The sequence below is a fragment of the Podarcis tiliguerta genome, assembly GCF_965153285.1.
Source record: "Podarcis tiliguerta genome assembly, chromosome: 8".
Classification (NCBI taxonomy): domain Eukaryota; kingdom Metazoa; phylum Chordata; class Lepidosauria; order Squamata; family Lacertidae; genus Podarcis; species Podarcis tiliguerta.
Genome location: NC_139541.1, coordinates 47191862 through 47336040, shown reverse-complemented (window position 1 = coordinate 47336040; position 144179 = coordinate 47191862). Strand labels below are relative to the sequence as shown.

The 144179-nt window shown below is 43.8% G+C and overlaps 1 long non-coding RNA gene across 1 annotated transcript; it reads left to right on the top strand.

The window, feature by feature from the left end:
* Positions 1 to 43810: 43810 nt before the first annotated feature.
* LOC310683113 lies at positions 43811 to 107010 on the top strand. The gene is made up of 4 exons (XR_014514292.1): positions 43811 to 44116; positions 45109 to 45201; positions 47402 to 47522; positions 106853 to 107010. It is a non-coding gene; the product is annotated as an uncharacterized lncRNA (long non-coding RNA).
* Positions 107011 to 144179: the final 37169 nt, after the last annotated feature.

Below are 144179 nucleotides of genomic sequence, written 5' to 3'. Positions count from 1 at the left end.
GTTCTGGAGGAGCAGCAGCAGGAGGAGGCCCCATTAGCTAAAGTGGTGCTTCAGGTTAAGAACAGTTTCAGGTTAAGAACGGACCTCCGGAACGAATTAAGTATTTAACCCGAGGTACCACTGTACATGGAGGAATTACACCAGTTTTTTCCTGGTGGTGCTCACTGTATGCCTTGCTCTTCCCAGACCTGCTCTCTTTTGTCCTGTATTTTAGAGCTTTATAATTTAGGAAGACTTTGGAAGAACTGGTTGACAAGTCTTGCTGACATATGAGCGGATTTTATTTGCTGCTGTTCTCTGCTTCTGGTGCACCAGGGTTTACACCAGCGTAATAAAGTTGGCCAGGATGCCAGAAGGGATACAATGTATGAGCTTTCTTCATTATCTGCACAGCAGGGGGTGTTCAGTAAACAGTGCAAAGGCTGAGCTGAAGCATTCCCTGCTGGTTATTTGCTTTCAGCAATAGGGGTCGCTGTTTGGTAGTAGTACCCAGTGGTTAGCTGCCAGATTCTAGAGGAGAAAGATCAAAGCCGCTAGCGGCAACTCACTTCCCGTTTCCAGCTCTGCTTACAGTTCTGCGTCTGGGCTGATTTCAGAAGACGGCCGACCTCCGTAGTTTTAGCTTTTTAATCCGAATCCTTCCTTTAGCCAAATCAATCCTTTTTTATAAATTAGGTCCGAATTTCTTACAATTTTTGAGAATTGAGCACTTTCCCTGCAAGCTCGGGGCTTCGCTTTCCGAAGGCAGCAATGGCTTCCCTTCAGCCCGCTTCCCTGCCCGCCGTTCTCTTCGCTCCCAAACAGGAGTTACCTGACGGTCAGACGGTCAGCGTTCCGGCATCCGCGGGAACCAGAACTCCTGGACATCCACCAGAGAGTAATTTTGGGGGCTACTGCGCCCTGTAGCACCCCCTTTTCCTTTGGAAAGCCCGGGATTCTCCAAGCGGAAAAATCCCCGCTTACGCTGGGATCGGGCTCAACCGGAAGTCCTGACAAAACTGATTTCCAATAAGTGCCCCCCCCGTTTATTTCCATAACAAGTCCTTGAGTCTGTACTCTGAATAGTGACACCAGGGACCTAGAAGGTACAGGGCTTGTCAGTCCAACCCCTGCACAGTCTCATCAGGGCTGACGTTAAGGCAATTGGAGCAATTGGGCCATCTTGGGCCCCGCGGGCTGCCCCTAAGGGGAGCCCTGCACTAGGGCAATCTAGATAGATTTTATTTATATCTATAAGATTTTGCAGATTTTGGCTGTGAACTGGGGCCCTACAAAAAATAATAATTCAAGTTGTGCCCCACTGCTTCAAATTGGGCCCCACTGGCTAGCCCTGAGTCGAATAGTTGCTGGGCCTGAGTTGCCCTGCCCTTGCATGAAGTCTTGGGTTTACAATTTTGGGAGAGGGGAGACTGCCTGCTGGAGAGTGGGCAGGCTGGCGAGGCCCCCTAGATTTAGAGGCCCTAGGCGTCAGCCTACTTAGCCTATACATAAATCCAGCATTGGGTCAAGGTGGCGGCTGCCCCTCTGCCACCTCCATTGCTGCAGCATCAATGTCCCGAATGTGCACTGTAGTATTTATTTATTTATTTATTTAGCCACGCCCCCCAGCTGACCAGATTGGTCGACCTAAGGAGTGAGGCAGCCGGGGACTCCCTAATGGCACGGGGGCTAGCTACACCACCTGCGCAGAGGGGAGAACTCGTGACAAGCCCGCAAAAAGGCTTTGGTGGGCAGGTGCTTGGGCCAATGCAGCTATTTACTTGAGAGAGAGGGGAAAAAAAGCTTAAGACACATCTGAGCAAAATGCTTTGTCTATCTTCAGCTAGCAGCTTGCTGACCAAATGTTAACATGATATTGGTGAAGGTGTAAGTCTGGCAAATCCTTTTATCACATTTCAGAAGCCAGAAAGCTCTCAGGTCATTGTGAGCCAGTCATAGCTTTCTCTCTGTTGCTCAGTCTTGCCTCATGGTGCTGCTGTGAGTACGACATTGGCTCTCTTGTGCACATAACAGTGCAGAAGGCTGCCTGGAATTCCTTGGAAGAAAGGCAGGATAACAATATAAGAATTTCAAAACAGTGGACCGTATACTCCACTTGCACAGCAGAACTTTCCTCTTCTCTCCCCTGCAGCTGCCCCTGCCCCAAATACAATTAAAAGATGGATGGAGGGCCTTCTGGAGTTGATTTGATGGGTGTGCGAGGAGAGGAAAATGTAGTTTTGTTGCACAAGTGGAACTCCATGTGTGCAGCATTGCATACAGAGCCAGTGTAAAACTTCTCCAGAACTATGAGCCTATGCACTGCATTGAGTTGTTCTGTAAGAAACGTAGTGTGCAGCCTCACCAGTTGAATTCCTCCTTCATATGTCATTTTAACTTAGTGAAGCTCTAAACGCTTTGGCTACCTTCTCTGACTCCTTGACAGCTCACTAACCAAATGCGTTATTCAGTTCAATCCCTCAGCAGCCTGTGGGCTGCGAGGAACCGACGGACGGCACTAAATCTACATGGAAATCTCTGGACATGATGTCAGAATAACATCCCTTTGATGGATCTGGCACTCCATGAGCACTATGCAGGGAAGCGAGTTAATAAATAACTGAAAGCGATGACATCTGAGAGGAACCAGGAACCCGGCCGATAATGCTGTCTTTTTGAGCAGAAATGCCCGGCTTGCTTTCAAGCTGGCCAAGTGCTTTCCTACTGGCTCGGGTACAAAGAGAGGCAAACGAAATCACCGCTGGCACACAGGTTCCTAAGTAACGGAAATGTAAATAAGGATGCGTTTCTTTCCAGGCATGATTCATGAGGCTCCTTGCGGAATTTCAAATGGATTCCTGGATGCATTGTCAATAGCCCAGTGATCCATGATGCAGAGAGCCGTTGCTGTCTCCAAGTCTTGAATGCTAAAGGAGGAGAAAGATTGGGACTTCTGAAAGCCTTCGTTCGGCAATGAGTGGATGCCAACTTTTCCATGTCTTTTTGACTGCTTGACCAGTTTGCCTCTGATCAGGACAGTATCCTTACTAAACCCTTCTTTTTCCTTACTGTTGTGGGGTCTGTTCTTCTTGACATTCTTTTCCCCCTGGTGTTTACAGTGCCGTCCTAAGCACGTTTACATGTGAGAAGGGGTGGGGGAGAAATCCGGTTAATTTTGCATTTGAAGGTGAGCCTGCCTAATTCATACTTACAGAAAGGCAGCCATCCTTCAAAATTCGCCCTTCTCTGAATTTTGCAATGCAGTTCTCCATCCAGATAATGTGAACAAAAACATATACAGTGGCACCTCAGGTTACATATGCTTCACGTTACATACGCTTCAGGTTACAGACTCCGCTAACCCAGAAATAGTGCTTCAGGTTAAGAACTTTGCTTCAGGATGAGAACAGAAATCGGGCTCCGGCGGTGCGGCAGCAGCAGGAGACCCCATTAGCTAAAGTGGTGCTTCAGGTTAAAAACAGTTTCAGGTTAAGAACGGACCTCCGGAACGAATTAAGTACTTAACCTGAGGTACCACCGTATGCTAATAAAAATAAAATACAAAAGTGAATCACATATGGGAATATTGCTAGCAATAAGGTGTTGTGTGTCAGGGACTGGCTGGACACTGAGGAGTGGTGGCTGGATACTGATGAGTGGGCACTGGGAGCAGCGGGGTTGTAGACTGACTTGGAAGAAGGGACCAGTGGAATGGGGGAGGCTGTAACAGCCGGGAGAGGCAGGAGAGCAGCAGGATTGACGAGTGAAGAAGGTGCAGGAGGAGGGAAACATTGGTCAGGCTGGTGTAGTCAAGGGCTTCCACACCTCCTTCTCCTGCCCCCACCTCTCCTGCTCCACTGTCTCCCAGGACCAGAAGAGGACTGAAGAGGGAGGAGCAGAAACAGGTTACACGAAGGCATAGCCTTCACCTGCTTGCACATAGCTTGGATAGGGGAGATACATGAGCTGAGGTCAGCGGCGGGGCCTCTCTGTTGCGGCCACTGCCTCCTTGGATGCTGGGGTAGCTGAGAGATGTAGACCTTGCTTTGCTTTCCAGTAGCTGTGTAGAAGAAAGCATTTTCGTGGACGCTGCTTTTTATGTAATTGTTAAAACTGCTTCCCGTTTTGAGAGTCCCCTTGTAAAGTGGTGTGCACTCTGCAGCCTTGCTGGATGCCCTTGCTTCAGTTAAAGCCCAGGAGAACGCTGGAAATGGAAGTAGGGGGGTATGATCCTTTCTGAGTTAGCCACAGAGTTCTGTTAAGGGCATCCATCCCTGAAGATGGCTCAAGTTGGATAGAGGTCTGGTAGTAGCACTACAAGGCCTCATGTTTGATAAATGCCTTTAAGACTGCCCCAGGAACGTTTTTTATTTTTTGTTGTTGTCCTTAAGTGGGCGAATCTACGTTTTATACGATCTCACACAAAACATGATGTTCGCAATAAAGCTGTTGCTTGAAATCTTCCCTGATTTCTATTTATTGTGCAAGGTAATGCCAGGGAAGTGGTGGCTTGAATTTTAGTTATTTATATTTATTTTTTAAAAATGCTGTTGCCTCTGTGGGTGGGTGTTTTCATTATCTGTTGCCAGCCAGCTGCGCTGCCATCTTTATTATGCCAAGATGAATTATTTTGATGATTGGCAATAGGCTCCTTTCTTATAATTTTAAGTTCTTCATTTAGGAATTGTCTGTTCTCTCACCTCATCTACATGAATGCAAATGTAAAGCTTTTTTTTTTTTTTTTTGCCAGTATCCTTCCTGCGAACAGCTGTCGTGAGGGGGTGGGGTGGAGGAAAGCAACAGAAAGCTCAACAACAATTTGATGTTAAAAACTGTTTCCCCCCATTCGGTTAAGTAACTGCATAAAATGTTTCTATTTGTGAAAACTCTATGAAAATATCTCCACTATAGGTGTCATTTGGCAGCATTCATTCCGTTGTCTCAGGTGCAGGCACCAATCCTGATCCCAAGGAGCTCTTGGGAACAGCTAGGATTTGGAGTGGGAGCTTTCATCAAGGGTGTCAACTTGAATACAATATTGGGGCGGACAGGACGTAAGCACTGCCTCACACAATCAACCACAAGACATGGTGAATGGCTGTGCCCATCAATGGGGGAGGCTATCCCCCTCAAATATTTTATTGTGGGGGTGAAGGGACCTTGGTCCTTAGAAGGTGGCTCCTATGCCTGTGGTGCAATGGGTCAGTGCATCAGAAGGCTGGTGGTGCAATGGCTGTGGGAATCCTGCATTGTAGGGGGTTGGACTAGACTCTCAGGGTTCCTTTCAACTCTACAATTCTATTACTCTACTTGAAGTCACAGGTAGAAATAGTTGATGCAGAATTGTGGTGTGTGTACGTTTCCGAGCACAATTCAGAGTGTTGGTGCTGACCTTTAAAGCCCTAAACGGCCTTGGCCCAGAATATCTGAAGGAGTGTCTCCACCCCCATCGTTCTGCCTGGACATTGAGATCCAGCACCAAGGGCCTTCTGGCGGTTCCCTCACTGCGAGAAGCGAAGTTACAGGGAACCAGGCAGAGGGCCTTCTCAGTAGTGGCGTCCGCCCTGTGGAACACCCTCTCATCAGATGTCAAGGAAATAAACAGACTTTTAGAAGATATCTGAAGGCAGCCCTGTTTAGGGATGTTTTTAATGACTGATTAATGTATTTTAAATCTTCTGTCGGAAGCCGCCCAGAGTGGATGGGGAAACCCAGCCAGATGGGCAGGGTATTATTATTATTATTATTATTATTTGTGAGAGAGATCATTTTCAGCCCAAGGGTCATTGTTTGTTCTGAACCTCTTCCCGAGGGTCACATGCCAGCGGAACCAGAGGCAAAAGTCGAAGTGCTGTTTTTCTAGAAAAAGAGGTGCCGGAACTCACCATGAGCGTCTTTTTTGTTCTCTTATAATAGCAGTGGTGCCCACCTGAGAGGTGCCGGAACTGAATTTCAGTGAGTTCTGGCTGGGGGGGGGGGGGGAGCCCTGGAAAAGTGGATGCAACAATTCAACTAAATTTAACGTTTGTACAGCAGGCTAATTTCTGCACCTACACATTCCCCTGTGCTCTCCAGCCAAGCAAGCCAGGGCTATCCTAGCCTAAATATATATATAAAAATAGTCTATAAAGGTGGGAAATCTAAGACCTCAGGGTCATGTGGGTGGAGGGAACCTGGGTGATCAGTTTAGTCCCCTGGGAAAAGCAATCTGCCCTTTCCCAGGCAGCCTGCTGAGTGGGAAAGAAGGGGGGGGGGAGAAAGAAGGGACCCCTGGACCACCTCTGCCCCCCCCCCCCGCAGCTAGTGTGCTGCCCCTGGCATATTACCCTCCAAGTGGGGACAGGTGAAACTGACAATTTCAGTTTTTGTTTTCCCAATCTTCTCCACATTTCCACATCAGCTTGCAATTAAAAACAGAACAAAAAACAACAACTCCTCTCAGACATTTCTCAGACCTCCAGTGTGACTTGCTTCTCATGTAAGCTTGTTTGTATGCAGTTCTGCCTCTCATGCACAATCTGGACAAGCGATGCTTCCTGATACAACGTATGTTTGTATGTGATTTCTGTTTTCATTTTCATGCATGCTCTATAAGGTGAAGTAAGGTAAATGAGCTTTATGGGTACAGGGAGGTATACAAATTTAATCAATAAATTAAATGAATATGCATTGCTGTGCACATTACTTGACTGGAGAACTGCCTTGCAAAATTTGAGTAATTGAGGCTTTCTAAGGGGGGCTCTGCGCTGGTCCATTATTGTTTTGGAATGGCAGATTAACCTTAGAAACACAGACTGAATCAAACTTCAGCCCCAGCCCTGCTCCCGAGGGAATGCAGCCCTTGACTGGGAAAAAATATATATATTTCCTGCCTTTGGTTTAATGCAATGCTTCTACATTTTCCTTTATAGATACAGCTGTTGGGTGGAAGGGGAAAACTCCTCCCTCCTGAATTTGATGTTTAAATTCTCTCCCTGCCGCCTGTTCACTATATAATGTCTTTGAATACCAATTATTGGAGAGCAGCAGCAGGAAGAGTGGGCCATCGGTCTCATGTCCAGCTTGGGGTCCTCTCACAGATATCGGATTGACCTCAGTCAGGAGGCCAGAATTTTGGACTGGATCAGCCTTTGTTCAGATCCACCAAGGCTCTTTTTTATGTTCACATGTAAGGTAATTCATCTGCAGAGAGCAAAACGTCAGGACTTAATATTAATGGACAAGCTGATAGCCCATGTCTGAGAGTCAAACAGACAAGAAAACCACTACTCTTCAATCAACCTGACAAAGTTTTCTTACATATGCAACATCAGTGGAACATGGTTACAGGCCTCCGACAACATATGGCGATTTGTGGAATAAGCTTTTTGTTTAAGAACTGAATATGACTTATGTGTTTAATGTCATTAAATTGACACTTGGTGATTCTGCTGAGGGTGGGTGGGTGGGTTTGCTGGGTGTTTAATGTTGCTCTTTGTATAAATAAGTGCAGTTTTTAAATAAAATAAAATAACCCCCCCAAATGTTTTAACCCCCATCTTTATAAAGGGAGATTTGAATGAGAGTTAGCAGAGTGTTACTGTGATTTCCTCTCTCTCCTCCCCCCACGCCTGCCACCCTTCATTGGTAAACTTAAACTAAATTACATGGATAGTTTTAATTAAATTTGAATTGGCTGGGGCTTTACACCACTTTAAAGGCCGCTTGAGACACTCGAGTTGCACTTAAAATGTAGTGTTGTAATTAGTGAGTTCTACATTTATTATAGTGGTAACTGCACTTTAATGAATTTATTTAGTACTAAACAAAGCTACTCTAAACAGTTCTGATTACAGAAGGCTGTTAACTTCAGCTGTGTATTTATTCCTTCTCTTAATTCTGTATATCTTTTGATTTGGGCTTCTTACATGGGGACTGGGTAATTAGAAGAGATGCTGGGATGGTGCTTCATTTATCCATTTTTAGATCCACATCAGTGTAGAATCTTTTCTTTGTGTGGGTTGGCCCCTAAATCCAGGCATGAAAATAGTTGTAATGAGGTATAAAAAAGGAAGCCACGAGTGTGCTTAAATTGCACAATGTCTCTTGTATCATTGTCTTGAATGCATGTCAGACTAGACATTTAAACCTTGGGAAGGACCACTGCTCAGTGGTAGAACATCGGTTTTGCATGCAGATGGTCCTGCATTCAATCCTTGGCATCTCCAGGTAAGGCTAGAAGAGACAGAAACCATGGAGAGCTGCTGCCAATCAGTGAGCACAGTACTGAGCTAAATAGACCAATGGTCTGACTTGTTATAAGGCAACTTCCAGTTTTCCTATGAGAAGCTTCAGTCTTTCTGTTTCTAAAATCCAGAATAGTACCCTTGTTTGTGGTGTCTGTAAGAAGAGCCGCGGAACAAATAGCAGTCGTTGCTTTAATTGCCGATGTTCAGGCTGTGAGTGCCGCTGCTCATAATGTCAAAATGGCAACATCTGTGGAAAGGAGTGAGGTGGCAGTAGGCCTGGGAGAACCCCAAAGTTTTCAGATGTATAAAAACCCCCACCTGACCTTCCCCCAAGTTGTTTTTTAAACAATGCTATAAAGCTATGGTTTTCCTAGTAGTGATGTATGGAAGTGAGAGCTGGACCATAAAGAAGATGCTTTTGAATTATGGTGCTGGAGGAGACTCTTGAGAGTCCCATGGACTGCAAGAAGATCAAACGTATCCATTCTTCAGGAAATCAGCCCTGAGCGCTCACTGGATGGACAGATTGTGAAGCTGAGGCTCCAATACTTCGGCCACCTCATGAGAAGAGAAGACTCCCTTGATGTTGGGAAAGATTGAGGGCACAAGGAGAAGGGGATGACAGAGGACGAGATGGTTGGACAGTGTTCTCGAAACTACGAGCATGAATTTGACCAAACTGCGGGAGGCAGTGGAAGACAGGAGTGCCTGGCATGCTCTGGTCCATGGGGTCACGAAGAGTCAGACATAACTAAACCACTAAACAACAACAACAATCAGGACTGAACATACTCTGGGGCTACAAAAAGCTGACTGCTGAGGGGCAGTCAAACTGGCAGGAAACTGGGTAGGAGGAAGCAGAAGTAACAGTTGACTGACTGGGACACTGACCAGAAGCACCCTACATATCAACATTTTGCTCCAGATCCCTTGTGACGATTACCCTTTACATTTATACAGTCTGCTACAATGCTCAAAATGCTGAGCATTCGCTACAGTATATATTATTTCCATACAGAAACCCAGATCGCTGTTAAAATCCTCTCCTTGTTGCAGGTGAGGCCTGGGGTCAATTATTATGTTGCCACTGATAGCTAGATGGCTGCCTCTCTGCTTCAGAGTATCATTAGGAAGATTTTGGCAGAATAAGACTGGCAGGAGGGAGAGGGTGCTTGACTCTCCCCTTGCTCGCCACATTTTCCTTTGAAACTCCCCCTTTGTGAAATAAGGATGGGGTCTAGACACTCAGCGTGGAAAGAAAACAGCAGGGGGACGAGAGAACAATGGCTGGAAACACCTTTCGGTTTCCCCTTTACTGCTGGAAATCGCCCTCTTCTTATAATGACTTGGAACAGAGATATACTCTTATAGGACTTATATTACATGTGGGTGTAAGGCAACGTGAACTTTGACAGAGTTCCTAAGATAACCCAGCAAGTTTTATTGCTGCAGTGAGATTTTAACTATGGACTTCTCACTAATGGGTTTGGGTTGGTTATTGGTTTCCTGGCCAATAAACAACATTAGCTCTTGGTGTACAACTAACATACAAACTATAGATTAACAGCTTCCAGGTAACCAGCTGCAGCAAAACCAGTGAAGAGGATTGTGGCATCTTAAGGACTTAGCCTATTTATTGTGGTATAAACTTTCATGGAGCAGAGCCCAATTTATCAGATGATATAGTAACAAGCTGCCTGCACCCTTCAGAAGTAAAATGAGGCTGAAATCAGAGCTACTGTGAACATATGGTACTATTTGTTATACCTTCAACAAATTGACTATTTCCTTTACATGACTCTAGCTCAGGGTTGGCATTGTGGTCTGGAAAATGCCACAGAGTTGCTTCCAACTCTCGAGGAATCTGTGAGAGCAATCAGGATGAACGAATTTGCACATGCTGTGTTACCATAGAGAAAACATGCAGACTCTGTGGTGCTCCTTCAATATCGCCACTAAATCAAAATAGTCTCTGAGTACCTATAGTGAGCTTCAGCAGTCTACTGACTTCCCCTTGCATCACAAAAGAAATAAGAATCAACCCACACCTACAGGTGATTTATGCCGCCAATACATCTACCATCATATCTCAACATCTTTCATTTGGATCTCTTCTCCTGTTGGCTTCATTTCTTGCATCCTCTTGCAGGTCGAACTGTGCTCTCTTTGTAATTTCATTGCGTTGTCGCTCTTGATTTACGTTGGCCTAGGTGAGAGGAGCAACAGTTCTGGTATGTCCGTTTGCTTTTCCTGAACTGATTTATGCCACTTACACATCTATTGCTGAATATGGCTTTCTTTGCCATATATTTCTGCTACTCTTTTGTGAAATGTAACGTGGATTGTTTGTGTGCCCTCGGTCTCGCGGGGCTCCCTTGATGGCCCCTTGGTTTTGAGACAAGCAACTCGGAAGCAGCTTATTTGCATCAATCTCTATCACTTGTCTTTCCACAGCTCCAGGAGAAATCAAATCTTCATACCTTCCCAACCCCATTCTCTCTCCCCCAAGCGTTTCCTCCCTTCCTTCAGCTATCGAAGCTACACCATGCTAATCTTTATTCATAATTCATACCTATTTTTTAAAAAAGCTGAGTATTATTTTGGTTGCCTTTTTTGTTAGTTTCACAAGAAACCCTTTCAGTACTAACTGGGAATGGCATTGTGTCATAACGTTGTCAATATGAGCTGACTTTTCCCTGATAATGATTCCTGGAAAAATCTGATTTATTCACAAGACCTCTGCCTGTACGTCTCAAGTTTTTCTTTATTCTTTGCCCTGTGGGGGGTATCTCATAACACCAACTCTACAAGGAGAGATCTTTTGTCAGAAATTCTGTTTCCTCCCACCATAATTTCACATTTGTTCAAGCACCTGGCTCTGATGTCTGTGGAGTTACTTAAAATTCACAGTTCCCATGGATATAAACAAAATCCAACTAGTCATTTCTCTACCTTACAGTTAAAGTGGGGGGGGGGGGGAAGGAGTTGAGTTTTGCAGTGACCATTAATTTTGGGGATTAAAAATAAAGCCCTGAGCCAGTATGAATGAGAGAATGAAATTCTTGTCTAGCCTCCTGGCCGGTGTGTACTCTTAATCCTTCTATGACAGTTTCCGTAACATATCCAAATAAGACTGTGCTGCAAGGTGTACATGTGCGTTCATACATGCACACCTACAAGGATTTCATATCAACTGCTCTCTGGAGCAGCTAATCATGGCGGCTCGAAGAAGCAAAGCCCTCTGGGACACACACTGCGGTAGTTAAGTGTACACCTGTGTACTACCATCATCTTGGTACAAGGTGGTGCATAAGCAGAGCAAGGCCGTAAAAGGGATAGATATTGCTGAGCCTCTTTATGGGAATATTGATAAAGCAATAATGGAGAAGAAAAATAATACATCAGATCTAAGCTGTAGATGGGAGAGGAAAGGAAACCAGGATGTTTATCAGCACTACATTGTGAATGGTCATTGTAATTATTCAACATGCATCTCAGCTTTAATGTAATTACCACCCTGTGTTTCCTGCGTTTCATTTCCCTCCGACCTCACTGCTTTCACTTCGTTCTCTCTCACTCTCTACCAATATGCCTGTGTGCCTTCCAGTTCAGGATAAGGTTCTGTGTGTGTGACAGAATGGTCCAGAAAGCTCATGCTATTATACACTTGTTATTCTTTTGAGGTGCCACAAGGCTGTTTAGTTGTTTCCACACTGAGAAAACGTTTCTCTCCTTTCTGTAATCAAAGCCAGTGTTGCTAAGCATGTGAACTTGTCTTGGAGAAGCCTCTTTAACCGTCTTCACCAATGAACTCAAGAGGTGGCCTTCGTCAACTTGGCATTCTCCACATGTTTTTGCTGGGGTTTTCCACATAACAGAACACATATTTATATGATAATTTCACTAACATATGGATTTTGTGTGCGCTTTTACCGATATACACATTTTTGCATGTATTGCTCACAAGACATCTGCAGCAACCAATGCCTGTGCCATTGTGTGTGACAGAAGGACAGGCATTGTACACTACGGGAGCAGCAGCAGCAGCAGCAGAAAATGCCTATTTTTGCTTCACCACTCTATGATACTCTGTCGGTTGTGGTGCCGTGAGGCTGAAATGAGGGTCTTGTCATCTGGGCAGCCCCGGACCTCCATGAGTAGAATTTCCCCAAATGCTCAAAGTGATGTTAGAGGCTTACTGAGAGGGAGAGATGTGAGGCAGTTGGAAGGTTGGCTCCGGGCAAATGCACCAGCAGAGCAAATTAATCCAGTGCTCCTGACATTACAGTTGCACTGTACCAACCTTCCCAATTAAGACATATATTTTTTAACACAGGCATTTTAATTTGCATAATTGTCTCCGCCTGCTGTATGTTTCTAGCTGCTGTCCCTGATATTATTGATAATGTTGGGTTTGTATTGTATGGTTTCATTATTAGCACTTGTTCTCCACTGACTTGGATTCTATTGGTTGAAGGGTGATATCTAAGTGTTTAAAATAAATGAAATTATGATCCTGCTGATGCTTCAGCCCAGACATGGAGACTTCTAGGCCATTGCCGTCTGTTGGAGGATGTCCATCTGCACTGTTGCTTTCCCTATTTTATGTCTATCTCCTTCTGGAGATACAGTGGACGCTCGGGTTGTGAACATGATCTGTGCGGGATTCACGTTTGCAACCTGCAGCATCTGCAACCTGCAGCGCCACGCCTGTGCATGCGTGGGTTGTGATTCGATGCTTCTGCACATGCACAAAGCGCAATTTAGCGTTTCTGTGCATGTGCGAGCGCTGAAACCCAGAAGTAACCCATTCCAGTACTTCCGGGTTTTGGCCCATCTGTAACCCGAAAACGCGCAACCTGAAGTGTCTGTAACCCAAGGTATAACTGTACACTCCTTTCCTTTGAACTGTTTCCAGATTATTGATTACTGACCTTCTATGTGTCATTGCTGTTGCACACAACTCATTGGCTATTGATTGGTGATATTTAACAAACTGGAAAGAGTTTATGACCTTGTGTGTGCTCTTTTTCCAAACCAATCCCGGGGGGGGGGGGAGGGATCTGGACAGTGCAGGTGATGGCAATCATGACTTTTCATGACCCACTGGGTTGAACAAATGAAAACTCTATAGTAAAGTCAAATGCTGGAAGCTTTTACTCTACCTTATTGAGCCCTCCCTAGTCATATTATAGGAGGTCCTTTAAGAAGATGTGCCAGAGATTGAAACATGGACCTTCTACATGCAAGCTATGTATGTATATATGTATGTATGTATGTATGAATGTATGAATACATGTGTTTTTAGAAACCTGCTCATCGCTTTATGGGTGTTGGTGTTAAATTCCAATTTCTGTAAGGCTGAGTACTGAGCAGGGAACTGGTGCACAATTTAAGCACAAGCTAAATCCTGCTTTCTAACAGAGATTGGCCTATATAGGAACCTGGTGCATGCAGCAAAACCAGGCAGAATTGTACCGCATTGGGGTGGCATCAGCTGATTGAAAGGTGTTGTGGCTTTTCTAAAAAACGGCCTTGCAATCCAGATTAGAATCCAATACAGGTTCTGGCCCACAGACCAGAGGTTCCTCACTTAGGGTCTTACATTCTAGTCCTCTGACGTTTTCTTGGTATGATGATGTCTAGAAAGGAAAGGCAAAACTTCATTAGATTTCTTCTTATTTTAAAATAAGAAGAGAAGGCTTATCAATTGTGATAGCCTGTGAGGGCTCTGACAGGATCCTAGAGTCCTCCCACCTCCTTCCTAAAGCCTAATTAGCCTTGCCCAGCTTTGTGAAAGAGGTAGAACAACTCTAGGACCCTCGCAGAGCACTATGTCTCCTTATCTGGCTTTGGGAAGGCAGTGTGAGGGCTGGGAGGGTGAGCATGAATGTTGCTAAGGGCCACTAAAAGACCTGCTTTGAGAGCCACATCCTTGGGCTGTGTGGTGGACCAACCTGTTCTAGTCCATTCTTAACAATTACACCTCACTGGCTCTCTCACTGGGGATGTGGGGTGTCCAATTTTGACCTCAACCCCCCCCCCCCGCAAGACAAAGCAGTGAGCGGCTCAAGCGTTCTGTGTCAAAGTATTCTTGCAGCCCACTTGGTATGGTAAGTTGGACCGCCCTGAACTAGAACCTGGGAGACCAGAGTTCAGACCACCTCTTGGCCAGTGACCTTTGGGTGGTGACTGTGTCTCAGCCTTATTGGTCTCACATGATCATTCTGAAGATGCAGTGGGGATCAGGGAGGGAGTTATGAATGCCACCATGACCTCATTGGAAGGAAGGTGAGAGATAAGTATTATCAATCAAAATAAAATAACATCACAAATTCCAGCTTGGCTGTGTGCTTAAAAATAATCACAAGGCAACTTATAAATGAAACTGGTGTGGCTGATGATGGAGGATGATTTCCTACTAAAGTCCAGATGTGACCACCAGAGGACCACTTGGAGCATCCTTTTGGCTAGCAAACCTTCTCCCGTATTCCTAAAAAAAGGGATAACTAGCACTAGGGTGCTGAAAGGGTTACACATTCTAGTTTCATAAACACCAGCATAAATCAGAAGGGATTTTCAAAAGTACACTTTGAACGGATTGTATATGAATTGATTGATTGATTATACTTGTTTTAATTATACCCATAAATGTCAAGCAATTTCATTAAGTAGTAGAGTGAGCATTTATTATGACCAAATACCTACTTGGAATGTTTTATAATTTCAGAACAAGCATTTTATATTTAATGGACATTGTTAGGGCTTGTTACGCAGGCACATGGGTAGCAGATTTCAAAGAAAAATTGGTGCTAGTCTAGAGTGACAGTAAATATATATCACTTGGAAATGGGTATATTCCCTGGGGGACCAGGTTTCCAAACATGCACATTATTATAGAGAGCTGCAAAATGTGTATGCAGTCCAGCAACTTATGTTGAGAGGAGCCCCATTGGTTTCATTGGGACTACGTCAGGAAAAGAAAATGGGAAGTCAAATTTTTGAGAGTCAGCACCTACCCAGTAGGTGGAAGGTAGCAGTGTCCTCAAAAATCCATCCCAGGAATTTATTGAATGTGTACAGTGCAAATTATCTGGCCCACCTCTGTTGCTTCTATTTGAGTTGTCTGTTTGTGAAACAGTCCCCAAAGCCATGCTCTCACAAGTGTCATATATTTGTTCCCCTTAGTGATGGGCAAGCTCTCTGTAGTTCTCCAAGGCCCAGTGATTTTGAATTTCTAGGGTGGGGATGAAATTGGGAATTATTGAGTGGAAGAAGCCTTGCACCCATCCAAGGAAAATTCATTCTCAGAGTACTAAAATGAGCACTTTTCAGGGGGTGGTTTGGATAAGATGATGGTGATAATCAATTATTTTTACCCCACCTTTCCTGACAAGAAGCCCAGAGAATTCAACAGTCTACATAAATAAAATATGTAAGTATTATAAAAAGCATAATACTATAGCAATGTGGATGCGGGTGGCGCTGTGGGTTAAACCACAGAGCCTACGATTTGCCGATCAGAAGGTTGGTGGTTCGAATCCCCGTGACGGGGTGAGCTCCCATCGCTCGGTCCCTGCTCCTGCCAACCTAGCTGTTCAAAAGCACGTCAAAGTCCAAGCAGATAAATAGGTACCGCTCTGGCGGGAAGGTAAACGGCATTTCCGTGCGCTGCTCTAGTTTGCCAGAAGTGGCTTAGTCATGCTGACCACATGACCCGGAAGCTGTACGCTGGCTCCCTCGGCCAATAAAGCGAGATGAGCGCAGCAACCCCAGAGTCGGTCACGACCGGACCCAATGGTCAGGGGTCCCTTTACCTTTACCTTTATTGTAATGTAGGGCTGTATCCAGTATTGGTTGCAGAGCAGGTTGATTGAAACGAATGGTTATGACTAATGCAGGTCCATTAATTTAGTGAATCTACTCTGAGTAAAATTTCGTTGGATACAGCACATATGCACTGTGATAGTCAGCAAAAGGCATAAAAAAAAAGCCAGGAGAGGGCAGAAGTTAGATTGGGATCTGTTGGGATCTGTTGGGTGACTGCAGTGGGTCAACAAGGGGGTGTTTAACTCTTAAGTGTTGAGCAATGACAACAAGAAAACGAGCATCACACACAATTTTAAGATTGGTGAAATGGAGAAAAATGGGAGTAACCAGAACGTTAAATTCAGTTCAGTTCTAGTGCTTAAACCAAATTCCTATGCTCAGCCACTCTGTTGTAGCTACAAGTAGATTGATGATTGATCCCAAAAAAATAAAAAATAAAAAAATAAAAAATAACATGTGAAATGCATGACCATTTAGAACAAGTCACACCTAGGTAGAAAAGCATTGCTTTGGGGGAACTGAGGCGGTTTCTTGTGGGATGGAAGGGGAAGAGATGCAAATCATTTTTGTTGCTTAAAACTCTGCTTTTCTGAGTTTGCCAGAAGTCCTATAGGCAAATGAACTTTTGAAGGCATTCTCTGGAGGTGGGGGGTATACCACCTACCTCTTTAAAATTGGTTCGCTCCAGTCAATCGCTGCACTGCTGTGAGGTGTTTGCTCACTTGGCGAGACAGAATTATGTCTTGTTTCATCTGTCAAATGCTGGAAGCAATATCTTCATACATTGTCTCAAACATATTTATCTAGGAAATACTGCCTCCCTCCCTCAACTGTAGAAAGTACAGTTCTCCATGTTACAGGAGTCTGGCAGCAGGTGATGGATTCTAAGAGTTGGGGATGGCATAGTAGACCCTATTATCTACATTGTTCAGGTCAAACAGGTTAGCAGGTTTCCTTTCATAGCAAATCAAAGACCTGCAAATCTCTTTGGAGAGGATTTTGGAGTCCAAAATGAGTGCGCATATGCCACAGGAAACAATGATAGTCCATCATATCACTTTCAGTTAGTTTGAAAACTACAAGTGAAAGAGTGCTAGAGCTCTTTATTTGGATGCAAAAGGTCCCAGTTCCAACCCCTCTTGTCTGAAACCTCGTACAGCTCAGTGACTGACAGCTATAGACAGTACTAAGATGGTGGGCACCAATAGTGCAACTCGGAATAGGGGAGGCCTCTTGATAACTGTTGTCTGCTTCTAACCTGAGAAACAGTACTGCACCATGAGGACTTCTGCCTGTGCAACAGCTCCTCTCTCCCCTCCCTGTGCACCCCCCCTAAATCTGTTCTGGGTTTCCCCCCAATCCTCCAGAGCAGATTTTGGGACGAGTACGGATGTCACCACTGGGGGGGTGGGTTTACAAAATGCCGGGCAGCACTCACCACGGGACCTGAGCCACACATCTCTTCTGGGAGCGACACAGTGGCTTGGGTGCCTGCAGGCTCCGCGCTGCCCCAAACAGTCCACTCGCTGCCCCCCCCTCAGCTGTAGGGTGGCTGAGTGGAAGGAGGCAGGCAGACTGCTCAGAGACCCCACAGAGCATCCTGCCTCAGCTGGCCCCGCTCAGCAGGTGGGTTGCCCCACCCATGGGTGCAGGGCATGCACGCCCCCCCAGACACCCAATCGGCTTGCTCCGCTGCTGAGGAGAGGGAGGGGAAGTTCCATTGTGCAAATGGAACTCCTTTCACTAACAGAACTACTTCATTGCATGCCATCCCACGTTCCTTCAATACTGTCTGCCTTCTGTCACTTCCGATATAGTAGTGCATTTTAAAAATATGGATCTGCTGAACTTTGAAGAGTCCTGATTTTGGGAAGAAAGCTAGCCTTTTTGTTTTTTTTGTTTTAGGGAGGGAAGAATAAATGGAAAAACAACTCAGAAATGTTCTCAGAAAAATGTATTTCTGAAAATTTTGACTCAACCCTAACACTGAGTAAAGAAAGAGATAGAAAACTTAGTTACAATTCATCACCTGAGCTTATTTTCTACTGATAATATTTTGCTTTATGCACATGGTGCATAAGAGGGAAACTTGCAGAAAGGAACTCTGTTTATTTTTTATTTTTTATTGTGCTGCTTGCCACTGTTTTCTTTTCTTTTTTGGAAAAGAAGTTTAAGATTTTATTGTTACTTTCGTGTTCTTTGGTTTTTATTTCTTTTAAACTGCCGTTGGGTCAAAAAGCATCCTTGGAAATATGAAAATATTAATATTTTATTTGGTTTTATTTAAGAAATTTGTATACCAACCATCATCAAAAGGCTATGGGCAGCTTACAAAATAGTAACATAATAACATAATGCACATTCATAACATAATATCCATAAAATACAATATCCATAAAATACAAATGTATTTGTATAAAAATACAAATCATCATGGTAAACAATGCATAGTGATACATAATCGGTAGCAGTGGCAAATTAATCACATTGTCAACCCAGCAACTAACTCCACAATTCAACCCTTGTGAAATATTGTTCATATTTATTAAATTTATATTCTATGCTTCCAAGGGCAGAAGACACCTCAGTAATAGAACAATATATAAATTACTCTCACAGCTAATAACTTCTGAAATTGGCCCTGCCCAATAACTTAAATGGGTCTACTTTGAGTAGGACTAGTACTGGCTGCCAGGTGATATTTTTCAGCCTTTAAAATGCTTGGAATGTCTTTAAATCCCTCCTGAACTGTTAAAGGTTTAGAGAGAGAGACACTTCTCAGCAGGGAAGACATTCCACAAATACAAGAATCTAATAATGTAAGTTGTTACCTATGCATCATACGTACATATGTAACAACAGCAGCAGCAGCAGCATAAAAATAAGTATAAGAGTAGTTTTAAACATACGTGTGGAAGCCATAACGAAAGATAAAATAAATGGCTAGAAAGGAGTAAACGGCGAGAGTCGCGGCTGGAGGTATTTGATACAATGTGCAGCTTGCTTCATTTGATCCTCGCTATTCAGTGCCTTGATAGATCTAGAGTCAACTAGGTGCTGTAAAACATCTGAAAGACAACAAAGGTTAAAAGATTTTTCAGGGTCTTCTCATATTGAGCTGTCATCAATTCTATTACTAGAATGGCTCCCGGTTTCTATTTGAAGGGGCCAGAGTGAACATGGCTTCTTCTCTAATTAAATTCTCATCTTTTGCCCAAGTGGTTGAAAGGGCAACTGTCTTAAACCTTTGAACTTTATTTGTAATACAAAGCTTCAATTAGATAAAAGACAATAATTAGCAAATCTTTTATCTTTGAGCATAATTAAATCTTTAAGGGAAGACATCTTAATCAATGGCTTGTAATGACAAGTTCATAAATTAATTAATCCCACCAATGAGAGTCTGGCGAGGATCGATGGATGTTAAAAGAGATTCAGGATGAGGGGACACCGCTATAGTAACACTGTAGCTCAGTTCAATGTGGTTTAAAGATTCCCTTCTCTAAAGTATTAGCTGGTTGAAAAGCGTATGTATTCTATAAAGGAAGTTCACTAAATATTCACCTTTTAAGTGAAGAGTAAGTATTGATGGTTTCCCTCAATCAAACTTTAAAAATATTTCAACACACACTATTTGGTTTTTGTATGAAATGCCACGTAAGAACTAGTTAGTGTGAGCATAGTGTCGCAGTTAGGTCAGGAAGATCAGAGTTCAAATCTCCCCTCAACCACGTCACTTGCAAGGTAGCCATTAGCAAGCAACCATATTGCAGCCTCCTTGGGGTTAGCTGCCTCCTTGGGGTTGTAGCAAAGACAGAATGGGACCATCTATGTCAGGGGTCAGCAAAGTTTTGTGGCTTGGGCCAGTTCATGGTTCTGCAGACTCCGCAGTGGGCCAGAGTGCGTGCAAACGCTATTTCCGGCGCTCCTTCTGGCGCGGAGGAGGCGTGCGCAGCTTCCCATTGGCTGCAGGAGCTTCCTGCAGCCAATGGGAAGCCGACCAGTGCTGCAGAAGGCGGTTCCCACTCTGCTCCATGCATGTTTAGAACGGCGCATGGGAGCCGACCGAGCAGGCGGCAGGGGCTATGGGGCGGTTAAATGACCCCCATGGGCTGCTTGCGGCCCATGGGCCTTAGGTTGCCGACCTCTGATCTATGTACACCACTCTGGAGACATTGGAGAAAATGTGTTAGGCTTATCTTCATGCAGTAAAATGAGAATTCATGTTTATTTTTATGTTATCAAGTTTTTAAAATTGAAGTAAGGAGATAATCCTTGTCTACTGGAAGAGAGCTTTCAAACTTTCAGAGCTAAACTGCAAGAGGACACTACATGCTGAAGTAGTTTGTCACTTAGCTAAGCCTGGAGAAAATTTCAGTTAAATTCTTATGGGTGGGGTGCAGGCTTTGTTGTTGCGCTAAATTTACTTTCATGGTGGCCAAGTAGTCCACCTGAGTGTCATTTCTACACAGCATCTGAAGTCTGCAGCCTTTCTGAATGCTCCCTGAAAATCATATTACACCAGGGATGGAGAAAATCAGGCACATAGCCCTGATTAGGCCCAGGATAGGACATGTTTTGGCCCTGGTCCCATTTTTGTCCTCAAGGCTGTTTGTCACAAAGCAGGCCCACTTATGACATCAAGGTGTGGGACATACAAAGGTGTGGGACATACACAACCCCCCAGAACAGCTTGGAGGCTTAAAGGGCTCTCCCAAGCATCACTTTGCAGGCAGGGCTTCCTGTCAGTGCCTATCGACCGACTTCACTGGCCCCACTCTGTGCTCTTCTCAATTGCAACAGGGTATCAGCAAAAACAGCCACTGCCACTGAGAAACTGAAGCTGGGAAATGCCAGTTCCTTTGTGCCATTGTTGCTTCCCATGAAATTCTGGGAATGGGTGTATCTGTCTGTTTCAATTTCTTTCTCTTTCTCATTTTTCCACGCTTAAGTTTAGTTTTCACCATTTACTCATCAGTTTGTACTTTAACAATGAAAAACAAGTCCTTGTGAAAATCCAGCATCATTTTAATGCAAATTTCTTCTAATATACACACCTTTGTATGCAATTTTGTCTAATATACACATTCTTGTGAATCAATTTCCTCTAATATAATGGCTTTTTAGACATTCTTTCCTAAGCAACATAGTGATTTTTATGCACATTTAACCTTAATTACACATTTTTGTACACATCCCTAGTTTGGATAATTGCACTGCCAAATTTAGAGAAGTGTAAATTTTGAAGGCTTGGCTGTGCTTCAATTAGCATGCTATTTTGGAACTTGTTGAAATAGGTAGGTTCTTCTATTAAATGTGAACTGAATCTAATTCATTCCCCATCCCTATGAAATGCAAATTTCTTACTTTTGCACTAAGACACTTGAAAATATTTTGGCATTGATTAGCTTGGCAGGTTCACCCTCCTTGTCTGTCCTGCAGGCCTCCCTTTGACAGGGAATGCCTGTATCATCTCACACTTTGCAAACATCAGCCGCGTGACCCGTTTTAAGGTTGCAAAATAGATCTAAAGATTCCCCAGGCACTTCTGATCGCAACCTGGGCCTTTGGAAGCCTATGATACAGATCTAAACTTCATGCCTCTTATATATATTTTCCTTCTAAGCTTGTCGCCTGTGTTGTCAACACTTATATTTTTAACCAGTTTGGGCTTTGTGAGTACCTTTATCAACAGAGCAACTGTTCTTTCCACCCCATTAGGATTCCTCAGAGATGAATGTTGACAGCCTGCTTGGATGAAGCCGAAGGATTCCTTTACTTGCTACCTTTTCATTTGAGGCTTGCTTGCTCACTTTCACAATGATCCTGCACATCAGTAGAGCAGATGTGGCAAGCCTTTGGCTCTCCAGATGTTGCCGAACTACAACTCCCATCAGCTCTAGGCAGCATGGCCTGGAATGGTGGGAGTTGAGGTTCAGCCACATCTGGAGGGCCAAAGGTTATAAATATAAACCACACCTGGTTCACATTATCTAAGTGATACCTGGAGCATCGCTTACTCAGATACAAACTACTACTGCTGCTAATAAATGCTGCACACTGACTTGTCAGGCCTAATTTGGACAGTGATACACCCCCAAAGGGTAGCTATTAAGTTTAAATTGAGTACTGGTAAGACTGAACAGCTCCCTCGCATAGCATAATGCTTTGGCTCCCATAGCAGATTCTTAACTGCTGCAATTTGAATCCTTAGGTAATAGCTTTTCGGTCACTGCAAATCACCCCAAACCAAATCTGTTTACGACACTTCACTATTCCAGGCACCTGGTCCTTTGCCATCTCAGCTGAACAGCACGGTTTCGTAAAAGGAGGGAGGCAGCTCATAACTTTAAGATAAGGAACTGAAATATTATATCACTGTAGGCTGGGGAAATTTTGTATCTACAATGTCTGAGGGCTTTCTTTCACAGCTGCATTGATTTTGTATCTTGTAGGGTTTCGGAGGCAGAACGAATGCCCTGTACCACTTCAGGTTGTGGGTGGATTGGACAGAATCACATGATCTGGAAAGCTGTTTGTGGACAAACACCGGCTTCCTTGGCCTGAAAGTGGAGATCAGTGCCGCACCCCATAGTCGAATTCGACTTGTCTTAACTGTCCAGGGGTTATTTACCTTTACCTTTTTACCTTGTATGGAAATAGTTAATGGCATCAAGAAATACAGGTTACATATGTTTCAGGTTACAGACTCCGCTAACCCAGAAATAGTACTTCAGGTTAAGAACTTTGCTTCAGGATGAGAACAGAAATCGTGCTCCGGCAGCACAGTGGCAGCAGGAGGCCCCATTAGCTAAAGTGGTGCTTCAGGTTAAGAACAGTTTCAGGTTAAGAACAGACCTCCGGAATGAATTAAATACTTAACCCGAGGTACCACTGTATAACAATGGGGTTTATATCCTCTTGTGAGATTTCTTTTAAACATAATCAAGGCAAAAGTTGATGGCAAAAGCTGAAAATGCTGATGTTCTTGGTGGGGTACAAATAGAAGGAGGTCTAACTGGCTGCCGAAGAATATTATGTTTTTATTTTAAAAAATATGTTCACCTCACACCTGTGTGTCGTAGCACTTCAAGGTGGCTCTCTGCATCAGAACACCAAATAATTTGCTTTCCTTCCACCCCTCCCATAACTTCCTTTTAGTAAATCTTGCTGATGCTAAATATGTTTGCAACTATCCTATAACAAGTGTAACCAGATCAACACTGAGATTCAACAGTCAATTAAATGTTATTGCAATTTTTTTTTTAAAGAAAGCTGCTATGGTTTCTTTATTAACACACCCAATCTCTGGGAGATAGCAGAATGGGCTGTTTACAAAAGGGGGAAAGGAATATAGCATAAAGCAGGCTGAGAAGATGCTTTTATTCATGTGTAGTTGTATGTGCTGGGGGTAAGGGCTCAAGAAGCAATAAGAGCATAACAAGAGCCCTGCTAGATCAGGCCAAAGGCTCATCTAGTCCAGCATTTTGTTCTCAGAGTGGCCAACCAGTTGCCTCTTGGGAAGCCTGTAGGAAGCAGCCAAGTGCAACAAGGCTCCCTTCATTCCCAGCAACTGAAGAAAGACAAAACCTCTCTGCTCTTGTCTCCTCAGTTGATACCCCGTTTTGGTTCAGGAAAAGTCTTTCCATGGTTTGTTTTCTCTCTAGACAATGCCTGTGTTGTTTCAGTGACTTTGCTAACATGGGGGAATGCCTTCTTCTTTATCACATCCCAAAGAACACAGGTGCAGAATGGCTAGGCGGTTGGACTGTAGTGCTGTGGCAGAGTACATATTTTATAGGAGGAATGGCCCAGGTTGCCTCTCTGCCATCTACAGTTACATTTGTCCACTACAGGTGATGGGAATGGCTCTGTCTCTGCCTCAGATCCTGGGGAGATGCTGTCATTCACTGCCAGTCAGATTAGGTAATAATGGACTAGATGATATACATTCACACCTTGCCACTCTAAACAGTTATTTATTTAAAATGCATGCACTCTTCAGTTTTACAGCATGAAGGGCAGCTTGGAAAAACCATTAAAAAACACCCACAACTTTAAATATCAATATGAAATGCATTTAATGGTAGGAAGAAGGAAAGGTAGTACAAAACAGAAGAACTTACGCAGTTCACCCACATTTAAAACTAGTCTAGAGGAATCTTTACTTGGTGTTAGAAAGACCATGGACTTGGCATTAGGGAGCATTTTGGATATGTGCGTAAATAAGATGGTCATTGACAGGTCGGCTCAGAGGACTTGGGAATCTACACATTCCAAAGGATTCCAGGGAAGACTTCAGATACACACTCAGCATGTGACTCATGTCCGTTTACCTGATTCACAGATAGCACTAAGCCATGGTTTATGAAACCACTTGAGACCAACCTCAAGGTTAGCCCCACAAAGAGTGCACGGCAGTAATCCATACTTGAGGTTACCAGTGCACAGACATCGGTGGCCAAGCTCTTCCGATAAAGAAACTGGCATAGCGGTCTTAGCAACCGAAGCTGCTGAAAAACATCCCTAGCCTCTGAGGATGCTTGTGTCTCTCTAATGACAAGAGCTCAATACCAGAGTTCCCTCAATCTACACACCTACTCCTCAAGGGAGAGGGCAATCCCATCCAGGCAGGCAATTTACTGACTCCAGAGATCTGCTGCCACCATGAACCAATTGTCTGACTTGGTATCAGGCTACTCCATGTGGTGTTAGGAGCTTTTATTCTGAGAATTCTCCACAAAAGCTCTGCAAAACCAAGTAAGGGGGAGGAGTGGCTTTGGGCCAGCTGTCTTTCAAAGAGGTTTCTCGACTGCTCCTGGTTTTCTCATTAAGGGAACCTCTGATAACCTCCTGAGAAACTGCAGGGTTCCTTCCCAGAACACAATTTGAAAGCTCGACTGAGTCAAAGAGAGATTGTGCTACTTACTGAGAGTCAGGTTAGCCACCTGAAGGTTAGTCATTTGAATAAGGACATGAGAAACTTGTCTAAATGCAGATCCTAAATTGCCTGAAGAAAAGACACAGGGTGGTTAAGTAGCCCTTAGTGTTAAGCTGTGAAACAAATACTTAATGTTTCTGTCAGCAGTGGGGAGTGGCATCAGGAAAGTGTCAAAACAAGTGGGGAAGATCAGATTGTAGATTAAAACAATTTTTTAAAAAATGGAAACAGACCACCAGATGGCAGTGTTTCATTTGCAATTAACGTCCCGAAATGACAGGCTCAACTGTTTTCTTTTGACTTGGGTCAGCCAAGGTCTGTTCAAATAAATAGCCAGATTTAGAAATGTGAAAGTGAGGAATAATATTAGTTAATTAAGTAAAAAGCAGCCAGGGTAGCCCATCCATAATCACAAACAGACTGAGGCAGCGGGAGCTGGAGGGGACAACCGGCTCACGTCCTTTAGAGACGAGGATTTTCCAGCTGGTGTGAAACCTCAGAAATGGCAGCAGCCAGAGAAACTTCCACACACGTGTGCAACCTCACGTCTTTCCCCAATACTTGCTGAGTGGAAGCTTAGTGTGCTAACCGAACTCCGTGGAAAGTGAGAATCACAATAGAAGTAGAAAATTATGCATGAAGGAAGTGGTCAGAGAAAAGTCCCCCCCCTCCCATGACACTAGAACTCATGGACATCCAATGAAACTTTGGGCAGTTCAGGACAGAGAAAAGAAAGTCCTTTTTCCACACAGCACATTGTTAAACTATGGTACTCTCTGCCACAGGAGGCAGTGATGGCCACCAACTTGGATGCCTTGAAAAGAGTATTAGACCAATTCATGGAGGATAAGACTATCATGGGCTACTAACCCTGATGGTTATGTTCTTTCTCCTCAGTCAGAAGCAGCATGAATACCAGTTGTTGGAAACTGAAGGCGGGAAGAGTGCTGCTGTTTCGCATCAGGTTGGTCACTGTGAGGACAGGATGCTGGAGCAGATGGGCCACTGGCCTGATCCAACAGGCTTTTCTTGTCGGGTCTGAGATGATTTGAGGCAGAGCTGGCTCTATCGTTAGGCAGAGTGAGGTAGCTGCCTCAGGCGGCCATTGCTGAGGACATTGGGGGACAGCGGCTGTTTGGAGCAGCGTGCAAGTAGCAGCCGGGTGCTGGAGGACAGAGCTGTGTGTCTGTGCTCCCTAAGTCTGCTGTCCTCAGCTGAAATAGAAGATCTTGTCTTGCTGCCAGCAGTGAATTAGATGGCAACTGCCAGCCCAGTTGGCTTCTGTACCTGTAACTGTGCCATCTTGTTTTTCACCTCAGGCTGCGAAATTTCTTAAGCCAGTCTAAATATGATGCAGTGTAAAATCTCTGCCTGTTAGATGTATTTAAATAGGCATATACGTCTTAAATAGACGTATTTAAGACGGTCTATTCCAGGGGTCAGCAAGGTTCACTTCACCTGGGCCGGTTTACTCCAGCAGAGATCCCGCTGTGGGCCGGATTGCACTCTTCATCTGCGCAGACACGATTTTCAGCGCTGCAGAAGCGAGTCCTCACTCCATGCTGCACCAGTTTAGCGCAGTGTGGGGGACTCGCCGAGTGGGCGGCTCAGTTCAGGGGCGGCTTGTGGGCCGGTTAAATGACCCTTTGTGGGCCGCTTGTGGCCCATGGGCCTTAGGTCGCCTACCGCTGGTCTATTCACACATTCCACCCATCCCTTGTGGCAAGTTCAGACTTATCTCAGTGGAGACAAAAGATAATATTTCAGGTTTGAGGGATGTAAATTTTTCTAGAATGTTATGCCCGGTTTGTTTGCACACAGGTTGCTGAGCTGGCAGTATATGAACTCGAGAAGAAATAACATAAGAAGTTATAGTGAAATATTGTCCGCATTTATGGATTATGTTGTGAATTAAATACAAATGGGGAAGTTTAAGTGTTTATGGTTAACAAATTGTATGTATTGATCCAACGATTATGCTTTGGTTTAGATCTTATGGAATTGTTTTATTGATGAGCATGTTATATACAATTTAGCTTTTTGTCTGTCTCTTTGTTTTACCATGCAAAGTACCTCTTTTACTCAACTGGAATTCTGGTTTTATATGTGTCCTGTACTGACATAAATGTGCAATTTTAAGACTGGATCCACCCAGTGGCAAATAATACTGAATACACAGATGGCTGATGTGGTACCCTGGACAAGGGCTTGTATCATCTGTGAGCATTGCTTATGAAGGCTGGGGCTGATGGGAGTTGTAGTCCAAAAGCAGCGGAAAGGAAGTACATTGGCTACCTCTGCCGTACAAGGTAGGTTCTTAGGATTATAACTAGATAATGCATATGGCATGGTTAGAACACCTGAAAGTTGTATACAAATTGTATTATTTTGATTATTAGCCATTGACGACTTCAGTATGTGGAACTGGCACTTTTTACAAGTGTCATATCATACTTTCCCCGCTCTTCTGTACTTTTAGTGTGGCAGCCCCTATTCTTTGGGATTCCCTGCCTATTGTTTGTACACAGGTGCCTTTGCTGTACTGTTTCCAATGCCTGCTAAGACTTTTTGTTTAGGCAATCCTACATGAAATTTCATTATGTATATTTGTTTTCAAACTGCTGCTTTTATTTGTATTTTGATAAGTTTATGACAGCTTCAACATTTGATTTTTATTGGTATTCTTTCATTTTTAATATATTATTTTATGCAGACTGCTTAGAGGTCTTCGTTGATTAGGCAGTATATATCTTGTTAAATATTTTTAAATTTTATACAAGAACATTTCCCCTATCAATGGAACTGTCTCCTGATCCAACTAATCAGTGGAAATTAGAACATGCAGATATTTCTGTATTACTACCAGCATATCATCTAACCCAAGATAAAATCCCTGCCCTGTGACCTGTCTTGAATTTTAATTAATTGATTTTGGCTCTGGAGGCTTTCTGTTGAAGTTTCAAAAGACACACTGCAGCAACAGATTTTGGGTGTGTTCCATTCATTCTCTGAGTAAGCTGCAATATGTTTTCAGAATGTCGCTTGCTTAATGTTAAAATGTATTGCACATACTAATTAAGGAAAATAATTTTCAGAAGATCTGAGCACATTTGATCTAGTAACATAACTGCTGTGAAGTGCATCACACTTCTCCAAACATTTTCCTATTTCAACAAATCTTCCAAGTGGAGATTTTTATCCCAGTCAATATTTATATTGGTTATGAAACTCTCTCACTCTTTCTCTCTCTCTCGTTTTAACTGTTTTTGTACATGTAATGGTTTTTAATGGTTTTTGTAATTGTTTATTGTATCAGGATATCATGTTAAGAAGCATCATAGGAAGCGATTCATAAATTAAGCAACAAATAATGAACACGAATAGCTAAGCTACAGTAATAGAAAATTCCCACAACAATTTTTTAAAGCATAGCTTAAGCCCTCTCCCCACAACTTGGTGACCAGCAGCCAATTTGATTTCTGCTGGTTTTACACTGGAATTGACAATTTCTAGTTTTAGGTTTTTTTTAATGTTCTGTTTTTGCCCATTGTCAATGGGTTCTGAATAGTGCTAGAGACTGATGAGCATTTTAATAATAATAATAATAATAATAATAATAATAATAATAATAATAATAATAATTTGCAAAGGGAACAGATTCTTCCATTAGTACTGGTGCTGCCTTTACTTTTAAAAAATAATCTTATTAATGTGCCACATGCTTTATTATTTATTTGTTTGTTTGTTACATTTATATACCATCTTTTCTTCCAAGGAGCTCAAGCTGGTGCACATAGTTCTTCTCCTCCCCATTTCATCCTCCCAGCAACCCTGTGAGGTAGGCTAGGCTGAGAGATGGTGATTGGTGCAAAGTCACCCAATGAGTTTCATGGCTCAATGGGGATTTGAACCCTGGTCTCCCAAGTCATAGTCCAACACTCTAACCATTACACCACACATAGAATCATAGAATTGTAGAGCTGGAAGGGACCATATGGGTTATCTATGTCCAATCCCTTGCAGTGCAGGAATCTTTTGTCCAACGTAGGGCTCGAACCCACAGCCCTGAGATTAAGAGTCTCATGCTCTACTGACTGAGCTATCCTATGGAGATGGTGTTCCCTAGTTCTTTAATCTCTAGGTTCGTCTTCCAAAGCAACTACTCTATTCGGAACTTAAAAATGGCAAGCGTAATGCTGGTGGTCAACAAAAGAGGTTTAAAGACTGTCTCAAGGCAAATCTAAAAATATGTAGTATAAACACTGACAACTGGGAAACCCTGGCCTGCGAGCGCTCCAGTTGGAGAACAGTCTTTACCAAAGGTGTCATGGGCTTTGAAGACACTCAAACTCAGGACGCAAGGGAGAAACGTGCTAAGAGGAAGGCACACTTGGCAAATCCACACCCTGATCAACTCCCGCCCGGAAACCAATGTCCCCACTGTGGAAGGACGTGTGGATCCAGAATTGGCCTCCACAGTCACTTATGGACTCATTGTTTAAACCGTGTTTATGGAAGACAATCTTACTTGGCTACGAGTGATTGCCAAAGAAGAGAAGAAGAATTTCTGCAAATGGTGACACTGACATAGCCATTTCTAGAACGTTTGGCAGACGGCTGAACCTGGTATGTGAAAAGAACAGTGCTCGCTATTTAGCAATAAAATATTTCTAGATAAAGGAGAATGCTTTCAATGGATAGGTTCATTAGTTTGCCATAATCAGAAGAGCTAAATTTGGGGGGCTAGGGGGCGCACAAAAATGTTATTTGCTGTCATGGCACCAAAGCAGGGAATCCACTTTTTTAAAAAGCATTGTTTGTGTGTTTGACAAATTTTGGTGGAACCACAAAAATGGTTTTATGGGGCATCTATAGAAGCAGTCAGAAAAAAATGTATTTTTTTCTGGAGGGCCAAATTTGGGGCATCTGAGGAGCACAAAAAGTTTTTTGGCATCAGGGTGTTTCAGTTTTAATAGTAGGCTCCAACCCTAATATCGCAGAAAATATAGCCCAGTTCCTTGCTGTACTGCCATCAATACTAGATCACAATTATTAAAGGGAAGATGAGTTCTGAGTCAAATGATCTGTATTTATGGATTGTCTTATGTTTTCATTTTTAAAGGCCCAAATTGTGTGCATATTGTATTTTCTTTTCTCGGCTATGGTCTTCTTGATAACCCTACGATTTATTTGATCTGTGTGGTCTGCAGACCAAACAAACTGAAACTATTGCTGATATGGGGAGTAATTACTGCATGTGGCTTGAAAACTAGAAAAAAAGAATAGCTTTGAAGAGAATTGACTCGAAGTGGTTTAAATGAAGTTTCCCTTCCTGTGGTGCACAAACATTTCCCCTCCCTCTTTTTCCTTCTGCACAACAGGTTTTACAGGGATTTCGAAGGGATGAAAACCCACTTATGTGAAGCGAAAGTTGTATGAGTGTACACACTTCTTTCCGAACCGCTTTCGGCAGCCTGCAAAAAGTAGAAAGCCTTATTTTAGAGCTCCAGTCAATGGGGGAACAAAGTTACCCAGTTACCATAGGAATAGAATCCTATGTAAATGGTTGCTGCTGTTCTTTTTTAGGACTCTTTAGATGACAAAGATAAACAAATCTTTTGGCCATTATCTAGATGTCTAGGCTATTCAGACTGTGCCCAGCCCCTGGGACTGAGAGTAAAGATTTACAGCATCCATTAAGAAGATTCAAAAGGAAAAACAATAGCAGCTGCCCAGTCAGGGTGGGGGTGTTGGGGGCTAAATTCTTGCTGGGAATGTGCCGTGTGCCCTCTGTTTATGACACTCACCCTGAATTACAATGCAAGACACACACACACACAGCGCTAATTCTCTACCTTGCTACATTGCTTTTGCTCCCAAAGTCAGCCAATTTGTGTACAGACAAGAATAAAAAGTGCATTGGAATGCATTAGGTTTATTGCAGACCCAAACAATGCTTTGAGCAAAGCTGCTTTTAAGCGCGTTTTATTAGAAATGTGTTTTTTAACTGTGCTTAGGGAGTCCATTGCCAGGCTACAAATGATGTGTCTCTGCGGTTTTATTTATTCCTTGCGAAGACGCTGTAGTCTTGTGTGCGTGTGCGTGTTTTACTGCAACATGCTTTTTCTTCAATTAATCATTTTGATTTCCTCACGCTGTGCATATGTCATTTTTCCTTGCAGTGTTAAGACTTTATCAAGTATCTATCTTGTAGTGTTTAATAAATCATTTGTTGGTTGTACGTAGTACAGGGTCCTTCAAGTGAGTATTAGAACATTGAGTTGCTGCTACATTACTTTCTTTTGACACTTCGGCTTTTTCACTTATGGGCTGTAACTCAAAGGCTGAGACAGCTGCTGCAAAAATAGAAGGCAGCATCTAATCGCCTAACATTTGTTTCAATAGTCATACAAACTTCAGCTAATCATATTATTTATCATCATTTCTTCTGTTTTTGAGAAAATAGGGGAAAGTGTGAGTACCAACGATAGGAGAGGATGGGGGGGGGGGCGCTGGGGATAATAAATACAAGCAGTAAAATATAAGCTGAAGATGACAGAGGAGTTATAGGAGGTGATATAATACACCCCGAGTTTATATTCCTTAGTTTACAGTCAGTGCAAAGGACTCCAAATCTCTCATTAAAATGTCCTTAATCCATCTGATAGGCTGCTCAAAGCCTCATAACTCTACTTTTGCCAATTGCGTTTCTCTTTAGAGCCTTACCGAGTGGCTTCCCGAGGCAGAGAATCTCTTCCCCTCAATTATCGCTGCTGGGGCAATAATTTAATGATTTGTATGTCTCTGTTTGGAAGATTTCTCACCCACCTTTCACCATAGAGTCCCAGGGTGGGTTTCAACACTGTACTATATACAATTATGAAAACAGATAAAACTGTTGCAATTATAAAAAAATACATAAAACCTCTCCAGCCAGAACAGTAAAAATATGTATATCAGGCCAAATTGTAGAGAAAAAAATGTGTGTATTAAGGGAAAGTGGCACTGAAATGCTGCTAAATTTCCACGATGACCTTAAAAAGAAGACGCAAACTGGTGTGGAAATGGGAAAAATCTGAACTTGAAATTGGAAAAACGAGAAACTGAGATAAATGAAAATTCCTTTCCTAAAGGTAGGGATGGTTTTGGACCATGTAAGGAAAGGGTATGGATTTTAGTCGGCATTCAGACTAAGTGCTCCTTCGTTGGAGACGTTCGAATTTTCTCATTGCTGTGTCATAGTATCACACAAGCCAGCTTTGCAGCATTAAACAAAGAACCACTTTATAAGGGGAACTGTGGGGCTTCCTATTGTCTCTGCCAGAGTCACCAGCCTCCAAGCCCTGCCTAGAAGGGATGTGATGCCAGCAAATCTACAGGCCTGATGTGACCTAAGAGGACACTTGAGTCTTGGGTGGCCAGAGGTTGGAGGAGGGAGCAGATATTGGTGTGCTGGGATTGGAGGAAGTGGGAGGAAGCCCCCCCCCCAGTGTACTGCCTCACCAGAGCACACCAGAGGCGGGGAATTCAGCTCTTGCAAGGGACAATGTAGGAAGTATGGCCCAGCAGGGCTCTTTGATGATGTCCAGCCAGTAGCCCAGGAAAGAGATACCAGAACTAGGGGGCTTGACTACTAGCAATAATGATGAAGTGGACCTATGGATGGGCGAATTAGGGAGTTTCAGTTTCTCTTAAATTCAATTCTCTACATTTTCAATGAAAATCCACCAGCATTTAGTGTGGATTTTTGCTTCTATATACATTTTATATGCACTTTGGCCTAATATTCATACTTTGCAAGCAATTTCCTCCAATTTAATGTATTTTAATGTTATTTTCACTAACATATGCATTTATATCCACATGTTACCCTAGTATATAGGACACGGGTGGCGCTGTGGGTTAAACCACAGAGCCTAGGACTTGCTGATCAGAAGGTCGGCGGTTCAAATCCCCATGAGGGGGTGAGCTCCTGTTGCTTGGTCCCTGCTCCTGCCCACCTAGGAGTTCAAAAGCACATCAAAGTGCAAATAGATAAATAGGTACCGCTCCAGTGAGAAGGTAAACGGCGTTTCTATGCGCTGCTCTGGTTCGCCAAAAGTGGCTTAGTCATGCTGACCACATGACCTGGAAGCTGTACGCCAGCTCCCTCGGCCAATAAAGCGAGATGAGCGGCGCAACTCCAGAGTCGGCCATGACTGGACCTAATGGTCAGGGGTCCCTTTGCCCTTTTACCCTAATATATACATTTCTATATACACTGACTGGCTGGAGAACTACATTGCATAATTTGGAGAAGCATGAATCTCAAAGAATAGCTGTGGTTTGGTTTGTGTATTGTTTTGTAAAGTTCTATTGCAATATATCATTGATGCAATAATATAGGATTAGTGGTGAATTTAGTTGTTCTGTGATGCTTCCTTAGCATTGCTGCAGTATGGCCCTGTGGAGGTGCACTCTTGCACTGCAATGCAACAACAGCAGGGCGGGAGACCCAGAACATGGTATAAAATGTTATAGGAGTTCAGCAGGAAATTACGGAGTATGCCCTGATTGCAAACAAAGTAGTACTGGGGGATGGGGTGGGGCCTCATGTTCCAGGGATGGCACTTATATGCAAAACCACATGGACTCAACCCACCCCTTTAGAAATGCTCCCAGGGAAGTATCTCTAGCTTTCCAGAGCCACTGCTCTGAGAGGGCCTTGCCTGGCAAGTGAGGCAGAGAGCTTAAATGTTCTTTTCACTTCTTCTTTTTTTAAGTCACTAAAGAAAAATTGCATATCCAATGTATACATTTAGGAGAAATCTGAACTAAAACTTAGTTCCATGAGTACTTCTTAAAAATAAATAAATCCACAAACTGATGTAGTGACGTAACTTAAGACTGGGAAAATGAGAAACAGAGAGACATGAAAACTGATGGTCCATCCTTAGTTGCAGTGGACAAGCAACCAGTGGCGTAGCAAGATCAGGTGGTACCCGGTGTGGAAAATTTCTTGTCACCCCCCCCATTGATTTTTTTTTTTGCCTGCAAAAATGGTTTGATTTTATTTTGTCACCCCCCTTGGAGGTGACACCTGGGGCGGACCGCACCCACCTTGCTCCGCCTCTGCAAGCAACATGCTTTAATGAACTGTGATGCCTCTACTGCTGAACACTCAGTGAAGGATTTAGGCAACTTGAATAGGACAGGTCCAAACAGTGTGTGAATTTCAGAGCAGACGCGCATTACGGTAACTGAACTTTGGATATGATATTGTTATTACAGAAACGTGCTAGTGTCATGTTTGGTGAAAAGGAAAAGAAAGCCCACTCTTGGTGAAGTTTCATGAATTTACATTAATTAATTTTCCTATTTATTCTTTTTTGTAAATTGCTCTGGCTGTTTATTGTAGAGGAGCAGGATATAAATATTAAATAGCAATAACATTACCCATGGAAGTTGGCCAATGGGGCAGGATGACTCTTTTGGACAGGGTCAAATGGCCTATCCCAATTGCCTTTGCAAAACAGTGAGCTGGCGTTTTGTTTTCGGTCTGAAAATAATCTCACGATGGATGAGGGAGAACTGAAGCAAGGCACTCGCTTGCTTGCATCTCCTCGCTTTGCCACCCATCCTGCAACTGTCAAAACGACGGCACTGCTTTCCCATAATAAAATGTCCATCAGCAGCCTCGGGGTCTGACATGCCAGTTTTAATCAACCCAACCCCCTTCTATTTCTCAAATAAGTTCCAGGGATTCCACACACCGTGAGTGGTGCCTCTTTTTTCTCATAATGTGATGCTCAATTGGTGTAATGGGAACACAAGGCATTAATAAAAGATTAAAAGAGAGAGTGTGTGTGCGTATGGAAGGGAGGGAAGCTCTAAGATTTTTAAATTCCAAGTGTATCTCCATAGACGTGTCTTTATAAAAGGCAGTTTCCTAGACAGGTGTTGAAATGCAGTTCTCTCTACATGTTCAATTATAAAATCAGACATGTGAACTTTCAGATTGCTGTGCTGAGCAAAACAGATGCAGGCTTTTAAAGACGATTAAATTAAGGGAATTCAGAGTTGTTGTTTTTTAAAGAAGAATCACAATCTCAGTCGAGCACAGTTGGAAAACTACAACATGTTACCCAAAAACCTCATTAAACTGTCATAAACTTTCTGCTATTTTTCCTTTTCTCAGCCTTGCTGATTGCCAAGATATTTATGTTTCAAACAGCAGCTTCTCTTTGAACTGGACTCCTCATAGGTCCATGTTTTGTGACAACAAGGCTGTTTCCATGGGGATGCTGGCTTGTGATGTCACAGAGAATGGGACTCTCTTTCCTGCTGGAGGAGGACATTGAGAAGCATGCAAAATATTTGGAAACAGGCCCCCCATCAGGACCAAAATATGCCCAGTAACTTCATGAGCTTGATAAAATACCAGCTTGCATTAAATAAAATAACATTGTAGTGTGGCATGCTCCCCCTCAAGGTTCCTGCTAGCTACACATAGTCCCTTCCAGGACACCCCATTCTATTCCCACTCCTCCCCCAGTTTTCAATCCTCCCCCCCAGCAGACACTTTGCATTGCATGGCCACTGAGGATTCTCAGTCCTCATTTGCCTTGGTTGTTTGCTTATTCCTAAAGCATTTTTGGTTCTTCTGCAAACCTTGGGAATTTCCTTAGGCCGCTGTTACATCTTTGGTATCAGCATTGGCAGTCAGCCCCAAACATCATTAATAGAAGGAATGATTATTTTAAAAGCAGCTGTTTGTGGAAGTATCTCTAAAACTTCTTGTATCTTTTCCAACAGTAAGTGGTGTTGAAATACCAGACACTTATACATTGCGGGGGGTGGGGGGGGGAGTGATATTTTCCAAGGTCCACAAAAGAACTAGATTGCATTGCTACTTTTAAGTAAAACCTACCATGTTTTACCCTAACCTCCTCGGGATGAAACGACCTGTGGTCTAAACCACTGAGCCCCTGGCTTGCCGATCGGAAGGTTTGGCAGTTTGAATCCCCGCGATGGAGTGAGCTCCCGTTGCTCTGTCCCAGCTCCTGCCAACCTAGCAGTTTGAAAGCACGGCAGTGCAAGTAGATAAATAGGTACTGCTGTGGCAGGAAGGTAAATGGTGTTTCCATGCACTCTGGTTTCTGTCACGGTGTTCCGTTGCACCAGAAGCAGTTTAGTCATTCTGGCCACATGACACGGAAAGCTGTCAGTGGACGAACACCTGCTCCCTTGGCCTCAAAGCAAGATGTGCGCCGCAACCCCGTAGTCGCCTTTGACTGGACTTAACCGTCCAGGGGTTCTTTACCTTTACCTTTTACCTTTATGTTCTCCACATTTCTGCAGCAATTTATGTTTTTTTTTAATAAAAAAAATCCATATGAAAGTTAATCAGCATTTAAGAGCAATTTTCCCCTAATAAATACTTTTTATTAATGTGTGCAATTTTCCCTATTCCCCCCCCCCCACATAGCATTTTCACAGATTTCTTCATTTTTATGGAGCTATTGTTTTTGTTTGTTAGTATGCAATGAAAAGGTAAAGGTAAAGGGACCCCTGACCATTAGGTCCAGCCGTCGACTCTGGGATTGCGGCGCTCATCTCGCTTTATTGGCCGAGGGAGCCAGCGTACATCTTCCGGGTCATGTGGCCAGCATGACTAAGCCACTTCTGGCGAACCAGAGCAGCGCACGGAAACGCCGTTTACCTTCCCACCGGAGCAGTACCTATTTATCTACTTGCTCTTTGACGTGCTTTCAAACTGCTAGGTTGGCAGGAGCAGGGACCGAGCAATGGGAGCTCACCCCATCACGGGGATTCGAACCGCCGACCTTCTGATCGGCAAGTCCTAGGCTCTGTGGTTTAACCCACAGCGCCACCTGCATCCCAGTATGTAATGTAGTTTTGTGTTTTTATATTGTAAATCACCCTGTGATGCTTGGATGAAGGGTGGTGTAGAAATTAAATAAATAAAAATAATACAAATACTTTCCCCTAATATATGCATTTTTATAAAAATTGATTGGAGATCTGCATCACAAAATTAAAAGAAGTGGAAATTTTGGAGGATGGGTGTGTTTCAATTCATATGTTGTTTCTTCTCATCCAAAAGAAACACACCTGCTTGACTCTTAAGAGCTCCCTGTTATCTGTCCAATTGGTTCATGAGATCAGGAAGGGGGATATAAGAGACAGCGCCTTCTTGGTGGTGATGCCATGATGGTGGAGTTCCTGCCTGCTAGGGGTCCATCTGTGCTCACTTTTAATCAGTGAGTTTCTGACAAAGCATCCCCAGAAGTCCCTCCTTTCCCCCTTTTAAAGTCTGCTCAGAAAGCCACCAGGGCATGGGAAGGTGAATGCGTCAGTCTTGGCAATGTGACAGCTGCCCTCACCTCCCTGCCTCTGGTCCGGTCTACCCACCCTTTAGCTGCAACAGTCCCTGCATCAGAGACCCTACATCAGGCACAGCAGCAAGGCATTCCTCTGGCCATTGGCAATGTTGGCATATGACTGTTTTGCTTTGCTGATATCTCAGTCTGTTCTCCTCTCTGCCACTTTTTCAAAAACTCCTAATTGAACAGAATATGAAGGGGGAGGGGAATTGAGCCTTTTGACTCCGACAGTCAAACGCAATGATTGAATTTTACGGCTGGCTTTATAATGGCAATACTTACAGAGCCAGACAGGTAGCTATTTGAGCACAATGTACGATCCTCTATATAAAAAAAGATGCTTTACTGTCAAGCTGTGTCACACAGGCAAGAAAGGAGTGATGCTCTTCAGTTCTCCAGTTGTAAACATACATGGTAGAGTCAGCCTTTTATTCCTAGCAAGGACAAGCCATTTGACAGGTTAAAGTCATTACAGGCAAAGAAACCTGCATCGTAATTGTTCAAATTAGAGTTGACATCAAATTTTCTAAGCACTCAAAAGCGTAATAATTTGTACCTAGATAAAAATGTGTTACGTGGGCTGGCATTCAAAAGGTCTGGATAACCAGATGTTCAGATAAATGAAATAAAGTGCTATGGGGTTACATGGGAGACACAACTGGGATTTTGAATCCACAAGAATTTTGGCTAATGAGGCTTAGGGTTGGAATAATGTAATTAAGAATATATATATTGGACTTATTTTTGTAGATAGGGATGAGAAATGAAATAATTTCCTCAAAAACAGTAGTTTTGTATATGCATAAGAACATATGCAGGGTCTGTGTGCTCTGTTTTTAATTATTTTATTGGGAAAATATTGATTAGTAATGCAACAAATAATGCACGTATTAGGGGAAAGGTGTGCATAAAAATGCAAATATTAGTGAAAATAACAATATTGTTTGAGAAAATGTGCGTATCAGGAGAAACGCTTTCTAAAATACTGTACATATTTTTAAACAGGGTCCCTTCAGAAAGAATTAAACAAAGAATTAAAGCATTTTAAGCAAAAATTGCAAGCCTATGTGGAAATGGGGCAAATTGACTGTACAGTTGGAAAACAATGAGACACTGATAGAAACTGAAATCTGCAGATTTGTCCATGCCTAGATGTAGACTATCTAAACTTAGAAGTAACAGCACCATGATACCCATTGCACCCTATGCATTAGGAACTTGCACAGCATATAGCTTTCAATAATTTCTCAGAAACAGTAAAATGAAACCTTTTCCTCACTTAGTTCTGACCCAGGTGGCTTGCGATTGCATTTCTGACAATATTCAACATAGCTTCAAATCTGAGCTAGCAGTCCTTCTGCAAGCTATAATTAAGCAGTGTTTTTGTTTTCAAATTTAGTTAAGGGCCTATATCTACATAAATTTGCTCCAACCAACTAATGCTTAGTAAATCTTATTTTATTTTATTTTCATGAGAAATATCCAAGGGCTTGATTACTCCCCCTGTCCCCGCCGATATCCATACCACTTTTGAGGAAAGTGGAGTTTTCCTGTTGAAAAGGAAAATGGAGGGGACGATATGGGTGGCTTGATTCATAAACTGTGCATAGCATCCTGGAAAGAGGATTAAGGGAAAATATAAACCACAAAGTTAAAAATAAAACCTCATACTACGAGGGAAGATTTCTAGAGGAGTAAAAGAAAAGGGTTTTCCCTTTCCCACCCTGCTGAAACTTTTCCCCTCTGCGCTTTATATAAAGTGCTCAGGTCAGAGGCAGGCAGTACTGTGGGGGGAGATTTTGGTGCTCACTCTGTAACCCCTGAACAGCATCATAAGGCCCCTGTTCCAGACTGGCCAAGGGATCAGTGGTGGTTTGTGGCCACTGAGACCAGTAGGGCAGAAGACAGGGAGAGCAGAGCCAATGATAGATGGAGTGAACGACTTCTACTTCTGTCTGCATTCTCCTTCCTGAGTTCTACAAGGACCACTGGCGAAGGAACTGGGGGGGGAGTGCGGGGCGGGGGACACACACCACCCTTGGCACCAATGGGGGGTATCATCGCAGCCACCCACGGACATGTGGCGCGTGCACCTCCACCATGCCGGGCACCATGCCCCCGCAGGCAGCGCACCATGTCCCCGTGGGTGGTGCGCCACACCCCCAGGATGCACACCAGCCACGCCCACGCCTGCTCTCCACCCCCAGTGCTGGAGCATGCAGCTTCGCCACTGACAAGGACAACTTTGAGACTAAGGATAAGGCAACCGCCATGCAGTGCCACCTCATGGACTGGTTGCAAGGAAGAAGGCAGGCAGATAGGGGATGGCTGAGGCCAAGGCTTGTCAGGCATGGTGCAGGTGCCCCCTTTGTCATCATAGAGTAGCCTTCACCGCCTTCACCACATCACTTTGTTGCAGATCCCCATTTTCTTAGCTTCTTGCTATGCTTTCTTCCCAAGATTACTCTCGTCGGCGACAAGAGTTGCATCCTGGCCTGTATAAGAGTAAAATATTTATGTGCTGCTGTCTTTTTACTATGATCATTGTGACGTTGTTGGAATTGTTCTGTCCTGTCAACCCTGCTATGTTTGTCAGCTCTGTTGTTTAGGTGTCAGCCGTAGTTCTTATATTGAAACAGTTCATGCCAGAGTGGAGGAAAATACGTTGGCTTGCAACATGATGGAAATGAGCAACAGGACCTTCAATAAATAGGTTTGCATTTCAGCTCAGAACTAAGCAATTAGATTTTTCAATAACACTCTTGGCGGAGTTAATGGATATCTGCTAGAGGCGACGGAAACAGATTATTTGTATTGAATTTATAGGAACATGGAGCCGGAAGTAGGACTGCAAGGCTTAGTCAATCAGTTGGAGTGATCAATTAAAAATGTTTCGATCAATTAAAAAGGTTGCCATGTTTACTCAAGGGCACAGACTTTTAAAAATTTTTTGTAAATGCAAGGGCTTCTTTTTCAAAAGCACCACAAGGTGCCAGATGGCTGCCATTTTAGAAAGGACATTCTCCCTTATCTCCAAGGCAGACATGGACAGCAGATGGCAAGTGCAATAATAGCTGAGGCACTTCCTTCTAGGGAGTAGGTGTGGTGTGGGGAGACTTCTGGGGGTCAGACAGAGAGGCCTGGGAGCCCCACCCCTGCTTTATAGTAAGTAAGTCTCACCATCTACCACAAAGGATTTAAGAATTATGGAGGAAGAGAGTTTAAGTGGCATTCGTAATATCTGCAAGATTACAAATGAGCCACAGAGACTGGATTACAAGAAACCAACTTTACTTATTTGTGTGCTGCTACCAAAAGATATACAAAACTTGGAGCTAGCCAGCTCTTCTTGGCTTCCTTTCCCTGCTAGTATCACCCAGAACTGATTCCCCCTACCTTCACGCATTTCTAAATCACATTAGTTCCTGCTCCCATCACAGCATTTGTTGGTGTGCTTCAGAGGGACTAGCACAGTTGTCAAGGGGAACACTCCTACCCCACCCTGGCCAAATCACCATTTCCCCTTTCTTTTCAGGGCAAAATGAAGAGACTTGTACCAGAGATTCCCTGTGAATCTAAAACTGGAGATTAAAATAGGATTGAATCATGAACCTTTTATATGCTCTACTGCAGGCATGTCCAACAGGTCGATCGCTATCTACCGGTCAATCGTGGGGGTGCCTGTGGTTATCGCGGGTCGACCCCCCCAAAAAACTTTGGTGACTGCCCCCCCAAAAAAGCTCGACAACTCTTGGCAATGTTTAGATCACTGCCAGTTTTTTTATACTGGGAGTAGATCGCAGTAGCTTGGAAGTTGGATGTGCCTGCTCTACTGCATGGCTGTTCCCATATATACTCTTGCTACTTTTAAACATCACCCTTAATTTGGAAGCAGAACTGCATGTCAAGAAAATTTTGCAGCAAGAGAATCCAAATTTGATTTCATTTTTTTTTTTTGAGGTGTGTGTATTGGGAAAGGAGCAATGTAAGGAACAATGTCCGTTCTTTACAAATGAAAAGATGTTAATGATTTCCATTGCAGTCTAAGACATTTCTGCAGTGTAGCAATCAACCTATTCCTTAAGAAGTTCTGATGGCGGTTGAACTATCCCTTCAGTTCTCAAATATTAAATCTGCATTTGATCATCTGCACCTCAAAATCCTCACCCAATATTTTAGAAAATGTTCCTATTTGCACAGTTGAATATAAACTCCCTACTTTAGGCATGCACTCCATGTTCAAGGCTTTGTCCTGCCAAAAAAACCCTACACATTCATTTTAATAATATTCGTGCAAGAGCTTTCCATGAACCCCCACTGGGGGAAAAAAGATGGCCCTTGGCAAGAGTTGATTGTGTCAAATTGTGTCCTGTATTAGCATTTAAGGTGAAGAGAAGATTCAAAATGCCTTTGCTAATTTTATCTTACTTCCTCATTTAAAAATACACTAAGTTTAAACAGTTTTCCTTAAAAAAAAGATAACACACACAGCAAGAGCACATATGCCTGACATTTTGAGTTACTAATGTTGAGGTTCATTATATACCCTTCAGGGTTATCTCCCCCAGATTTTAATGAAGCAGCAACATTTGGGTTGGTGTCTACCACAATGTTAGTACTGTATATCTATTTTGCAGACTCCATGAAAGTTCTGAAACTTGTTTTGTGGAAATGTGCTTTTCATAAAAGGAAATGGAAGTGTGTGTGTGTGTGCATGTATATATCAGCTTTTGATGCAAAATATAAATTGGATTTGGGAAAGAAAAGAGACCCCTTTAAGCCCTCACTTCTCCCCTATTAAGATTTTTTACTTGTAACTTGGCCTCTTTTAAACTCCCATCTCGTGAATACTCGCTTCTAATCTGATACCTCAGTGTACATATCTAAACATGATCAGTGACAGTTTTAGCTGCGGGGTGAGACTTTCTGTGACAAGGGCAGTGAGCTCTGATTGGAGACCATTCATTGCAAGTGACTTCAGCTGTCTCTTCAACTGACACTTGGTGACTTGAGGAAGGAGGGATGACGAAAGCTTTTTGGACAGAAAACTTCCACTGACAAGAACGTGACAGCTCCTTCCACAGCTGGTTTCTGATATGCGTTGCAAGGGGCCCACACAGTTGCTAATTTAAGTCGGAGCGGTGCTGTGCAGTCGTGGTGCAAACAAGTTATTGTAAATTTGTAGCTCATCTGCGAGGAATGGCAGAGGAAAGGAGGTCCCTTGATGGGGCTACTGCAGGTCCATCGCATTCTCGATAGGCCATGTTTATTTAAAGCAAGGTAAACTGAACCTCAAGCAATTCCTAGGTCTCATTAAGTCTTAGTATGTAGCTGACCATAGTGTATTTGGTTTATTCAAAGCAACTTTCCCCCCCTCCCAGAGCCTGACTAGTCCAGTAACAGTATCCTTGGCCTCCAGATATAACTGTCAGGAACCAGACTGACAGGTGGATTTGACTCAGAAGCAGTCTGGAGGCTTGCCGGCAAGTTGGGGCATTATGACCCTCCTCCATTTAAGGGATAAAGCGGCTTCCAGAGATGAAGTGAGTCTGGGCCACTAAACTACACATTATAAGTAAGCCCATTTCATGGTAAACTATGGTAGTCCAGAGAGAAAAGTCCTGACAGCATTTTACTGAGCAAGCTGAACAAAAGCAGTGTAGAATTTGAGGAGAAAGGAAGAGAGCGGTTTTGTCTTTCTTAAGTCAGTACTGCGCAGCAGGAAGGCATTCAACCAAATGTACACAGAGCACATGCTACCTCAGTAGGCATCACAACACACTCCCTTGCTGCGAAGCAACACTTGCCCTTTGGTAAGCTGACTTCCTGATAACAGAATTAACCCTTAATTTGCAAACCCAATGATCCTTGCTGCTGCACTTCCCCAGAGTGACGATATCAAGTTATTTATGGAACCTATAAATATCCAGGTGGATATTATGACACCTACTGTCTGAGCTGGTGTTGCACAATGTCTAGGAGACTGAGCTACAAGTCAAAAGCCCCTTTGAAATTTTCCCCTCTTGAATATTAGACTGTTGCCAGCTCTTTGCCTTTTCATCACCTACTGGCCTTCCTCTTTCACCAAGCCTTTCAAGTGGAGATCTTTCCCAGTCTGCAAGTGTACTGGAATAGCTTTTAGAAGTTTTCATCGCTTTATCATTTGTGTGCTTGCCACCTGGGGCTTCTTTGGGGGGGGGGGGAGGGAAGGGTGAGATATAAATTTAACAAATAAATGATGAAACAAATAATTATCCCTTTTCTTTATTTCTTTATCCACTTCATGTATCTGATGAAGGAGTCTTTGCTCAACAACAAATGAGTCAACTGAGGTGCTCTTGATCCCTGTGTTTTTGTTTTGTTGGTTTTGCTGTAATGGACTAATGCAGCTTACTCTATCAGAATCTCTGAGCAGGACAAACTCAGTTCCTGGGGTGCAAATGAATCCAAGGCAATTAATATAATGGTTGAGGAGGCTTGCTCATTCCCACAGTGCTTTTCTCAACTCCGCAATGGCATCCAGTTAGATAATTTGCCCACGAGGCAAATTTGAGTTCACCTCTCATCGTCATCTGTCTATGTGCTGTTTACTCTCTGCAAGAGAGACAGAGAGACTAGATCAGTCTTTCAACAATACTGCAAGGACAGAAACCAGAGCAGGAGATTTTAATAATGCTGTGGAAGAGCAACAAGCTACCCTTCTGTACATTACACAGGTGGGACAGACTTGGGGTGAGAATTCGCTTGGAGAGGTAAGATTCAAACCTTCCCCAGAGAAATAACTTTGCTTCCTTTGTCTTTTGATTATAATCTGCCAACTCCAAATAAAATTAAGACTTTATGTGTGTGCAAAACTATGGTTAGCTTCATTTTCTGGGTCTTCCTCAATTGAAGATAAGGGGGGGAAATATGAGGTGTATCTTCCAATAAGATATTTTTTACATTTTCCTCCAAAAGTCAGAAGTAAAGCTCACATAGATCCTATTTAATGCTAAACTTAAAAAAAAAGTTTTGAAATAGATCTATACAAATGCTTTTGAGATAACAATGGTGGAATGAATTTGAAGCTGTAATTTTTTTGGGATGTGCATGGAAAAGCCCTGTCCCTGGTGCTGTGTTCTGTTCCACTTCAGCATAGCCAGTGTCAAACTGCCGGTGAATATGTAGCAAACTTTTACAGCAGCCAAAGAAAACATCTGGTTTTAGGCAGGATCTGGCTTTCTTTCTTAAAGCAAGAGAGCTGCATAGATCAGTACCTTGCCTTGTCTAATTCCATTAATGTGATCTCTTGTCCATCCCGTGGCAGTTTAATGGGCGTTATTTGTGGTCCTCCATCAAATAAAGCCATAGCCATAAATCCCACGTCACGTAAATGAAGGTATAAACGTCAATCTGCATTACCGAATAATATTTATGATTTTAATTAAATGAAACTCACTGTGACGTTTATTGGATCACAAGTTACATGTTAATGGCAACAAAATGACTTGGGCTGATATGAGTATCTCTTAGAAATGCTCTTAATAATGAATGTGTTGTGGGTGGGTGGAGGGCCAGTTCAAAATAACACAATAACATCGGGTGTGTTTGATGCAAGAAGAACATTGAATCTAACCTTGGTTGGTGGTTCATCCAACTAAAATGCATTGTAATGAATGGGCCCTGCATAACAGCATCTTGCTAGCCATGGAACCAACAACATTCAGTCAAGATGCTGAAGGCTTGTCTGTTTCCTTGGTTTCAGGAAGGGTCTGCAGTGGAAATTGGAGCTCTAAGGCATCGCTGGGGAACCCTTTTTGTGCCCTTCCAGGCAACCCTCCAGGGCTGACAGTCAGTAGTGGGTTGGGGCCAGAGGTAAAAGCGGGTAGAGCAACAAATGTAAATTTTACCTTTGGTGCAGTAAGTTAGTCTCTCTGTGCAGTCATACGCTCATCTCTACCCCCTGTCTAGAAAAGCAAAATACATTATCAGCCTTCATGGATGCATTAATGGGTATGGCCTGCAGTGGGGAAATGACCTAGGGAGAGTCCTGAGGGCTAGATAGAAGAACCTGGGGCTGCATTTGTCCCTCAGGCCCAAGGTTCTCTACCCTGCATTCAAACAGCTGTTAGTTCAGCAGTGAAGCGCCTCATGTTGAGAGCTTAAATAGGAGCTGCAGCCTCCATCCCTTCCTGGCTCTCAGGCAGGCCTTGATCCAGGCAAGGTGCTTGTACACATTTACACCACCTCCCAAGTAGCTTCATGTGCAGCTATTATTTCATTTCCTCACAAAAATGGCCTAAAGTGACTTAATGTTAAAAACACAAGGGGAAAATACTGGAAACTTGTTGCCACCTTGTAAGCTAAGGAAGGTAAGTAGCACTCCGTTCCTGTGAATATTTAATGCATTTCTTCACCCCACTTGTTTCCTGTAGGGTTTCATTTCATAACTGCAGTTGCTACCCAATGCTATATATTTGACACAGCTCTAATTTTAATTGACTTGTTTTTAATTTTCCATTCTTTGATATGGGGCGATGAATCCAGTCATTGCAGCTGATCTCATTTTATTTGCAACCCTGATATTGAAACTACTGGGCAGATTTTTAATGGCTGAAATCCTTGTCTTGGCAAAATGTACAGTGTTTTAATGAGTTTAGGAGGGGCAGTTTGGCAGAACGGCCATTACTTAGGTTTCAAAGAATAAGATTTTTATCAAAATCTTGAATTTCTCTAAGCTATTCCCTGAAGTTCAGAATACTTCCATGGAGTCAAGGAAAGTTCAAGAACGTGCCTCTCACTACTGTGGTTACAAAAGAAATATAACAGCATGTGGAAAAAAGATCCATGCATTCATTTAGGAACCAGCACACCTGAGTGGAATTGTCTAGGTTTTTGTTAACAAAGCACACTGACCTTGTTTCTGTTGCCTCTTGAATTGGTGGCAAACATTGCATGAGCATCTGCTGGGACCTAGTGTAGCACATAAAAGACGTCCAGACTTTTTTTGTTCCTGGAGAATTTCACTCTGTTACTTGTTCGATAAGGCTTAGGGGATACTCTCTACAGTACTATTTGAAAAGCTATGCAATACAAAGACGTCTTTTTTGCTTTCCAGCTCTGTTGAAGATGTCAAAGTACCTTTTTAAAAAATTGTGTATATATCAGAAATTTGGTAAATGTTAACATTTACTGGTTATTCACAAAATTTAGGCACAGCAGAACTTATCAGAAGTCTTTGTGCCATAAATAATGTGCTTTTTGACATTTATACCATGGGAAATGTTCTTTGCTAGAAAATGGAAATGACTTTGGGATGATATTTACTGGAGCAATCAGCTGGTATTTACCAGTAACTGTCAGAAAATTTTACCCTGGACCTATTCAGAAAAGGTTTTTTTAAAACAACAACAACAACAACAACAAAAACAGGCTATCTCTCCCCACGTTTAAACTTCTTCTTGCATATGCAATATAAATAATACAGTCAAACATTAAGTAAGTTTGTAAGTAGTTTAGAATTGATTGCATCAGTTAGATGTTTTCTAATCTCTCTCTTAACAGATTGTCCCAGAGTGAGCTGTGAGTAGCTGATGGTAAGGGAACAACATTGTTCTTTCCAGTGTACTGAATAAACGTGTGCCATAAAGTTTCAAAGCTGTCTTTGGTCTTTGTTTTCCTGAGCCTATTCAAATTGTAAGATGTACAAGTGTCAATATTGTACAAGTTTCTCACATTTTATGTAACTAGCACACACACATACGCACACACACATACCTGCTGCCAAATCTCGAGCCAAAAAAGAATACAGCCCAAGCTGCTGCCAGCCCAAGCCAGGGAAGGAGGCACACCCGAGTTCAAAAAACCCAGACATTTCCTTTAAAATGTAAGAATCCTCCTGGATGGCCATGTTGGACCCCCAAAAGAAGACATAGCCGGGTTTTCCCAAACATATAGCAACAAACCAAATATATACACACACATTCATAGAGAGGTATTTGCTCTTTTTAAAATAAAATAAATAACTCTATACAATGTGTTGTCAATTTTTCTGCCAGAGATGTCCACACCCAGTCCCGGTAATAAGATGAGGAATGACGGATGAGAACCAGACAGCAATAAACCAAATGAGGCAGGCACCTGAGAGATGCTTTGCTTGTAACAGAAAGAATGGAAGAGGTATGTGCACTCAACATTTAGAAAAATGGTACCTAAGCCATTCTCCACCTATTGTCGTTTGTTTATAATGTACAAAAAACCTCCAAGATCGTTAAGGCATTCAATTCCAGACTGGCTATTTTCTGAAAGAGATCATGTAGTTCCATAAAGGGAGTGGAATATACAATGAATTGTCCATTCCCTAACCAGCATCTACACCTAGCAACCCTATTTGGATGGAAGTCACTCATGCAAATATGCAATAATTATTTTTGTCAGACTGGGCTGCTTAAGATCTCATTAAGAACTGAGCTCCATAGGCAAAGCCTGTGGGGATTTCAAAAAAGACTGCTTCTCACTTTCCGTCTTCTGGTTTGCCTTGGTCCATGGCTGGAAGCTTCCTGGATCAGTGCAAAGCAAAGGAATGCCTTTGGATGGGAAGGCTGTGTTTGAATTCAGCATGCCTGAGTGGCCAGGGGTTCAGCAAGGCTATCATGTGCATTTGGCTTATTAAAAACCTACAGATCTCAACTGAGCTCAAAATTCAAGTGTGCAATGTGGAATTGCTGTAAGGGAGCGTTTAAATGGCCAAATCAGCCTCATTCAGATAAATGGGGTTTTGTGGTCATGACCTTTTTATAGTGACAACCTGACACTAATTTTGAAGGATCATATATTTATGTCAGCTGTCGTTGGAGGGCATGCAGTGTGACTGGAAGTAGGTCTGCACGTTCCAAGACTATACTTTGAGTTTTAACATGCTGTTACAAATGTTAGAGGAGGCTCCCCCTCTTAAATATTTTATATATATATATATATATATATATATATATATATATATATATATTCACCAGCTTGACAGTTTTTCAAACATATTCACTGTCAGCCCTAACAACCTGTCAACAACTGCCGTTATGTGAAAATTGCAGAAGCTGGTTTGAGCACTGTGAAAAGTGACATCCATGCCACAAGGATAAAGTTCCTCAGAAATGGAAGGCGAAAACTTTTGAAAGGTGCTGTAGCCCTTCCAAGTCAAAATGAACAGTCAGATATCTGGGGAAAAACATACAGTTGTCAAATCTGATATCTATTTCCCCCTTCCCCTCCCTCAAATTGAGGTGTATGGAAAAGAACATAGATTAGGACAGAATATTGTGGGTAACTGTTTTGCTGCTCCTGATTTGCAGTCTTCTCTCTCTCTCTTTCTCTCTTTATCTCTCTCCTCTCTTCCTTCTCAGCAGCCTTCTTGGGTGTTCCTTCAATTAAAGCCCAAGGGAAGACATTATGAGCCAACTCCTTCCACAAGGCTTTTTTAGATCAGGAAGTGTAGGCAGCCAGGCAGGCTGCAAAACACAGGTGACATGCTTAGACAAAATACACACCATTCTTGGCCACCCGGCAATGTTAAAGTATGCTCAAAACTCTGTATCCAACACAACACTGGAGAAATTCTGAAATGTCCTGCGAGTGAGGCAGAAAAATGGGTGCCTCTTTCACAAAGGAAGAGAGCTTTCGGAACACACGAGATGTTACGGGAAGACAGAAAAATATGGATGGAATGAACTAGAGACTCCAGATCTCATTTCCCCTCTGGATGTTCATTCAAAGTCAGGGTTGAGATACCTCAGGCTTGGAGGCTGAATGTGTCAGGAATTAATGTGCAGCCCAAAAGAATCCCTAATATGCCCAACACCAGGACCAAATACTCCACCCCTGTACCCAGTTGAACAGGAAGCAAAAGGTTGAATTTCCTCCATGACCCCTTGGGTCTGCTCTTGCACTGCATAGAAAACTCAGGTGGGCACAACTGGTAAATATAAACCCTTCCCTGTCCCTACACTCAGGTCTTGGTAATGCAAGCCAGGTCAGCTCATCCAAGATAAAATCTTGACCCAGGAAACTCTTATTTAAAACTGACCTGGCATTCAGAAGCTGCACCTACAGACGCAAGGGCTGGCAGGTAGAGTAACTTCTATGTCCCTGGCAAGGGGAGGATCCAGGACAGGGCACAGCGTGCAATTGAACAAAGACGTGATCCAGTTGGAAGATTGAATGCCAAGCTTGGACTCGCTTTGAGGGACAGTCATATGTAGTGCAACTAGAACACCAAAGAGCCCAAGTCTGCACAGATGTATGCTAGAAGCTTTGAAACACTCCAATTATCTAGCTAGTCCTCTCTCTCATTTTGCAGCATGAGTCTCCTAATCCCTCTGTGGAGTTCAGGTGACAGGCAAGGCTTGTCTGCCTTAACTAGTCATGCATTGACACTGAGCGTACTTGATCTGGGGCTGGTAGTTTGCTTCAAACATTGTTCACGCAAATGGGTCTGGCAGCTGGGAAAGTACAGGGGTGTGTGTAAAAATGCATGCCTAGCGATCCCGACTTCTCTCTCTTCAGAACAGATCTGCCGTGCTGTTCCTGCTGGCTGTTTGAAGAGCCTTGACTTTGAAGCCCAAAGAGAAATTCATTTCCCAGGCTTTGCAATTCATTGAAAGATGAGGCTGATGACCACAGAAAGGGTCAATCAGATTAGCCCTTGATGACCCCTATGTTTGTGTCTTTAATGGGCATCTTGCAAAATGATATTTCCAGTTTTTAATGCTGTGCCTCGTATGTGAGATCATACAGGATATTAGTTTTGATTGTCTGGTGCCACAAGGATTGCAATTGATTCCCCCCCCTCCCAGACCCCACATATCTCCTTTCTGTCTTGGCTTCCTCTGCCTTATTGCATACCTTCTAACAATATATTCATGCTAACCTCTAAGAATGTCTTACAGTACTGATCTCAATGCCACATTGGGCATATTTATTTATTTTTTTCTTCATTCAGTACGGAAGCTAATATCTTGTTGTCTTTTGTCTGAAACCACAGAGCATGAAGTCAGGAATTGTTCCGCCCTCTGACAGTTGTGATGCCTAGAGAGAGAAATGAAGAGAGAGAAATGATAGTCTCTCTCTCTCTCCCCTCCCCCCTCCCCCTTATTGTACAGATCCATTTTATTAAAAGTTCCATTAGTATTATCGTCTCCACCTTGTAATTCCAAAATGCTCAGCGTAGACAGGTATGCCTTGTTAAAAGCAGAGACATCACCTTGCCGACAAAGGTCCGTATAGTTAAAGCTATGGTTTTCCCAGTAGTGATGTATGGAAGTGAGAGCTGGACCATAAAGAAGGCTGATCACCAAAGAATTGATGCTTTTGAAATATAGTGCTGGAGGAGACTCTTGAGAGTCCCATGGACTGCAAGAAGATCAAACCTCTCCATTCTTAAGGAAATCCAGCTCACTGGAAGGACAGATCGTGAAGCTGAGGCTCCAATATTTCAGCCACCTCAAGAGAAGAGAAGACTCCCTGGAAAAGACCCTGATGTTGGGAAAGATTGAGGGCACAAGGAGAAGGGGACGACAGAGGACGAGATGGTTGGACAGTGTTCTTGAAGCTACCAGCATGAGTTTGACCAAACTGTGGGAGGCAGTGGAAGACAGGAGTGCCTGGCGTGCTCTGGTCCATGAGGTCACAAAGAGTTGGACACAACCCAACCAACAACAACCCAAGGGAAGGACCATGGCTCAGTGATAGAGCATATGTTTGCATGCAGGAGGAGAGACGTTGTCAAGGCTGGAGTCAGATGCAGGTCAGAATGAAGAGACAGTCAGTTGCCAGTAAACTCTTTATTCAAGGAAAAGACATACACCTCAGTAACACTTCCCAGCCAGTCCTGCCCCTATAGAGCAGTTGCCATGACTGAAGGTCCCTGCCTTCCACAGCTCCTAAGGCTCCTCCTCTCCCAGATGTTTCCCAAACAGTCTCAAATTGCGTCTGCGCACCTCTGGTCTCTGTTCTGCCCTCCTCATTATTCTGCATGTTCCTGGAGGCCAGCAGGGAGGGGAACTTGTTGCAGCTGGAGAGGCAGTCTCTTGACCTCCCTCCTCTGCTTCAGCCTCAGAGTCTGAACTGCTCCCTGTCCCAGGTTCCTCCTGTTCACTAAACCCTGTTGTCCCATCAGTATCCAGCATCTCGTCCCAAGCTTCCCCCTCTGACCTCTCCTCAGTTGTCCCACCACCAATCCACAGACTCTGAGCCTTCCTCCTCTAGGATTTCCCTTGGGGTTTCCCTGGCTGGCGCTTCCCACCACTCCTCGTCATTCTGCCAGGACCTGACGCCACGGAGAGTGGCTGCTAGTCAGTGCAAACAGTATTCAGTGAGCTCAGGAACTTTAACCCTTTCAGACCCAGGGCCCACTTTTAACCCAAAGATAAATTTGGGGACCTATTTCTCAATCTTTTACCATACATTTGCATCCTGTTGCAGCCCATCTTGGATGAGGCCATGAACTACTAGTGGGTGCAGACCCACGAACTGAAGACCAGTGAACTCGATGGCCCAATGGTTTGATACTGAGCCAGCTTCCTATGTTTGGTGAAATGGTCTGAATGAGCAAATGGGACTGTTTAGTGTCAACCACAGGATCAAGATGGCTGACAATCACCTTGTAGTTTCCTTTGGAAATATGCCAGACTCACTGATCCAGTAGCCTATCTATCAATTGCTATTTAGGTCAGAGAAAAATACACATGGGAAAAATTTAGGGGCACTTGGGCAGTTCAGCTTTATTAAATCCCTTAGCACCTTTGTGAAAAGTTTCTGGTCCTGCGCTAGGCAAATTAGAAGAATGATGATCAGGACTGGTTCAAGGAAATTCCACAATGCAATAAAAATAATTGGTTTAAAATAATGATCTTTGGTTCATTACTAAAGTATCTTAATGATCACTTTAGGACTTCTTTTCTTCTGTCTGTTCCTCACCACCACCTTAATCAGTAATTAATTTTAAGTACAACAAAATTAAGCCAGATTCATATCCTATCTGCAGATAATTATCCAGGCCTAACCTCACCCCTAGGATGACATTTAGTTTTTAATAGTTTTTTTCTTAGAAATAGTCATGGACTTCAATTAACTGGATGAGACAATATATAGGCAAGAATTGATTGATGACAGCAGATTGGCTCCTGTGTAGCATGGATAACTCTTTGCTCATTGTATATATAATAAAAACTGAGGTCTCTCAGTCCACCCCTTTCTGCAGTGAGCAAATTGGATAGGCATTTGTGTAAGATAGAACTAGTTTTTATTTTTTTTTATTATGTTTCACACAGGATAGGAGAAGGTGAAGAGCTCATAGAGCTATGTGGGGAAAAGGATACAGCCCAGTGGTATAAAGCATTTGCTTTGCATGCAGAAGATCCTAGGTTCAGTCCCTAGCATCCCCAGGTAGGACTGGGAGAGACTCCTGCCTGAAACCCTGGAGAGCCACTGCCAGTCTGTGTAGACAATACTGAGTTAGATGGACCAATGGTCAGACTCAATATAAACAATGAGAGTCCCTAGAAACAAAAGCATAAAGAATTACAAGACCAGGAACAGGAAAAGGCTATATAGAATAAACTACATCTGTGAACATACAGAAACACAAAAAACCAACAAGTATGGATATATAAGGGACGCGGGTGGTGCTGTGGGTTAAACAACAGAGCCTAGGACTTGCCGATCAGAAGGTCGGCAGTTTGAATCCCCGCGACGGGGCGAGCTCCCATTGCTCGGTCCCTGCTCCTGCCAACCTAGCAGTTTGAAAGCATGTCAAAGTGCAAGTAGATAAATAGGTACCGCTCCAGCGGGAAGGTAAATGGCGTTTCCGTGTGCTGCTCTGGTTCGCCAGAAGCAGCTTAGTCAGGCTGGCCACATGACCCGGAAGCTGTACGCTGGCTCCCTTGGCTAATAAAGCGAGATGAGCTCCGCAACCCCAGAGTCGGTCACAACTGGACCTAATGGTCAGGGGTCCCTTTACCTTTATGAATATATAAATATAATTTAATACTTTAATAAATAACAATACTGTTGGGGGGTTATTGTCTTTGTTATGTATTTTTGTGTTTTTATATTGTAAACCACATTCAGATGAAGGGCAGTGTAGAAATTTGACTATTATTAATAATAAAGATGATGCTAAACCCTGAAGATGGCACACTGGTAGGCAAAAAAGAGCTGTAATCGCTCATTCTTTTTATATTCAGTCTGTTTTCTCAATTGTCTTTTGAGAGAGTAGTAACATTCTTCAACTCATAAAGAGACATCCTGGCTCTTCTGGTGCTTTTCTGGCCAATAAAGTGTTTTTTTTCCCCCTTTGCAGTTGCATTTGCCATGATAAATTCTTTAGCCAAGATGAGCCATCAAGCATTTCACTCAAATATGGTAAGGTATGTACTTCTCACAAGGAAAAACAGGATGACCCTAACTCTAACCCTGGTTTTTCCCCCCCAGGGAGAAGCGTGTGTACAATATTTGAGTGAAATATTTGATGGTTCATCTTGACTAAAGATTTTTGATTGTAGACTCAAACCTTAATCTGTTCATTGGTTTTTCTTCTTTCCCCATCACAGTCCAAGAACCATTTCAGGTATAGCAAGAAAGGAAAGTGTAACTATCAAGAAAATGAATACCCCTTGCTCTTCAGCACACAATAAAGTTAAGTGTTTTTGACTTCTTGAATAATATATCGAATCTTTTTATTACTTTGGAAAAATCTAAATGTTACTTTCTAAAGAACAAAGCACAACATTAGCATTTTAATACACAGTGATGCATTTTTTCCCAGGGGTTTACAGAGCCTTGCCTTATGCAACTGAATCTTCGCTCAGCCTTATGATAAATTTCAAACAGGAGGCGGTAAACTGCATAATTCAGATTAATGCCTCACTCGCATTCTGATTTTTTCCAGCACTTCACTGGAGAATGTTAAGATAATAGAATCATAGAGCTGTAGAGTTGGAGTCATCTAGTCCAACCCCCTGCAATGCAGGAATCCCGTCCACAGCCGGCCCTGGGTGGGCTCAAACCGCCAACCTTCTGGTTGTCAGCCAGACACACTGACCAATAGAATGGTTTAGGACAGAGGTGAGGAACCTTTTTCAGCCCAAGGGCCTCATTCTTCTATGCACATACTTTTGGGAGGCTACATGCCAATGACTTGGCAGGGAAAGAGCAATGAATTTAAATTCAAACTTTTGCACAGTAGTCAAGTTTCTACACACACTCAAATATCCCTCTCCATGATCCATCCAGGCAACAGGTGTCATCAGAGTTACATATCAGCCAGACAAAAACACTCAAGGGAGGTGTGAAACTACTAGTGAGGGGTGTAGCCTGAGGAGAGGGGCTGTGGCCCTATTAGTTTTCTGGTTTACATGCATAATTGTTTTTGTTTGTGACCTAGAAAAGCCATTTCTGGTTCAGGGATGAAACGTCATTGAAGCTAAGCAGGTCTGGTCTGGACATTGCCTGGATGGAAGACTACCTAGAAACTCAATGACTGCGTTCAGATGTAACATCAAACCATAGTTTAGCATCCAAAGAAGTAGCCTAGCCTTTTCCTAGGCTCATGTCCTCTTTCTGGCACTCTTGCAAGGAGGAGATCTAAAGTTTATGCTTCTGGTTTAGATTGACCACAGTTTAGCGTGTTGTTCAGAGCCTAAACTGTGGTTAATCTTAACTATGGCTGGTGTAAACAAGCCAACTTCAGAAATTATGGCTTGAAGTTGGCTTGTTTCCACTAGTCATAGTTAAGTTTAACTTGTTTGTTCAGGTTTGGATGACATGACAAGCTACAGTCAATCAAACATGGAAGACGAAGCGCCTATACTTCTCCTTGCAGACACACTGAAGGAAAGGGTAGTAGAAGCCACCCCCAGAAGTGTCTTGTTGGGTGTGGCAAAGCTGCTATGCCAGTTCCCCAGCTGGTGGGTCCCTGTTGCCTCCTGGGAGGAGGAGAGACGAGGCAGTAAGGGGGTTAGCATGAATCAGGCATACTTGCACAAGCACTGGATTGCCTCTGCTGTTATGTTTCCACCCCCCAACCACCCCACTGTCTCACCCCTCTTCCACTTGGTAAACAGCAGTGACCAACCTGCTGGGCAGTGAGTGTAGTTCTCCATTTAGCAAGCTGCTTCTGGCCACCTCTAGTAGTCTTATTTGATAAAAGCAGTATATGAATGTAACAAATAAAATCCTTAGACCATAGGGGCAGAATCCAGTCAAAATGAAGGTCTTTGAAAGTTCCAGCTGAGATCAGTGCTTAATGTTGGCTGAATCAGAACCTCGATGTCATTGATATGCAAGCTACTATCAAACCTTGTATGGAAGAGCTGTAAACAAGATGTATGTTTCTTTTACCTCTTTTGAAGCCCTGTAGGATAACAGCAGTGAAGCTCTCAGGACCCAGGCAGCCGCTGGATAAGTCAAACAGTATTTTAAATACCAGAACACGGAGCTTTTCAGGAAGAGATGACAGAAGCATATGTTAGGGGGTGCCCTGGGACTTCCATAAAACATCAATGAACACCGGGTTTGAATATATTTTGTACTGCTCATTTTATTGACAGGCTGTCATAACCAAGCAAGAGAAAAACATAAAACCATAAACCACAACAGCAAACCGAAATAAATTGCTGCCAGGCTACTAGGTCAATACTAGTCTCGCAGTGTTCAGCTAATACACACACTTGGCTCCTATAATGATGGAGAAGGGTACTCTAATTCAGAGTGGTGGCTTGGTGGAGTGGGAACTGATTCACACAGGCAACATATCCTACTTGTGAATAGCCGCAGTCTGTCTGTCCCTGGGTTCAATTGCATAGGCAAACTTTAATGGAGCTGTGTCCAGGTAGCATGTCGATCACGTGCAAACACCTGTACACGTGTCACAAAAAGACACGTGATCGCCAAGATCTTCAGCCTTGTAGTGTACCATGGGGACTTTGCCTTGCAGACCACTTATGGGGAATGGTAGCAGAGCACAAATTTTGCCCAGTTGTGGTGCTAAATCAAGGTCTGATTTTATTACAGAACTGAAAAATGATCAGTATGTTTAAATATACATGGAAAGGCTATTCTGGCATCACCCTGCCTGGACCAGTTGTATGGGGAAGGAGGGAGACAGAGAAGAACAGGCAGAGCTAGAGGGAACTACTTTTCTGTATATGCAAAAAGAGCCCTCTTGGATGAGACCAAAGACCCATCTAATCCAATATCCTGCTCTTGTAGTGGCTTCCCACAAGCAGGATATGAGCACAATGGCCTCTCCCCACTTGTGATTTCTGGAAACTGGTATGCAAAGACATACTGCCTCCAATAGTGGAGATAGAAGACAGCCATCATGACTGATAGCCCTATCTTCCCTCATGAATTTGCCTAACCCTCTTTTAAAGACATCCAAGTTGGTGGCCATCAGTACATCTTGTGGGAACGAATTCCACAGTCTGCTGCATGAAGAAGTGCTTTATTTTGTCTGTCACGAATCTTCCAGTATCCGGCTTCATTGGATGTTGCCAAGTTCTTGGTATTGTGAGAGAGGGAAATGTCTCCCTATCTGCTTTCTCCATGCCGTGCTTAATTTTGTGCCGCTCTCTCGCGTCTCCCTTACTCGCTTTGTTTCTCAGATTAAGAGCCCCAAATGTTGTAACCTTTCCTCACAGGGGAGCTGCTCCAATCCCTTGATCATTTTGGTTGCCCTTTTCTGAATCCTTTCCAGCTCTGCAGATAAGGGAAAGAGGAGGTGGGCTAGAGATCTGGCAGGCTTCTGTGGCGAGGTTCGTTTGACAACAATGGGAAATTGAGTCTTCAGGGTCATTGGCCCAGTCCTGTGGGACACCCTGCCAATCGCGATTTAGCGGGTGCCTTGTGTGCCAATGTTTAAATGCCCACTGAAAACTTTTCTTTTCTGCCAGGTGTAGGCAGGCAATTAAGAGTACATCCCGCACAATGGGGTGTGTGGGTATGTCTGTTTTCAATTTCTTTTTGCTTTTAACTAGTTTTTAACTTTCTGTGATTTATTGTTTGGTTTTATGTTTTTATATTGTTGTAAACCACTGTGTTATGTCTTTATGCTATAAATAAATAAAACAATTAAGCCTAGTTGCAGTGAGGACAACTAGGGATGAAAATTGTGTGAGTGTCTGGAAGCAGTTGGAGGATGGATGGCGGCGTACAGATTGAGGTCGAATCCAGACAAGACAGAAGTATTGTTTTGGGGGGGCAGGGGGCGGGTGGGTGTGGAGGACTCTCTGGTCCTGAATGGGGTAACTGTGCCCCTGAAGGACCAGGTGCGCAGCCTGGGAGTCATTTTGGACTCACAGCTGTCCATGGAGGCACAGGTCAATTCTGTGTCCAGGGCAGCTGTTTACCAGCTCCATCTGGTATGCAGGCTGAGACCCTACCTGCCCGCGGACTGCCTTGCCAGAGTAGTGCATGCTCTGGTTATCTCTCGCTTGGACTACTTCAATGCGTTCTATGTGGGGCTACCTTTGAAGGTGACCAGGAAACTACAACTAATCCAGAATGCAGCAGCTAGACTGGTGACTGGGAGTGGCTGCCGGGACAGTATAACACCAGTCCTAAAGGATCTTCACTGGCTCCCAGTACGTTTCCGAGCACAATTCAAAGTGTTGGTGCTGACCTTTAAAGCCCTAAATGACCTTGGCCCAGTGTACCTGAAGGAGCGTCTTCACCCCCATAGTTTAGCCTGGACACTGAGGTCTAGCTCCAAGGGCCTTCTGGTGGTTCCCTCACTGTGAGAAGTGAGATTACAGGGAACCAGGTAGAGGGCCTTCTCGGTAGTGGCGTTCACCCTGTGGAACGCCCTCCCATCAGATGTCAAGGAAATAAACAACTATCTGACTTTTAGAAGACATCTGAAGGCAACCCTGTTTAGGGAAGTTTTTAATGTTTAATGTTTTATCACATTTTTAATATTCTGCTGGGAGCCACCAAGAGTGGCTGGGGAAACCCAGCCAGATGGGTGGGGTATAAATAAATTATTATTATTATTATTAAAACGTTGCAGATTTCAGCTAAACGAGGGAAGAGTAGAGAGTGAGATGAGAGAAATGAGAGGCAAGGAGTCCAAATGGTTCCTCCAGACACATGGACATGACACATGGACAAGCCAGCACATGCAATCCCAGACTCCATTCAAACCCCAATTCCATAGGTGGGGAACACTTGGCTCTCCAAATATTGTTGGACTACAGCTCCCATCATCCCTGAGCATTGGCTATGATGACTGGAGCGGATAGGAGCTTGAGTATCTAGAAGGCCACAGGTTCTCCACTCCTCATTTATATGCTTTTATGAATGCCTATATTGGTATTTTGCTGTTACATTTGTGCCATTAGCACCCATTGGCTAGGGAAGGAAGAAAAATACCAAAACCAAAGGAAAGCTGAGACTAAAATCTGGAAAAGGCAATTAAAACATAAAAACAAAATTTTGCAGGTGACTTCAGAAAATAGATGGAATTCTTAGTATAAACAATACTACGTTCTCCCACAGAAAATGTACCCAATGTACCTGCATAACACGAGGAGAACTTAGCTGTGTTTCTTTGGTTAATCATTATCCCATTGAGTAATTTGATTTTAATTGATGTCTAGCTCATGAATAAATCTATTCATTCTCTTTAACAAAGAATTCACACAGGTGGATTTCTGCTCTCCCCCTGCTAGAGAGCAATCCAACACTGATGGTCTCAACAGATAGACTAAGTCTGGCAGGTGATGGGAACTGTGTATGCCAATAAGTAAGGTAAATATTAGCATACTTGATAAACTCACTGTGGCCAAGATCCAAAGGAGGACTGTGCAGCAGGTGCAGGAGAGAAACTGCATGCATCTTCAGTAAATGGACCAAGTGAAGGGACTAGGGATGGAGGAGAAACTGAAGTCATTTTGTATTTGTATTTGTATTATTTATTAAATTTATATAGCACCCTTTATCAAAAGATCTCAGGGGGGTTCACAGACTAAATAATGTAAATAAAAAGGTAAAGGTAAAGTTACCCCTGCCCGTACGGGCCAGTCTTGACAGACTCTAGGGTTGTGCGCCCATCTCACTCAAGAGGCTGAGGGCCAACGCTGTTCGGAGACACTGTCACATGGCCAGCGTGACATCGCTGCTCTGGCAAGCCAGAGCCGCACACGGAAACGCCGTTTACCTTCCCGCTAGTAAGCGGTCCCTATTTATCTACTTGCACCCGGGAGTGCTTTCGAACTGCTAGGTTGGCAGGCGCTGGGACCGAACAACGGGAGCGCACCCCGCCGCGGGGATTCGAACCACCGACCTTTCGATCGGCAAGCCCTAGGCGCTGAGCCCTTTACCCACAGCGCCACCCACATCCCGATAAATAATGTAAAGAAATGTATGTATATAAAGAAACACGAGCTTACTCTAATTTGCACTTTCCAAAACAGGACATAAACCAAAACTGAAACACAACTATCCTTTGAGAACTGTGTTACAAAATTTGGAGCAGTGCAAATTTTGAAGGATGGCTGTGTTTTGGATTTCACACTGTGTTGGAAAGCGCAGTTTAGGCAGGCTTGCCCTTAAATGTGAACAGAATCAAATTTCTCCCCGTATCCCTAAGGGATGCTTGAATTTCCTCTCCTATTGTCATGCTAGGATTGGGTAAGAATCTGTCCCCAAGCCTCAGAATGGAGAGAGCCATCAAGAAGCAATGCCTCCTCCGTGAAGACCACTATATTGAATCAGCATGTTAGTGTAATTCTGCGTGATGGGCAGAATGCATATGTTTTACTGCAGTAAGTCTCCTGCAAGTGCCAATTTTATCAGTAAAGATTTGGAGTATTCCCCCCACATACACACGCACAGATAAAGTTAGACAATTTCGAATAGATTTCTTCCCTTTCTGTTATCTGAACATTGTTGTCATGATACCATACAGCGCCTGTTCATTCTAAACTCTGCTAGAGGGCAAAAAAAATATTTATGGCATACTTTAAATAAAACATATTATGTGTTCGTACGAACATATGTATCATTGTCCCTCTAGCTGAAGCAGATATAATTTCTGACAAGGTGTGCATGCAGCCTCATGCAGAATTCATGACTTCTTGTTGCATAAGAATGAAGGCGCTCCTTCTGAAACACTTTTCTAGCACAATAAGTACTCATTTTGTAAACCAAAAATGGGGGTGGGGGTGGGGGGGTGGGATTCTTCTTGATTGTTTTGGGCAAATGCTGTGGAAGTGAGGAGTCTTTCTTTCTTTTTCCTTTTTCTTTTAAAAAGCATTATATGGGATTGAGATGGAGAACCTTGTCCAACCAGGTTTCCCATCAAATTCAGCTGAATGTCTCAGTGCAAATATGACATGAATTTTCTCTCAGGCTACTGGCAGTCCAGGTCAATAAATACGTGTCTTGAGTTATGGGTAGTTGAGCATTTTCCTAGGAAGAAAAAAAAAGTAGTATCCATATTAATGTCCCAGTGTCAGTTAACTCCTAGAAAGACAGCAGCCCAGTTGAATTACCTTGGGAAAAGCAACTTTACAACGGGGTGAGTTTTCCATTACTATTTCTAAGTGCAAAGCAAGGCATGAAATGTACGCTGCCCATTGAGGTATCTGGTTGGCCAATGGATGCTAGACTAAATGGGTCTTTGGCCTGATCTAGCAGGAATCTTTATATATTTTAATATCTCCTCCTTAGTAATCTGAACTTGCCCATTCTGCCCATATTTATGTCTGTAGAGCATGAGACCTGAAAGAAGCACATTTCACTCATGCTCTGCCACTTTTTCTGGTGAACACCGAAGACATGCCTGTGGTGGCACAATCTAAAGGGTGAGTATTAAACTCATTCAGACTCTAATCCAAATCTCTGGCTGGCAGCATGGGAGTGGTGTAGCAGGGTGGATTTAGGGCTGTGACATAGATGCACTGAGTGCTGAGCCTGGTAAGTGAGGCAATGGGCTTTGGGAAAGAGGTGTGAGGCTCTGACAGGGTCCTTGAGTCCTCCTGTCTCCTTCCCAAAGCCTAGTTAGCACTTACCTGGCTTGGGGGAGGAGGAGGGAGGAATCTAGGACCCCATCAGAGCCCCCACGCCGCCTTCCCATAGCCAGGCATGTGCTTACTGGGCTCCCTCTTCATTCAGTGCCCAGTGTGGGGGAACCAGTACATTGCCCTAAAACTGCCTCTCTGGCTGTCTCCCAGCAATGCAATTATCTGCAAGGGATTTCCCCAAAGCATGGTTAATGTTGCCAGCCTTTGTGCCATGTTTGCAGAGCACAACACTATTTAACCCTACTTGACTTAGCTACTTATTTGTCTGTTTTTCTCAGAATCCAGTCACTCATATCTCAAGGTGCTTCTCTGTGCTGGGCAGATCAGAGATGGGGATGACTGTGTAACAACCTGTTCTCTACAATAACTGATAAAGAGGTTTTGCTCTATAGCAACTGATAAAGAGGTTTTGCACCCCGCTGGCTAGTGATAACATGTGGAGGGCTGGCGTAGATCTAATTGTTTTACAGGTTAAATCTATAAGCTCCCTACAGAGCTCCCTGTGGACTGAGAAGTGCAGTCGTATGAAAGTGGTGTTGATCTCATCTTACAGCTTAGACGCTTGGAAACATCTCGGCTTTTTTTTTCCTTTTTACATATCATACCGCAAACAATGTTTTCTTAGAAATTGTGATATAAGCCTCAGCAATAAATCAGTTAATGGTTTCCTTGAAATGCAGGAAGAAAACAGGCAATCAGCTGACCCATCAGTGAACTCTGTTATGCAATGTGTTCTACACTTTCCATTTTGATAACCAGTTATTACAAAGTGGGGGAAGTGGACTAGGATAACTAATGCAAAATATGATAGCTTAGAGACTTTCCAGGGATTTTTTTTTCTTTCAATAATTTTTTTTTTTTTAAATGTTGCCAGTCCATATGGATTTGTCAGATAGACTGAAGATTCTTGTGCAGTTTCCTCAAGGATAGTGGCTTTAAAAAGAACTCAGGGGGTTGTATCCAATTCTAGTAAACTCATAGAAGCTAATAGACAAAACTTACAAAGGACTTGTGTTGGATACTGCTCAGGAAAGTCAAGCAGGGATTTTAGCACTATACAGGGAAGTAGGCTTAATTTTAAATGACGTAAGGCACTGTCAATAAGGGACACGGGTGGTGCTGTGGGTTAAACCACAGAGCCTAGGACTTGCCAGTCAGAAGGTCGGCGGTTCGAATCCCACCGATGGAGTGAGCTGCTGTTGTTCGGGCTCTGCTCCTGCCAACCTAGCAGTTCGAAAGCACATCAAAGTGCAAGTAGATAAATAGGTACCGCTCCGGTGGGAAGGTAAACAGCGTTTCGGTGCGCTGCTCTGGTTCGCCAGAAGCGGCTTAGTCATGCTGGCCACATGACTCGGAAGCAGTATGCCGGCTCCCTTGGCTAATAAAGCGAGATGAGTGCCGCAACCCCAGAGTTGGTCACGACTGGACCTAATAGTCAGGGGTCCCTTTACCTTTAAGGCACTGTCAGGGCTGTTCCACTTCAGATTGCCACTGAGGACTCACAGGATGGGATGTTCCTTCATGCAAAAATGTTTCCTACACATAGAAAACTATGGTGTTGAGTAGATGGTGAGCCAGGAGCTGGGGACCAGGAGCTCTGGGGCAATTGAGAAGTGAGGAGCAAAGGGCAAACAATAAGGCAGGGCTGAGGAATCAGCCAAAAATCATGACCAAAAAGCAAGTCAGAACCAGAGGACAAATCAGGAGACAGGAGACCAAAGTACAATATTAAAGGTAAAGGTAAAGGATCCCTGACAGTTAAGTCCAGTCGCAGATGACTCTAGGGTTGCGGTGTTCATGTCGCTTTACAGGCCGAGGGAGCTGGCGTTGGTCCGCAGACAGTTTTTCCTGGTCATGTAGCCAGCATGACTGAGCCGCTTCTGGCGCAACGGAACACCAAAACCAGAGCAGCACACGGAAATGCCGTTTACCTTCCCGCTGGAGTGGTACCTATTTATCTACTTGCACTTTTGACTTGCTTTCGAACTGCTAGGTTGGCAGGAGCTGGGACAGAGCAACGGGAGCTCACCCTGTCGCGGGGATTTGAACCGCCAACCTTCTGATTGGCATGCCCAAGAGGCTCAGTGGTTTAGACCACAGCACCACACGAGTCCCTTAAACATATTAAAACATATTAAAACAATATTTAAACACTCTAAAACAAAACCACAGTTACAAGAATGAGGTTGGTCCCCAAAACATACACCTCTGGTGTCAAATGTCAAGAACAGCTCCAAGGAGGCGGACAGTCACGTCTAATTGGGACCACAGTGTGGATGGATAAGGTTAGCTATTTAAGTTTTAAAAACTTAACATGGTTATTGCAGTCACATCAGTAAGGTCTCATATAGCATCTCTCTGTGGGGTGTATGGGGTGTTAGGGAGGGATCGTAACTCTGGTGAGGAACACGCCGTGCTCCTTCTGGGGCAGTTTGTCCACCTTTGGTCCCCATTCTGCACTCAGCTCTTACTTGTGGCTCCTAGAAGCTGTCAGCATGCAACAGTGGCCACACCTTGGGAAGAGCTTCGACTGGCCGGCTAAACCAGGTGAGGGTAGCCGATGAGTCTCAAATCCTCTGTTAATGGGGGACTTCCCCTGCAGGAGAAGACAGGCACTAGCTGATTGGATGAGACCAAGAGTGGGTTTAATGGTCAAGAAGGCAATTTCTGCACATGCTGTGAAGTGAGGGGCAGAAGGGGCTCATCAACTGGGGAATATAGTCCATCTAGGAGAAGCAAAACTCTTATTCTAAAGCTCTGCTGCCTAGCAGGATATCTTTGGGAGAAGAAAAGGCTAAGGACTAAACCCTACACAAATCCAGAGTGGTGTCCCTACGGCGGTTCAATGGCGCCTTTCACACCTCCTTCCGGCAACTTCTGCAGCCAAGCTGGCGCCAGACATATTGCTTTCCTTTCCTTTCAGCCACATCACTTAAGCCAAGAGGGGATCTTGTCGTCTGGGTGGCCCAAGACACTGCCCAGGCTTGCCCCCTGGGGAGGTCACTTCGGTGCTGCGAACACAGTGGTTCCACACCTGGAGGCACACTTCATTGTCTCTCAAGACAGATGGATGCCAACAGCAACAAATGTCTCTGTCTCTGTGTTGTTACTACCTGTGCAATATCCCATTTGGTTACGCAGACACAAGTGTGTGGGCCAAGCAACCATCTCCCCTTCCAAGCACAGGAAACCTGTACAGAGGACCCAAGTGCATGCAGCTGGTGAAGGATGCACACCTGCATCCATATTGCAATGCTCTCCCAGAGCTATTGAACTGCAGAGAAGCACTTTTTGATGTCCACAGGGATGTGTGTCTCCATCTGGGGCTCCAGTCTTTGCACTCAGCTAGTTACGCATGATGAAAGCTTAGCCAGGGCTATTACTGTTGCCCAGAAGGTGGGATTTTGCTACTGTGATAGATCTGGCTCCGTTCCTGTATCATTAAGCAAGCATGCACACACACACACACACACACACACACACTGCACAGTATTTCATAATAAATATGTGTCTCTTTTATTAGCATAACTGGCTCTTTGATTTGTTTCAGGTTTTATGATGTTTAGACAAACGGATTTGGACAGTTAAAATTCCACTTAGGCTTGATGCATTGTATCTGCCTGACACACAATAACATTGATTTATAAGATGCAATGAATCTCTAATTAGATTTTGGCAGGATAGTCGCAGTCAGAAAAGTTCCTCTAAGTGCTCCATTGGAAGGTGTAATGAAGGCCATCTTTTAATTAACCAGTTCCCCTCCAAAGGACTATAAACATAACACCCTTTTGCCTCTGCCCTTTGACCCGTGTCACATCAGCCTTCTCAAACACACTCTTCCAGTGTGTGATTTATAGGGTATATTTAAAGAGTGATCATTACTACAACATGTGGTGGATACCAGATCTCAGCAACACATCAGCAACCCCTTTTTTTGGTTAGTAAACGAATGAAGCAAAGCTTCAGGTTGAAAAATGAGTTTATGATTACACAACAGCCTTAAGTGTTCTGTAAATTTCAACTTTTATGGCCACCTATTGTAAAAGCAGAATAAAAGGGACCATTAAATAAATAGGAAGAACTTATTTTCAATCAAGTTTAAGTGAAAGACTTGGAGAGAGATTCAACCCAGAGGTATGGCTCCACTTTTGTAATAAATGGGTACAACTTCACTTTATGTTCTTGGGAGATCATTGGAACTGGCTACTTCAGAGTCAGGCCCTTTTTCATTTCTGTAGACCTGGGGTGGCTAGATGGCAGATTGTTATGCTTGATATTAAGCAATCCTTGACTTTGACTAAGCACTGAACCCCCTAATGTTTCTAGCGTTAAGGTAAGCACTCTGGCAATGGTTTTTCACTGTGCGGTTAAAACATACCTAATTGTGAAGGCATTCCTGAGCAATGATTTTTAGTACTACCTCTACAGACAATTCTTGATATTTGTGGTATTTTGGAGTTTGGTTTTTTTTGAAGTATTTTATTCTTATTTTCATTTATGAATCAATTCCTAGAGGACAGCCAGGATCATTCAGTTTGTAACTTAAAGGTCAATTCTGTTATTGATAAGGTCCACTATCCAAAAGGAGGATGGTTGGGAATGTTGCTTAGCAACCAGGCAGAGTGGCATTATCTCTGCTGAGGTAGCATATGGTCTGATTGGCTGAGTAGTTCTGAGGGAAATTTTTCCTGTGTATGTTTGGTTGACTGTATCCCTGCTATGTTGAAAGCCTGTCCTAAGAAAGACAAAACCTATTTGCTCCTTTCTCAGATTATACACTGTTTTTGTTCACTTTGCTGAGCAGAATGTTATCAAGACTTTTCTCTCAGCACTCTGCATTCTTTAAGTAACTCTGCTAACATGAAGCATCTCAAAGCCATTTCATATTTTTCACTGTTCTATTGTATTTATTTTGTGCTGTAAACCAACTTACTGTGTTTTTAAATGAAAAATGGTATACAGTGGTACCTCAGGTTACAGATGCTTGAGGTTACAGACTCCGCTAACCCAGAAATAGTACCTTGGGTTAAGAACTTTGCTTCAGGATGAGAAAAGAAATCACGTGACGGCAGCAGAAGGCCCCATTAACTAAAGTGGTACCTCAGGTTAAGAACAGTTTCAAGTTTAGAACGGACCTCCGGAACGAATTAAGTTCTTAACCCGAGGTACCACTGTATATAAATGTTTTAATAACTAAATAAATAAATAACATTTTGATTGTCAACATTGGCTCTAGTCAGGGATAGCCTTGAAAGATTTGTTCCTACGAACTCTTACTCAGCTTCAGTGTCCAGGACATCTGTCTGTGAAATAATTATCATGTCATTGTTATGTGAGCTATTTGCATCTTAGGGGCTTGTTGTTGACGCAACTATCTGCACAGGCTGATAGTTTGAGATGATTAACTGATGTCATGGATGGTGTGTTTTGTCCCTGCTAAAGGAATAGCGAGTGGGACTGACATTTAAATGGCTTTTCTTTAAACATTACAGCAGTGAGAGCAGTAAACTGAAAGCAGATGCAAATTCTAGTCCAGAAAAGTCTTTAGAAGCAAAAAAATTTTTTTTTCTGCACTTCAGAAATGAAGACACAACATTGACCACTCCCCAGGAAAAGCTGAGGAAAAACTACAGAGATAAAGAGTCATAGCTTTGAGCTTCAAGATCATTTAATAGGAATGCCTATAAATCTCTCTCGGTTGTTGCCTGGATGCTTGGTTCCAATTTATGCTTCTTTTACAGATGTAATCACAGGATTATAGAGTTGGAAGGGACCCCAAGGATCATCTAGTTCAGCCTCCTGCAAGGCAGGAATCACCGCTAAGGAATCCCTGACATTTAGCTATCCAATCCCGGTTTAAAAACCTCCAGTGAAGGAGAGTTCACCACAGGGCGGGGCACATCAGTATATTTCCAGTCAGTGTAATCTTCATATGTGTTCGCCCACGACTCAGGTCCATCCCATTTCAGCAGTAACCTGCCATTTCAAAAACAAAACAAAACACCACCACCACCTGCATGAAGATTTGCTGTTCCCTTTCTCAAAATATGTGTTTCTAACAATGCTTGGAAAGTTCATTTAAAAATAGATTTCCATAGGACTTACTCCTGTGGTGACTTACATAGGATTGCAGTCTTAGGGTCTTTACCATCCTTGAATGATGTAACAAATCTTAATGATTATTTCATCCTCACAGCAAAAGAGGCAATGCTAATTATGCCCATTTATGGGTGTAAATCCACCAAACATCAAGAGTTAATGTTGTTGGCTTATGCATTAACCAAAACTCAGCACACACCCTGAGCAAACTTTGGCTGCAAGGTTTTCTTCAAATAGGCAAGAAGCAAACTTAGTGCCAAGACAATCTTAAACATGACACATCTGTTGATTTTGGGTCATGGTGGGGTGGCAGCTCCTTCTACAGCCAATGGTGTAATGGAATTGTTAGTTGCTTAGGAATGCCTGCTGACCTCATTTGATGGCCTCTTCTCCCCTGACTGCCCATATTCCATTCTTTTCTTGCGTCCCATTCACTTCTTCCATTGGGTGAATTCCCTTCCCTGTCTTTACTGGTGGGTTAAGCTACAGTCAAGAGGAAGGGTCAAAGGGCATGCATTACCCATGCTTTGAGTACCCCCCCCCTTGATTATTGCAATGAGTGTACATGAGTTAGTTTATGACACTTCATTTGGTTAAGAATATGGCAGACAAATGACTTGCTGAGTCTTGACTAAATATGCATTTTTTTGGGGGGGGAGACAGGAGGGGAGAGCAGTGGGTTGTATTCATCTAAGTCCTACACAGAGCAGACCCATTGAAATTAAGAGGCCATCTGCCTGTGGCGTAAAGGGTAAGAAGCAAAAAGTAGGTGGAACAACAAATGCAAGTTTCCCCTTGTTTGTGGCAGGTTAGTTTCTACACACACTAACATCTCTCTCCTCTCTCTCTCTCTCTCTCTCTCTCTCATAAAGGCAAGTAAGAGGCACTCTCAAAGGACACATTTCAGCTAGGTATCCTCTCAGGGTACAGAGCAGTTCCAGTAAGGGGTGTGCTCTGAAGAGAGCTCAAAGGGCCAGATAGAGAGGCCACATTCAGCACTGGGGTTGAGATTCACCATTCCCGATTTTAAGTGTAGCATTGGTAGGTGGGAGAGGGTAGCTGAACCCTTCCCCTGCAATCCTTTCCCAAACAGCTTCTTTGCCATTTGGTCACTTATAATTATGACCACCAAGAGAAGAATGGCAAATAGTTTAGGGTTGTGAGGAGGAGTTCACAGCCACAGGTGTGGGGAAAGTTGAGCCTCCCCCCTTTGTATCCATGCTCTGATTTAAAGCTTTTCCCTCCACTTTTTGCAATGATATACCGTAATTCCAACACACTGATCTACTGCCATCATATCAAATTTCTGTGCTATGGAATGCTTGAAAACTTACTTTGGAATCAACATGTACAGGACTAGTCTTCACACCCTGACTCCCTATTGTACAACTAGAAGGTACCAAATTCACTTAACAATTATGAGTCTTATTGGAGACTTGCAAAAGGCCCATCAAGTTTGATGGGAAGGAGAGGAGAGGAAAGTAACGATCTTCCAGCCTTCTTGTATGTATAGATGTGTGTGTGTGTGTGTGTGTGTGTGTGTGTAAGTTCACCTAATACCATCCTTTTAATGCCAAGTGAAAAACTAGGCCTTCTCAATAATTCATGGAACACAGGAATCTGTTATATACAGAATCAGACCACTGGTCCATTTAGCTCAGTATTGTCTACACCAGGGGTAGTCAACCTTTTTACACCTACCGCCCACTAATGCATCTTTCTTGATGGTAAAATTTCCTTACTGCCCACCAGTGCTTGACGGAAGGAGGATTTAGCTTGCGTTGTAGAACCCCCTACCGCCCACATAGAATCTTGAAACGCCCACTAGTGGGCGATAGGGACCAGGTTGACAACCCCTGGTCCACACCAGGTGTCGGCAAGGTTTACCTTGCCTGGGCCAGTTCACTCCTGCAGAGATTGCTCCGTGGGCTGCACAGATGCGGTTCCCACTCTGCGCAGTACTGGTTTAGAGCCGTGCGTGGGGATTCGCCAAGCAGGTGGCTTGGTTCGGGGGTGGCTTGTGGGCCATTTAAACGACCCCTGTGGGCCGCTTGTGGCCCATGGGCTGCCGGTTGCCGACTCCTGTCTATACTGACTAACAGGGTTTTACGTAGGAGCCTTTTCCAGCCCTATCCAGATATGATGGGATTAAGATAGATGGACTAATAGTATAAGGCAGCTTCCTATGTTCATGAGTAGAATGAGTAGAATATAGTAATACTTCAATAATAATAATAATAATAATAATAATAATAGTAATTTATTTGTACTCTGCCCATCTGGCTAGGCTTCCCCAGTCACTCTGGACAGCTTCCAACAAAGATTAAAAATACATTAAAATGTCACACATTTAAAACTTCCCTAAATAGGGCAGCCTTCAGATGTCTTCTGAATGTCTTTGACATCTGATGGGAGGGCATTCCATAGGGCGGGTACCACAACCGAGAAGGCCCTCTGCCTGGTTCCCTGTAACCTCACTTCTCGCAGTGAGGGAACTGCCAGAAGGCCCTTGGCGCTGGACCTCAGTGTCCAGGTAGAACCATGGGGGAGGAGACGCTCCTTCAGATATACTGGGTCAAGGCCGTTTAGGGCTTTAAAGGTCAGCACCAACACTTTGAATTGTGCTCGGAAACTTACTGGGAGCCAATAAAGATATTTCAGGACCGGTGTTATATGGACTTGGCGGCCACTTCCAGTCACCCGTCTAGCTACCGCATTCTGAATTAAAGGCAGTTTCCGAGTCACCTTCAAAGGTAGCCCCACATAGAGCGCATTGCAGTAGTCCAAGCAGGAGATAACTAGAGTATGCACCACTCTGGCGAGACAGTCCGTGGGCAAGTAGGGTCTCAGCCTGCATACCAGATGGAGCTGGTAGACAGCTGCCCTGGATACAGAACTGACCTGCGCGTCTCTTATAAAAGAGAGATATAAATAAATAACATGGAGTTTGCAGAAATATCAACAAGACTTGCTTATATATTTTTTGATACCCATTGGCTTCAATGTTTGATTGAGCTGTTTTTTTTGCTTTTGTTTCATTTTTCGTTTCTCAGGGAAACTTGAGACAACTCACTTGTATCACGTTGGAATGCTGAAATAAATTGAGATGCTAATGTTCTGTCTCAGAATTGCAGCAGTCAATAGAAAAGAGCCACCAGGTACAAACAAAGGAGAGAAGAGCCAAGTTGTCAGCTGAGCGAGAGAACTTTGTACTTCTGGCTATCTTTTAACAGATTCCAGTTGTGTCCACATATGGAATATTCTGCAGGACATTTAAATCAAACTGTTATATGTGCTTGTGTGCCTTGTTTCTCTTTCTTTCCCTGCCTCCTTCCCCCTCCACGTCTTAGAGCTGAACTTGATGCTGGTTTTATTGGTCATGTGTTTTATGTGTTGGGGGGTGGCAATAAAACTCTCTCAAATAAAAAGGCAAGTCTTTGGGCATCCAGAGAGCTTGCGGGGCAATTGAAGCCAAATGTTTGGATCCCAGGAAACTCTCCAAGGCTGGCTATTTACAGTGTCAGCTTGCACGTAGAGTACAGAGTTTAATTTTATATCGGGAACTTCGCTTCTTTTTTTTTCTTCCTAAGATGTTTGCCATTTCAGCTCTATGCACAATCAGCTGAATCAGTTAGAAATGAAATCCCTCTTGGCTCCATGAGGCTGGACCCTTGCCCAGCTGAGAACCTCAAAACTGGGCTTTACAGGGGGATAATGCGTAGGTGGAAATTCTAATAATCATAGCTTTCTGAATGCACCCTTGCGGAGTTACAGGAGGGGATGGAGAGAGAGAGAGACTAATGCTTTCTCAGCTATTGTGATCTAAAAGAGTGTGTGTGTGTGTGTGTGTGTGTGTGTACGTGCGTGAGTGTGTGTGTGTGTGTGTGTTTCATGCTGGATCAAAATCAAAATGGCGAAAAGTTCAGCCTCAGTTGTTGAGGGAGGAGTGGGGTTGTTTAGTTTCTTTACAGAGGTACCTCGGGTTACATACGCTTCAGGTTACATATGCTTCAGGTTACAGACTCCGCTAACCCAGAAATAGGACCTTGGGTTAAGAACTTTGCTTAAGGATGAGAACAGAAATTGTGCTCCGGCGGTGCGGTGGCAGCGGGAGGCCCATTAGCTAAAGTGGTGCTTCAGGTTAAGAACAGTTTCAGGTTAAAAACGGACCTCCGGAATGAATTAAGTACTTAACCCGAGGTACCACTGTATTTAAAAATTTAGTTTCTTTGTTTAAAACATTTAGATACCGCCATTACCCTAAAGATACTCAGGGTGGGTAACAATAAGATAAAATACATATGTATAACACAACAAAAACAGAAGATTACACCCATATACCCGAGTCTTTCAGCTGAGTGTCAGTGATTCCTCAATGCCAAGTTCCTATAGTTTGTGGGGATGTTTTAGCCAAGCAAGGAAAGCGCCAGTCATATTCCAGGGGAAATTCCAATTCTGAGGTGCCACTGCTGAGAAGGCCCACCCAATTTATGAAACCCAGCAGAAGGACATTCAGGGGGCCTCCCCCGCAGATCACAACTCCTGGACAGCAACATACAGGGAGCGGCGTGCTTTTAAGTATTTAGGCCCTAACTGAAGCAGCTCACTGGGTAGGGTGGAACCAGGGTTGCCAGGTCAGGAGTACCCCATATTGTGAGATGGAGTGAAAGTAACAACAGCAAATGCCAATCATATTTTCTGGATTGATTTCCCTTCCTGACATGGGTTGAATAAGAAGACACTTCCTATTTCCATTTCCGTTCCTATCATAATTCTCCAACATCCTTATCAATTTGCAATCCCTTAGATTAGTCAGTGCAGTTCAAAACAGTTCTTGACTCTTTACATCTGTGAAAGTGAGGTGGGTATGGTGCCCATTAAAATGCAAAAACAAGCAAACAGCATTTCAGCCTTGCAACGCATGACACGACAGGATTGTTGTTTTAAAAAAGCATGTGTGGTACCAGTGTTGACACATATACAAAGAGATGTGCACGTAAAACTTGCAGTATTCATCATGTGTAAAAATATTTATTTTGAGAGCGTTGATGACGAACCTCACAATGGGAGGTAATGATGGGTAAAGAAGTGTGAAAAGGGAGTGCTCCCTCCCTCCCAGTAACCACACATAGGATAGGGCTGTTCAACAGAGATTAGAGGGTCAATCATCTTCTTTGGCTACAAAGATAGGAATCCCTTCTTTTTTTGCATTACCACAAAGTCTGAAGCTTTCAGCATGCTTTGAGAGCGCCGAGTTGTATTAAACGGTAGACTGAGAGAGGGAAGGAGAAGAAAAAGCCCTCTGAAGAATTGGTGCTTAATTACAACTTAATTAGCATAATTATGCATGCTAATAGCATCTCAAATGAATAACAGTTGTCAGGAGGTTGGGACCATCTGTAAGAGTGTTGGATTAATACATCATTTTTTATTTCTAACAACGCTGTAACCCTTTGCCTGAAAGTGATTTTCATTAATCAAGTTCATTTTTATTATATAGAAAATTTGGCATTTTTCATTATGGGCCATTATCTTTTCCCCCATGTAGTCCTAATACAATACTAATGAGACCCCATGTGGCTACTCCAGGCTGACAATGGTAGTACAGGTGTATTATTATAATTGTTACAAACAGCATGTTGTACCTCGGGCCTAGTAGAGTTCTCGTCCCAAGGTACCCGGGTTTCTGGTTGGCATCATCCCCAGGGCTCAGCAGAGTTTCCAGGGCTTTATAAAAAAACACACATGTTTGTGATCACGGGGAGGGAGATTTAAAGAGACAGAGCTGTGTTTGTTTTCAAGATGGCTAACTTGGAAGCTTTCGCATGCAGCTTTTCAGAATGCCCACCACCATTCTGCCCTCAGACGCTGGGCTCAGGAGAAACTGTATGTGCTCTTCTTGAGGGTTTTTTCAGGGAAAGGGATGGTGCAATGGCAGGGCTATTTTAATGACACCAATATTTATTTCATGAAGACTTGGGCGGAACAAATAGTCTGAACATTGCTCACTGCAACATGTCAGCTTAAGCAGAGGGGACATTGTGGTATCGGATGCCTCAGAGTAGTAAGATGTGTGGCAAACAAATAATGACAGAGTATGGTAAGATTTCCAAATCGAATATGATAGGAAATCTGGTATTTATTTGACAGGGATCAGACAGCTGATTTCGATTTTCTGTGGAGCTGCGCAGAATTTGAGAGCAAATTTATTTACAACTTTTGGAAAAACAGCTGTCCTAGTCTGTTGCTGTTAAAACAAAACAAAAGTCTCCTTGCACCATAAGGATCAACAAATTGCTCATGGCAAAAGCTTTCAGAGTCAAGTTCATCAGAAGGAGGAACTGCGACTTGGTGGTAGAGCACATGCTTTTACATGCAACAGGGTCCCAAATTCAATCCCTGTCACAGCTAGTAAAAAATAATATCAGATAGCAGGTGAAGGAGCTGTGCTGGAGAGCAGCTCCCAGCCAGACTAGCCAATGCTAGGAACTGATGATTCATGTTCTTTCTGGTACATATTACCATTGCAGGCATCTACCCACCGCATAAGTAAGCTTTGATCAACACAGATATTTCGTCTATAGCCAATTTCCAGATATTTTTGTACCCTAGGTCCTTATGTAGTCCTTGTAAGTGTTTTCATTTGGGGGCAACACATATGGGGCTGTAGTTAGAGAAATTAATAGCACTTTTATTTATTAGCAATTTAAATATAGATAGGTAGTCGAAGTTATGCCACAAGTTCAATAAATCCTTTTCTTCTTTGATATTTCCGATCCAATTTTATCCCAAAATCTCTTAATTTGGGGGCACTCCTACCAAAGCCTTAAAAAATATTGAGTTATTTTAGTACCTAGAGAAAAATGGATCGTAGATGACATCTAATATCCATCATCCCCTCCCCTCTACTGTCTTAGAAGAGGAATCACCCATTCTCACACACACATAGAATCATAGATGAGAGGATGCTTCTTCTAAGATGGAGTTTGAATGTGAATCATCTAAAATTTATTTAATTAGAAGACAGCCCTAGAATTCTGACATTGGCAGTCCAATGAAAAGCAGTCCCACATACCTCACTGTATATTTCTGGTGTGGTCCTGCATGTGGAAATAAGTTTCCTCCTGCTTTTGAATTGGCTCTTAATTTATTTAAAAGGGTTGTTTAGGCTTTTAATTGGCCCATAATGATAAACTGATAGCAAGTTAGATTTCCATCAACTTACTCATGAATTGCTAGTATTTTAGTAATAAATTGCCAGCTAATAAACTTCTTGTAGCTTGCCTTTGTAAATGCCAACATAAAGGCCTAAACACTCCTCGTTGAGTTAATTACACATTTAGTGCTTGTGTAATTTTGAATTAATTGCAGACCAAATGGATTTATGGTTCATGTACTTAATAAGCCTTGGCAAGTGCCCTTTTAACAATCCATTGGTATTTAGGATCCTGGCGATTTTATTATTGAAGAATAACCAACATTGTTCATGGGTCAGGATCCTTTCCCCCCGATAAGCCATTCATGTGTCCGGAGAATAAACATATTGTGTATAACCAGGATCGGCTTATGTCGTGGGGCCAAGCCATAGCAATTGCCTCCTGGTCGTGGTGTCCCGGCCACATACCAGGCGTGGCAAGGCAGCAACAAGATCAGGGCCAAGTTGACACACAAGTGGGATCACCTGGTTGACTCTACCAATGTGTCCATGCAATGCCAGCCTTGCCGCTGCCTTCCCTCCCAGTATGTGGGAGTGACTTTGCTGTCGGGAAGCTATTGCTGTAGCTCTGCCCCACCAGATTACGGTGTCCAAATGCATAGTGAATGGCTTTCCAAAATAAGGAGTAGATGAGTTGGACAAATTTGTATTCTGAACCATGCCATTGCAAACTGGGTGATGCTCTCTGCTAAGCATCAGGAAAAGAAGAGTGTTCTCTGGTCTTTGGTGTTACATCAGTTCCGTGCAACTCCCTCTGTCCCCCCAAGGTACATTTTTGTCCTGGTTTTCTGAAACAAGAGCATTAAAAAATAATATGACAGGTTTTCATAATGAATAGAACAGAGTTTTAAGCAGGCCCTATGGAAACCCAAATGTGATGCATCAACCCCTCTCTAAAAATATAATCATGCTCTCCTCCCTTGCTGATTCTGTCACCTTTTGAAAACCATTTTAGTTTCATAGGAGTCTTAAGTACTGACTCTAACTCTGTAGCCTTCTGCAGAAAACATATGCAATATGTATGTATCACAGACCAAGCAATCATGCATTTCAGGGAGAAGATGACGGTCAAATTGCAGTAGCAGCAGAATATCTTTTGTGCAGGAAATACCCTTTCAGCTTGGAATAGCAAGCTGGTGCCCTCTGTACAAGAAGAGAAAGGCTGAATGGCTGGGGAGTACAAAGGTAGGTCAGGGTGATGGGAAAAGGGCAAGAGTAAAATGAAAAAGGAGATCCTTGGGGGGCTGAAATGGAGTTTGACGCAAAGCAGAACCGCCTAAGTCCCCCACTCATATAAGTTGCTCAACTGTCTGATTTCCCTTGTTGTTGAGAGGTCGGAAAGGTAAATTTACAAGCCATACATAACAGATGTTGGCCTGTTGCTAAAAGATGTTTCTTTTTGGGTGTGTGTGTGCGCGCGCCTTCTGGTGTAAGCCATTTATTCCACATTTACAAATGCACCAAGTCAGGAATAGCCATTGGAAAAGAATAGCAGTTCTCTTCCTAGGTTAAATGCCTTCATGTTGCAGAGACCTTCATGTAGCAGTGTTTATTTTGTGAGTCTGCAAATTTTTGCTCTGGGCTGAAAGTTCATTAATTTTGAGCTGCGTTTGAAGTGAAAGAGGAGGGGAAACTGTTTCCCCCACCTACAAATTTTGGGAAGAGGGTTGCAAGGGTTGGGGCAGTGGGCAAAATTCAGAATACTACTGCCTGGCTGGCACCTATCATTCCCACCACCCAGAATAACCATTGTAAGTACACAAATTTATTACTTGTTTTCCATCCCAAAGCAATGAAAACATCAATAATAAAAGTGTATTTAAAAGCAATTTCAGGTCCAAATTAGACAGCGCTTGCAGATTTTTCAAATGTTAAGTGGTAGATAATAGTTCATAGAATTGTTAAGTTGGACGGGACCTTGAGGGTCATCTAGTCCAACCCCCTGCAATGCAGGGCTCAAACCCACAACACTGAGATTAAGAGTCTCATGCTCTGCCAACTGTGCTGGAACTTGTGGACAATAAAAAGGTAAAGGTAAAGGACCCCTGACAGTTAAGTCCAGTCGCGGACGACTCTCGGGTTGCTGCACTCATCTCGCTTTACTGGCCGAGGTAGCTGACGTTTGTCCGCAGACAGCTTCCGGGTCACGTGGCCAGCATGAGTAAGCCGCTTCTGGTGAACCAGAGCAGTGCATGGAAACGCCGTTCACCTTCCTGCCAGAGCGGTACTATTTATCTACTTGCACTTTGATGTGCTTTTTGACATGCTTTCAAACTGCTAGGTTGGCAGGAGCTAGGACTGAACAACGGGCGCTCACTCCATCGTGGGGATTCGAACCGCCGACCTTCCAGTTGGCAAGCCCTAGGCTCAGTGGTTTATACCACAGCGCCACCCGTGTCCTTGTGGACAATAGCTGCTTTTAAATACATACATACATGCAGAGTAAAGATCTTCACTTATAAGTTTTGTTGGGAAAGGAAAGTCTTCAATAGGCACAGAAAATATAATAGAGATGGTGCTTGCCTGATATTTAGCAGGAGGGAGTTCTGCCATAGGTAAATACCCAATTTCCACATTGTGTGGAATGTACTCCCTGATGAAATGACATCTGCAGGGGGATCTCTGCTGAAGAGCACAGTGATTGGGTATATAAAGGAGAGGATATAAAGGGTGGGAAAATCTTTTAGGCATCCTGGTCCCAGGCTGTATAAGGTTTTGTACACTAGTATCAGCAGAGCTGGCCCACACATGAGGCAGATGTAGATCTTCCTTCACTGCTTCTGGAATGCCATTTTGGGGTCCACCTCAGGTGCCAAAATGTTTGGGGCCTGCCCTGAGTACCAGCATCTTCAATTTACTTAATTTGCTGCCAGTGCAATTGTTTCAGCAATGGCGTAGCGTGGTGGTGATATATGCCCATTCTGCATCAATTGCAGTTTCCAGGTCAATCTCAGGGGCAGCCTAAATGTTAGCACTTAGTAAGAACAAGTTCTGCCTCTCTGCTTTTATTGAGATCAAATAATTGTTTGTAGTAACCTTGTAGATCCCGAGTGAGACTCCATGGGATTTGGGAAGATGACAGTCAGTCTGCAGGTAAGAATAGTATGAAGTGGCTTAGCTGATTTTCATACAAAATTACCTGCAGTGTTTTTGTTTTGTTTTTTAAATTGCTTACACTACTTCATTGGCCTTGCAGAGCAGTCGCACTTCCTGTGATGGAAAAATAAAACACTTTTAATCATCTCCCAAACTCACCCATACGTTTTAATTTCTGAAGAGATAGAAAAAAGTAGTAAAGACAAAGAATAAAGGGAGAAAGAAAGAAGATAGCATGAAAGACTATGCTGGCTGAGAAAATGACAGAAAAGAGGTGAGGGAATTGAGAGGTGGTTGAAATAATGTAAAAGTGGCAAAACGGCAAGACAGAGGAGGAGAAAAAGAGGGGGAGGGAGGGTATCTCATAGTCACAGTTTAAATCCTACATTTTCTACAAATGCATCTGCGCTCAGTGCAGTTCACTTAAAAATAGTCTAAGTACAGTAGCACAGTATTCCATGAAAAATGGGTTATAAATTTTAAAATAAATACAAGTTACAACCTAACAGTACAAGAATAAACTATGAGCTATACCTATAGTTGATGCATTCTGCCATGTTGGATGGCAGATACAAATGGGTTCCTGTTTCCCAGTGGCTCTGCATCTGTTCTCTGAATCAGATGGAGAATATAATATGTTATGTACCAAAATATCCCTTATATGATGGGCCAAAGAGTGGGGAGTATCTTAGAAATCCTGGTAATCCTATAGTTTGAATTAACAACCTCTTCAGATCAGGAAACAAATTGTTATTTTACTGCAAGAATCTGACCCTTTTGTGACTTGCAGAACAGCCTTGTTTGTTTTAGCTTCAAGGAAACTTTAGGCAAAAGAAATGGAAAGTATCACAGTTAGATAGTCCTTGATTTAATAACACATATATTTATTTTTTAGGACTTTATTGTACTGCGTAAATTAAATTTTTATATAGAATATTTATGATAAAAATATTCTGTATAGTAGATTTTATTGCCTCCTTTTTGTAATGGCAATTTTATCTGGAAATTGTCAAAGCCAATAGCTAGCACAATAAAGTGGTTGATGAGGAACTGCGATGCATTGTGTGTGCTTCGAAAACTGCCTTCAGGTGGAGAAGAAAATAGGTGTGAGCATCACTGGCCTCTGTGATTGACAGATAGTATTATTATTATTATTATTTATTATTTATACCTCACCCATCTGGCTGGGTTTCCCCAGCCACTCTGGGTGGCTTCCAACAAAAGATAAAAAATACATTAAAAGTATGAAGTTGTCAGAGCTGGCTCCGGGTCCCAGCTCACCAAGGACCAACGCTAGCCGGTAGTACAGTATCAAAGTCTTTATTGAAGAATAGTCTCCATTTACAAGTCTCAGCGTCCCAGCTCTACGTCTGAGCTTTAGACCGGCGAAGCTCTATCTGGATCTCCGCCCCCTGTGCACCAGCTTAAAACTCTAATCTTACTCCACCTCCTCCTTCTCTCTCTCTTCCTCTGGGTCTTACTACCCCCCGGGGTCTCTTCCCTCCTGGACTCTTCTGACGCAGAGCTGGACCCCTCTGACTCCTCCCCCTCTCTTCGGCGTGCTTTAGGACCTGGCTCCCTACCCGGGCTGCCCACCTTGCCGCCCTCCTGTACATTTGAACTTGGCGCGCGCGCGCGTTTAACTTTCCTGATGACCGTTTCCTCGCTCCCTGACGAGGGTGTGGCCACTCCTGCCTCACGCTCTCCCTCTGCCTGCGCGCTCCCTGATCCCGATGCCTTGGACTCCTCCCCCCTACTGCACTCTGGGGGGGAAGCTGGTCCGGATTTCCAGCTGTTACTCTCTGAGTCCCCTCTGGCCCCTTCTTCCCGAGGTGTCCCCCTTGCCCTGACCATGGGGGCCCCTTTCTGTGAATCCTCCGAGTCACTGGAGAGACTCAGAGACCTCGGACTACTGTCGTCGCTGACATTTCCTTCCGACTCCTCCCCCTCGCTCTCCGTTTCCTGCCTCTCCTGTGACTCTTCTCCTGAACCCCTGACATCCATCCCCCCCTCGAAGCCCCCCCTTCCCCCCTCCCCTTCCTCCGGCGGGGGTGCCGGGTGCTCCATCGTTGTGGGGGTAAATGGTGGATACAGTTCGTCCCCCGTGGCGTGCATCCAGTTAGATAAATCCGGCTCGTCCTCCGTGTCTTCGCCGACCTCGTTCTCCTCTGCTTCCATCTCTGTGCCGCCATGCTCGAACCCCACGTCCTCCCCCATCACGTCCATGTCCCTCTCACCCTCGTTCCCCTCTGGGTCCGTTGCCCGCCAAGGGCCCCTCAGCCACCTCTCCTCTCCTCGATTGTCCCACCAAAACGAGCGGTCTGAGGCAAACCCCGAGGGCGAGCCCTCCGGTGAACGTGTTTCTAATGCTGGTTCTTCGTCCGATGTGAATCCCTGGAACGTGCTGGTAGAAAGCGTGGGTGTGAAAAGCCAGTCGTCGAAATACTCGGCTGGCATGGGCCTGTGTGGGAACAAGGCATGAAACTCCTCTTTGAGGAGAGGCTCGTCCAGGGCATAGTCCGGCACCCAACTGTTGGCGCTGGCCGGGGTACCTTCCCGTGCGAGAAAATATTCTACTCCCTCTTCCCCCCATCTCGAGTCCAAAATCTCTGTGACCTGGTTGATGGGTTCTCTTCTTGGCGACTCCCTCCTTGGGGGGGCCTCCCTATACGGGTCTGGTGCCGTGCCCTGCGCCTGAAATCGGTGAGGTGCTTTGTAGGGCGTGAGCACCGACCTATGGAATACTGGGTGCATTCTGGATCCTTCCGGAAGTGTCAACCGGAAGGCCACCGGATTGATCTGTGCTTCAACTCGGTAAGGTCCTAGCTGCTTATGTCCGAGTTTCTTCTTAGCTAAGGATCTGGTCGGCACTGCGTGGGCCGCTAACCACACCCAGTCTCCCACCTGTATGTCTTCACCCACCCTCCTGTGCTTGTCAGCCTGCAGTTTGTATGCGTGCTTTGCAAGCTCTAATTGCCTCCTAAGCTGCTCTTGAACTTCCTGCAATTCCGCCGCCAAGACTTCCGCTGCCTGTGGCTCCCCCTCCCCCAGTTTCTCTAATCCCGGGAAGGTTCTGGGATGCCTCCCGTTGTTGGCGAAGAACGGCGTCACCCCTGTGGACACGTGCTTCGTGTTGTTGTAAGCGAACTCAGCGAGCGGCAGGTAGTCCACCCATGTCGTCGGCTGTTGATTTGCATAGCATCTCAGGTACTGCTGCATGATGGCGTTGACGCGCTCCGCTTGTCCGTTGGTCTGCGGGTGTCTCGCCGACGCTAGGTTGATCTTGACGTTCAGGAAACCCATCAGCTTCTGCCAGAAGCTCGAAATGAACTGGCGCCCCCTGTCGGACAAGATAGACCGTGGCAGTCCGTGCACCCTGAAGACGTGGTCTATGAACAGTTTGGCGGTCTGTTCTGCCGTGGCCACCTTCGCGCACGGAATGAAGTGGGCCATTTTAGTGAACATGTCCACCACCACTAGCACTGCCGTTTTACCCCTCGAGCTGGGTAAATCCGTGACAAAGTCCAGTGCCACCCTCTCCCACGGTTCGCTCGGGGTCTGCAGCGGTTCGAGCAGTCCTGCCGGAGGTTTGTGCACTGACTTGGCCCTTTGGCAAGTGTCGCACCTCGAGACGTACTCCGCGACTTCTCCCCTCATCTTGGGCCACCAGAAATCTCTGGCAACGAGTTCCGCCGTCTTCTCCTTGCCGAAGTGCCCGGCGGTTGGCGCGTCGTGCAACTGCTGCAGTACTTTCGCGCGGAGCTCATCTCCCGGTACATAGAGTGCTCCTCTGCGGATGAGCAATCCGTCCCGTATTTGGAACTCGTCGTTTTTCACCGTGCCCTTGCGCACCTCCTCCATCTTGGCTAGAGCGAAGGAGTCCTCCTGCAGTGCTCGACGGACCGCCTCCAGGTCCACGGTTGCGGAAGCGCACGCCCACACTTTCTGGGCGAAAATGTGCTTGGCCGCTGCTGGCGCCGCTTCTTCGAGGTATTGCGGCTTTCTGGACAGTGCATCTGCCATGATGTTGTTGTCGCCTGGGATGTATTCTATGCTGAAGTCGAAATCCGCAAAGAACTCCGCCCATCTGATGTGCCGCTGGTTCAGGAACCTTGCCGTGCGCCAGTACTCCAAGTTCTTATGATCCGTGCGAACCTGCACTGTGTGTTTGGCCCCGATGAGGAAGTGCCGCCACGCCTTGAATGCTGCATGAATGGCCAGCAACTCCCTGTCCCAGATGGTGTAGTTCTGCTCTGACCTGCTGAGCTTCCTAGAGTAGAAGGCACACGGTCTCCAGTCCCCATGCGGGTCCTCCTGCAACAGTACGGCGCCCACGGCTCTGTCTGAGGCGTCCGTCTCAACCCTCAGCGGTTTGCTGGGATTCACATGCAGTAGCTGCCCTTCGGACGAGAAGAGACGCTTGAGGTTCTGGAAGGACTGCTCCGCTTGCTCCGTCCAGATGAACTTCTTCTTCTTGGAGCTGAGTGTGTCGGTAATGGCCGCTGTCTGCATCGCGAACCCCTTGATGAACTTGCGGTAAAAGTTGGCGAACCCCACAAACCGCTGGACCTCCTTCCGATTGCGCGGGCTCTTCCAATCCAACACCGCGCGAACCTTGGCGCTGTCCATGGCGAGCCCCTTGTCCGACAGCTTGTAGCCCAGGAAATCCACCTCCTTCCTGTCGAACTGGCACTTCTCCAGCTTTGCGTATAGCCGATGCTCCTGCAGTCGCTGCAGAACCTCCTTGACGTCCCCCTCGTGGGTCTCCTCAGATTCTGAGAATATCAGGATGTCGTCTAAAAAGCAGACGCATTTCTTGTAGAGAAGACCCGCCAGGACGTGATGCATGAACGCTTGAAAACAGTGGGCGCCATTTTGTAAACCGAAGGGCATAACTCTATATTCATATGTGCCCAGGGGCGTGAACATGGCAGTCTTCCACTCGTCCCCCTCCCGAATGCGGATCAGGTTGTACGCCCCTCTCAGATCCAACTTTGTAAAAACGCGTCCTTTCCGCACCGTTGCCAGAAGGTCATCTATTTTGGGCATTGGAAAGGCTGTGGGCTTGGTCTTTGAATTTAAGAGCCTAAAATCCACTACAAGTCTTTTTTGGGGCGTGTCCTTTTTCTTCACAAAGAATACAGGACTGCCCCCCGCTGCTTTCGACTCCCGGATGAAACCGCGCTTTAAGTTGAGGTCTATGAACTCCTTGAGCTCCTGCAGCTCGTCTTCAGACATGGAATACAGTTTCCCGGCTGGCAGCGTCGCCCCTGGCAGGAGGTCAATCTGGCAGTCATAGGGCCTGTGGGGAGGCAGCTTGTCCGCTTCCTTCTCGCAGAAAACCTCCAAAAACGCTGCGTACTTGCGTGGCACTGCTTGCAGCGTGCTCAATTGTAGCTGCGTGTCTTCCCCTCCTTCTTCTTGGCTATGAAGAATGCAATGTTCCGCGCAATAGGAGGAACCGAAGGTCAATTGGCGTTGGTACCACGCCAATGCTGGACTGTGCCTGTGCAGCCAACTCATGCCCAAGACTACCGGCGTGCCTGACAGTTTGGTGACGTTGAAGCTGATGACCTCTTGGTGATTTCCAATCCGCATCACCATTGGTTGCGTTTGTTGCACCACCTGCCCCCCTAGCAAGTCCCTGCCATCCACTGTGACAACCTTCAGGGGCAGTGTGGCTGGCAGCAGTGGTATATTGTGCTGCTGAATAAAATCCAGTCCTATAAAGTCGGCGTTGCTGCCGGAGTCAATGGTGATCGGCACTTCCAGAGTGCTTCCGTTGGGCAGTTGGAGAGACGCTGTAAGCTGCACCACTGGTTTGGGTGGGAGGGGGTCTGTGGGCTGCAAAATCTCTGGGGATTGTTTCATTGATTTGTCTGGCTGGACCCCAGTACCTCTTCCTCCAGCCAGACTCTGTCGTTTCCCTGCTGCGTTGCTTCTGTCACTGTTGCCGATGCTGCAGTGTGCTTGTGGAGCCTCTGGGGACACTCTTTCGCCATGTGTTGAGCACTGTCGCAGATGTAGCACTTCCTGTTCCCTCTAGGAGTCTTCGTCTTGACTGCTCCCGGCGTCAGGGCTCTGGTAGCTGACTGAGCCCTGGTACCTCCGAGCTCCATCGGTTCCTCTCCCCCTCCCTGCGAGGGCGTGGACTGCGCACGCGCTGCTTCTTTGGGATAGAAGGGAGGTGCTCTGGCTGGTGCCCTTCCCCAACGTCCTTCTTCTCTGTTGCAAGGACGTTCCTCCAGATGCACCCCGATCTCCAGAGCCCTCTGGACCACTTCCTGGGTGCTCCTTGGCCTCTCCCCCCTTCCAATCTCGGCTTTTACTTCTGTATTCAAGCCCTCCCAAAAGAGATCTCTCACTGGCGCAGACGCTTTGTCCCATCCCAGTGCATGAACCAGTCCGAAGAAACGCGTATGGTACTGACGCACGCTGGCTTTGCCTTGCTTAAGTCCATGTATGTCTCTCCTGGCAATATCAACGTCTATCTTTGATAAAAAACACGAGTCCATAGCTTTAATGAAAGCCTTCGCGTCTTGGAGCGCCGGATCATTGTCCCTCCATAAATTTCTCAGCCACGTTTTGGCTTCACCATGCAAATGGGATAGGATAAACCCCACTTTCTCTCTTTCATCTCTAAAGTCTTTGTCCAGCAGATCCAGCGCAAACAACAGGTCTGCTCTAAAGTTGGGGTACTGCTGTAAACTCCCGTCAAAATGGGATACAAGGCTGCCTCCCCTCTTTCCCAATCCAATGCCCTCTGCTTTGGATCCAGGTGGCCCCTGTTTGGAAATCACGTCCAATCTTACTTGGAGATCCCGGTAGGCGCTACTCATTTCCTCCTCTCTTTTTCTGGATGCAATTACCTCCGTGCTGAGTCGTGTCACAGCTTCTTGCAGGGCTGATATCTGCTCTTCCGTCGTCATCTTGCCTGAGTTTTGTGAGCTCTGGGAGCACCCCTCCTCTGCCCTCGCTGCGTCAACTCACGTGGCGAGGTTCTTGGTGCCAAAACTTTAAAAATTGTGATAGAGCTTACTGTCAGAGCTGGCTCCGGGTCCCAGCTCACCAAGGACCAACGCTAGCCGGTAGTACAGTATCAAAGTCTTTATTGAAGAATAGTCTCCATTTACAAGTCTCAGCGTCCCAGCTCTACGTCTGAGCTTTAGACCGGCGAAGCTCTATCTGGATCTCCGCCCCCTGTGCACCAGCTTAAAACTCTAATCTTACTCCACCTCCTCCTTCTCTCTCTCTTCCTCTGGGTCTTACTACCCCCCGGGGTCTCTTCCCTCCTGGACTCTTCTGACGCAGAGCTGGACCCCTCTGACTCCTCCCCCTCTCTTCGGCGTGCTTTAGGACCTGGCTCCCTACCCGGGCTGCCCACCTTGCCGCCCTCCTGTACATTTGAACTTGGCGCGCGCGCGCGTTTAACTTTCCTGATGACCGTTTCCTCGCTCCCTGACGAGGGTGTGGCCACTCCTGCCTCACGCTCTCCCTCTGCCTGCGCGCTCCCTGATCCCGATGCCTTGGACTCCTCCCCCCTACTGCACTCTGGGGGGGAAGCTGGTCCGGATTTCCAGCTGTTACTCTCTGAGTCCCCTCTGGCCCCTTCTTCCCGAGGTGTCCCCCTTGCCCTGACCATGGGGGCCCCTTTCTGTGAATCCTCCGAGTCACTGGAGAGACTCAGAGACCTCGGACTACTGTCGTCGCTGACATTTCCTTCCGACTCCTCCCCCTCGCTCTCCGTTTCCTGCCTCTCCTGTGACTCTTCTCCTGAACCCCTGACAGAAGTCTTTGGATTGGCTAGGTATAAATATAGCTGCTTGGCATCCTATCTTTGTCTGGTCAGAAGAGTGGTGCATTCTGACCCTGAACTGAAAATCCCCGTATATCCGTGATTTTTTTGGGGTGGTGGTGGTGTGGTGCTGCTGAAGAAGGCTCAAATTTCTTAAAGGACCTGTGGTGGGGGAACAATGCAGCACCATTCTGGCCAACGCCAGCTGTTCCATTAGGAAGATGGTGGAATCTTTTTTTAAAAAATAAATGACTAAGAACTCCTTTTTCACAATCTACAATTGTACTTAACATTCACTCTCATATCTGCCCCCCCCCCCAATGCCTTGGGCACATTGTCATCCTGGGGCATTCTGGGGAAAATAAGGCAGAGATATGTGCCATTTTCTATCTGGAATTCTTCCAAACAGCACAGTGCATTGTGGGGAAAATAATGGTGATTGCTAAACTGGAGCTCCCCCTTCATGGATCATGCCTTGCCGGGGCGAAGGGGCTTGAATAACTCAGAGAAGCTATGAACTATGCCAAGCAGGGCACCCAAGATGAACAGGTCATAGTGGAGAGTTTTGACCAAACGTGATCCACCTGGAGGAGGGACCGGCAAGCCACTCCAGTATCCCTGCCAAGAAAACTCCATGGACAAGAACAACAGGCATATAAAAGTTATGACGCTGGAAGATGAGCCCCTCAGGTCGGAAGGCGTCCAACATGCTACTGGGGAAGAGTGGAGGAAAAGTACAAGTAGATCCAGAGCTGATGAAGCGGCTGGGCCAAAGCCGAAAGGACATTCAGTTGCGGATATGCCTGGAAGCAAAAGGAAAGTCCAATGCTGTAAAGAAAAATATTGCATAGGAACCTGGCATGTAAGAACCATGTACCTTGGTAAGTTGGATGTGGTCAAAAATGAGATGACAAGAATAAATATTGACATCCTGGACATCAGTGAACTAAAATGGACGTGAATGGGTGAATTCAGTTCGGATGACCATCATATCTACTACTATGGGCAAGAAACCCGTAAAAGAAATGGAGTGGCCCTCATAGTCAACAAAAGAGTGGTGAAAGCTGTACTGGGATGAAATCTCAAAAATGATAGACCTTTTAACATCACAGTAATCCAAGTTTATGCACCAACTACTGGTGCTGAAGAAACTGAAATTGACCAATTCTATGAAGACTTACAAGACCTTATAGAAGTGACACCAAAGAAGGATGTTCTTCTCATTATAGGGGATTGGAATGCTAAAGTAGGGAATCAAGAGACAAAAGGAACAACTGGCAAGTTTGGCCTTGGAGATCAAAACGAAGCAGGGCAAAGACTAATAGAGTTCTGTCAAGAGAACAAGCTGGTCATCACAAACACTTTTCCAAAAACACAAGAGACGACTCTACACATGGACATCACCAGATGGGCAGTATCGAAATCAGATTGATTATATTCTCTGCAGCCAAAGATGGAGAAGCTCTATACAGTCAGCAAAAACAAGACCTGGAGCGGACTGTGGCTCAGATCATCAGCTTCTTATAGCAAAATTCAAGCTTAAACTGAATAAAGTAGGAAAAAACATTGGGCCGGTAAGATACAATCTAAACCAAATCCCTTATGAATACACAGTGGAAGTGAGGAACAGGTTTAAGGATTCAGATTTGCTGGACAGAGTGCCTGAAGAACTATGGGTTGAGGCTCGCAACATTATACAGGAGGCAGCAACGAAAACCATCCCAATGAAAAGGAAATGCAAGAAACCAAAGTGGCTGTCCAACGAGGCCTTACAAATAGCGGGGGAGAGAAGGCAAGCAAAATGTGAGGGAGATAGTGAAAGATACAGGAAATTGAATGCAGATTTCCAAAAAATAGCAAGGAGAGACAAGAAGGCCTTCTTAAATGAGCAATGCAAAGAAATAGAGGAAAACAACAGAATGGGAAGAACCAGAGATCTGTTCAAGAAAATTGGAGATATAAAAGGAACATTTCATACAAAGATTACCATAATAAAGGACAAAAGTGGTAAGGACCTAACAGAAGCAGAAGACATCAAGAAGAAGAAGAAGAAGAAGAAGAAGAAGAAGAAGAAGAAGAAGAAGAAGAGTTTGGATTTGATATCCCGCCTTTCACTCCCTTTAAGGAGTCTCAAAGCGGCTAACATTCTCCTTTCCCTTCCTCCCCTACAACAAACACTCTGTGAGGTGAGTGGGGCTGAGAGACTTCAAAGAAGTGTGACTGGCCCAAGGTCACCCAGCAGCTGCATGTGGAGGAGCGGGGAATCAAACCCGGTTCCCCAGATTACGAGACTACCACTCTTAACCACAACACCACACTGGCTCTCAGAAGAGGTGGCAAGAATACACAGAGGAATTATACCAGAAAGATATGGATGGCTTGTACACCCCAGGTAGTGTGGTTGCTGACCTTGAGCCAGACATCCTGGAGAGTGAAGTCAAATGGGCCTTAGAAAGCACTGCAAATAACAAGCCCAGTGGAAGTGATGGTATTCCAGCTGAACTATTTAAAATTTTAAAAGATGCTGCTGCTAAGGTGCTACACTCAATATGCCAGCAAGTTTGGAAAACTCAGCAGTGGCCAGAGGATTGGAGAAGATCAGTCTACATCCCAATCCCAAAGAAGGGCAGTGCCAAAGAATGCTCCAACTACTGCACAATTGCACTCATTTCACACACTAGCAAGGTTATGCTTAAAATTCTACAAGGAAGGCTTAAGCAGTATGTGGACCGAGAACTCCCAGAAGTGCAAGCTGGATTTAGAAGAGGCAGAGGAACCAGAGACCAAATTGCAAACATGCGCTGGATTATGGAGAAAGCTAGAGAGTTCCAGAAAGACATCTACTTTTGCTTCATTGACTATGAAAAAGCCTTTGACTGTGTCGACCACAGCAAACTATGGCAAGTTCTTAAAGAAATGGGAGTGCCTGATCACCTCATCTGTCTCCTGAGAAATCTCTATGTGGGACAAGAAGCTACAGTTAGAACTGGATATGGAACAACTGATTGGTTCAAAATTGGGAAAGGAGTACGACAAGGCTGTATTTTGTCTCCCTGCTTATTTAACTTATATGCAGAATTCAGCAAGCGAAAGGCTGGGCTGGATGAATCCCTAGCCAGAATTAAGATTGCCGGAAGAAATATCAACAACCTCAGATATGCAGATGACACAACCTTGATGGCAGAAAGTGAGAAGGAATTAAAGAACCTTTTATTGAGGGTGAAAGAGGAAAGCGCAAAATATGGTCTGAAGCTCAACATCAAAAAACGAAGATCATGGCCACTGGTCCCATCACCTCCTGGCAAATAGAAGGGGAAGAAATGGAGGCAGTGAGAGATTTTACTTTCTTGGGCTCCATGATCACTGCAGATGGTGACAGCAGCCACGAAATTAAAAGACGTCTGCTTCTTGGGAGAAAAGCAATGACAAACCTAGACAGCATCTTAAAAAGTAGAGACATCACCTTGCCAACAAAGGTCCGTATAGTAAAAGCTATGGTTTTCCCAGTAGTGATGTATGGAAGTGAAAGCTGGACCATAAAGAAGGCTGATCGCTGAAGAATTGATGCTTTTGAATTATGGTGCTGGAGGAGACTCTTGAGAGTCCCATGGACTGCAAGAAGATCAAACCTCTCCATTCTTAAGGAAATCAGCCCTGAGTGCTCACTGGAAGGACAGATCCTGAAGCTGAGGCTCCAATACTTTGGCCACCTTATGAGAAGAGAAGACTCATTGGAAAAGACCCTGATGTTAGGAAAGATGGAGGGCACAAAAAGAAGGGGACAACAGAGGACAAGATGGTTGGACAGTGTTCTTGAAGCTACCAGCATGAGTTTGACCAAACTGCGGGAGGCAGTGGAAGACAGGAGTGCCTGGCGTGCTCTGGTCCATGGGGTCACGAAGAGTCGGACACGACTAAACGACTAAACAACAGCAGCAACAACAACAAAACTGGAGCTCCTCGTTGTTGTAAAAATGGAAAGCAAAATGTTGCTCCAGCGCCACAGGGCAACCTGGGTTTTTAACCTAGATTCATCTGTAAAGACCATCAGATAGTCAACCTCACAGACATGTCGCAAAGATATTTGTGAGTATATATAACTTTCAAACGCTCTGCAGAATATAAATACCCCCACAACACACACACTTGATGCCATACTCAATAAAGTCGGGATGTGGAACTGAAACCTGCCCCTCAGCTGGGCAGAGCCGCAGAAGGGCTGTAACTCACTGGAAGAGCATCTGCCTCATATGCAAATGGTCCCGGGTTCAATCGCCAGCATCTCCAGGTAGGGCTGGGAGAGGCCTCTGCCTGAAATGCTGGAGAGCCACTGCTACTCAGTGAAGACAGTACCAAGGTAGATGTACCAATGGTGTGATTCATTCCAAGGCACCATCCCATGCTGCCATGATATCTTTCTCCTCATTTAGAGACTGCTCTTGAAGGGTCTTTCTCAACTGTGGCTTCCAGAATGCTGGCAGTTTTCATGCTCCTTCCAAGCCACATGGATTTGTTCTGCCACATGGGTTTGTTCCACCACATGTCAGAAGCCTGTGGTGACATCACCTGGGGCTTCAAGGCCCACCACAAGGACTTTCTTACTCATCATGGTGTAGCTCACATTGCCAGCATCAGCCAGATATGTTCTGAACCCATCACATATGTGTGTGTCTAAGGTGGGAGAGGATGGCTGCATTAGTTTTACTTCCTTTATGGGCCAAATCAATAAGCAAACAAACAGTAATTTCCCCATAAATCACTAAAAGTGTTTGATGGCCTTTGATGAGTTTGAATAAAATAAAGCCTTGATTTTTAAATTTTATTTTAGAATTCTATGTGAACAGTGAAATCAGCGAGCTAATCCAACAACCCAACTTTGACTAGGATAAATAAAAATAACTATGTAATCCCCTATTTCTTAGGACAACACTGTGCTGCTGGGAAATCAGCAAAGCAGTGAGTGTCATAAGAGCTGTAAGAAGTACCTGGTTCACTTGTTTCATAAAGATTTACTGCATTTACAGGCTAAATCTCCATAAGCCATAGAGAGCTTTTAAGACAATTATACTGCAGTGTCCTCTTTCTGCAACAGGCACTGCCATAATCTCACTAAACAGCATTGGAAGAGCAGGCTTGTTAATTAACCTGCAGCATTTGCCTTTCATTCATAGTAAGTTACACATTTGTAAAAAAAAGAGAGAGAGAGAGGGACAAATAAATAAAACATGTTGCTATTTTTCCTGGGTCTAGTACTTTGTTGCTAAAACATTCCAGGAGGTTTATTTTATTCTATTTATACAGGCCATTATACTTCATCTTTCTAATGCATACACATTTAACAGGGTGGTTTGTTAACCAACTCTCCTTTGGGCCAGGGTGAGGAGCCCATTAGATTGGGCAGAGGTGTCCCTCCACTCGGCTTTGCCAGCCTTCATCAGCCCCCCCACTGGTTACCATCAGAGATGAGATGCCAGTGTCATACCATAGGTACAGAGCTTCTCCTCCAGCCTACCAAATGGGTGGATAGAAGTGCAGGCAGCAGAAAGGTTTTTTAAGAAGTGGTTTTATAAGCACCTCTTTCAGCGGGTTTGGGAAGGCTCCCTCACAGAGAGAAGCATTCACCACCCCGCGAAGCCCGTCACCCAGCCCTTCCCGGCTAGCTTTTATAAGCCAGGATGGGCAAGGATCAAGGAGTCAGGTGGTTGGTTTCACTCGTCCAAGCAGTCTGTCCACATCCTCAGAGGTAACAGATTGGAATTGATCCCACACAACTTGATTAGACAGGACTGTAGCACTCTCCCGCCCCGGCCCTGCTCCCACGGTGGAGTCTACCTCTTCCCAAATCTGAGCAACTTTATCTGCAAAAAACTTTGAAAAAGCATTGCAGGAGATCATGTGGCCTGTACTGGGCCCTGATGGAGCAGGTGGTTCTGCTAAATTGTGAAGCACCTGAAAGAGTCTCTTGCTCCTGTTTTCCGCAGATGCAATAGAGGGGAGAAGAAGGACTTCTTCACCGTTGCTATTGCCACTTGGTAGGCTTGACATTGAGCTCTAACCCATGTCCGGTCAGATTAAGAATGAGTTTTCCGCCACCGGTGCTCTAGCCGTCTCAACAATTGTTTCATTGCCCCCAGATCCGTGGAAAACCATGGGGCTGTCCGAGCTCCATGCAATCGGAGAGGGCGCTTCAGAGCCAAACAGTCAATAGCCCTGGTTAACTCCACATTCCAGCAGGCCACCAGGGAATCAGCTGAAAGGCCATCCACATGGTATAAAACATCCCCTACCACTCTCTGGAAACCATTTGGATCCATTAAGTGGCGGGGGCGGACCATCCGAATCGGTCCCACCTCCCTGCAGAGGGGAAGGGTCGCGGAGAAGTCCAGTTGCACCAGGAAGTGATCTGACCATGGCACTTCTTTTGTTTCGCTTTTAGTGTCAGATCACCAAAATCCATAGAGGTGAACACCAGGTCTAAGGCATGTCCGCGGCTATGGGTTGGGCCAGACTTATTCAGGGACAGCCCCATGAAGCAGCTCGGGCAGGGAATCCTTGGTGCAGCGGGCAGGTTGGTACACCAAATGTGTTTGCTGTGTTACTTCGCCACCAGACTGGGCAGGAAGAGAGTTAGGATTTCTCTCTAAGTTTTCATGCAGAACAACACAAGTGTATCCTTCAGCCAAATAGACATGTGCAGTTTAGAGCTGCACCAAAAATGGCAAAAGCATTCCCCCCCTTTTTTTGCCATTCAATGGGTGGGTGAGGGTGAAATAAAGTCCTCTTCATTTCCTGTGTTCCTTAGTTTCCTTAACCCCTTTAGCTACCCAACTAAGGATCACCGTGACCCTTTGACAACAGAGCAGCTAAGCCATCGAGAGGCAAGGAGGACACAAAAGCCTATGTTCAGGGAGGAGACTGCAAAAGGTCAGAGTGTCTAGAGGCTGTGCAGCTCCCTCTGGGTAGAATTAAGGACAGTCGCAACCACAGGCCAGGAAATATGTAAGGCTTTAATAGAATATGGATAGCTAAAATTATGTCATGGTCCAAATTCCCAATATTTGGCTCTGCGTCTGGATTTCAGGCATTCCAAATCTGGTTCTTTTCAGATTTAGGTTTATGGTTTGGCTCCCATAAAATACGGGAGCCTTTCGCTGTGCACACAGCTATATAAATAGTACCCAGACATAAATTGCATGAAACCGATTTGAAATTCGAGAACGCTTTTATGGTACCTATGGACTTTGGAGAGCTTCCTCCCTTTCCCTTCTATTACCCTAATGCTTCTAATAAATTTATAACTCTAAGGACACTTGGATGCCAAACCAAACGTTATTTTTAAATTTCAATTCTTCTCTTCATTTAGTTTGCCGCCTATCAGACTAGCTGTGGTCAGAAAGCACTTTCAGCTCTGCACCACAGCATGTTTCCCCCCATCATATTAAATGTTGCATCTCTGATTATTGTCATATCTTTCATAAGCTGATAATTCATATTTAGCATCCAATGAGAGGGTAGGATTGGGGGAAATTGTGATATAATATCCTGCCTTCATGTCTGTGTGGATTTGTCAGTGCCTGTGGCTTCATTGGTTTGGAGTGCCTACAAGTTTGGCATAACGGCATGACACATCTTTCTGCTAAAATTTCCTTTTCATTCTGGATGACGAGGTGCCGGCAATTTTTTTTTTTTTGGTAGGCCAAAACAGCAGAAGGATGGGCAGGCATGAACAGTTTGTTTTGCAGTGCTGTTAAATATTCAGTGGCTGTGAACCCATTGAATGACTGAGTATGTGAACATGGTTCCAATGTTTTATGATTGTTCCCTCAATACTGGACATTTTGAATGTTCTTCAGATGTACGAAGCTGTGTTATACAGAGTCAAACCACTGGCTAATCTAGCTCTGGGCTTGGTGCTCATTGGGACTGGTAGTGCAGAAAGCAGGGAAGGCAGTAGGTGCAGCCAGAATCAATGACAGGCATCCAGTTCTAGCCATTTGTTATGGACTGGTTTGACGCAGAAGAATGGTGGGAGGAATCAGCTTAGGAACCACCAAGGGAAGAAGGCTCAGAGCCAGGGTGGTGGTGGTGAGCCAATGATGTCAGAGGGAGAAGGCAAAGAAGAGGAGATGTAAGAAGCTGAAGAGATAACATGGCTTAGGGAGCTAGGAGAATCTGTGCTAGAGTGAAGACTAGAGTCAAAAGCAGAAGCTGTAGTAATAGTGTGGGAGGAGAGAGGCCAAGAGGCAGAAATGAGTCAGGCTAGGGAAGAATCAAAGGTGTCTCCCCCTCCTGTTGCGCCAAGCTCCCTTCACCTCTGGTCTACCAGAACCAGAAGAAGCATGAAGTGGCAGGAGCAAAGGCAAACATGCAGACACAGTCTCTGATTGCTTGGAAAAAAACTCCTGGAGAGGTAGAGACATAGGCAGCTGTAGGGAGGTGGGGGACCTTGATCTCAGCAACTGATCTATGGGGACAAGACCTACTGGGGATGAGTTCCTGTGCTCATTAGGCCTGACAGTCCATTAAGTTGGTGCAGATCTTGCTCTTGCTAATGCAGAGTTCACTCCAATGTGCATGATGTGGTTTACTGCTGGCTTACTCCTATCACTGTGTCCCCATCCTCCTCCCTGCTGAGTTCTACAAGGGCAGGACAAAGCCGACAGCCAGGTCTACCCCCTTAATAGGGTGTAAGTAAGCAGGTGGGGGCTGGCTGAGGGCAGACCAGGGGCAGTGCCCCATTTGTCCTAATAGACCAGCCACCATTGACACAGAAGCAGGAACAAGAAGCTGCAGGACAAACTAGTTGTCAGGATCAAATAAGAAGCCAGGAGCAAGGCATGATCAAGGAGTAGGGACCAAAGAAAGAACCAGAGGACTTTCTGCGTGCACAATAGGTGCTCCTCCACTGAACTATTGTCTTTCTCCAGCTCCAGAATCTCCTGGGAGGCAGGGTCAGGGGGCATGGTTGTGCTCCACCTTCCATGCATTATCCGTACATATGGAAGGGCATGACACAAATGGGCCTATTCAGTCCTGATGTCTGTCTGTCTGTCTGTCTGTCTGTCTGCCTGTCATCTATCTATCTATCATCTATCTATCTATCATCTATATCTATCTATCATCTATCTATCTATCTATCATCTATCTATCTATCTATCTATCTATCTATCTATTATCTATCTATCTATCTATCTATCTATCTATCTATCTATCTATCATCTATCTATCTAATCTATCTATCTATCATCTATCTATATCATCTATCTATCTATCTATCTATCTATCATCTATCTATCTCTATCTATCTATCATCTATCTATCTCTATCTATCATCTATCTATCTATCTATCTATCTATCTATCTATCTATCTATCTATCTATCTATCTATATCTATCATCTATCTATCATCTATCTATCTCTATCTATCTGTCTATCTATCTCTATCTATCTATCTATCTATCTATCTATCATCTATCATCATCTATCTATCATCATCATCAGCTTAAGATGGAGCACATGGTTCTTCCCCTCCTCAATTAATCCCCACAACGACCCTGCAAAGTAAATTAGGCTGAGAGGAAGTGACTGGGTCAAGGTTACTCAGGAATCTTCATGGCTGAGTCGGGATGTGAACCCTGGCCTCCCAGGTCCTAGTCTAACCACTCTAACCACTACACCACATTGGCTGTACCTGGGAGTAAGTCAATGGTGTATACTCCTAAATAAGTGCATATGGTTGCAGTTTCAGAATGCCTATGAAAAATATTAAACTTTATTTGCTAATGCATTTAGCAAATTAATATATAGCTAACCAGCTTCTTTAGAGCCTTTTTCAATTATTTGCAGGGGGGGGGGGAGGACACAATAGTTCCCATGTTTTGTTTTGTGATTTACTGTTTAATAGTGCCACAATGATGCAGCCTTGGCACATTGTCACGCCACAGAAGGGAATTCTTTGGACACGCTAATAGTGCTGGTGTGGGGATTGTTTCCTCTATTTAGATGTCACAAGAGCTTTCTTTTCCGTCTGAAATTTCAAGTGTCATATACAACTGTTACCTTTTCCCTGGATTATCTTGTACAAAGCTAATAGTTTTGGAACGGATGCAGATATTTTAATGCAATGCTATGGTTCTGGTTTATAGAAAAAAGGATCAATTTCTGAGGAAGGCTTCAAAGAGGGAGACTGCCCAAAGTTATAAATGGCTCAGTCCCTTAATTCTATCATAATCCTATTTGATATATAGTTCTCAGTGCTGCTGAATGCTTTTAGGGCTCTTTGATCAAGCCAGCACTTTCAAACATGATGCCTCCTGTCATCTCAGCCCCTAAAAATAACACAAATTGCCATTTAATTTCTGGAACCATCCATTTTCTCCAATGTTTATTTGGCAGAGAAAACAGAACACCAGACTTTGCACCCATTCATCATGCCTCATGCCAGCCCTTGAAAAATTAGCAGATTGTCCGGAGACCCAGCATATTTGAGGAACCTTCTGATGGTGCTCACAAGATTGCATGCCCCACTTTATCACTGGACATTGCTGCCATGTATGAAGAAACCACTGCCAGTGGCTCCAGGAGTGTGATGCAGTTACAAAATGCTTCCATCTCACCTGGCTTGCAGTATCTGGCTTTCATTGGCCAAGTGTAGCTGCCACTGTGGGAAGGTGAAGAAAGATTGAGCAAATCAATGGAAGAGACAGCTATCAATGACTACTAGTCATCATTGCTGTGTACTACCTCCTGTGTCAGAGGCACTGTGCCTCTGGATGCCTGTTGTTGGGAATCACAAGCAGGGAGAGTGTTGTTGCACTCAGGTCCTGCTTGTGGGTGTCCCAATTTGCTTGGTTTCAGGAGTCCAGTCCCCAGCTTGATAACACAGTGAGTGTAGTTAATTAAAAGGATGATTTATCGTCAAAACTATGGGGTGAGCTCCCGTTGCTTAGTCCCTGCTCCTGCCAACCGAGCAGTTCAAAAGCATAAAGTGCAAGTAGATAAATAGGTACTGCTCCGGCGGGAAGGTAAAAGGCATTTTCCATGCACTGCTCTGGTTCGTCATAAGCGGCTTAGTCCTGCTGGCCACATGACCCGGAAGCTGTACGCCAGCTCCCTCGGCCAGTAAAGCGAGGTGAGCGCAGCAACCCCAGAGTTGTCCATGACTAGACCTAACGGTCAGGGGTCCCTTTACCTTTACCTACTGTCAAAACAAACAGATAGCTCTGGACGGCTTTAACACAGCCTCCAACCTCATCAATCAAGATGACGCTTCTGAAGACTACTTCCAGCGTGCCCAGAAGCAACTGAACTTTCGCTTTCTACTCCTTTTGTTTTGCTTCCTATCTTGCATCCTTCCCACTTGTTGAGATCTTGGACTGAGTGGGTCCACTCCCTCCTCTTTCCCATTCCCTGAGAGGCTGTCTCTTAACTCTTTCCTACCTGCTTGTGCTTCCGGCGAGCTTTGACTGCGTTCTAGATTGCTCCCTGCCATTCCCTTATCAGCCAGCATTCCAAGGGGCAGGGGAGTTGGCACTAGTCAATGCTCATCCTACATAGCAGTTAACCCTCTCTGTTCTTGGCTGCTTTCTTCAGTTGGCAGCAACCTTTCCCTGGGAGCTGGCTCATTCATGACATTTGGCCACTATGGGAACAGGATGCTGGGCTAGGTGGCTCCTTGGCCTGATCCCGCATGGATCTATGTTATTTTCTTCTCTTGTGCAATGACTTAGAATGGTATCACCATTCCTGTGCGTTTTGAAGGGGTGGTGGTGGATAGCAGTGTGGCAAATGGAAGGCCATGGTGAATTTTGTGCCTTCCTGCCCTTAAAATTAATCCCTCCCTAAACTGTCAAAATGGTCCTTTACCTTCAGGGTGGAGATTGGTGACCATGCAGTAGAGAGCTAATAACAAGTGTATGTAAACCAGGATAAGTATATCCTGCTCCATTCAAAAGCAGCCCATGTGGTGTGGCAGAAACAAATCATTGTGGAGGATAGGGCTATCAGTGGCTGCTAGCCAAACATACACCATTTTGTTTGTATGCATTTCCCCACAGTTATAACCATGCTCAGCAGCTTATAATATGAAAACAGTACCTAATTACAAATGTAACAAAAGTAAATAAAACACATCAGAAAGCATATAGCCAAACTGAACAATTGTTACATAAATCATAATAAGTTCTAGAAATAAAACAGCAGCAATACCTGCCCCCCACAATAGGGTTGCCAAACATCTGGGAATTCCCAGATATGTCTTCTTTTGGGAGTCCTACATGCCCATCTGGGGAAATTTTACATTTTAAAGTAAATGTCCTGGATTTGGGTTTGTTTTTTTAAAAAATGTGGGTGAGTGGCTCTCACAAGGGCAGCTCAGGCTCAGCGGTGGTGGGGCTATCGGGTGATTGCCTTAAAAAACCTCAAGAACTTTTGTGTCTGGATTTTTACCTCTTCAAAGATGGCAACCCTACCCAACAATTCCCCAACCCAAGAGTCTGTTCAGCAGCCTCAGCTTTTGTAGCAGGAGCCAGACAGGGCCCCGACCTCCTAGGTCAGGTGGACAAAAACTTGCAAAGGAATCACAAGTGAAGAGAGTATTGTTGTGCTCAGGTCTAGCTTTGGGGCTTCTCATTGAGGCATTCGGTTGGCCACTGTGGGAACAGGATGTCAAATTAGATGGGCCTTTGGCCTGATCTGACAGAATTTTCCTTATGTTCTTAAGAAATAGTATTTGTAGAGATGTACCCTTTGCTGTATTTCTGGTCAGGATGGGATTTTCACTCAGGCCTGTTCCTGGGGTATTGTGTCTAATCCTGTTAGCTTGTTTTCCTTACAGTAGCCTTTAGGAGCTACCTGGAGGGTAGCCACTTTGAGAGGCCTGCCTTTTCCCTCAGTGTAGCAAACTGTATATTCCCCATTGCTTAAGTCAAGGGTAGGAAATCAGCGGCCCATGAGCCAGAACTGGCCTGCAAAGTGTTTCCTACTGACCTCCCACCCACCACTGTTTCACAGTGGGAGCTGTTGCCTTGGTCCCCCTGGTGTTCAGACATGAACAGGTTCTGTCTTGCGGCTCAGAAGTCAACAAACAACCTTTGACTGTCTTCTGATCTGTTGTCTGCCACCAGTTAAGCAATGAGTGTTTTTACCTCCTGACCCAGCCATTGCTAATTTGAACCAGAACGTCAATGAAAAAGGAGTCGAGTGCATTGCAAGACCAAGCCACTAGACGGAACCCTGCCAATGAATATGAAATATTAGTTGCGGCATATTTTTTTGAGAAATGCACCTTTTTGACAGCTTGTGGGTTCGTGGGCCAAGAATGCTCCCTGGTAGCTCCGTCGAAGAGCTGCATTGCATTCTTCATGGCAACGGGGCTATTTATTTATTTATTTATTTATTTATGGGTTCTGATTGCGTTTTCCAGATCCTATACAAACCCTGATAAATTAGCCAATCAAATTTAGATCTGAATCCAATCCAAAAGTTCTACTGCCAAAGGTCGGTTCCATCATAAATAACATCAAAACTACAAGCCACGGCAGAAATGAAACCTACTAAAAATAAATAAAGCAATCAAGTGCACTGTTCTGCATCAGTCTGAATATAGACTCTTTGATTCAGGACAAAATCTCCTCTGGTGCAATATTGCAAAAGTAAATTAAGTGACCCTACAGCTGTTCAAATGAATCGGTCATGAGTCCTTTATTTTTAGTTGGCTAAAGTGTGATATTCTTATTTGCATCTTATAAAAGCTTGGAGATATGCATTATCTCGTTATGTTGAATAGTCCCATGAATAAATTTGGGGTGGGGTGGGGGCTAACACAGTGGCTTACAGGGGAATAATAACATGTTTATTCAATGGCAAGTTCTAATGAAGTTATTTGTAGTAGCATGTTTAGAATTGCAGCTGTAGACTAGTGGTAGCTAATCTGTGGTCCTCCAGATGTTGGATTCCATCTTCAATAAACTACACACGGTGTGGCTGGTAGTCAGGGATTATGGGAGTTATTGCCCACCTGGAGGTCCACAAACCCGCCATCCCTGTCAGCATCCATGAGTTTTGAGGTGGCTAGGACATGTTAAATTCTCAATTTGGCTGTAAACTCGTTGGGTATCCTAAACCAAGATAACCCCATGCAGCGTCCCTTCATACACACACACACACACACACACACACACAGAGAGAGAGAGAATTAATGTGCTATAAGGATAAGGATAATTCCCTATGGACAAATAATATTTTACTTATTCATTTATTGAGACTTTTAAACCTACCCTTCACCTGAGAAACCTCTCAGAGTGATTTACAGCTCGGGGGGAACAGGACGGGACAGATGGACGGACGGACTAGATCAGGGGTCAGCAAACTTTTTCAGCAGGGGGCCGGTCCACAGTCCCTCAGACCTTGTGAGGGGCCGGACTATGTTTTGAAGAGAAAAAAATGAACGAATTCCTGTGCCCCACAAATAACCCAGAGATGCATTTTAAATAAAAGCACACATTCTACTCATGTAAAAACACCTTGGCAGGCTTCACAAATAACACAGAGATGCAATTTAAATAAAAGGACACATTCTACTCATGTAAAAACATGCTGATTCCCGGACTGAATTTAGAAGGTGACTGGGCCGAATTTAGAAGGTGACTGGGCTAGATCCGGCCGCTGCGCCTTAGTTTGCCTACCCATGGACTAGATAGTCCCTGCCCTCATGCTCACAATCTAAGGAGACTGGGGAGAGAGAACAAATTCAGGCTGCATTTCTTAAAATCGCAACAATAACAACAACAACATAATTGTTACAGCGAGCTAAGAAGGAAACAACTGAGGGAGAGAAGGAGCTAAATACAACCTTCAGAACTGACAGAGTATCCCTTCTTCCATTCTCTCCCTCTACTGCTCACAGATGGAGTGACAGACAGTAGGAGGAAGGCTTCTTGTGTTCCTTTGAAAACAGTGGTTTGCCTAAAGCCTTCTTGGCCGACCTGAGCTTTGAATAGGGATTTTATCTATTCCTGGCTACTGTATTAGCTTTCTAGGAGCTTCATAGAAATGATGGGCTGTATCAGCCTCTCTCACCCAGGTGCTCTCCAGATGTTGTTGGACTACAATTTCCATTAGTCCCAGCCAGCATGGCCAAGGATGATGTGAGCTGTAGTTCCAAACATCTGGAGGGCAACAGGTTGGGGAAGCCTGGGCTTACATACTCAGTGAGAAGCACCCATCCCTTAGCTTCTATGCTGAGTCCTCCTCCAGAGGAGTGCTTAGAAGCTGGCCCTCCTAACTCAAATGCTTGTCCGCCCCTCCAAAACAACTCCCCTCGAGCCACTCATTCGCCTTTCTGATCAAAGAGCCGAGTGGCTTAAGCTGGATAAAGTCACTGTTTGGTGACAGACTTCATTACTTGGGCCAGCTTGTGCGTTTCTTTCATTTATCCAGGGCTTTGGAGGATTTCAGTTTAATTCTTTGGGTCTTAAACATAAGCGCAACATTCTTACTGGTAATCATTCATTTTAATTTTAATTACAAAGCTGGGCAGGTTTTTTGTTTTAAACCCAGCAACAGCCACACAACTGTACAAAACAAGTGTGTTCTGTGAAACAGTCCTAGCAAAACATACTCTGTTCATAGTTATATTACAGGCTTAATTCAGAAAGTCTGCCCTTATGCACACAACCTCTCCAACGAGCAATTATGGTTTATTTACGTTTTTTCTAGCGGAATATGGGGTTTTGTTTTGTTTTAAAAAAAGGAAAATTTTAGGGACTCTCACAATTTTCCGCCATATTTGTTGGCGGAGAAACTGGAGAGACCATTTTATGGTATATTAACCAGGGGAGGGAGAAATTTTCCCACCATTTCTTTGGGGTTGGCAGAATATCACACCTCCCCCCCCTTTTGCCTAAGATTCCCTCCACCCACTGTTCCCTTGGGCCCAGAGACACCTGGAATAACTAATCCAGAATAGAGACCACTGCACTTCAATTTTCACCATGGCTAGTTCTGTTTCAGATTCACAACCCTCTGCAGTTCTATTCAGAAGTAAGCTCTGCTGGGTTACTCTTAAATAGGCTTACAGGACATTTTTATAATGTAAGGGCCCAATACAGCTACAGTTCTAGAAAGCAAGCTGAAGTAATTCCTTTCTGATTTTAATGTGCTTTCTACACACACACACGTATTCACAGCAGAAGCCTACCAATTTGTTCATACATATTTTTTTTTTTTGGGGGGGGGAACCACCCTATCAGGATTTTTTTTTAAAAAAAAAATCAAATAAATACTGACCCTTTCAGTTATTATGATTATGATTGAATCACTTCCCATGGGACATCTTGAAGCAATTTAAAATATAATGACATATATAAAAATACATATATAAACACAGTTAAAATAATTGTATATAAAAACCATTTTTAAAAACAACTGTAAAAAATGAAAATGAAAGCAAGAACACATACATCTAACCAGTTCAGATGTAAAACAGATACCAACTGGCAAAAGGATTTTGTAAGTCTTGTTGAAAGAGGAATGCCTTTAGCAGGCTGCAGAGTCTCGTGGGGGCTGCTCTCGCACTTGTAATGTCACATGTTTGAAATCATGATGTCACATCAGGACAACGCTCGTGGTTGGAGGAGCCAGGAACTCGGGGGCAGTGCAGCTCCTCCTGCTGCCAGCACGGACTGGGGGCTGCTCAATCTGCTATAAAACTGATGGGCATGACTAACTGAGACTCACTACTTTCAGTGGAACACAGAGTAAAACGTAGCTTGGGATTAGAAGAGAAAACTGATAAGAACTAATCATTAGTCTTTTTACATGTGGGAGAGGAAACACTAGACATTTATAATAACTTTGGGTTTGCTGGAGGTGAGAATATATTTCAAAATATTTCACTTTAGCAACAACTGAACACTTTAGCAACTCCTCCCTTAACATCGCTGTCTCTCATTGCCAGACGTCTAAAATCAGCCCCCACAACCAGCTCATTCTTCACAATGCTACCGTGCCAATCCTTCCTGTCACCTTGCTTGTTAACTACTTCTGCACCTAGAGGCATATTGACAAAATGTGTAAATATATTAGCTTGGTTCTCCGTAGAGATGAAATATGTACAAATAGTCAAATGATATACGTAAACATTCAAAGCTGTCTGTCATTTTGCATGCGTGAAATGTTTAATTCAGCGTGTGCAAATACCATGCTTTAGACTTGGCAATCTTTTATTGTTTTGATAGGCATCAAATATAAGCTCTCAGCTGCCTAATACTGCATGCCAGATATCAAATGCTGTCAGATATTAAATACCATTTTATACACCAACTGTCAAATATGACATGCTATTGCATGCCAAGTACCACATACTTTCAGACCCTATGCATCATTGCATGTCAGCTGTTGAATAGTCAAATATTAGATAACAAATATTATGACAATTAACAAATGCAGTCAAATATCAAATATATCATAGAATGTCAAATACGGAGATGGACTATTCAGATAATACTGAGAGGTTAATGTTTCAGATAATTCTAAGCTGCCTTTCAAGACTATAGCCTTCTCAATGTGGCTTACTTTAATAGCAAATATATAATATTACACCCAGAGAGAAAGACACACATACACATAAACAAATACAAATACAAATGTTGCTTGCTGTGTGGAGATGTGAGACAGAGCCTTCTGGGTGGTGGGACCCTAGTTATGGAACTTCTTCCCCCACGTAACTGAGGAGTTTCCATAACCACCCACAGACATTTTTATTTGTTCAGGCTTACAGCAGATCTGGTTTTTACACTGTCCTATTCTGTAGGTTTTATGAGGTTTTGATATTGTAGGATGTCAAATTTCATTTTATTGCTTCTATTTCAGTTGTTTTTGAAAACTGCTTTGTGATCTTTTTCTTATTCACTTTCATCTCTATCATCTATCTATCATCTATCAATCTATCTATCTATATCTATATCATCTATCTATCATCTATCTATCTATCTATCATCTATCTATCTATCATCTATCTATCTATCTATCTATCTATCTATCTATCTATCTATCTATCATCTATCTATATCTATCTATCATCTATCTATCTATATCTACTTTATTATTCTGTAACTTAGATTAGTACTGTATGCTCCTTTTTCTATAAATATGCTGCTTGAAGCTCACAACAGAACAATTAAAATATACAGTAACCATTTTAAAGTCAGTGAAGCCAAATGAGGTTTAAAAACTTTCTTTAGGATATCAACATTGTATAGGAAAATGTTTTGGAAGCAAATTTGCTTTTCTGCTTCTCCTCCTTTATAGGCAGATTTGGGGACAAAAGCACTTGAAATTTCCCAACACGCCTCTCCTACCCTTGGAGATCAATGGCTTGATAGATCACATTTGAACACGCTCAACATCTCCTGGAGCAAGTGGCAAAAGAACAACCAAATCACTTTTAATCTATCTATATCCATTTTGTACCACACTTCATGCTCTATGAGTATTGGCATGCCAAGAGAAACATTTCTTCCCAAGGTCAGGGAAGAAGACAGAAAAGGACCACTATCAAGATACAGACATTCTGGCATAAGAACAGTCAGGTGCTAAATGCCATCTCTTTTATGTAGCCTATTGCTAATTTTGGGATTTACATTGCTGTCTGTGTTTGTGCCCATGGAATTGGTAGGTTCCATAAATCTATTTGGCTCTTGCAAGAAGAATAATAGTTAATTGGGTATGTAGCTTTAATTTGTTGTCACAGTAAGATCAAACAATGAATCTACCAAGTTCAAGGATAGGCTTTTTGAAAACACACTTGCATTGGAATTTTGCAAATTATACCCCCCCCCCCCACCTACCGCCAATGGCTGTCAGGCCTCTTGACAGTGGGGCCAACTTGAATAAAGTATGGGGGGGCAGGTAAGACCCACCCCACATAATTGATCACAAGACCTGACATCCCCCCCCCCCATTTGAATGGCAATGCCCATCAACCTTGGGGGCCCCTGACCCTCTCAAATATTTTATTGGTGGGAACTGAAGGGACCTTGGCCCCTGGGAGTTGAGTACTCAGGGAAGAATCTCCTACATTAACTTTGTCCCTCCCATTCATAGAATCATAGATTTGCAGAGTTGGAGGGAAGCCTCAAGGAATCCAGCAGTGCTGGAATCTCACCTTAAGCATCCATGACAGATGGCCACCCAGCCTCAGCTTAAAAACCTCCAAGGAAGGAGAGCCCACAACCTTCTGTTGGAGTCCATTCCACTGTCAGGCAGCTCTTACTGTCTTCACAAGCAGGGTCCTGCAACAAAATATTTTAGTTTATAGAGTGCTTCTGTCCAGCATTTCAGCCATTCCATCCCCATCCCCTCCATTCCCCCTCTTTTCTTTCTCCATGAATTAGCATTCCATGCCCACTAATGCTCAGCCCTTATTGACATGTTTTAGGGTTGCCCCCCTCAACCATTTATGTTTGTTTCCCTCCATCTAAGATTTTTAAGGAGGTGGTCCCAGCTATATTAATACAAGCTACATTTAATCTAATCCCTTTTAATCCCACCTGCAGTAAAAGGCTGAGTTTCTTCATTGATGTATATGGGCAACTTGTACTTCCACCTCTGAGGATATTAAAAAATAGCTTTTCAATATACAGACAAAGAAATGACTCTCCTGGTACCTTTTTGATATTGATATTGTGTCTCTTTCTTCTTTTCTATTCACTCCTTTCCATTCCCCTTGCCACCTCGTTTACAGTCTCCCCCCCCCCTTCTCTGTCATAATTCCATGGGCTCTTCTAGACGACTCCTACAAACCTCAAGTTACCCTAAACTATCCTGGTACTTCTGTTTTGTGCATGAGTTTGGATAAATTCGCATGAGCTTACAAATGGTTGAATCAGAAACCGAGGGAATCGGCGTGACCCTGCAGACAGGGACCTGTGTCTATTATTCATGTGCAGCTCACAAGTGTACCATACGTTAGGGGCTTCTATAAATAACACATGATGGTAGTGAAAGTATGCATAAGGCCAGGCTACACAAAGAATTCCTTCACAACTGGCCACAGCTAGACTGTACAGTGTAGCAGGGCATTCTGTGAACTGACGCTGACTTTCATTGCAACGTGGCTTTGCAAGCATTGAGCATTAACTTATGATGCACCAAGCCAGTAAGGCAGGAAAATTTCTCTTCTTCCCATTGGTAACATGTGTAGCCAGAGGTGACCATGGAAGCATGTACAGCATCATTCTGCACCTTGCTTGTCTGCAGCTTACACTCTTGAGAGCCTTTGGCTTTCCTGAGCCCTGAAAGTCAATATAGATTAATAAAACGGATCCCAACAGCCCATAAACACTGTGAGCGATGGAGCTGTTAAAAATGCAAGCCATCAGCATGGATTTAATCCAGTGGCATGCTGATGCTGCACAAGGGTGCATACTTGGAATGTGGCAATTAGATTGGTTAACAGATGCTGCTCTAAAAGAGCATTAATTGATCAGGAAGCAGAAGTGAGGTGGGGAATTACATACACACATACATAATATTATTTGCATGCTGCCTTTCCACAGTTCAAACTATGCTCAAGGCTGCTTACAATATGAAAAAATACATAACTACATAACTGCAATCCTAAACAATAAGTAAAACATTTAAAATACCCAACGAAATTGAACAATTTCCACAAAAATCACAAGATACAAAAAAACAACAGCAACAACACACCTCAACTCCCTAGCCCAAGTCTGTACAGTAGCCTCAGCTTTTGTAGCTGGAGTCAGTCGGGGCCCCACCCTCCTAGGCAAGATGGAAAAAGTCCTGCTGTTCTTCAAAATGCATGAGAAATATTCACGATAATGCACACAATTTTTGGTAGGACTTCAAGGAAAAAAATCTTAAATTGATGTGGAAAGGGGCAAACTGGATTTAAGCTTTGTTCCCAGTGTTAGTTCTACTGAGTAGACTGATTGAAATTAAAGAACATGACTAACCTAAGTATGTTAATTTCTGTGTGTCTACTCTGAGCAGAATTTAGTTGGACACAACCCTTAGACTGGAAAAGTGAGAAGACAAAATTGACAGATTTGTCAATCCCTACCATTGATAGCTTTATCCTCCATAAATTTGTATAATCCCCCTTCAAAGCCATCTGATCTGGTGGCCATCACCACATCTTAAAGTTCCATAAATAACTGCATGCTGTGTGATAAGAGAATACATTTGCCTTTGTCGCCACTCTAGGTTTCCACTGCATGAAAAGGACATACGTTCTTCTGACTCTGGCAGTGCCTACTTGGAGAACCACATTTGCAGCGGAAATCTCCACTCTTCAATGAAGGCCACCCACAGAGCAATAGCCTGCAGCTCTCTGCATGGATCAAGGACCAGAGTTTTTCGAAGCTGGGATTTACTGCAAAGGATTAAGGTGCTTAAATATAGATTGAGTTGCTGAACATTACTCACCCGGAGTAAAAATTTCAAAAGTACCGCATGGGAGAACGTGAGTTTTGTTTTGAGAAACAATGTCAGGATCCAAGACAACACGGCACTTGTCCAAAATAATTCATCGTGCTAAAAACACAGAAGGGCTTGCTCTCGACATTGTGGTTGGGTGACTCCCTTCGGATCAGTCTGTGTAAACAATATGCATGGGAACGAGAATGCTATACGTCTTTCTCAACTGCACCTAGTGCCAGACTCCAAGGTTGTAAACACAGGACAGTGTGACCTTTCCATCAGGGATATTCCAAGTTGCCCCTTGAATTTTCAGGTTACATAAAAAAAAAAAGACTATGCATATGCTACAACCATTCTTATTTACAGGGTTAAATCTCTGTTTCTAGCAGTGGCTGGTCCATCAGGCCCTACGGGGCATTGCCCCACCAACCTCAGTCTGTGATCAGCCACCCCCACCTGCCTGCTTTCCTACTCATGACCAGTCTAGGGAGTGTCACAGGCTGCCAGCTTCCTCCTTCTTAGTCTTTGTGTTGCCCTTTTGTAGAACTCAGCAAGGAGGAGAATGGAGACAAACTTAGAATTAGTTGAGTTCATCTGTCATTAGCTCTGACTTCATCTACTGTTGGCGTCCCCACCTTCCAACCTAACAGTTGCAATGGGCACCAACCAGCACTGCTCTGTTTTCTAGTTCCTGCCCATGGATAATGTTTTCATTGCATTCTTCCTATTTTCTCCCCACTTGGATACGGAACCTTATGCCATATTATAGCCATCAGGAACTTGTTGCCCTTCATATTTTGTTGGATTTGAAATCCCATCAGCCCCAGCCAGCATGGTCAATGGTTTGGGATGGTGGGAATTGTAGTGCATCTGGGGGATCACAGGTTCTCCAGCCCAGCCATATGAAGATGCTTTTAAGTTGCTGGTGTCATCCTTTTCTAGAGTACAGCTCCCTCTCTGGGATTACTAATGATAAATGAGTGTGGGCTAGAGGCATAGAGATGAAAGGGACTTCAAAGATTACCTAGTCAAATGCCTTGCTGCTGCAGAAAACCACTATTGCATTGTTCCCGATGCCCATCCCACCTCTGCTTAGACAAAAAGCTATAAAGCAAGGGAGCCCACTACTTTCTGACACATTTTCTTCCACTGTCACCATCAGGAAGAAGGTGCACAGCATTTGGGGGGGGGGGGGTCAAGGACCAGAAAATAGGGTCCATATGGTCCATCCCTGGTAAATAGGGTGAATAGAAGCATATGCTTCTCTTATTGTCTCACCAACAGGATGGTATCATGGTATTGTTGAGTTAGAAGGGGCCTTAGAAGTTGCCAACTCCCTGTCCTCTGCTCAGAGCAGGAACAACGGTGTAGGATGCATCATTGACTGATGGCCATCTAACCTCTGCTTAGATACCTCCAGCAATGGAAATCTCTTCCCCTCTAGTGGCAGTCTGCTCCATTGTCTGCCAGCTGTTTCCATTAGGATATTTCTACAAATGCTTAGCTGAAACCTGCTTCTCTGCTGTGATTTCCCATTGGCTCTAATTTTGTTTCTGGAGCATTAGAGAGCAAGTACCTTCTGTCTGCTATGGTATAAGCCCTCCTCATTCTTTAGGGACCCTAAGTTGCAGAACACACCCTTCAGGTCATGACGCTGGTCTGCTAACCCTTGGCCTAGCCTAGCCTAGCTTTGGTACAGGGGAGGGGACGTAGCTGAGTGGTAGAGTTTGCCTGTAGAAGGTGCAATCTCTAGCATTTCCAGGTAGGGCTGGCGAAGTCCCCTGTCTGAAATCCTGGTGAGCTGCTGCCAGAATATGTAGACAATGGTGAGCTAGATGGACCCCAATGGTCCATCTCAGTGTAAGGAAGCATTCTGTGTTGCCATCCCTGACACCTAACAGGTCACCATTTTGCATGGCTATATCCCTACATGACACGGCCTCACCGTTGTCTCAACATTTGTGATTATGCTGTACCCTGCAAAGTTCATAATTATTTATAAACTTAATACTTGTAATGAAATGTCTGCCCTTTGATGTCTTAGTGTGTTTTTTAAGCCTGGCTGACCTATATTGCAGAGGTATTATGTATACTAGGTGATGCGTGGATAGGCTAGGGAATTACCCATGTTTAATGAACACTAAAATTAGAATTTGACTGAAATCCACATAAATGGCTCGACAGCAAGTTTGAGCTGCCCCTGGGGAGCTGTGGGCAGCTCAAATTTACCCACAGGCATTTTTTGATATTTTTTTAATTTTTTTTTATTAAATCAGCATAGCTTGCTTTTCCTCTTTAAAATGTACCCACTATTTTAGGTTAGAAAGTCCTATAGCAGAGAGACCCGATATGTATTTGGAGAGAGGAGCAGAGATTGTTTTAGGTAGGCAACCATTTAGCCTTAGGTGGGTCAATTTTATGTAGCTGCGTATTTAGCAAATATGTAAAAGGCAATGTCTGTAGTAGAGTTTGGACTGGGACCAGCGATATCCTGGGTTCAGATCCAACCCCTCCCTTTAGAAGAATCTGGTTAGGTTGCAAATACCATGCTAATTACTGTGTGTGGCGGCGGGGGAGGGGGGAGACTCTCATTCATGTTGCAGTGGCTTTGCCCTTACTTCTTGGTACCGAATGGAGCAAGAGGACTCAGTGTGAGATGGCAGGTGTTTGAGGTTTTGTTGTGTTTTTACTATTCTGCTGGGAACAGCCCAGATGGGTAGAAATATGATGATGATGATGATGATGATATTTCATGTATCCAAGTTGGGTTGGATATCAGGATCTTAAGATCAAGAGGTTTTCCTCTATTCCATTCTGCTACAGTTCCATTTTTAGGGGAAATGGAAGTTTTAGGGAAGTTTTTAATGTGTGACATTTTAATGTATTTTTAATCTTTGTTGGAAGCCACCCAGAGTGGCTGGGGAAACCCAGCCAGATGGGTGGGGTACTACTACTACTACTACTACTACTACTACTAATAATAATAATAATAATAATTCCATTTACCTAGTTCCTGGATTAACTTGGAAAATACCTCACATTAATTTCTGAATTAGTAGATGCACGATGTATTGCAGGTTTCAGTTTCTACCTTCCTCTCTCCCCTGCCTTTTGCACCTTCTGTGAAAACAGGAAAAGTGTCTCAGAAATGCCCAGAACAAGGATGTGTTCTTTATTGTAGCCATACACCCAATGCGTTTCAGCCAAAAATGGCTTTGTCAAGGGTTTATCTAAAAAGATAATAGCATTGTGGTCTAACAATTGTTTTATGAATGTGCTATCATTTTCTTTTTAGATAAGCCATTGACAAAGGCATTTTTGGCTGAAACACATTGTGTATATTGCAAAAACAAAGAAACCATCCTGTTTCTTGGTATCTGTGAGACATTTCTCTTCTTTGCACTTCACCATTGAAATTATTTCTACAGTTGCATCCATATATGTGAACTTTTTTTTGTAAATTTCGTTCTTTTTTTGGCGATGCACCTCCTGCACTTTGGTGATACAGTATGTGATGCTACCAGGTGGATCCACCTGGGAACTTGTCGTCCTTCAGAAAACATGCCATTCTACATACATTTATTTCATTTATTTAACTGCCCTGATCCCAGACTGTCTCTTCTGGTCAAAGATACCCTGCTCCAGTGACTTTGGGAAATTCCCTTCCCATGAAATAATCAAGAACTCCACAACATATGCAGTTTTGCCTCCTGGTGGGATCTCTCAGCTTACAGCTCAAACTCTTATCTATTTTGGAACATAGGCAGCTGCCTATTATTGTGCCAGACCATTTGTTCACCTAGCTCTGTGCTGTCTACTCTGACTGGCAGAAGCTGTTCAGGGTTTTTGGCAGGGGGTCTTTCCCAACACTTCCTGGAGATGCCAAGGGTTTGAACCTGAACCTTGTGCATGCAAAGCAGATATTCTATCACTGAGCTCTGACCTCCTGTGCAGCACCTGCTTCTGAGCACTGTGAATGACTCCACAAGATAGACGGATAATTCTGCTAGGGAATCTGATGTCATTCAATGCTAAATGCAGACCAATTTCATACCACCCCAAATAATACCTAAACCAGCTATTCCTCTAAATTCACACTTCTCTGAATCATGCAGTGCAGATCTCCAACCAAACAAATGTGTTAAAAATGCATATATTCATAAAAATAGTGTACAGAAATGCATTCTTTTAGAGGGAATTGTTTGCAAAAATCTTATTATCTTAGGCAGAAAATTACATACCAAATGTATAAATTAGGAGAGCGGCTGGTGATTTTTGAGAGGACTATTTAATAAGAGACTGGTGTGGAAATGAGATGAACTGAACTGAAGACTGGAAAAAGGAGAAACTAAAACTGACAGATTCTTCTGCTCCTATCTAGTGAGTTACTGAATCCGAGAGCCTGAAGCCGGCCTCTGCTCTTAATGGTTTAACCTTTCCTTCCATTTTGCTTTTTTGTTTTTTGTCTCAGAATTGCAGCATGTTGACTCCTTTCATGGACCAGGGCTCTTTATTCCTTCTGACTCTTTTGTGAACCTTGAAGGGGCATTTACATAATCAATGAAGTAACCCTGTCACCCCAAACATGGAGTCTTAAAGAGAATAGGGTTATGCAAATGAGATATTGATGCCGTAATGATTAATTGGCCCCAGGCCTTGGTTAATATGCAATTGTTGTCGTATAACTTGCATTTGTAATTATTTTAGTGGTGGTGACGGTGTGGGGAATTTGTTTAAGCAACTAATAGGCACTTAATTGCTTACAGGGCTGATGTATAATGTTGGAGACTGAAAGGAGGAAGCAAAGGACTCTTAACCGTTTCTTTTTTATGTTTGCCTGGGTCAAAGGTCAGATTATCTACCAGGCAAAGTTCTCTGAATTAAACTAGGATTCAGGAGGAGTGGAATGCAATTAACTTTATTGTTTCATGGGAGTTTCTGGGTAAGAAAATTGCAGCTTTGAACAGCTACTGCACTATTTTTAACACTTTCACCATGTAATTTTACTGTTTTGTTGTTGTTGTTGTTTAGTCGTTTAGTCGTGTCCAACTCTTCGTGACCCCATGGACCAGAGCACACCAGGCACTCCTGTCTTCCACTGCCTCCCGCAGTTTGGTCAGACTCATGTTTGTAGCTTCGAGGACACTGTCCAACCATCTCATCCTCTGTCGTCCTCTTCTCCTTGTGCCCTCAATCTTTCCCAACATCAGGGTTTTTTTCCAGGGAGTCTTCTCTTCTCATGAGGTGGCCAAAGTATTGGAGCCTCAACTTCACGATCTGTCCTTCCAGTGAGCACTCAGGGCTGATTTGCTTAAGAATGGATACGTTTGATCTTCTTGCAGTCCATGGGACTCTCAAGAGTCTTCTCCAGCACCATAATTCAAAAGCATCAATTCTTTGGCGATCAGCCTTCTTTATGGTCCAGCTCTCACTGCCATACATCACTACTGGGAAAACCATGGCTTTTGTAATTATTTTACTGTTTAACGTACGTTAAAGAGTGGACAGCAAAATGAATAATGTACTGTACTACTTGGCAAAAATTGAACTGAATCAGAATGGAAACAACACTGATTGTGATGAACAGAGATCAGAATGAAAATGGCTGCCTTCTTACATCACTAAATCCAGCAACCTATTCTCAAGAGTGGCCAACCAGATACCTCTGGGAAGCTCACAAACAGACCTGGAGCACAGTTGTACTCTTTCCACTTGTGATTCCTGGAAACTGGTACTCAGAAGCATATTAATGCAGATCAATTTAGCTCTCGTTCCCAATAATTTTGATCTAAGTCCTACTTGGACCCCTGGAACAGTCAAGGACAGGATCTGGAAGTAGTCCCAAGACTTAGGGACAGGATCTTGGACTATGCCAGTTGCTGGAAACCACAGGACGGAAGAGTCTCCTTGTGCTCAGATCCTGCTAGCAGGCTTCCCATAGGAACCTGGTTGGCCACTGGGTAATCCAGAAGTCTAGGTAATCCAGAAGTCTCTTTTTTATGTTCTTAATGGGTGCCACAAAAAATGTCCCTCCTAGCTCTGGGCTCCTGTGACTTATTTAATGCCCTTGATTCTTTATGTTCCCCCCTCTTGCTTCTTACTTTTGTGCGTGTGTGTGCGTGTAGAGAAATGAGAGAATTGGTCTGTGACCTCACCTTTCCACATGAGCGATTCATCAAATAATTGTGTGTGTTATATGTAGCATACATGCTGATTTTATTGCAAAGTGCCATATGGAGTGCGAAATTAAAACTTGGAATGATCTTGGGCTGTAAACACTGCAGGAAACGGCACTGTACCCTATAAAGTTGGTGAAAGAATCAGCGAAAGAAAAAGAATGAGCCCACGTTCAGAAGATATTTTCCCTTACCCAAACTGAACACAAAAGCTTTCAAATAACTGCACACCGAACAAAGACTGATTGAGTCTTAACAAACGGACTTCATTAATCTTAGCCTTTTAAAAAATTGAAGGACAATGCAGAACAGAGGAAGGGATGGCATCCTGGCCAAAGGAAAATAGAATGCTGCAAACTTTCATGTGCTATTTGAGACAAAATGTTTTTATTGGATGTAAATTTGTGGGTTTGCTTGTATTCGTTGTCTACCGTTTGCCTTGCTGACTTGAAATCTCAATTACATACAAAAGTGGGCAGAGCAACAAATGTAAATTTGCATCTTCATTACACTAGACAAGTTTCTAAACACACTTGCACACCCCTCTTCATCAACAAGCAAGAGGCATTACCAGAGTCCATGATGCGCAAGGGGTTTGTGTGGCCCAAGGAGAGTTCTGGGGGAGCAGATGGAGGGCCCTTGAGGGCCATGTTGGCTCCTGGACCTGAGGTTCCCTGTACCTGATAGAACTGATGATGATGATTTAGAAAGGCTTTAAGATCTGTAGAATGGCATCTGCTTTCTATGCAGAATGTCCCAGCCTCAACCTGTGGCACAGCAGTCAAAAGGATAAGGTGATGTGGAAGACCTTTCTCTTCCTGAAACCCTGGAGAGATGCTACCAGTCAGAATAGGCACTATTGGAATCAATGGACAAATAATGCAGCCTGTTAGAAGGCAGCTCCCTATGGGATTTTTAGTATTCATTTTCTTTTGATGCAATATTAATTAATGGGGCTAGGGTGCTTAGTTTCAGTTTGCTGTTCAGGATTGTCTAGAAACAGAATATCTTGCTGCCCTGGCTGATTTTCAGTTCTCTTCCCTCTGGTGTCATTCCAGCAAAGAAATTTCCCTCTGTAGCTGTTAGTCTCTCGTTTCCTTCTCCTCCTCGCCCTCCTCAGATTCAGAGAGCTTGCTTGAGCTGTCAAAGCAGCTAAAGGAAACTGCTGGGAGCCACAGACTGCAATTAGATTTTCCCCACTTGTCACTTTAGACTCTTAATTTTTTCTTCTTCTTCTTCTTCCTCTGGCTCTTTGTTTGAATGCTGCCATAAAAAATATATTCCCAGAGTCCCATTTTTCAAATTATGCACTCACAAATCTCTCCAAAGCAGCTGGGGATTAAAAAAAAAACCCTTTAAGAGCACTGATTTGCCTTTTTCCTAGGCTTCCTTCTTCTTGCTTTTTAAAAAGGCATTTTATTTGCTGCATTGTTCGTTGGAAAGCTTGATTCAAAGTGTCAATTCACATGACCAAAGTGAAATGTGGGTTAGGTGGCTGTATGCTGCAGAGTGCTTGTGTTGGAGCAATCCGGTAGCATCCTGTTCCAGTAGCTGGAAAGCTGGCAATGCTACCTGCCCTCAGTCTGATTTGGCTTCATGATGATGCCACATGCCCAATGAGGCGACTGAAGCCAAATCAGAGTGAGGGACATGTTTTCTGTCCCTTGCTTGGGCATCTTATGATTTATCTCCTTTTAAATGGAAACTATTCACAGCAGGAAGGGACGCGGGTGGCACTGTGGTCTAAACCACTGAGCCTAGGGCTTGCTAAATGGAAGGTCAGCGGTTTGAATCCCCGTGACGGGGTGAGCTCCCGTTGTTCAGTCCCAGCTCCTGCCCACCTAGAAGTTTGAAAGCACACAGTGCAAGTAGATAAATAGGTACCGCTCCGGTGGGAAGGTAAACAGCGTTTCCGTGCGCTGCTCTGGTTCGCCAGAAGCGGCTTAGTCATACTGGCCATATGACCCGGAAGCTGTCTGTGGACAAACGCTGGCTCCCTCAGCCTATAGAGTGAGATGAGCGCGCAACCCCAGAGTCGTCCGCGACTGGACCTAATGGTCAGGGGTACCTCTACCTTTACCTTTATTCACAGCAGGAAGCACAGCTGCTGCCACAAGTAAACCCACACCATATTTCACCCCTTCTTGTAACCTCCTTTCCAAATTGCCCTCCCCAACTTTGAAGTCTGCGAAACAAGCCGGCAAAATGACTGGGGGCATTTTGTCTCAGCCCTAGTTTCCATACCTCTCCTCAAGATTTCTCAAGAATTGTTCGTCTTATTTACAATAGAAAATTCATGGAACACTTTTTAACAGAAAAGTATTCAGAAGGCACTTTACAATGAATTAGAACACACAGGGCGAATGGCAGATGGAGCCCATGAATTCCAGCTCTGCTCCCATCTCCTTCCTCTGAAGATGCTGGAAGGGGCAGCACTGAGTCTAAGGAGGAGGAAAGTGACAGGCAGGGACACCCCCTGGACTGGGTGTAAGGAAAAAGGCAGGCAGGAGGGGGACAGGGAGGCCGGTGGAGCAGCATTTGCCCTAATGGGCTAGCCTTCACTGCATTTAAATATGCATTTTTAAAATGATTTTTGAGATGGGAATTGCATTTTTTTAACAAAAAAAGTTGCAGATCAACATGGAGCAGATTTATGAATGAACACACACAAGAGGCAAAGGCTGGAAAGAAGCTGATTTATTGATCCCTCAGTACCAACAATCCACAACATGGCTGCTTCAGCTGCAGGAGAAATGCTAAGAATAGAGACATCCCTTGTAAATCTCCTTCATAGACCTGAGGGCCACATTTAGCCCTTTGGGGGTGTTATCTACTGAGTTGAATAGGATACAAAATGCAGCAGTCTGATTGGTCCTAGAACAATAGGATCCAAAATGCAGCAGTCTAATTGGTCCTAGAACAATAGGATTCAGAATGCAGCAGTCTGATTGGTCCTAGAACAATGCACCAGTATGATTGGTCTGCAGGAGCCACCCAATCCAGGTCCAGGTGGAAGTGAATCCACAACCTGATTGGCCTACAGGAGAATCCCGGAATTAGCCAATCATGTGCAGCCCATTGTGTAAATAATGTATATAAAGCAGATATTGTGGGGGAACTTCCATTCCTCCTCACCACTATGAGCTGAGTAAAGAGCATGAAATCCACTCTCAACTCCAAGTATATTTCAGGGGGCCACATGCCAACAGTGAGTGTGGCCAAAGCTGAGTGTGGCCATGCCACACTCTCAAATGCATATGAAAAAATTGCTTGGGTGGGCCAGCCACCCCTGTATCAAAAAGGACTGTTGGACTTGAGCCACATGCTCTTCCTCACTCACATAGTCACATTATTCACACTTTCCCCAATTGCCCCTCTATGGAATCAGATCTTGCTGGAGCAGCTTACACAGACTGGGAGTGCATGTAAAGGGCATCGTGGTTGTGGCAGCTTCCCTGCCTCTCTGTTTTATTTTCATAACAAGAAGCAGCAGTTATTTTGGATGTCTTCCTGTACACATCCACTGTGAGTGCAGCTCAGCTTGACAGGATTTCTCTGTGTGTAATCTGGCAACAAACTAGATTAACCATGGTTAAGTGTTGGCCACACCTTTATCTCAATATTGCATGACTTGGTATCATTATTATATTTATTGAATTTACATCCTGCCCTCCCTCCTTACGGAGCCCAGGGTGGCAAACAGATACAGAATTTTAAAACAAATAATTGACACCCAGTATTCACTGGCATTGAGTTGTAGCCCACCATGTCCTACTCAGAGTAGAACCAATGAAATATATTGATCTAAGATAGTTATATCCAGTCAATTCGGTGGATCTATTCTGAATAGGACTAGGAATGGATACAACCCTCTGAGTCCAGGCAAGTTTAATCCTTGTAAAACTGTTTCATACCAAACACACACACACACACACACACACACACACACACACATTGTTAAATGTAATTTTCTTCTCACCCTTTAAATGCATTTTATTTAACTCCAACAACAGAATCTGGTTGTGATAAAGGAAATATTTGCATGATAAAGTGGAATGGAAAGGCAGAGAGATTCTGGTCTCTTTAAGCAGGTATTGTTATGCATTTTATGCCAACAGACATTCAAAAGCTGTGCATTATTTACCCACAAATGATTATGAAAAATGTAAGCCTCATAAAGTACTTTACTTGATACTCTTGTAGTTTAAATGGGCTGAAAGAGTTGATTGTTGTTTGTTTGAAAAACAGCATTCTCATTCATATCTCCTTCAGTGAATTGGAGCAACATTAACTTGGAGAACAACCCCCCCTCTTTTTTCCCCAAGGAACCCCCAAATTTGGCATGTTCAACTGGACCCAAATAAATTCCAAAATATGGAAATGCCGTTGTTTCCATCCATCACTGCTGGGATACGATGCACACATGAAGATTGTTCTGAATTATTGGGTGATCCCAATGGGTTAGTGTGCATAGAGTTTGGGTGTTGTTTATTTTTTACTGCATGGATGAAGCGCCTTTTGACTGAAGATTGATGCTGCAGCTCAATCTTTCATTTCGTAAAAAAATAATAATATTATTTTTTTAAATTCTTTGTTCCAAGAGAAGATAATTAGAATAAATTATGGCATGAAAATTACATGGTGAAGGTGTCAAAAATAGTGCAATATCTTTTCAAATGTTTGATTTCTCATTAGGAGAAGCAGAAAGAGTAATTTATGAAAAAGGGATGATTTAAGAATGGGAAGGCAGGGCTTCTCTTCACAGGCATGGCATGTTGCATATGTGGATTTTATTTGCGTTGTTGCTATTGCTTTTTTGGATGGACAAATCTGCCAGCTTCAGTTTCTCAGTCTCCTGATATTATGCTCAGCTTCCCTCATCTGTGCGTATATTTGAATTTTTCTTTTTAAGAAATACTGTAAGTCTGCATGAAAATCTACCTTCATTTTTCTGCACCTTTTCCCTGTTATACAGGTTTTTTTGCACACAATTTTGCCTTGTATATACCTAGTAAATGCATGTAATGTCCACCCAAGAAAATGTCTATGTAGATATATGCATTTTCACTAATTTGTCCATTTTTGTGTGTATTGGAGAACCGCACCACAAAATTCAGCAAAGTCCAACTCTCAAAGGAGATATATATTGGTTCAGGAAATGCCAGCTTGGGAGGTTCACATTAAAAATGTGAGCTGAGCAAATTTATCCCACCTTGATATGTGGTCATGTGACATGTGGCCACATTTCAGGTCCTGTTTTATCTTTCCGCTCCCCCCCCCCCCCCACTTATGGCTGCTGTATCCAAAATACACTGCCCTGTTCTAAGATTTCTTTAGCTTGAATGACTAAAGGCCAATCTGGACACAAGTGGCATGGAAATTTTGTGATTGGAGCTCCTGACATCTTTTCCCTTCCCACCCCCAAAAAGAAAGCTGTGGTGGATGTAAGATTTGTATGAAGGCATGAGGGGTGATGGAAAACATTCCATTCTCCTTCTACTCCTTTCATTTCTCTATATCTGGGATGGCAAACATCAGGCTTGGGGACCAAATGCAGTCCTCCAGACCTCTCTAACTGGACTCTCCCCAGCACACCCCCCCGCTCCCCAGGGTTGAGTTTCCTGAACGCTCAGGAAATATGCCTAAGGATGATGACAACGTCCCATGTTTAATATTTTACCCCATCAAAAAAGCAACGTGAAGAGCAGTCTTTAAAAGGTTCATTTTGGAACACGCTGATGTTAATGGGAGTTGACTGGTGAATGTGCATAAACATTAGTGACTGTGCATATGAAAGTGTTGAGAATGTGCAGAAATTGATTGTGTCAATGGGATTTTGCTCATTGCTTGGTCGATATATGGATAATTGCCAACTTGATGTCGGACAACTGGAATTGATGACCAATATCTCGTATATGCCCTTGTGAGTAGAGATGTGTTAAAACAATCCATTTATTCCCAAGGTATTTTCTACCTTTTTGCTCCATGGTTACCTAGAAATTTTCTCAGAGATCCTTACTTACATAGGAACTATAGGCATAACTTGAATGTGCAGCCAAAAGTGCATGCGTTGCAGATGTGATCATACAAAAGAGCAGTCATTGTGGATGCTGCTTTTTGCTTTTGGTGGCATTGCACTTTCAAAGGCGCCTTCCAGATGTGGACGCTGCCCATTGCTATCAATAGGATGTGCCTCCTCTTTCTTAAAACCCCAGCTAAGAGATGGGGAATTCAGCATTCAACATTCTCCCTTCCCCATCCAAAGAAGGTGCCTTTAGGACAATTACTTCTCCAAGTGGGATTACAATAACCAGAGCAGAAATCACATCTTGGTTACTGCAACATCCCTATATGCCAATATACTTCTCAATTGGCTTCATACATTCTTCTCAGGCAATATGGAACACAGGAAGGTGCCTTATACCACATCAGACTATTTGTACATCTAGGAAAGTATTGTCTGCTAGGGCTGGGCAAATCTGTCGATTTTGGTTTCTCTTAGTTACTCACATTTCCACTCTTACGTTCTCCACATTTCTTCATGAATTTCTCTCAATATTCATGTTTCTATGCAATTTTACCTCACACACATCTTTGCAAAGCAATTCTCCCCAATATAATGTGTTTTGCATGCTCTTTTCATCAGTATCTACATTTTTATGTACACTTTACCCTAGTTTGTTTTTGTACAGATGACTTGGCTGGAGAACTGCAAAGCAAACATGTTTTGAATAGTGCAAATTAGGTTGGTTTGCCTTTTAATGTGAACTGAATTGCATTTCTTCCTATACCTACTGTCTCACAGTAATGCCCGCTGAACAAAAGGTCACCTCCAACCTAATCCCTTTAACTGGATGCAGTGGTGGAGGAAGGGAGGTGTGGGGGGATGCGGGCTGCCCTGGGTGTCATCACTGAGGGTGTGTGTGACAAAATCAGTTTTTTAAAATTGGGCTCACGAAACTTTTTAGGAGTGATGTGGTGGCTTAGGCACCTGCAGGTTCTGTGCTGCCTGAAACAGCAGCATGGGACTTGCGTCTGCCTACTGCCTCTCCCTCAGCCGCCTTACAGATGAGGGAGAGGCGGTGGAGAGGCTCCAAGCATTGGAGAGGCTCACCCGCCCCCATGGGTAGCTTGCCCCACCCCCACGGGTGGATCGCCCCGCCCTCACGGCGCAGATCACCCCTCCCCTCCCCCCCGCACCAGGCACCTGAGCAGCTAGCTATGCCACTGAATGGATGTGCTAGGGATTGAACCTGGAGCCTTCTGCATGTCCTCTACTACTGTGGGACAATATCCCTCCCCAAACATGTACATACTCTACAAGTGAAGAGCAAGTATATGGACTGGCCTGCGAAAATAATACTGCATGGATAATGTCCAGCTGCACAAATTCTCCAGAATCTCCAGATTTGCATTGCAGGTTGACTGAAGAAGAAGAAGAGTTTGGATTTGATATCCCGCTTTATCACTACCCTAAGGAGTCTCAAAGCGGCTAACAATCTCCTTTCCTTTCCTCCCCCACAACAAACACTCTGTGAGGTGAGTGGGCCTGAGAGACTTCAGAGAAGTGTGACTAACCCAAGGTCACCCAGCAGCTGCATGTGGAGGAGTGGAGACGCGAACCCGGTTCACCAGATTACGAGTCCACCGCTCTTAACCACTACACCACACTGGCTACACCACACTGGCTGACTGGGCAGCATTTGAAATCCCTGTCTTCTGCTTGTGTTTCCATCCTCCCTGTACCTCCTCTGTGAAAATGGACAGTCATTCCTGTGCTGTTGGTGCAAAAGCGCACAATCAAATTCACAAACCTTTCCCGTTGCATTAACAGCAATGCAAAGGGTAGCTTGGGTTCGTGCTGGCAAATGTTGTGAGTGAAGCATGTAGGCTAAGTGACAGCCTGCTGCTTTCTTTGTACAGTGCCGCCCTGCTAAAAGGAAAGTCGAGGGAAGCTGTATGGCTATTAAAGGAAAACATACCTTCTTGTCAGAGGAAAAAGTAGTGACAACATGAACCAAAACCTTCACCATCTAAGTACTGTCAGCAGGAGCTGGTAGTGTGTTTGTGTGTGTGTGTGTGTGTATGCATGCACGCGTGCGCGCGAACACACACACACACTTACATGGCTCATAATCTTGAGTGAATGCACTTGGATCAGCAGAGACAAAGACAGAATTGACACTGGCACATCCTGTCAGCTAAAATTCCAGAGGTGAAATCAGTGCGTCTGAAATCAGGTCCTGACAATTGCATGGAGATGTTGTCATGTTTAGGAAGTGAGTTTAAAAGCAGCAGGGTAGAGAGCACAATAAAAGGTGAATGGAGCCACCAATCAGAGTCTGTGGGTATACCATGGGGCCATTGTCCTCTGTGAGTGGGGAAAGGGGTTGGGATTGTGGGAAAACAATACCTATTATATTTCACGTCAATGTTGCTGTCATTCGGTCGCTGGAAAGATTTCAAACAGATAAACTCCCCTTTGGGATGGGAAGCTGCCTTGGCAGCCAAATCTAGGCCTTGTTTTGATTGATAAACCCTTTGTGACAAGGGGAGATAAAAAGCAGCCCCTTGTTTGGTTCATATAAATAGGAAATTAGCTGGCAAAGTTGTCAAAGATAATTAACTCTCGGATTGACTATGTCTATTCAGGTTGATGTCCTGAAATTATGTAGAAATGCACATGTCAACGCTCTGACAGAATTTGGTGTTGATCAGATAAACAGGGTTTGAGATGCCTGATTGTTTTATATATATATATAAAAAGAAATGAAAATGGAAAAAAACATAGTAAAGCGAAGCTTGGATGTTTTTTTAAAAAAATCATTATGCATTCTCTTTAGCCGCAGCAGCAAGTATCAAACGGCAGCATTGTGCTTTAATGTGGGAGATTCAGGGATCAAGAGATAAAGTCAAGGGCTGTGCTTTAGAGCAATGCTTCCACCCCTTCTGCTCTTCAGGTTTTTAAAAGGGAAAAATCATAATGATAACAATGTAATAAAGGCCGGGAAGCTAATCTTTTTCAGGAAATAATAAAAAAAAGCAAGAGGTAAGCATCTGAGAGATGAAAAGATAAGGATCGTGCAACAATTTGTCACTCTTTCAAAATAGCATCTCACTGCTCCGATGTAAGCTTGGTGACTGGCAAGGGAAAGCTCCAGCTGTGGGTTGCAGAGCCTATGCTAGCCCTATTATCAAGAATGTGGAAGAAGTTACAGCAAAATCTGAACCATGTCTATTGAGCCCCCCAGCAAGTGCCCTGCTCTACTGCTGCTTCCCTCCACCTCAGCCTCTGACGCTGCTGAGACTGAAATGGCAGTGTTGTGGTGAGGGGCAAAGCGACTGAGCAGGCAGTTGCTGGGAAGCTACCCTGGCCTTCCTGACTGTTCCTCTGTGGCTCACCTGGGCGACTTTCTTACCTGTCTGCCTGAGCAATCTGCCTCCTGTTCCATCCTCATGCTGCAATTTGCACGGCCACCTATTGGTGGTCACACAAACTGCAGCATGACAACAGCTTTGCATTTATATGTATATAAAGTAAGAAATGCAAATTCTTGTGCAAATTAAAACAAATAAATCACAGGTGTATGAGGCAAGAAGATGGAATAGGTTACATGGAGGAGAAATAGAGTAATTTGCCCATCTCTGAGATATGTGTGTGCGTGCGCGCGTACACACACACACACACACACACACACACAGAGATGGGTGAATATCTCAATTTTGTTTTCTTGAAGTTTCTGATTTTTTCCATTTTAAGTTCAGTTCTCTGCATTTCCAGATCAGTCTGGGATTTTTTAAAAAAATAAGCCCTTATGAAAACCCATCAGCATTTCAATGCATATTTCTTCTAATATGCATATTTTTGTTTCCAAATTTCCTTAACTTGCACCTCTATGCAAAACATTTCCCCCTAATATAATGCATTACTGTATGTTATTTTTCACAAATATGTGCATTTCTATGCACATTTTACCCAAGTGTGTATATTTCTGTACATGCTACTTGGCTGAAGAACGGCATTGCAAAATCTGGAGAAGTGTGAATTTAGCTATATTTCAGTTCACATATTGCTTTGGAAATTGGGCAAGTTCTTCTTTAAATGCAAACTAAATCAGATTTCACCCCACACACCTATTTCATGGCTGAATGTGAAAAATATCAGGTAATTATGCCTATATAAAACTTACTTGCAAAGATCCTAATTTATATACTGATTTGATCCCCCCTCCCTTTCCCCCACTTTTGTCGTTTGCTTCTACTCTGTGCTTTTTTTCTAGAAAAAAAGCGGCAGTACTCACCACATAGTTGTTACAGTGAGTGCCACACTTTTAACCAGTGCTTTCCTTCTAGAAAAAAAGGTGCCAGTACTGCGTACCCTTGAATACCCCCAGGGAAAAAAGCACAGCTTCTGCTACGGATTGAAGAAGATATTTGCAATGTTCACAAACCTCTGAAAGTTCACTTGCCTGTGTTGCTCAATTCTTCTTTTTATATAAGTTGGAAAAATGAAATGTCTCTAAACCCCTAACTTAAATATTTAATAGAGGTGATTACTGAATACCCATATCCTGCACTCAACCACTCTTTTTCTCTGGCAACAAAATCCACAGCCCTGTGGACCTTTGCAGAGTAAAATCAAAACACAGCTCAAGAAGAATTAAATACTCTTAAGAATATCTGCCATTTTTTGTGGGTTTGGGATGATGAATCTACTCCACTTTCAACCTTACCAACTGCCAGCCTTTAATGTACATAGCAAAGTCAGGTCTTATGGCATATTAAATAAAACCCACAAATTTTAGAAAATAATGTACTGTTGTAATACTTCATATTCTTTTACAAAAACAAAGCAACATGAACTTTAGTAAAGTTTGATTTCCATGAGAAACTTTTCTGTTTGGTGGTTCAATCCATTTTTTCCCCATGGGGAGGGAAGACTCCAAAACCCCAATGTTTTGTTTGCATTTAATTTAAATAAGTGCAAGACATGAAGGGGCAGGGAGATGTCAGTGAAAGGGATGCAGGCTATTGTTTATTTCCAGTTACCTCTCTCACTGCAGTTCATTTTCCTAACAATTGGTCTGGGGAAGAGCACTGAGAAATAGCAAATGGAGTAGCAAATAGAGAAAACTGGCTAGCAATTCCTCTGTATTATAGGGTAAGGATAATAGCTCAGTGGTAGAGCACCTGCTTCATGCACAAAGGTCTCAGGTTCAATCCCTGCCATCTCCAGGTAGGGCTGAGAAAGACCTCCTGTCTGAAATAATGAGTTTAACGGGCCAATGGTTTGCCTTGGTATAAAGCAGCTTCTCATATACCTGTCTGGAATCATCCACAGATAAGTCAGTCACTGGCTACCAACCCTGATGGATATGTTCTGCCTCCTTTATTGGAGGCAACATGCTACTGAATACCAGTTTCTGGGAATCTCGGGAGGGGAGAGTGCTGACATGCTCAGATGGTGCTTTCAGGCTTCCTTGTTAGCCCCTGCAAGAACACAATGCTGGACTAAACGGGCCACTAGCCTGATCTAGCAGGCTTTTCTTTTTTGTAGGCTTTCCTTCCTGCTCCCCGGTCTATCTTAGCAGTCTGCAGCCCAGTACCAAACATATTGCTTCCTGCCTGATTTTACTCCAGTCTTCATCTTACCAAGTATTTTCCCTATTGCTGTTCCTGCAAAATATGAGGCTCACCCACATGCACCTTTTGCCTCATGGTTTCTAGACACAGGTCCACACTTTCCCAGGTTGTGTCTAAGCACCTCCCCACCCCCCGCCCCCCAGACAAAGACTGGAAAAGCATGGATGGGAATTAGTGTGGGTGAACTCAGGGATTCAGAATCTCAGGCCCCATGTTGGAAGTGGCCCTTTGGGTTTGGCTGTGTGGCCCTGGATACCCTCTCAGACTGCCCCAAAGTGTCTTTGCCTGGCTGGAGGTAAAGGTAAAGGGACCCCTGACCATTAGGTCCAGTCGTGACCGACTCTGGGGCTGCGGCGCTCATCTCACTTTATTGGCCAAGGGAGCCGGTGTACAGCTTCCGGGTCATGTGGCCAGCATGACCAAGCCGCTTCTGGCGAACCAGAGCTGTGCACGGAAACGTCGTTTACCTTCCCGCTGGAGCAGTACCTATTTATCTACTTGCACTTTGACACACTTTCGAACTGCTAGGTTGGCAGCAGCTGGGACCAAGCAATGGGAGCTCACCCCGTAGCGGGGATTCGAACCACTGACCTTCTAATCGGCAAGTCCTAGGCTCTGTGGTTTAACCCACAGTGCCACCCATGTCCCCTTGCCTGGCTGGAATGTGTCCTTAAATGCTGGTGTTGCTGCTTGCTTCCCTGGATGGGATCCAGAGAAGGAAGTGTAAGTATGTGTAGAAACTAGGCTAATGCACAAAGGTAAAATTGGGTGGTAGTTCTACCCACATTTGCCTCTTTCCCCATCCATCACTGATATGTAGCCTCTGGAAGGTTGCCCTGAAGGGAACATGGCCATGATGGTTGAAAATGTTTCTCCATCGCTGTTACAGGACCTGTTCCCTATATCCACCAATGACCAGGCTGCTCCCATCCCTGACAACTCCTTGTGCAATGCTAGTACACAACGACTTTAGGAAAAACCTTAATTGCACTCAAACACTTCTGCACATGCAGCTGCCTTAAAGGAGAAGAGAATGATCAGATCCATTGTTGATGCTGAAAATGTCTTATTTACTAAGCCGTTTGTTCCTTTGCATATGTCGTTGGAAGGGTGGCTTTTGCGAAATCTGCAGGTCAGGTTTTTTTCAGCTGCCACTTCCCTGTGGAATAAAATATTACCTTATATATTAAAAATAAAACATCCTTAGTGAAGTGCAAAGACAACCCCCAAATAATTGTAAGCAGCCCTCTCTGGTTTTCTGTTGCAACCAATCTCATTCCTTTGTACATGTGGGGCGGGGGAATTCCTGTGTTCCCCCTTCCAAGCAAATGGCATTTGGGTCTGTGTTGAGGAAGGAGTATCTAAGGCTGGTGGTTTAAGAAGCACCTGCAGATTTAATATCTCAGTACAATAAACGGAGCTTCTCAAAGAATATCATTTAGCACAAGAGAGGCAGAAACTGCTGCTAAATATTGAATATTACCATTCCCCACAATGAAAATTTCATCCCATTTTACTTCCATAGTAATGTCTGTGGCAGATGCCTTGATTTTGTTGAGTCTGCATATTTCTAATGGCTTTCAAAAAGAGAAGCCCCATTGTCACGATTATTGCAACTCCTACCCTGTAGTAGGATGGTGGAATGAAACTGAGACATGATTTTGCTAACTCCATTCCTGTTCTTCTTCCTCTCCTTTCTGGTGTGTAGAGAAGGGGGGGGGGATTTGAATTGACTAATTTGCACCACCCCAAACATTACATGAACTGAAATGCAGCAACCCTTCAAAGGGGAGAGGCTGGTGGTGAGGCTCTAAGCTTCTCTGTTTTTCTTGGGACTTCATCTCCAGCTCACAGCCAATGCTGTTAATGTGAATTTGTTATCAGCATGGCCTCACAGCTATTACCCCCCAATTTTCAGAGGGCTGAATCAGCAAGCTAAAGGAAACCAGGACAAGTTGTTGACTTGTGTTGGACCATATCTATGTTCTGCAAAGGACCAGATCTCTTATCTTGTCTTTGCTCCAAATTGGGAATATGATCCTTCAACAGCTTTGCCCTAAGGTGGAAAATATTTGGAGATGTTCCACCACCCGCATATTGGCTTTCATGACACCTCAAAGCTCCCCCCCCCTGCCTTCCCTTAAAGCTACTGCCAATTGCAGTACAAGACAGTGAGTCATTAGAAGAAAGTGGGGTGGTGGTGGGGATAAGGGTTTCATAACCGATATCTCAGACCCACCTTTTCCCCAGAGATCAAAGAACACTTGGTTCTCCCAGTTGGGTGGGAAACACAGATTCACAGGGTTTTTTGGCAGATGTTTGGAAGCTAGATAAATGTGCCAAAGATTACTTCATTTCCAAGTTAATAACTGTTTTGTGGTGCGATTCTCAGGGTCTGTGGCAAAGAGCAGTGGCTTGCGTCTGCAGCCTGATTCTGCCTTCCCCTCCTCACTACTAGAGACCATGGTTGGTCTGAGGCATTTTGCTGCCTAAGCAGGAACAGCAAATTCCCTCCCTGAATTTGGGGGCAAGGCTAAGAGAAGTTGTGTTTCCTTCTACCTGCTGACCACACTGAGGGTTGAATTCTGTGGGGTGCTGCTGTCATGGGGCGGTGGCTAGCTAGTCTAGCATCCTGCTCTCACAGTGGCCTGCAAGATGCCCATTAGGGGCCTGCAAGCAATAGACAGACAGTCTAAAAGCACTCCCCAAATGTCTCTCTGTGTGTAAAAACTAGGCTCCTGTATACTTTTACATTCAGTCCTTTTGCATCTACTCCCATCCATCAGTGTCATGTGGCCCTTAGAAGGCTTCCTGGGAGAGAATGTGGCCCTTGGGTTGAACATTCCCCATGTCCAACCCCTGTTTAAAAGCATTGTTAGTGGTGGTGGTACAGGAGTGTTTCATACAGGAGAATCTGATGCTTTAATTTCACTTTTTGCCCCAGCCACAGTTGTCTATCTCCCATGTCAGACTTTTTTTATATAAAAAAATTGAATGACTGCTACAACAAAACAGAGCTCCTTTTGTAGCTATAAATACAGCTGTCTGTTGGATTGTGCCCAAGGGGTTGTGCATCATAGTTTGCTAAATTTTAATCATGCTAATGTTTGCATTTGTGTGGAGTTCACATGTCCCACAAAGCTCTTAATCCCCCGTTTGCCGTCCTAGGCAAAATGCCCAGTCTCACTTGGGGCTTTGCTAGCAAACAGCTCTGATTCCATTGACTTCTCACCACCACACAGTGTAATGCATTTATAGATCTGATAAGAGCTTTGCTTGAGATCTAGTCTCCTTAGAGGAAAGATGGGAACGGCTGATGATGATATTGGATTCTCTCTGCTGCTTCCCTCTCCCCTCCACACGCACAATTCAACATCAGTATCCTGACAAATAATGAAATTCATCTGTCTCTCTTGATGGTGCACTCACAAGCGCACACCATCAGCCTTCTCTCAACCTGACAGCTGGGAGAGATTCCTTAGTGAAACTACACGGTAACACAACATTTATTCTAAGTGGTTTGAAAAGTGATCTGCAATCGCTGCTGGAAACCTCTCAATGAAGTGCTCCAGAGATCGCTGTCAGGATGCCTTGAGTTTAGGAGGGGGAAAAACACCTATTCATTTATATAGTGCTGTAGAGAGTTCAGTGAGTTAGCATATATTGTCTCAGTGCACCAATCTTGTAAGGTAAGCAAGTATTGTTATTCTTAAGATGGGGAAGAGCAGGCACACTGGGTTCTGCCCAACACTAGGGGGCCCGGCACCTGTGTGTGATGTCACACATGTGGCATGCATGAGGTCACATGGTGAGAGGAGGCCCAATGGGACCTGTTGCACCCTCTGAAAGGACCACTTGAGAGGCGCGGGAACTAAACTGAGAGGGGGCAGAATTAAGTTCCTGTGAGTCCCCACTGAAAAAAGCCCTGCTTACAACCTTATGAGTAATGGACCAGCAAGGGAAAAAGAGGCAAGGAAGGGAAGAAGAAGAATAACAATTTCAGGTGCATTAAAGTTAAATAACAATTGGGATGTAGTTTTGTGATGGGAAGGGCTGAGTGCCAGTTGGTCCTGTGGAGTCGATGGAGTGACCTCTATCTCCCTTTAATGCAGCTGGGTGGAATGGCCATGGATGAAGATGGCTTTGGGAGGGCAGGAGATCAAGAGCAGGTGACCCACAACAGGCATGTGAAGGAGGCCTCATGATGACATCTCACCTCTGATGGAAATGTGTACCACAAATGCTGATGATGATCTCCTTTCTTAATAGAAGAACATAAGAGTCTGACATCCTGTTCTCACAGTAGCCAACTAGATGCCTAAAGGAAAACCTGAAGCAGGATCCCCAAAACTCCCCATAGATAAAAGACAGAGTATTCTAGCCTCCATCAAGCAAGAAGGACAAATTTACTCTGAGACAGCCAATTGGAACAAATGGGTCATTAAGTTATACTGAAGAGCCTGGAATGTAGCTTCCTGCTGCAGAGTCCTAAAGATGGGGAGCCACCACAGAGAAGTCTTGTGGTTGCCCACCTCGCAGATGTGTTTTGTGGCCACCCAATCACATGGGGTGTACACATCCAGAGGGCCTTCAGTTGAGATCTCAATCTGTGAGCTGGATGGTGCATTGGCAAGGAAAGGGAACCTGTCTTTCTCCTGATATTGTTGGAATGCAGTTCCCCTCACCCCTGCCCTCACCATTGACCATGGCGGCTGGGGATAATGGGAGCTGAACTTTGCCCTATAGGAATGTTCTTTAAAATGTTGGAGATCACCTTTCATTTTAATGTGTGTGGTGGTGGTGGGAGAAAAATGGATGGCCTAGGAATGAGCTAATGGATGGGGAGAAAGAGAGGGGTGATAAAAGCAAATCTTCCGAAACTTGTTATTGTGCCAGTTTTGTTGCTAGCTAAAAACAAAGCATCAAGTCCCAGACGAAAATATTTATTAAACCACTGAATGAGAAGCTGAGCCTCTGATTTCCCTAAAACCTTAAGAGGATTGATACACAGCTTATGGAAGCTTCTTAGTGGCTGGGTGCTCAGTCTTGTATTAGAGATGTCACATTTGCAGGTACCTGGAGGAACTTAGGCAGGGGAGGTGTTTGCCTACCTGTGTTGCTCATTACTCACCTAAGATTAGAGAGGCATAAAACAAGCTTTCTCTTTCTAAATTGGAGTGCAAGATCTGGGGAATTAACAGGCCCATGTCCTCAATCTTTCTACATGTGCCAGCTGTGACATTATTTGTACCTTGAAGTCTCCTGCTACGGCAAGAGACCTTGCTATTTTCTTTCCAGGTCTGTCACTCACCTCCTCTGTCTGCTAAAATAAACGAGGCTTCCATTAAATGCATGATTGGGTTGCACAGTGTGAGTCTTGTTGAACTCAGTGAGACTTAGGAAGAAATGAGACCATGGGGAGGGGAATCTGAGGCCTGAGGGCTGAATGTGGCCCTTGGGCATCTCTATTCAGCCCTCAGGACTTTTTCTAGGCCACATTCACCAGGCACACCCTCACTGCCCCTGATTCTTCCATTGTGCACATAGCCTGCTCATGTTCCGTCAAGTGTATACAGATTCCTGAAGTTGCCATTTGCACTTGTCCCTTTTCCAGAGTATCATTATTTCAGGACTTGGAGTTCCATCATGCATTTGAGATCCTTAAAAGCAGAAACTTTGGAGGCAACAACTTCCACTTCACTCCTTCCCACATATTCATTGAATGCTTTATCAGAGCTAAGATCCTAATTCCTAGGACTAAGGCTGCAACACAGAAAATACTTGCCAGGGTGTATTCCCTATTGAATTCAACTGAACTCCCCACCTAGTACTTGCAGAAAGACTCTCTTCCCCACAACCGCCTGCCCTTATGCTGTAGGGTACATTTAAAACCAGAACATCTAATGGAAAATGAAACTGGCTTCCCGAGATACTGGTTAGAATACTTTTGTTCTTACGCAGGGGAAATGAAGGCTTAATATTGGTGAATGGCAAAGGAATCTTGTGGGTTCTGGCTAGCTCAGAGCAACCCATAGAGGATTAGCTTCTCTACAGCATGATTGATGACCATGAAAATATATATGAGAGAGATCATCTGCGATACAAAATAACTGCAATTATATCACTGAAAACCCAGACTTCTTTGGCCAATGGAAAAGGAAAACTGGTCAAAGAGTCATGCATTTGTAAGCCTGCGTTATGCGAGAGGCCAGTTTTTATTGCAGATAAAAACTCTGTTGGTTTTCAGTTAGAGAAAGGCAGTTGTTTTGTTAATGTGGACCAACACTATCCTGCTGAACAGAAGCAGCAGATAGATTTGTGGCAGTCTAATTCATAGTAAAATCAATGGGCCAAGTTATGCAATGTGGTTCCCTGTGCTCCCAAGTCCCTGGACTGTCCCTGTTTTCTGGAAACACATTATCCACCCTGCCTTTTGAGGTAGATCTTTAGGGATGTCTTTTAAAATTGTTGCTTGCATGTATGGGGGTTCATCCCCCCGCCCTTGAGATTCTAAAGGGCAAAGCTCTGAGATCTGCTTTGAGCTGAAGGGATCTGAGAGTGAAATTAAACTTTATAGCGACCAGTTCAACAAGTTATACATTAAACACCCCTAGTGTAGGGATGGGAAACCTGTGGCTTTTCAGCGACTGGGCTGACTTGCTGGAGTCCTGGAGAGGATCACTCCATGCTGCAGCCATTTGTTGCAGGTCCCACTTGAATTCAAATAAGTTTGCTGGAACTGATATCACTTTCCCCTAATTAAAAGAGTTTAATTGCTTGACTTTGATCAAATGAGTCACCCAGCTTGGAACTATTGGGATTCCTCATGCTGTTTCTCAATCAGTCTCACTATTCATTGAGTCCTGAGAAGATGATAGCCTGATATAACGATTTAAAGGAACAGTTCAGCACTTGTTAGAAATGAACAAACACAGTTCTCCTGTAAGAGCTGTCAAAGATCTGTCTTCAGCCAAACTGCTGTTCTCAACACCTTGGTAAATGACTTGGATGAAGATCTGGGAACGACGTTCATTCCATTTACAGATGTTATAAAATTGGGAGAGGCGATGCAAAAACTGGGCTCAAATGTTAGACTGTCTTTGCAAACTCAGGGACTACTTGGAAGAAAGGGACATTTTACAAAACCCAGTGGGCTTATGACAAAATTTACCAAAATTCAAGGAACCACAGATGAAACATGAACAACGAATGTAATGCTATTGTCAAAAAGACATGTCATTTAAGCACATCTTAAGAAATCTACTGAATAAATGCACATACACCTGTGTTGTACTAGGAGGATTGCTGTGGACTTGAGCAGATTAGAACTGGAGCAGGGAACTTTTGCCCCTTCATATGTTTCTGAACCACAACTCCCATCAGCCCTGGCAAGCATGGTCAATGGCCAAAGCTTATGGGAGTTATAGTCCAGCAACATCTGGAGGACCAAGGGTTCCCCACAACTGGGTTAGAATTTCAATTGGATTAGAGCTCTCCCATTTTGCTTCCCATATATGGACAGGCAGACTCACACTGGGAAGGGGTGATGCTATTTTCTGCATTTGTGCCTGCTCAAAAGATCCATCTGGAACACTAAGAACCATATGCCCCTCCATGAAACAGCAATGATATGTTCAGGATCAAAAGAACAAATGTAAAATATCAGTTCTATAAAGTGCTTAAAACTACTACCTTAGATGGTTAGTTGAGTTTCCTGCATTGCAGGGAGTTGGACTAGATGACACTCAGAGTCCCTTCAAACTCTGCAATTCTACGATTATATGATTTTATGAAAAGGAATGATACAAATTCATGGAGTGGGGGTGAAGTTATCAATGGCTATTTGGCAGCGAAAGCTTCAGATGTTCAGAGGTAGCATAACCCTGAATCTCAGATTCTGGGAATTACTACTCTTGTCCACTGAACAGTGGGAGCCCAATACTGGGGTCACGGTAGGGATAGCTAAGTACTAGAGCTGGCCACCACCATATCCCACTTGGGAATTCAGAGGGACATCATGCTACTATCTGGCTATAGGGAACAGAATGATGGGTTAGCCAGGTCTTGGCAATTCTAATGTTTCCTTCTTAAGTGCCAGTTCTTACTGATACAGGGAAGGCCTGGACTGTCCATAGTTTGCAAGGTCAAAAGATGCTAGCAGCTGGTTCAAGGTTCAACTGTTCAAACAGGCCAACACCTCATATGTCAACGTACAGATGATGGTGTTCTACCACCAGAAAGCAGTGACATGGCATATTTTGGGGGCATCCAGTTGTGTACATAATTCTTAGTGTGCCGCTACAAAAACCAAGAGGATAAAGACAGTAATAGCTGGTGATAACACAGGATGATTTTGACCTGCCTTTCAGGACACCTCTACAGCTGGGGTCACAGGCCTAAGGAATGTTGGCTTGGCTTGTTGCAGAGGTTGCTCAAGTGCATAATGAGTACACTGCTTAATGAGTTGCACATCCCTGCTTTAGGTGATGTTTTAACAAGTAGTTTTCTTTTAACAAGCAGTCTTCCAAGCCAAAAGATCCCCAGTGCCAGCTTATTGAAGAGATACACACCTAAACCATGGATTCCCACCCCTTTCCATTCATATGTCTGGGCCTTCTGTGTATTTCAGATCCCATTCCAAGAATTAAAAAATAACATTAGAACAAATAGCTGAAAACCAGCTGCATGGGAAAGAACACAAGCCCAGTACCCTTGCTGCTTGCTTTTCATGGGATGGGCATGCTGTTCTGTCGCACATGCTCCTCAACTAAAACCTAGTGAGGACATACAGGACCATTTCCCCCACTCCCAGGCACCTAGGCTTTACATACAATGTGACATGTAAATGAATCCAGGGATTACACATACCCTCATACGAGGGAGAACAAATCTCTCAATTTCAGTTTCCTGCAGTTTTGCCAGTTGTAAATTCAGTGTGCAGCAAGTTTGTTTTTTTAGTCCACATTACAATTTGTCAGCATTCTGGTGTGCATTTCTCTTCATATACACCTTTTCTGGATGCAGCTTTGCTCCAGAAACAGCTTGCTGCATGCAATTTCATTAGCTTATTGCATATGTGTATGTTTCCAGCAATTTATGGATATTTCTCCTAATACAGACTTTTTGGGTCAGTAAATTGCATGCAATAGCCAGAGAAGAGCAGTGAATGAAGGTGAGATTTGTTTTGGTGCACGCCTCGTTTCAGGAAGAGTGAATTAGATGGATTTCCATTCAAAAGTGAACCATACAATTTCCCCCTCTCACCCATACCCTCCACTAGTGGGTAAATTGACTATTGAGTTATACAAATCCAAACCACTCATATAAATGACTAGATATGTGTCTAGAGTTTAGAAATATAATTTTTGGTGCCTGGAAATAGATTCCCAGCCCCCCCCCCCCGCCCTTTATACATTGGCTTTCAGTGGCTGAAGCTGCTTCAATGTCTTTGCCAATCTTATCCTACTTCTGAAATCCCAGCCTTTTGTTTTTATTGATCATGGCCAGAAAAATCCATAGCAAAGAGTTTGTAGGCCACATTCTGATACTTAGAAAGAAATACTGAGGAAGCCAGCATATTGATCCCAAAGAAAAGTATACAGTCTTGATCTGTGTTTTAAAAGCTTTGGGACAAAACTGTTAAAAAAATAAGCAATGATGTCTCTAGGATTTACCAATTTGTGCAATGATAGCAAGGCATAATATGGATGATTTGGGTTTGGATTACCTTGGGGGATGACCATGCCTTGAGTGTAACATCTTTACACTATCTCCATTGCTTTGCTAACATGTTTATGGTTTGTACCATGAAGATCCAAACTGAGCAATGTGAATGAATGTGACTAAAACTTAACTAAACACCACCCATTGCGTGCTTTGACAGCACAACCCAGTGGATATTTATGTGGAAGTAAATCCCATTGTGAATAGTCATGCTTATTCACATTATGTGGGGCAAGGCTGGAGAATTGGGCTTAGAGAAATAAGCTTTTGAAAAGGGACTTGAGAACTGTCCCTACCTTGATGAAGGGGTGCCTTAAAGCAGGATGGGGGATCTTTTTCAGCCTCAAAGCCACATTCCTTCATGGACAACCTTCTTGGGCAGTATGACACTGGTGGTTGGCTATATTCAGTCACACAAAAGTCAGAGGGTTTTCTCCCCATCCGAGCTTGCAAGAGGAGTTATTACAGTTCAGGAACATAGTCCAACACAAGCACTAAGGGAAATGCACCAGGTTAAAACTTGTTATTTATTGAATGAATTTATATACCACACTAAACCCGTAGGTCTCAGGGCAGTTCACAGAATAAAACCACAAAATACATAATCAAAATGAAAACAACAACCCAATAACACTCCCCCCCCAAAAAACACCCCACATTTTAAAAGGAGTTGAGGTCACAGAGCAACTTGAAGCCTAGAGCCATCTTGTTAATAGTTGATCTGACTTGGGAGCATGAGATAATGGCCTGAATCCCACTAATACATCTCATTGTTCAGGGTAAACACAATGCCAGTGCACATGCCTAATGTACATTACCAAGCCCATTGGTAGTGCTGGAATAACAGCTGCTACTACTACTTCTCATACCACTCCAAATCTTCAGGATGGGAAGGTTATGAATATAAATTAATAAATGACATATGTGAATACAATATGTCAGTTTGAATAAAAAATATACTCAGACACTAGTTGCATACATGTGGTTGCATTAGCATTTGCAAACAGCTCTTTGGCTTTCTGCAGCTATTAAATATACTTTGCTTAGATTCCCATAGTACATACAGTGTACCAGGCGCCATACAAATTTAACAGCTCATGTTCCCAGCAAATCTTTGGCTACAGTCTGCCCACACAGCAGCCTTTTTCTTCCAACAAAACTTGTTCAGGCAGTTCGCCTTCCTGGCAGTTGGGCCTTTTCGCAGAGATTTCAATTGATTTGTCTATATAGCAACATCCTGACGAACGCCGAAGGAGAACTTTCTCGGTTTATGGAGCCAATAGGAGGAGAGCTTTGCTAATCTCAAATCTTGTGTGGTTTACAACCATGTGTGCGTACATTACTAATCCAAAAGTGCAATAAAATTGAATATGAAATAATATCTGTGGTGGACTTTGGATCTTTTTCAGCCACATTGTTCCTGATTATAACTTGTTTCTTTGGTGAGACAAACAAGTGATAAAACAATGTGGTTTTGGCACTATCCCTGGATTACAATGTTCTGTGCAGACCAGAGATTAGCGAACAATTTAATTAGTCAATTACATTTACAAGGTGTAGCTTTAGTAGTGTTATTACAAAGGACTTTTTACTTCTGACCACAGGAGTCCAGCAAACACATGGATAAACCCAATGAATTATCTAGGAGGGTCTTTGTGGGGGATTAGCCAAACAATGCAATGTCTTTTCCAAGAAGCTAACATTGCAATGCTAAATGTGGGTTCCTTTATGTCAGTTCTCACCAATTTGGTGCCCCCCGCCAGCCAGCCAGCACTGTCAATGGTGGGGGAGAATTGTAGTTGTAGTCCAATATCCTCTCAAGGCTACCATGTCAGGGAATGCTGCTTTAAGTCAAAACAGAGAGTCCATTCAAATGACCAATGGGGGCTGGTATCCATTGGGACTGGCAGGGCATAAAGCTGGAGGCCAACAATAGGTGGAGCCAGAGCCAATGACAGGCAAAGCCAATTACTTACAGTTTTGTCCCCATCTTCCGTCCTAATGAGTTGACAGGGCTACCTTCCACACTGACAGATGGATAGGGGTTGGCAGAGGGCAGACAGAGGTGGATGAAGCAGTGCCCCATTTGCCCTAATGGCACAGCCTCCACTGCAAATGACCACACATCTACCTAGAGTGAAAATGAGCTCTCTCACCCTGGTATGGCCTAGAAAGGAGAATGCGGGGAGGAAGGAGAACAGTCTTTGCCCATCACCCTAGTCTTGGGCTTAGGGGCAATCATTTCAGTCCACTGCATGCTAAGCTTCTTGTATCTAAAGCAAGGTATGTCTTGGGAAATGTGTGTCACTCACTTTAGAAAACAACAGGAATGGGATTTGCACTGCCATCCTCACTGCATCTACTCAGAAGTAAGTCCCGTTGAATTCAGAGGGGCTTACTTCCAGATAAGTGGGATTACGACTGGAGCCTCAGTCTCTGAATCAACTACGGGGCTTTTCGTCAATGTGTTTAAGCCCTAAGCTGTTTGTTTTTGGTATTATGGATAATATATAGAAAAGGAGCAGAAAAGAAATTACATCACACATTGGACTTGTTTGTAATAAATTTGGCTTTAGGGAATTGGAAGAAATTCTCATATCCACCGCTTTGGCTGTATGAAATAAACTAACCCCCCCTCCTCCCCACTTCCACCAACAATCTGCACTTCCACTGTATGTGGATTTTTTCTCTCTGCCAAAATATTACTGTTACTGATTAGAAACCTTCTTGGGTTAGTGCTATCATATTTATATTAGTGCAGCCACCCAGGCAACAAAACTATATTTCTAGGAACATAGGAAGCTGCCTTTTACCAAGTCAGACCACTGGTCCATCTAGCTCAGTATTGTCTACACCAACTGGCAGCAGCTCTCCAGGGTTTCAGGTGCGGTTCTCTTCCAAGCCTATATGGAGATGCCGGAGATTGAATTTGGAATGTTCTCCATGCATGGCAGATACTCTACCACTGTGGTGAATTGAGGAACGGGGCGGGGGGGGGGGATTCAGTTCAGTTTGCATTTAAAGGTCAACCTATTTAATCTGCATTTTCTGAAACTGAACTGAAACACAGCTATCATTTGAAATTTACATTTCTCCAAATTTTACAATGCAGTGCTCCAGTCAAGTAATGTGCATAAAATGAATATGCTAGGGTAATTATGCATAAAATGCATATATTAAAGAAAACAGCAAACAAAAGTTGCTGTTGGCATCCATTTGTCTTGAGGGATAATGGAGTGCACCTCTGGAGGTGAAATCAAACCACTGTGTTAGCAGCACTAAAGTGACCTCCCCAGGGCACAAGTGTATGGAGGTCCTGGGTTGTCCAGATGACAAAACCACCCACTTGGTCTTGCTGATGTGGTCCAAAAGAAAGCAGAGCAATATGTTTGGCACCAGCTAGGCTGCAGGAGTTGCCGGAAGGAGGCATACAAGACACCATCCAACCGTCTTAGGGACTCCACTCCAGATTTGTGTAGGGTTTACTTCTTAGCATTTTGTTCTCTCAAAGATATCCTGTAAGACAACAGAAGTTTAGGATCAGCATTTTCCTTCTCTTAAATGGGCTACCTTCCCAGGTTGATGAGCCCCATCTACCCCTCACTTCCCTCTACAGCACTTGCAAAAACAAACAAAATTATTATATATGGGGAAATTGCTTTGCAAAAATATGTATATTAGGCAAAATTGAATATAAACATATATATAAATTTGCATGAAAATGCTGATGAATTTTCATTAGGACTTTAAAATAAACCAGAATCTGATGTGGGGATGTGAAGAACTGACTATAATAACAAAAATGAGAAGCTGAGAAGACCTTAAATGAATAGATTTGCCCATCCCTAGCTGAGTCACACCTGTTCAGTTAATGGTATGAGCTTTAGTTGCTTAAAAGCATAATTTATAGCTGGATTGGATCCAGACTAAGTCAGTCACACTTAATTCCCATTGAAATCATGACTAAAGTTTAATATTGATTTCAAAGGAGCCTAGTATGTCTAAAATCACTACATCACAGATGGACCTGTATGTATTCCCTGGTACCTCCAAAAGTTCTTCCGTTCTTCCATCTCATCAGAATTCCTTCCCTATCTTTCCCCAGCTTTCACAAGGCTCGCACCCAGTGTGACAGAACCGCCTCTGACATTTGCTAAAGTGAGGGAAAATATGCTGGCATACACCAAGGTTCACATCACCATTTTATGAGAGACCTTTCCCCTTCTCTGCCCAAGAGGACCCTGCACGAAGGGATAAAGGGAATGGAAAAGGATTCTGCCTGAGACCCTAGAGGGTTGCAACCAATTCAAAGAGACCCGGCATGAGGAACCTTTGGTCTCCAACTCCCATCAGTCCCGTGGCTCAGTAGTAAGGCATCAAAGGTGCCAGATTTCACCCCTGACATCTGCAGGCAGGAATGACTCCTGTCTGAAACCCCAGAGAGCTGGACTGAGTTAGATGGACCAATGGCTGAGCGTACAACAGCTTTCCTGTGTTCCTTTTCAAAAGATGCCTTTATTCAGAATAATGGGGACAGGATCAGTGGTAGAGCACTTGCTTTGCGTGCAGAAGGTCGGTCCCAGGTTCAGGCCTCATTAGCTCCAGGTAGGGCCAGGAGACACCACAGCTTGAGACTCCAGCTAGCCTCTGTCAGTTAGTGTGGATAATACTGAACTAGAGGGACTGATTGTTTGACTCGATATAAGGCTGTTTTCAATGCCCCTCTGTCAGAGAGGACAGAATGCCTCTGTTAAGGTAGAAGGTGCATAACTGCAGATTTTAAAAATACAGGCATACCGCGTTTTATTGCACTTCACTTTATTGTGCTTTGCAGACATGGGTGCAGCTGTTGGCAGCCAGGATGCTTCAAGGGGAAGGCAGCCGCCTACTGCCACCACCTCTCTTCTGGACATGGGAATGGATCTGGCTAGGACTGCAGCCTGGTTTTCCCCCTCCCACCCTTGCAGCTGGGGAGCGGATGCTGGCTTAATAGACTACAGTACAGAGCAAATATAGCTTTTATATGCACTGGGGGAAAAAAAAAGTGTTTATTGTGATATTTGCTTTATTGCGGTGGTCTGCAACTGGACCCCAGTATCTCTGAGGTGTGTCAATAATAAAATTAAATATCTTCTGAGTGATTAATTGGGGAGACCTTTTTGGGCCATTAATGTGGGCTGGGTTTTTTTTGTTTGTTCTTTAAATCAATAGATCTAATGAATTGCCACAACTTTTGTATATCCATCTGTCTGTCTACCTAGCAAAAATTAGAAATCAAATAAAGCTTAATAGTTGCCCTGTTACAGCTCCCACAAAGACTCTGTCAGCACACGCACAGCTGTCATTGAAGGAAAAGCCACTTGGGAGGCTCTCTAAGGAATTGTCTGCCAATTGATTAGGGAGGCTGTTGAAAGTTAATAGTTTGAGAGAGAAAAATGTAGGCTGTGTTATGCTGCGTGGATTGTCATAAGAACAGTAGTAGTCTGAGGGGAGAAAAAAAAACTCTACAGGGATGATAACCACTGACAATGCCAGAGGCAGCCCTACTGTGAGGCAAAGTGAGGCAGCCACCTCAGGCAGTGTATTTTGGGTGCCATTAAGAACAGCTGAGGAGGCGATAGACAATCTGACCCATTTTTTCCCCTGCACAATTTTTCAGGCAACCACGCTAAAGGTTGTTAGGTGAGCAACAAATTGTCGAGGGTGTGTGGATTGATATATACGCAATCCACAATGCCATGCAGCAAGGCTGTGGAGCTTCAGGCCCAGGGGCCAAAATGCAGCCCTCAAAGCCTCTATATCTGGCCCTCTGCAGCCACATCTTTCACCAGTCCTGCATGGCCCCTTCCTTGAACATTTTTGCCTGGCTGTGGGATGTCCTTGAACACTGATAATACCTTTTACTTGTCTGAATTGTGGACAGGGAAGAGTATGAATGTGTGTAGAAAGAAGCGTACTGTACAAAGGTAAAATTTCCATGTGTTGCTCCTCCCACTTTTGCCTCTGGCCACCCATTACTGCCTTGTGGCCCCTAGAAGGTTGCCCCAGAAGGTGGCCTTCAGGCTGAAAAGGTTTTCCCCGATATGTAATCACTTGAAAGAACTAATTAGGCCTAGGATTAAATTAGGATTAAATAAATAATAAAGGAAATGTACGATAAGAAAAGTTAGGAAATTTGATCATGACCGGAATATTGTTATATGAAATAATGATATTGGAAACTGCTACATTTAATTACAAGGAAATTCAGATGGAAGAGATCAGAGGAAGTCAAGTAATATGTTTATGAAGATGGATTTTAATTAACTAAGTTTTAGTATATGTGGTAGTATATGGGATGTGGGAAGTATTTTATGTTCTTTATTTTTTCTCTTTCTTTTTCTTTTTTATTATCGTTTATTCTCTTTTTTGTTATGTTATGCTTTTGTATGAAAATTAATAAACATTATTGGGAAAAAAGCAATGAAAAGGTTTTCCCCGCCTCTGTTATATGTATTTTTACATGTATAAGACTAGGTTGTTTCCCCTAAAAAACAATGTCAGAAATTGGGGGTGCTAATCTCCCCCCATTTTCTTAAATCGGAGTCCCCAAAAATAGGGGGCGTCTTATACTTGGGGGCGTCTTAAAGATGGAAAAATACGGTATGTGCCTGGTGAACATTGCAACCCATATTTTGCCTTTTGTACCAATCTAATTTGAGCATTAAAGCCTTTGGCAGAACTACGTAGAGCTGGGAATTTGAGTTATTCATCTGGCTGTGAGGGCCAGGACACACTCTGTAACTGACCCTAATGTGGCCATACTTGAACAACAAAACATCAAAGGAACTCTAGTAGGAATATGCTGAATTACGGTAGATCAGGCAATTCAGTTCTGTCATTTGGGGCTTGAATCAAGTTTAAGTGGCTGTCACACACACACACACACTTTTTACAAATGCCAGGATGTTTGTGTCACCACCAACTCTGCCTTGTTAATTGGTCACTGTCACTATTTTGCTTTCAGGTAACCATCACTGTCTGTTCTTTCTGAATTTTGTGCCTGTACACACTTGCCAATTCAGTATCACACTTGATGCACCTGATGAAGTGGATTGCGGTCAACAAGACTTCTGTCTTAATAAATTTGTTAAACTTTAAAATACCACAAGACTCTTGTTTGTTTTGCTATCCATTTCAGTGTTCTTCAAGAGGACACTAAAAACAGCATTCTGCTCAGAGAACTGGAAGTGTATTAGAAAAGGACAACTCACAAAGCTGGAACCAGATATCATGATGAAGACAATCTAGATATTTAATGGTCACAAGCTTTGTGAAGGAAGGGAGGGTGAAAACTTTATTGGAAACATTTGCCATCACCCTACAATTTGCTGTCATGACTATTGTTTGCTTTTTGGGTGAGTAGAATCCAGCTTTTTCTTTCTGTCTGGCACCTAATTTTATTTATAGAGGTGGATGTAATTAAATATTAGGATCGTCACTGATTTTATACTAAAAGAGTGAGATTTATCGCATGAAAACAGTTAAATATTGACATATTAATGCTCTCTTGTGACTTCATATAAAGCGTCAAGTATGAAGATAATGTTAATGAAAAGCAGATATGATTATTATTATTTGCAATGTTTCTGGAGAGAACTCGGTTAAGCTTGTTTGAATTATGCTTTTTTTCTTTCCCACAAGTAACCTCGCATATTATATCCAGTTTGCTTTAAACTTCCTCATCCCAAACTAATGCATGAGAATTTAGGTTTGTTGCCTGGGTGACCAACACACCAAGTAGTCAGGCCCCAGACATCTCCCCAGAACTGAGGGGGATGTAGGGAGCTTTTGTGGCCTGCCAGGCTTTATTTAGGTCCAGAAAGGCAAAAGGTAAAGAGCTTTAGCCCAGAGAGTAGCAGAGCAGATGAGTGCTAATCCAGAGGATGAGAGGACTTAGCATTCACACACCCATATCTGAGGGTTTGGGCAGATGAGGGGAGCCAGTGGAACACAATGGGACCACAAGAGAAAGATGGAAACAACACCTTTTGACATCAGTGTGTGCATGTATATGAATCCTACATTGAGAGAGAGCACCCTGCATAGCTGTTTATCAGGATAGGGCTTGGGTGGGGAACCTTTTTCAGCCAATGAGCCACATTTCTTTCTGGGCAACCCTTTGGGGACCACATGGACTTGAGGTAAAAGAGGGCAGGGAAACAAATCTAAATGTTATCTTCACACACTCCAGGAGAGTAAGAGGCATTCTCAGAGTTCAAGGATATAAGGAGGGTGTGAGGTAGGGTTGGTAGGGGGTGTGACCTGAGGAAAGTCTCAGGGGGCAGATATAGAGATGGGGCGGTGTGCTGTAACCAGCCTGAGGTTCTCCACCCCTGGTATATAGGGACAATGCCAGACATGCATCGTACCTGAACCTCCAGGTTCCATTTAGCCATTGACCCACACCAACCCCACATGCAAACCAGCCTGTGTGCATTGTGTGTGAGGACCTGATGCAGATTCTAATTGCATTCAGGTGGAAATCTCCACCATCAGGAACCCTGCAGAATCAGGGTTTCCATACCGAAAGGTGGATTCTAACCACATCCAACCATGTTGAGCATTCAGCATAGGGACACTGTGGGCAGGACTGGATCATGCAAAATTGCATTCCCGTTCCAACTCTAATGTGTTCTTTTGAACATTTAAAGAAGGTGAACTATAGAAGTCAATGCCACTGAACACAGTGACTTACTTGTAAGTAAACATGAAGACAATTGGAATAAAATGGGTCATGTGCTTTAAAGATCAGGGCTGAAGAGGGGTTAACTGAAAGGCTGAAGGCTCTGGGTATAACAAATCAAATTGCTTCATATTTCATGGAATTAATTTGATTATTTTTATGTGGTTACATTCCCCATCTCTTATTCTCACCCCCTCCAGAAATATATATATTTGGCAAGTTCACAGCTACACTTATACCATTATTTGGCCCAAGGTTCACATATGTTTCTTCATAAAGCTTTTCACTCATCTCTACCCTACACTCCAGTGATATGCCCAGATTTTACTGGCCCAGTGCCTGGGAACCGTGCATGTTTCTAGCTCATCTCAAGGGATATTCCACACAGCTATTTTTTTGTTTCACACCATTCCGAGGTTGTTAATTTGGCTTGTTTTCCAGAGTCTCCCACATCACATCTGGGAGACTGCTGATTATTCAGATCATACTTTGCAATTTACTACAGAGGTCCTCCATTGTACCCCACTCTCTGCCTGAGAAAGTGTGCAAATAAGTTGACAATTTAAAGAACCTTTGTACTTTGGTAGGCATACCCAACACACACAAACCTCATTCAGTGCAACGGGCACAGATGTAAAGAATTAGCTGTATGTATTCTTAGCAAAACATAGAAAAGAAAGCCTAATGCTTTCCGGCCACTGTGTCCACATTTTAAAAAGTGACATGCCTGACTCTCATGTAAGAGTCAGCACAATCTAGTGGTTAGCGTGTTGAACTAGGACTGAGGAAATGGCCACACTTGACCATGGAACTCACTGGGTGACTTCAGTCAGTAACTATTTCT